This window comes from Myotis daubentonii, chromosome 1 (assembly GCF_963259705.1).
Source record: "Myotis daubentonii chromosome 1, mMyoDau2.1, whole genome shotgun sequence".
Taxonomy (NCBI): Eukaryota; Metazoa; Chordata; class Mammalia; order Chiroptera; family Vespertilionidae; genus Myotis; species Myotis daubentonii.
The window spans coordinates 8,607,142-8,736,455 of NC_081840.1; the positions used below are offsets into that span (position 1 = coordinate 8,607,142).

The 129,314-nt window shown below is 41.9% G+C and overlaps 1 protein-coding gene, 1 non-coding gene and 2 pseudogenes across 2 annotated transcripts; 2 read left to right on the top strand and 2 right to left on the bottom strand.

Annotated features, from left to right (window-relative positions):
- The first annotated feature begins 13,833 nt into the window (after window positions 1–13,833).
- On the top strand, window positions 13,834–13,963 carry LOC132224971 (small nucleolar RNA SNORA51). Its single transcript, XR_009450775.1, has one exon. It is a non-coding gene; the product is annotated as a small nucleolar RNA SNORA51 (small nucleolar RNA).
- A 508-nt stretch (window positions 13,964–14,471) lies between these two features.
- On the bottom strand, window positions 14,472–102,798 carry CATSPERB (cation channel sperm associated auxiliary subunit beta). The gene is made up of 26 exons (XM_059663011.1): window positions 102,717–102,798; window positions 97,082–97,170; window positions 92,903–93,043; window positions 90,509–90,569; window positions 84,182–84,277; window positions 78,118–78,267; window positions 71,295–71,390; window positions 71,065–71,183; window positions 69,076–69,108; window positions 66,440–66,506; window positions 66,117–66,163; window positions 65,578–65,742; window positions 63,140–63,286; window positions 57,441–57,585; window positions 49,653–49,789; window positions 46,866–47,020; window positions 40,744–40,931; window positions 37,492–37,824; window positions 33,292–33,431; window positions 31,088–31,285; window positions 29,965–30,075; window positions 26,774–26,884; window positions 20,990–21,125; window positions 19,244–19,344; window positions 18,202–18,276; window positions 14,472–15,471 (listed from the first exon to the last, which is right to left on the bottom strand). The coding sequence occupies exons 1-26, from the start codon at window positions 102,796–102,798 to the stop codon at window positions 15,268–15,270; spliced, it is 3,327 nt and encodes a 1,108-aa protein (XP_059518994.1). The 3' UTR covers window positions 14,472–15,267.
- LOC132223094 (U2 spliceosomal RNA) lies at window positions 42,965–43,068 on the bottom strand (annotated as a pseudogene).
- LOC132227663 (pyruvate dehydrogenase (acetyl-transferring) kinase isozyme 3, mitochondrial-like) lies at window positions 86,459–89,556 on the top strand (annotated as a pseudogene).
- Window positions 102,799–129,314: the final 26,516 nt, after the last annotated feature.

The window sequence follows — 129,314 nt, forward strand, 5'->3', positions numbered from 1 at the left end:
AGGGGGCATGCAGGAGGCAGCCAATCAATGCTTCTCTCTCATCATTGATGTTTCTATCTCTATCTCTCTCTTCTTTCCTCTCTGAAATCAATAAAAATATATTAAAAATAAATAAATAAATAAATGAATAAATAAATAAATAAATAAAACTAGACATGTCTACATCAACTGTATATTTGTTGGAAATATATATTTACATGTGCATATATAGCATATTAATACATATTAACATATATAATATAACAATTATATATGGTTGATATCAACATATACTATAATTAATAATATACTTACAGTATATTATTAGTCTTTATGTAAATATATCAATGTATTATATAAAGTGTATGTGTTGGTTGTGCTATGAAATATATTGCCTATTGTCAATTATGGTCAAAACAATGAAAACCGCTCAGTACGTAAGGCGTTAAAGCAAATTACTGAGGAAAGAAATAATTTCATTCAAAAGAAAATTTGGCAGTAGACGATAAACAGAGGGAAGCCTGAATAGCTGACAAGTGTATGAAGAAGGCTCACTCTTATTAGTAATCAGGAGATATATTTTGAGACAATAGACACCATGTTGTATGCACCAGAAGACAAAAATATAAAAGAGGCATGTTACTAAATGTTGAATAAGATGGGGTACATGGGAACTCTTGCAGTTTTGATGAAAATAGAAACTGATAAGGACATTCTAGAAACAATAGTTTGAGATACTTAATGAAATTAAAACTGTGAATTCTCTTTGATCCAGCTTGTTTACCTCTAAGTATATATATCAGGAGAATTTCCACTCATGCCCTTCAGGTGACACGTACTGGGATGCTTGTTGTGATGGCAATGTTTATGGTCATGGAAATAGGAGGCAATCTAGGTTTTATCATTAAGGAAATGAGTAAAATGTGCTAAATGTATATTTATAATATGAATTACTATGCACTAGTTAGAAGCAATGGACTAGATGTACACAAAGAAACAATAAAATTTATAGCACAATACCATGTAAGTTAAATTAAATATATACAGTATATGCACATACTGCATATTTTAACAGTTAAAAGCAGTTGTCTTTAGGTAGTCGCAATATGGATTTTTTCTCTTCTTTATTCCTTCCTATATATTTTAAGTCATCGAAAAGTTTACATTTTTTATAATACAGACATATCTAATAAATTTTAGTATTAAAAATCAACTGTGAAAGAATAGTCTTTTCAACAAATAGACATCTTCCTAAAGGTTATATAAGCAGTTAAAAAGCACATGAAAAGACTCTCAACATCATAGTCATTAGGCAAATGCAAATGAAAATTACCACTGAGACACCACTTCACACCCATTAGGATGTCTACAATAAAAAGACAGACAATAGATAGTATTGGTAGGGATGTGGGGAGATCGAAACCCTTAGCACTGTTGGTGAGAATGTACAAACAGTGCAACCGCTTTGAAAAAACAATTTGGCAGGTCCTCAAATGTTAAATCTAAAGTTACTATATGACTCAGCAATTCCATGCAAGAGAAATGAAAGCATATAACCACACAAAGACTTGGATGTGAATGTTTATAGCCGCATTATTCATAATAGCATAAAGGTTGAAACAAACCAAATATCCATCAACTGACGAATGGATAAACTAAATGTGGTGTTATCCAAAATAATAGAATAGGATCATATATAATAAAAGCCTAATATGCAAATTGTCCCCTTGACCAGGAGTTCGACAGGGAGACCGGGAGTTTGACTGCTCGCTATGACCTGTGCTGACCACTAGGGGGTGGCGCTCAACATGGTGGGTGTTGGTGATGTGGTGCTGGCAGCAGGCGGCAGTGGAGTCACTGCCGTGCTTCAATCACAATCGCTGGCCAGGCCTAGGGACTGCACTTGTGCACAAATTTTGTGCACTGGGCCTCTAGTTGGACAATAAAAAGAAATGAAACTTTAAAACATTATGCTAAGTGAAAGAAGCAAGTCTCAAAATGTCACGTCCTGTGTGACTCAATGTATATGAAATGTCCAGAAAAAGCAACTCTGTAGAGACAGAAGATAGATTAGTGGTTGTATGGGGCTTGAAGTACAGAATGGGGATCGGCTGCTATTGCATATAAGGTTTCTTTTTGAGGTGATGATATATTCTAAACTTAGATCATGGTGATGGTTGCCCAACCCTCTAAATATGCTAAAAATAATTGAAGCATATGCTTTAAACGGATCAAAAAAATTTTTTGTATATAAATTCTATTTCAATAAAGCTGTTTTTTAAAAAGTCACCTATGTATGAAAATAATACTAGCACTTTTAGACGAGAGAGTTTTGAAAATTCAAGAGAATAAGAAAAATGTGCTCTCGGAAGGAATTACTAGTATAACTGCTAAAACGAACCTAAAATCAACCAGATGTCATTGTGCATCTAGTAAACATAGTAAACAGACTTTTTGAATGAAGTTGGGGTAGATGTGAAAGCCTGAGTCCACATATCAAGCTTACCTTTACCCGCTGGGACGGTTTTAAAGATAAAATCCTGAAATGACCACAGGCCAATATACTAAGACCACTTCATTCTGTAGAAGAGTCTTTTCAATCCAATGCTGGCATTTGCTGAAATGAACCAACCATTTAATGCCATTTTGACACCTAAAGTCGCATAAGGATCAAGTCTTTGCAACTGACACTCTCTTAGGCATGTGGCAAATACCACATGCCTATCCCTAATTCCAGTAATAAGGAAACTCTAACCAGGAATCACTGTACCCAGGAATCACAATAATGTTTTCATCATCAATGTCTCCAAATAAAGCCTAGTTCCCTAGAGAAAACACAAAATATGAAAAATATCTCTTCTCATAATATTGTTAAATACATTTGTCTTTTGTAAAATTAGTGCAAATTTATTGTAAACATTTACAAAACTTAAAAAAATTGGAAACAGCTGTTATTCTCTTACCCTGCATATAACCGCTGGTAATTTTGCAGTCTGTTTTCTCAATTTGTATGTTTTAAATAAAAGTTGGATTGTACTGTATATTTGGATCATAGCGTGCATAGTATTTTATAATTACTTTATTCTTTAACTCTGCATTAAGTGTATTATGTCATTCCCTTGAAAACCTGACTTTATTGTATTCTACCATATGGATGTATCAACACTAATTTAAGCAATTTCCTATTACTGTACATTTAAGTGGTTTCTAATTATTACTATTCTAAGCAATCCTGTAGGGGAACATCCTCATCTACAGGCTGACATTCGGCTCATATGTATGTGTTAGTATAAGAAAAGTGGTTGTTTATAAACAGTGACTCTTCTGATTAGGAAGGTGTTCATGCTCAGTGGTTGGTCCTATGCCACAGTGGTTGGTCCTATGCCACAGTGGTTGTTTAAATTTCTGGATATAGTCCTGCTTCCCCCTAATTCTTAGTGGTTAGTTAAGTTTGTTTCATTGGGATAAATTCATGGAAGCAGAACGATTGAGACAAATGGTACGAATATATCCAAAGCTTATAAGTTTATTGCCAAATTACTGTCTGCCGGAAGCCGGTCCATCCTTGCTGCTTGACACAGTCGCTGCAGGATAGAAACATCTGCACAGCATATGTTTCAAGGGACCTGGCGTATATAGCATACTGTTCTTAATATGTTTGCTCCCCTTAGCACTGTGTGTTTTAACCAAGGTCACCTCTCCGAGAAAGGTTGTTTCCCCAGGTAGGGATTTTTCCCTGAAGTTAGGGAGGGGATGAAACTCCTTAACTAAGTGCCAGGCGGGTAGTTAATCAATTTAACTACAAACAATCATGCTTAAGCTACATAATCTTTACTCCCTGGAATGGAGATAAGAAACGCCCTAACCTTTGTAATAGAAATTGACAGGATTAAAATCAACTGGTATAAATATGGATGTAACAAGACAATAAAAAGCAGAACCTCTCTGGAGATCCAGACCAGAACTTGGCTGGAGATCCTGGCTGGAGATCCTGGCTAGGCTGCTGATCAACTGAACACTGTCTCCGTGTCCTTCCTTCTTCGCCGACTCCGTCTACGCCTTTGGGAACCCCTGGACCTGCTGGGGTTGGACCCTGGCAACCGTCCTGTCAGATTCTACCAACCTACATTCAAACAGCTGTTCTCATTAACACTAGACATTCTTACGTTTTCAATCTTTGCCAAGTCTTGTTAGACTTTATTTTATAATCTTAACATCCTGTATGTCTCAGAACTTCAATAACTACAAATGATTATTTCCTCAAGCAACAGATTCCACATTACTCTTCTTCGCCACATTGCCTTTCATTCTGAAAAAAATTGACAAGTTAAATACTTTACATCCAAAGTTTTTTGTTCCCTGTTGTTCCTTTATAACTAAACTTCTAAAACTACCATCATGCCCGGCCGGCGTGGCTCAGTGGCATCATTGTCTTTATCATTTGAAAGATTATTTAATTTTACTTCTCTTAATAAAAATTTTTATCTGAAGTTAATTTCTCCATTGATCCATATGGAGATAGTGAATTAAACAACTTTTGAGAACAAATTGAAATATATTTTTTTAATTAAATCTTTATTGTTCAGATTATTACATTTGTTCCTTTTTTTTTCCCCCCATAACTCCCCTCCTCCCAGTTCCTGCCCCACCCTCCGCCCTCACTCCCCACCCACTGTCCTCATCCATAGATGCACGATTTTTGTCCAGTCTCTTCCCACATCTCCCACACCCCTTTCCTCCCCAAGAATAGTCAGTCCATTCCCTTTCTATGTCCCTGACCCTATTATAATCAACAGTTCATTCTGTTCATCGGATTATTCATTCACTTGATTCCTAGATTCACTTGTTGATAGATGCATATTTGTTGTTCATAATTTGTATCTTTACCTTTTTCTTCCTCTTCCTCTTCTTCTTCTTTTTTTTTTTTAAAATATATTTTATTGATTTTTTACAGAGAGGAAGGGAGAGAGATAGAGAGTTAGAAACATCGATGAGAGAGAAACATCGATCAGCTGCCTCCTGCACATCTCCTACTGGGGATGTGCCCACAACCCAGATACATGCCCTTGACCGGAATCGAACCTGGGACCTTTCAGTCCGCAGGCCGACGCTCTATCCACTGAGCCAAACCGGTTTCGGCTCCTCTTCCTCTTCTTAAAGGATACCTTTCAGCATTTCATATAATCCTGGTTTGGTGGTGATGAACTCCTTTAGCTTTTCCTTATCTGTGAAGCTCTTTATCTGACCTTCAATTCTGAATGATAGCTTTGCTGGATAAAGTAATCTTGGTTGTAGGTTCTTGCTATTCATCACTTTGAATATTTCTTGCCACTCCCTTCTGGCCTGCAAAGTTTCTGTTGAGAAATCAGCTGACAGTCGTATGGGTATTCCCTTGTAGGTAACTGAGTTTCTTTCTCTTGCTGTTTTTAAGATTCTCTCTTTATCTTTTGCTCTTGGCATTTTAATTATGATGTGTCTTGGTGTGGTCCTCTTTGGATTCCTTTTGTTTGGGGTTCTCCGCGCTTCTTGGACCTGTAAGTCCATTTCTTTCACCAGGTGGGGGAAGTTTTCTGTCATTATTTCTTCAAATAGGTTTTCAATATCTTGCTCTCTCTCATCTTCTGGCACCCCTATAATTCTGATGTTGGTACGCTTGAAGCTGTCCCAGAGGCTCCTTACACTATCCTCGCATTTTTGGATTCTTTTTTCATTTTGCTTTTCCAGTTGGATGTTTTTTGCTTCCTCGCATTTCAAATCATTGACTTGATTCTTGCGCTCCTCTGGTCTGCTGTTGGGCGTCTGTATAATATTCTTTATTTCAGTCTGTGTGTGCTTAATTTCTAGTTGGTTCCCCAATATAAGATCGAGGGTCTTATTAGTTTTCGTGTAGATCTCATTAAGTTTATCGGCAGCTTCTAAACAGTTCTTGAGAGACCTTAAAAGCATGGTTCTGAACTCTATTTCTTCCATTGACAATTTTGTCCTGTTTCTTTGTCTCCGCATTTTGTTATGCTTCCTTGGTGCACCCCCTAGTGGTCTTTGTTCGCAGTCTTATAGATAAATCTTGATTGTTGTAGCTAATTCCAGGGAGGGTTTGACCTCCAGGCCAAGTGGCTATGCGAATCAGCTGTGTCAGCAGTGAGAGAACTTCTGTCCTCTAGGGAGGTGCTAATCTAGCCTTTGCCTGAGGCTATCCGGCAAATGCCTCTGTGCAGGGCTTGGGCGGGGCGGGTCGCACAGGATCAACAGGGTGGGCCGGAGAGAGCAGTTATGGCGGCTCTCAGTCCTGTCCCAAGGGGCTCTGCCTCTCTGAGTCCCAGCACCCGCTGCAAAGCTCGGAGAGAAAGCTGCACTCGCTCTGACCGAAGCCAGACAGTCCCGCTTCTCCCGTTTGAGTCTGGGTCCCTAAAGGCTCGCCGGGATCTGGTGCTCAGAGTCTGCGACTCCCTCCCGATTGAAAACAACAACCGCGCCCTCCGCCGCCAGCCTGCTCCGCGCACTCCACACCTCAGAATTTGACTTCAGCACTGCGCCTCCTCTGAGTGTCCGTATGCGTTTCTCTTTCCTCCTAGTTGTAGGACTTCCACTCAGCCAGCGTTCCTGTGGTTCTGGGTGATGTCCCTTCCGTTTTTTGGTTTCACTTTTGAAGTAGTTGTTCAAAGCAGCAAACTCCGGCGTTAACCTATGCCGCCATCTTGGTTCTCCTCCTCTGTTCAGTCCAAATTGAAATATTTATAGTCTCAGGAACTTGGGTTACATGACACGTTTTTTAGAAGATATGAAAGTAGTCTGAAATAATTTAAAATATATTTTTTTTATTGATTTTAGAGAGGAAGGGAGAGGGAGAGAGAGAGAGATAGAAACATCAATGATGAGAGAGAATCATTCATTGGCTGCCTCCTGCACACCCCCTTATGGGGACTGAGCCCACAACCCCGGGCATGTGCCCTGACCAGGAATTGAACCGGGACCTGCTGGTTCATAGGTCGATGCTCAACCACTGAGCCATACCAACTGGGCTAGACTGAAATTTTTTAAGTTTAACATTGCAAAGTGATTAAAATCAATTATTAACTTCAAAGTTTGGTTCAAAATAGTTTAGTCAAAATAAATTTCAATACATATATAATTAACATTTAAACTATAACCTACTTATAAGAGAAGTAACACAAATTATTTTTACCTGTACTGTGATTGATTTTTTTCTCTCTCTCGGAATATCAATCAGGTAACACCATCAGTTTTCTTTAACAAAGAACACATCATGGGAAAAAAAAAAGGTTTCCAATCTTAATGGCATCTGTTTAAAGAAAATGTTAAAAAGTAAATACATCGGGTGTTAAGCACTACTCTTTTGGTCTGTATGAAGTGGTGGGGGAGGGACATATTTTGATAAAAATGAGCACGAGGGCCATGATGACGCTCAGCATTACCCTGAATGGGAGGGCTTATCAACCTATGAGACTCTTTATTCCTAGGAAAGTTAGCAAGGCCCAAACATTATTCAAAACGTAACCATAATCTGAAAAAATACCATAGGGAAAAGGGAAAAATGATGACAACAATAACTTATTCTTCCCATGTGTCAATACCCTTCCTTCTTCTTATTCAAGACCCACCTCACAGGCACACCATTCCCTGTAATTATAGATAGGTCAAGCCCTTTCCCCTACCCAAACTCTTTGCTAATTCTATTGAGTTTAAATCCTTCTTTCCTTTACATTTACTATTCATGTTGCTAAGAACTTCTTTGTCATGGCACTATACCTGAATATTTTTGGTTAAACTTACATTTTTTTTACCTGGTAGATCCCAGATTCTATAAAGGGAGAAGACACGCTCTCTGCATCTTTACAGCCCCAACACCTAGCATATGGCCTGGAACACACATGCTAAACAAATAAATAAATATTACGTATTTATTTATTATGAATGAACGAACGTCTGTGATGAATAGATATTCATGCTCTCAAATTAGGACAGAAAACAAAGAGAACATTCTCTCTACCAAATTAAAACAAATTATTAGAATCTGAAAGTTTTGTTGCTTCAAGATGTATATGCTATTTCTGAAGTCTAAAGTGAAAGATAAGAGGCACCTCAAAGCTGACATATATATTATTGTATTAGAAAAAAGGAGCCATCTTTAGTATAGAATAAAGTTAAAAACTGAAGTACCACTAATAAACATATCTGTTCTAATATTAAACAAGGGCTGCACTAAGAAACAAATGTCCCTTCCATCACCGAGGGGAAGACATCTATTGGAGGAGGGAAAAACAATCTGCTCATTGTCCCTTATACAGGTCTATACAGATTAGTGGGGGCCCAGAACAGCGCCTGGGGCTGAATGAATATCTGTCAAATAAGTGAATAATATCAAATCAAGAAACTCAGCGTACAGAATAAATAGATGGTCAAATTGATAATGGAAGAAGAAAGTACTAAGCTGGAAGACCAAGAGAAGAAATGCTTTTAGAAGGCACTGGGGTAGAAAACGAGAATGAAAAATAGAGTACGCAGCAAAATTAAACATCAGTAAACCCAGGAGGTTGGATCAAGCAGAAAGAAGAGTGAAGCCCAGGGAGGCCTGCTGTCAATCACTTTCCCAGTGAGTTATAGCATCCTTCTGGAAACAGACAATCCATGTCCTAAGCGAACACTTCCACGGAAGAGGAGAGGGACAGCGGCCAAACTCGTTTTATGATTGAACGACATTTATGCCAAAACCAGACACAGTTCCAGAAAGGAAAATTATAGGCTCATTTCAGTTACACTTCCAGTCGCCAGGTCCAGAATAAATTACTAGTTAGCCAGACTCAACAGTGTATGAGAAAAACAAAACCCAACGATCCAGTAGGGTTTATTCTAGGAATGCAAGAATGTCCGAGGAAGGTCAAATTACAAGTCTAGAGGCAGAGAGACTATGGTTATCACTTTTCTCTGCCAGAAAAGTTCTTTTCCATCAGAAAAAGACACCATTGCTCCAACATGTCCAGAAGCCCCCAGTCAGCACAACTACCACCAACCTCTCCGGGAGGCCCCCCTATTAGAGACACCTGCCGCCATGCACACAAGCAACCACCTGCGACCACTAGCTGCTACTCTGACCGCCCTGAACACATGAGTGTATTCCTATGTCTTGATTGGAGAGGGGACAACGTTTGCCATTCCAGAACGGAGAAACCAAGTTAGCCATCATCATCGTTGCCTTTATAGCAATACTGTTTTTACCCTAAAGTTCTACCGTTATGCTAAAAAAGTAAATGTCCCTAAACACCACATATTTGTCCATGTTTCTCATGGTTTTAAAGGTGTTCCAATGATGCTAATATATTTTAACTATAATGTGTGTAACAATGAAAAATTATGCATGAGAATAGCCCTGTTTTAAATATGGAACGAACCAAAATTTACTCGTAAAACGTAACTAAGCAACATTTCACAGGCAGTGACTGTTGTCTGAATTCTTTGGTTTTCCAAACAGATACCAAGAGAATGTGGAGGCACAGTGCCCGTAAGTCCTTGTTAAAGCTGGTGTGAGGTTGAGGGTAGAGTTGAATGTTTCAATGAGAGGGACAGCAGCCACTTTATTAGGAGGTTTAAATGTATAGGTCCTACTACAAGTGTTGAGGTCAAAGTCTTTCACCCTACGTGAACCTTTGAAGGTTTACGGTCAAACAGATGTTGTAGTATATTTTCATTCACATGGAAAAAGCACCAGATCACTGACAATAGAGCCTGTAATCATTCCTTTCCTTGCTTCCAGAATCAATCTTTCCATGGCCATTCAGTTAATTTGTAGTGGGTTGGCAGATAGGACTACATGTGAACTGAAAGAAAGGTAGAAGGATCTTCACAAAGTTGTTTACATTTATAATTGGGACAGGGGACAGAAAGTAAAAAAGGCTGGGAGGTGGAGCTGGCAGGGGAGGACAGGGGACGAGCAGGCAGGGGAGGGACTGGAGGAGGAGTTGGAGGACAGGGGACGAGCAGGCAGGGGAGGGACTGGAGGACAGGGGAGAAGCAGGCAGGGGAGGAGCAGGAAGGCAGGGGAGGAGCTGGAGGACAGGGGAGGAACATTCAGGGGAGGGACTGGAGGACAGGGGAGAAGCAGGAGGGCAGGGGAGGAGTTGGAGGACAGGGGAGGAGCTGGAGGGCAGGGGAGGAGCTGGAGGGCAGGGGAGGGACTGGAGGACAGGGGAGAAGCAGGCAGGGGAGGAGCAGGAAGGCAGGGGAGGAGCAGGAGGGCAGGGGAGGAACATTCAGGGGAGGAGCTGGAGGACAGGGGAGGAGCAGGCAGGGGAGGAGCAGGAAGGCAGGGGAGAAGCAGGAGGGCAGGGGAGGGACTGGAGGACAGGGGAGAAGCAGGAGGGCAGGGGAGGAGTTGGAGGACAGGGGAGGGACTGGAGGACAGGGGAGAAGCAGGCAGGGGAGGAGCAGGAAGGCAGGGGAGGAGCAGGAGGGCAGGGGAGGAACATTCAGGGGAGGAGCTGGAGGACAGGGGAGGAGCAGGCAGGGGAGGAGTTGGAGGACAGGGGAGGAGCTGGAGGACAGGGGAGGAGTTGGAGGACAGGGGAGGAGCTGGAGGACAGGGGAGGAGTTGGAGGACAGGGGAGGAGCTGGAGGGCAGGGGAGGGACTGGAGGACAGGGGAGAAGCAGGCAGGGGAGGAGCAGGAGGGCAGGGGAGGAGGGGGCAGACAGGGGAAGAGTGGGAGGAGGGGAGGAAGGGAGGAGGATGGCAGCTGTGAGCTGCGGGACTGGCTCCCAATTCGAAGACAGACTGAAGTTCTAAGGATGGTGGTTGGCATCTACCGCCAGCCCAGCTCAATGCTCAGGGCATACCTGTCCTTCAATATTTGCTCCTCACACCAGTGGCGTTGGGGGAGAGGTGGATAAACTAAGGTGCTGAGCTTAGGTGACTGGCAGCACCCCTGCCCTGCCCCGCCTGGGCCACGGCTGCACATTGGGAGCTACTGGTGAAAAGGCTGGTGCATTGATGGGGCCGATGGGGTGGGCACACTACCTTGTTTGGAGGTGGAAGGAGAAATGTTTGTCCCGCTATCAGCCTGGTCCACCAATCCCAGCTCTTCCCCGCCCACCCCACCTCCCCTTTCCATCGGTACAGCAGTTAGCCGTTGCTCCCATTTTCACAGTCCCTGATACTCACCTCTCAGGCATCCTCTCTGCTCTCCATGGGCTGCATGCAACGTTTCCTGTTCCTCACCAAGTGGAGGCATTGCCAAGCTGAAAAATGATTTTCTTCTTCTCTGGGAATGGTCCCAGTGAGCAGAAGGCTAGGTCCGCGTTGCGTGACCCTGTGCCCTGACCATAGCTGATCCATCTATGAATAACCAACCGCTTTAGGCTCCTTCAGCCAATTCTTGCTTAGGATTTTTCACTTGGGGCAGAGACCCAGAGATGGAAGTTGTGGTGGAGTGGAACTTAGTCACACAATGGCCGTGTGTGAAAATGACCAGGGATGCCTGCTTCTGCAGCCTGGGGCTGCCTGGGGTAGTGCAGGGTCCTGGGCCCACTGAGTGTGACATGACATGGGTTTGGATTGGGAGGAGGGAGGCGGATACTGAAAGAGAAATGTTGGTTCTTCAGGTTTGAATGGTGGCTTCTGATGGTGCTGACAAACTCAAATTTCAAAATCATCAGTCTATACAAAATAGTCTTGGTCAGAGCTATTTTGTGATCCTTTGGAATGAAGCTTTCATTGCCTGGTGGTCAAAAGCTGAGACGATGATGAGCTGGTGCAAAACTGATAGTGTGGATCTCCGAAGTAGATTGCTAGTTGAGTCCACAGCCCAAGTAGATTTCTTTGGTGAACATCAAAGTGGCAGGTTACATTTCCAAAGATGACTGCAACAATTCCTTCTGACCCATAGGATCTCTTTAAAAAATATATATATTTTTATTGATTTCAGAGAGGAAGGGGGAGGGAGAGAGAGATAGAAACATCAATGATGAGAGAGAATCATCGATTGGCTTCCTCCTGCATGCCCCACACTGGGGATCAAGCCTGCAACCCAGGTATGTGCCCTTGGCCGGAATCGAACCTGGGACCCTTCTGTCTGCAGGCTGATGCTCTATCCCAGTGATGGCGAACCTTTTGAGCTCGGCGTGTCAGCATTTTGAAAAACCCTAGCTTAACTCTGGTGCCGTGTCACATATAGAAATTTTTTGATATTTGCAACCATAGTAAAACAAAGGCATATTTTTGATATTTATTTTATATATTTAAATGCCATTTTACAAAGAAAAATCAACCAAAAAAATGAGTTCGCATGTCACCTCTGACATGTGTGTTATAGGTTCGCCATCACTGCTCTATCCACTGGAGCCAAACTGGCTAGGGCCCCATCGGCTCTTTTGCAGTGTCACCTTGCCACTCCAAAGAGACGGAGTGTATTTCTCCTCCCTTTGAATCTGGGCTGGCGTCGGGACACCTTGACCAATAGAATGAAGCAGAAGAGACATTCGGAGACTTCCTTGTCCAAATATATTTTTTTAAAATATATTTTATTGATTTTTTACAGAGAGGAAGGAAGAGAGATAGAGAGCCAGAAACATCGATGAGAGAGGAACATCGATCAGCTGCCTCCTGCACATCTCCTACTGGGGATGTGCCTGCAACCCAGGTACATGCCCTTGACCGGAATCGAACCTGGGACCTTTCAGTCCGCAGGCCGACGCTCTATCCACTGAGCCAAACTGGTTTCGGCACCTTGTCCAAATATTAAAGAAGATCAGGCAGCTCCCATGTTTGTGTTTTGGAAGCCAACTTCCACGTAGGAAGTCCACTTGCGATGACAGCACAAGTCTGTAAGTCAGCTTAAGCGACCTCCATGGAGAAGCCATGTGGGGAGACAGATGCCTGGCCAGCCCACAGCTACTCCAGTCAAACCAGCTGAGGAGCCAGATAGGGGAGTTAGGAAGCCCCAGCATACAAAGGAGCCTGGGCTTGAGGAGCAGGTGGTTTCTGACAGTCTGTTGCACTGGTGGCCTTCAATGAACCAACCTCGCCTGTCAATAGTCATGATCATGCATAGTCCTCTCCCCTTGACTCTGGGCTAGACGTCCTTTAGCCAGCAGGGTGTAGGTAACATTGTGCTGGCACTAGGCGGAAGTGTGGCAGCTCCCTCTTTTGCATTTTTAGGAGCCTTGATAAGGGCTCCAGCTGCCCTGATAAAGAAGCTACATAGGGAGGCCATGTGGGTTGGTCTTTTGAGAAGGGAGAGGCCCTGAGACCACATAGAGAAAGAAGCTCAGACACCAGGTGCTCAGTGGAGCCCAGCCCCTGCCTGCTGAAGGCCATGTGCAAGTGACTCTTGGCAAGACCAGAAGAACCAGGCTGCTAAGCTCAGCCCAGACTACAACATCTTGAGCCAATAAAATGGTTATTATGTCACTAAATTGTGGAGTTGGTCACGGGGCAATAGCTATGAAAGCATCCAGGTAAGAGTGGGATCCTAAAAACTTGATATTTGGAGTGAGAGTAGTACACATCCCTGTCCCACTGGCACAGGGCAAGGGGCAGCGTGATTTGATTTGGCTAATGGGACATGATGTGCATCCCTTGCTTCAGACTGGTCAGATGGTTTGGCTGGGTCTGGTGTCTGGTCCTGGTCCAGGAGAAGAGCTGCCAGGTGACTGCTGCCCTTCAGCCCGTGTTCCAGAGGGCGAACATGTGGGACAGACCTGCCTGGAACAGGCCTGCCAAGGCCAACCCACGGACCGGTGAGCAAGAAACACATTTATTGTCACCCCCACTGAGAACTGAGACTGGAAGGGCGCTGCCGCTGCAAAAGCTGACTATACACTCGGCCAGCCAAATAACATTCAAATGCTTCTTTCGGGGCCACAGGCTGTGTTCTTACACTGACTGTACAGAAATAGGAGGCAGAGTAAACTTATCCCATACACACCTCAGCTCAGGCTCTTTGCCTGGTCTGTATTGTGAATGGGGAGACATTGAGTAAAAAAAAAAAAAAAAAAATAATAATAATAATAATAAAAAAGTAAAAAAAAAAAATGCTTCTTTCGGGGAAACCTTTGCCACGTCCCCATGTGCCTCCCTTGCAGGCTAAATCTCAAAATCCCTCCTGGGCCCCATTCTTAGTCGAATGGTGGATTCCGACGCAAAATAAATGGGAGGGTGTTAAGCATAATCAGGACAGAAAAGAGTTACACCATGGACTTGCAAGTTACAGAAATGTGTTCATTTTCTGGTCAGCTCTCTGGGGAAATATTTTATGGGCTGGGAGCTCTGAGATGTTTGATCAAAGGCTGAAGAACGTAACATGATCTCAGTTCATTGGAATAGTGATGCTGTACTCAGTGTGCCAGCTGAGGCTGCAGCTGGGCTTCTCGGGGACCGGACCGACCGACCGGCACCGTGCTAGGTGGCAATGCAGGGCCACACCGCAGATGCCTGACTGCCGAGTCTCATTCTTGTGTCTGCCTCGCTCCCAGACTTCTCCAAAGAACTTTCATGACGTACAGCACAGCCATGATTTCCAGCTCTCAGAACTGGCTCTCCTGGGCTAGATCCCCGCCTCTCCTCCGGTGCTGCTGCTCCTGAGCTTCTCCAGGAGCGTGACTGCTCCCGGAAGGGACGGCCATCTTCTGACAGCTTGGGAACAGGCAGTCGGACAGCACACAGAGGTTCATCTTTGGAATTCTATACACGCTGCGTGGAGGTTTGTAAAGCAATACGCGCCCAGACGCCGTGTCCTTCCAACACCCCTGAGATGGAGGTCATGTTCCCCTCTCGCCAGTACTACAATCGGCTTGTGAAATTGCTTTGAGAAACCCAACTGGCTCCGACTTTAATTCTCACGATGCTCTGAAAGCTCACCTGCAGGTTAGACTCCTGCACCACCTGTCATACCCCGGCAGGCCCGCGGGCCGCTCCTACTCCCCGCGGAGAGAGCAAGGCTCGGGCGTTCAGATCCCACAGAATGGGTTCCAGTCAACAAAAGCCGGAAAATACAGAAAACCCAACTCACCCGGAGATGGTTATCATTTCATATTTTTCTAAGGCTCTCAAGGAAAAATCCTTGATAGAAGGGTTGACAGAACAATTTTCGATGGGTTTAAAATAAGAGAACAAAATGGCAAACACATTGACAGATGGCAATTTTGAGTTTGAACGCCAATTCTGTAGTCTTTTATCTAGTTTTTCTATTAACAGGTAAATACATTGTTCTAGGAATTGTCTAATAAAGCAAGAAAGTAAAGAGAAAATGAAGGTAATCTTAAATTCACTCTTCAGATTTTCATAATTTAGGCAACTGAGTGGTACTGATATTTGATAAGTTCTGTTTGTTTCTTATAATGAATTTCCGGTATCTTTCACTTGGGTTTACAGTACGTATTCGAAACATAAATGTTGCATAAATTAAGCACACCAGCACCACAGCGGTGGCGATGGCTATAAGTGTGTGTCCTGGAAATTGCAGCGGCACTTCATCGACGTAAATCTGCAACAGAAAAAAGCAAAGTCTTTAAGCTTTCTGAATCTAATAATTCAAAACACCGAACTTTATGGTTCCCACACGGTGGGGACACTAGTAGGCATTTAGCAAAATTCTGCCCAGACTTATTTCAGCAGCCACAGAGCTTGGAAACAGTCTCTTGATAATTTGGTTAAGTAGGAACTTGCACACAATAGACAGGAAAGAAGAATTCTCCTTATCGTCCGATGCCTTTATCCTGTGTCTTTAGGGGCAGAGGAGGCAGATAGCACCACAGGCGGCGGGACAACTTCCTGGAGGACCAAGGGTTCTGGAGGACCAAGCCCAGTGCCGTGGGAACAGGGCCAGGACACGTCAGGGAAGGCGCTTCCTGAGCAGGCTCTCAACCAATAAGTGAGCTCCTGGAAGAGAAGGAGCAGAAGGAACATTCCAGCTGTCTGTCCTCTCTTTAGAAAATCCTCTATCTGCGAGCTAAAATAGAGAAACGTTTCTCTGTATTCAAAATGGTTTCTCTGCCTGAACGGATAATTAGTAGGCAAGTTCCTGGAGGAGAGATGGGATGACTGACAGAGTGGCACAGAGGCGCCTTTTCCTCTGAGCTCTGGATAAGAATGGGTTCCATGCCTGCGAGATGCAGAAGCGGGCGCCTGTGGAGACGAAGGTGCTTCCAGCCCAGTGGCGTATGCTTTCTGGGTGAGGTCGGAAGCAAGATCATCTTTTGAGGCAGAAGGAAGTGGAGTTGAGTGGAACTAGAACAGTGGGGAATGTGGGGAAATGCTAATCGGGTTAGCACAGAAAAAGGATCGATAGGGGTGAAACGCAAGTGAAAGGTACCACCATCCTCCCAGGGACCCAAGGAGTAGCTGTTTCCTCAGAAACAGACCCTATCTGCCGTCAGTTCTCCCACAATGCCTTTCAGATTCACCATGTCCAGTCCACTTCCAATATTGCCACTGCGAGCTTCATTGCCTCACGTTGCATACATAAACCACTCTATCAGCCTCCTTTTCAAGCTGTCAGCCCATGTGGGCGCAATACACTGCCAGAGTAATCTTAACTACCAGCCTGTCTAAAAAAAAAAAAAAAAAAAAAGTGAGGTTGCTTTATGCAACTAAAAGAATCTTGAACACTGGTAGCAGAAGTAGGTGTCATAAGCAACACAATTTAAAAGGTAGATTTGGCCAAGTGGTGTGGAAAGCAGTGAGAAACCCCTTTCTAATCTGGAAAGATAATTATCGTCCTCATAATGGATTAACTGGCTTCACCATCTCCTGTGGTACTGTAGAGCTCCGATTATGTATCCAATGGTACTGGAATTGTTGGGGATTTGAGAGAAAAATGTTAGATTTTGAAGGTGGTCTTCATTACGGCACTCCAAGGTAAGAAAAATCTCTCCTGAGCTGGGCCATCAGAGGAGATTGGATATTTAGTTTTATTAAGAAAGACCTGGTCTGCAGCCAATGGGAAAGACAATCGTGTGCTACGTGTAATTGCAAAAGTGACCTTTCTTTTCTGTGCTAAGGCTAGGGGACATCAGAGGGAAGACTGTAATGAATCCGTCTTCCCCTCCATCCCTCTGTTCTGCTTCTTCGGTGTTGGCTAAGCTCCCTCGTGGTCCCCTGTACTATTGTGCTGTTCCCTGAACCTGGGGCTGCCTTTGGAACAAAGAGGTGAGAAGAGAAAGAGGAAAATCATGGGATTTCCTCCGACGTGCTTCATAGATCCTATTTCCTATTTCCTCTCTGGTGGGGTGGGTTTTCTCTCAGGATCTTGGGCGTCCGCACTGCTGCCATGGCCTCTCAGCACCGCAGGTCTGAGATTCGTCGCTGAGGCTGGGCTTGGGGCAGGGCCAGGACAGAGAAAGGAAAGGAGGTGGGGGTCGGCGGAAGGCTGATTTTGTTATTGATAATGTGGCATCAGTATTTGGCAATGAATGAGTAGTCAAGCGATGCAATCAAATCCTCATTCCTTCCCATTCCCCACAGGCGGCAGATGTCATTGTATGAGTGAGCAAAAACGAATCATTGCGCATCATAGGGCAGTGATGGCGAACCTGTGACACGTGTGTCAGAGGTGACACGCGAACTCATCTTTTTGGGTTGATTTTTCTTTGTTAAATGGCATTTAAATATATAAAACAAATATAAAAAATATACATCTTTGTTTTACTATGGTTGCAAATATCAAAAAAAATTTCTATATGTGACACGGCACCAGAGTGAAGTCAGGGTTTTTCAAAATGCTGACACGCCGAGCTCAAAAGGTTCGCCGTCACTGTCCTAGGGTGATTTGGGGAGGCTGACTTTGGTTCCACGCTCTTTAGACCTTGACAGCTTTGGGAAGATTCAACACTTTACTCTTACAATGCACCTACCCAGAGGCAGGGGAGCACTGGAAACTGTAATTGTTACAGACGCATGGGACTATGGGAGGGTGAGGGTGAGAGGAAGGACATTAAAAGTCAGAAAACCTAGATAAATATGGCAGGTGGAGAGGGAACAAAAATAAATACAGATGCTTATTACAATGACCCAGCATTGATGGGTCCTGCCACCTGTCGTGCGCCCTAGCTACACCATCTTTGACAACGTCAGCACCGTTCTTCAGGTCCCCTGTCTCCAGGCCCTGTCCGCACACAGATCCTGCCATTTTTACTCTCCAGTGTCTTTTGGACAGATGCCTGCCCTGTTATTTCCTCAGCCATCACTCCACTGGATGCCTGTGTATTCACCGTACCTGAAATTCTTCAACTAAGTTACAAAAAGTGACTCCTGGCACAACGGACACTCTGAAGTGGAAAAGCTCGGAGCCCTGTGGAATAAACATACCCGGTCATTAGCAGCATCGACATGTATGTCCCTTTAAGTAAAAGTATACGCCGGGGCCCCTTTCCCCACAGATGCTGCATTAAAAATTCCAGTCCCCTGAAGGCTCTGAGCATATACTGTATTTGCAAAATAAAAATGGAGGGAGAAGGACAAGAGTTTGAAACAGAGGGATCAAGTCACTGCTCCTGCACTTTTAGAATGAAGAAACAGAGATATGAAACCCAACATGGCCTCGACGCATACATTGAGCTAATCCTCATATTCATGGTTTTAATAGGTCCCCTAACTTTTATTGGCTGTCTCAACAGTTACTTAGATCATACCAACTTCATGTGTCTGAATAGGCAGCTGGAGCCAGAGCCCATTTCCCCCTAACTTTTGGAAACACCCTGCTGCTCCACCTTGATAGATAACGTATTGGTCTTGTCTATCAGCTCAAAAAATCATAAGTTAATGCTAAATTCAACTTTCAGATACCTTTAGAAATAATAACATCGAAGGGAATGGAGAAAAAATAAACATTCTCCATATACTTTAAGGATGCTGTTTCCACTCTCCATATACTTTAAGGATGCTGTTTATCCATATATGTTAAAACTAAGACCAATCTTAGTTTAGACCAGTGGTTCTCAACCTGTGGGTCGCGACGGCTTTGGCGGTCAAACGACCCTTTCACAGGGGTCGCCTAAGACCATCCTGCCTATCAGATATTTACATGACGATTCATAACAGTAGCAACATTACAGTTATGAAGTAGCAACGAAAATAATTTTATGGTTGGGTCACAACATGAGGAACTGTTTACTTTTGTATGTACACTAACCAGGGATTCAACCCATACCGTGGAGTATTGGGATGATGCTCTAACCAACTGAGCTACCTGGCCAGGGCTAGACATATACATTTTATTTAAACTCAAAACAAGAAAAACAAAAATGCTGCCAACTTACCTTTATGCTTAAGTTGAGGCCTACAGGATTATATACTGGAACATGAAGACTAGATTCTAAGTAATTTTTCAGTCTCATTACATTTCCTGGTACACTGTGTTCTAAAAGTACATGAATATATTTTAGGCCCACGTATGCTATTTTCCCACTTTGTATAAAACTTGTTACAGACATTGAGATACAATAAAAGATTTCACTCCATGACATGACCAAGCTATCCTGTGTTTTTAGTTCTATTTGACTTTGTGGAGTACACATTTACGGAGATTAGGCCTCATATCTTGCATTACATCTTTTCAGTGGCATTATTGAAACAGACAAGACCTCTGATCACCTAAATTTAGGCTGACCTTTCTTTCCAGCTCCATGCTCATGACCAGTCCTAACCTGCACATACTTTGTGTCTTTGGCAATGAGATAACTTCAGCATCACCTTAGTGCAGCGGTTCTCAACCTGTGGGTCGCGACCCCTCTGGGGGGTTGAACGACCCTTTCACAGGGTCGCCTAAGACCATCGGAAAACACATATATAATTACATCTTGTTTTTGTGATTAATCACTATGCTTTAATTATGTTCAACTTGTAACAGTGAAATTGGGGGTCACTACAACATGAGGAACTGTGTTAAAGGGTTGCGGCATGAGGAAGGTTGAGAACCACTGCCTTAGTGGTTGGTAAGTGATTTAAAATAAGGTGGCTGGAAAGTTTCACAATAGGATAATTGAAACCTTTTCCGTCTACGGCCATACCACCCTGAATGCGCCCGATCTCGTCTGAAACCTTTTCCCATAAAAGTTATCAGTTATTCCTGCCTTTCTTATAGTTCTTTCTAAACCCAGATGTGTAGTGTTGGAGTTAGAAATTGCAGGATCTAAAGAGAAAAAAAAGCTATGATTGTAGCATTTGCCAATTGCTGTGGTGTAAATACTCTCACCATAGCTAATTTCAAGCTACCAGTGGTTTAACAACCAGTATTCAAAATGCTTGAAGGCTTAAGAATCAGTGCTCAAAAGTTGGTAATAGCAGTTTCCAGCATACTATAGAGAATGGGATGTTAGTTAAAGCAAAATATTTAGTTTTCTTTATTAATTTTTCATTCCAAAAATGCATATGTTGGGTAGAGTAAGACTCACTGAATATCAAAAGTCTTGATATTTGGTAACATTAATGACTGATCAAAATTTCATTTAACTCTATTGATCTATCACTTGATCGCCTTAAAGTATTCATACATAAACAATCACAAAACATGCAACAAAAGCCTATATATTTGAGGTAAAATTGAACTGTGGAAAATTTCATTCTTATTTCAAAATTTTTCAGTATCTTTCCAATTATTTTACCATAAAATCTTTAAGAAATTTCCTTATATAATTAGAAGATACATCCAATAGATTATCTGGCAACACCTTTTGTAGTCTCCTGTGAACGGGGACACTTAGGCCAACATGTAGCAGAAGTCCAATCAATCATTTTTGCTACAAATCTACAAAAGAGATTTCAAATATTCCACATTTAAATTCTTCAAAAATGCTTTTATGCCATAGAGTCTAGGTCACTGGAAGTGATGATGAAATAAGTGGAAGATAATAGAAGTAGAATGAACAGCAATGTGTCAACTGATTCAAATTCTTTTCCAAAGATCTCCTGGCTGTCTTTTGTGCAGTTCTTGTAAACCACTTATCTAGGTAATAACAACACCACTTATAAGATAAAAATAATTATAGAAAAGAAGCAAACCCTACTGATTTCCCAGTGTTTCCTCCCATTCACTTCCATCACAGTAACCAGATATGGAGTTTCCATTGGGAAGTGTCCATCCTCACTGTAAACATTCAAAATAATTGGATATTGCAGAACTGGAAACTTAAAACGAGGAACCTAAAAGACAAATGTGCCAAGAATGAATGTAAATTTGGAACCTTCAATACTAATTTTATTTCCTGGTAAAGAACGCATAGCTACATTCCCAAGAGTTCGGCTACTCTAAATGAAGTGGGATTCTTATATACAGCAGAATCAATGTGAACTCCAAAAGTAATATGCAAACATGTGCTAACAAAATTCATAACTTTCTATGGGCCTTTTTCACAGGACTCGACTTTTTGACTAACCTATATCCCATAAGACGCTGCATTGCCTGGATACTGTCTGGCTCCCTCATACCTCTCTCCCTGTCAGTCAAATACCATGCACAAAGGGCAGAGATGGGGAAGGGTTCAGTAACTGTGCTCAACATTATTAGTTATTAGCGAACGACAAATCAAAACCACCAGGAGGCACCATTTCATACCCATTAGGGTAGCTATCACAATTTATTACTGGTAAGCAGCTTACAAAGCAAGGAGACAAAATTCAGAAAGACTTATTATTATTGGACTTTTCCCCCTTCTTGGGGATTTTATTTACTCAGGCTCTGGAGTCAGAGTTCAAATCTAACTTGATCACATATGAATGATGTGACCTTTGGCAAATTACCTGGCTTTGCTGTTCTTCAAATGAAATCATGGTGACAGCTCAGAGCAGTGTTTAGTAGACAGTAAATGCTTGAGAATTATTATTGTAATTCAGCAAGGGGGGAGTTGTAGAGGTATGTAACATCAGCACTCATAATTTATTGATTGTGACCCTATGCCCATTTTGAGATAATTCACTTAATATAATGCTATATATTTTATTACATGTAAAGATAAATCACTTAAAAAATATATATAGTCTTACAAGACATTTGAAGTAGATCTACTTGAAAGCACTACTAAGTACACACTGAACTTAGCTAATGCAAACACCAACATGAACTTGATACATCTTTGAATGCTTTGAGACTAACAGAAGGAAATATTTGAGACAACCCATCCTCTTCATCAACGTATTATACTGTCACTAGAGGCCTGGTGCACGAAATTCGTGAATGCAAGGGAGTCCCTCAGCCCGTCCTGCACCCTCTCCGCAGTCTGGGAGCCCTCGGGGGATGTCCAGCTGATGGCTTAGGCCCACTCGGCCTAAGCACTGGACATTTTTAAAGCTGGACATTCTTAGTGCTGCTGTGGAGGCCGGAGAGGCTCCCGCCACCGCTGCTGTGCTTGCCAGTTGTGAGCCAGGTTTCTGGCTGAATAGTGCTCTGGCTGTGGGAGTGCACCGACCACCAGGGGGCAGGTCCTGCATTGAGCATCTGCCTTCTGGTGGTCAGTGCATGTCATAGCGACCAATTATTCTGCCATTCAGTCGATTTGTATATTAACCTTTTATTATATAGGACTAGAGGCCAGGTGCACAAAAATTTGTGCACTTGGGGCGGAGGGGGGGTCCCTCAGCCCGGCCTGTGCCCTCTCCCAGTCTGGGACCCCTCGGGAGATAACAACCTGCTGGCTTAGGCCTGCTCCCGGGTGGCAGAGGGCAGGCCCAATCCCTAGATGCAGCCCCTGGTCGGGCTCAGAGCAGGGCCGATTGGGGAGTTAGGGCGCCGCCCCCTGTCATGCACAGAGCAGGGTGATCGGGAGGTTGTGATGCCACCCTCAGTCACGCTCAGGGTAGGGCCGATTGGGGGGTTGGGGCACCGTCCCCCGTCACACTCAAGGCAGGGTCGATGGGGAGGTTGAGGCGCCACCCCCTGTCACGCACAGAGCAGGGCCCATCAGGGGATTGGGGCGCTGCCCCCTGTCACGCACAGAGCAGGGCCCATCAGGGGGTTGGGGCGCTGCCCCCTGACACACACAGAGCAGGGCCCATCAGGGGGTTGGGGAGCCGCCCTCTATCACCCACAGAGCAGGGCCGATCAGGGGTTGGGGCGCCGCATCCTGTCACACACAGAGCCGCAGGGCGATCAGGGAGTTGGGGAGCTCCCCCCTATCAAGCACAGAGCAGGGCTGATCAGGGGATTGGGGCGCCTTCCCCTGTCACGAACAGAGCAGGGTGGATAGGGAGGTTGTGGCCCCGGCCCCTGTCACACACAGAGCTGCAGGGCGATCAGGGGGTTTGGGCGCTGCCCCCTGTCACGCTGATCCTGGTGCTGGGAGGCCTTGCGGCTCCGCTGATCCCGGAGCTGGGAGGCATATTACCCTTTTACTATATAGGGTAGAGGCCTGGTGCACGGGTGGGGCCGGCTGGTTTGCCCTGAAGGGTGTCCTGGATCAGGGTGGGGGTCCTCACTGGGGTGCCTGGCCAGCCTGGGTGAGGGGATGATGGCTGTTTGCAGCTGGTCACACACCCTTCAGGGTGGGGGTCCCCACTGGGGTGCCTGGCCATTGTGGGTGAGGGGCTGAGGGCTGTTTTCAGGCTAGGGGTGACTGAAGCTCCCAACCGCTCCTTTTTTTCTTTCTTTTTTTTTTTTATTCTTGGCCAGCTTTAGCTTTGAGGCTTGGCTCCAGCTCTTAGGCCTCCGCTGCTAAAAGTAGGTTTCTGGCCTTTGCTTACAATGTTGCAATCCTGCTGGCTGAAGCCCGGCGGACTAAAGCAGGTTTCTGGGGTTTTGTTTAGTTTCTATATTTGTTACATAGTTGCTTAGAGTTGCAGCTCAGAAGCCGGCAGTGGCAGGCGGGGAACGTTGGAGTCCTCCGTCACTGAAGCAAGCAAGCCTCATGTTAGTTTCAAGCTGCCTGGCTGCCGGCCGCCATCTTGGCTGGCAGTTAATTTGCATATCGCCCTGATTAGCCAATGGGAAGGGTAGCGGTCGTATGCCAATTACCATGTTTCTCTTTTATTAGATAGGATGTATTTTGTTACCACTACCAGACTGAATTTCTTGACAATAAGGGTTTCAACTTCTATTGTCCAAGACCTGATATACAAATATTTTTGAATGAATCAATGTTCGCTGTAATGTAGTGGATGGGGTGTTTGATAAGTTACAAATTGTTTTCATGTAGATATGAATGGGTATATTTATAAGAACCTGTGAAATGGACAGGGCAGAGCAAGTATTGTTCTATTTTACAGGTGATGTTAATTAACTTGTGTGAGGACAATTAAATCCAGATCTTTTTAGCTCTGTATCACATTTAGTTCTATATCATAAGAAGACATTATTTCTATGTCATAGTTTTCATATGTAACTAAAATGCACATTTCAAAAAATCTAAGCAAGGGGAGAAACCAAGATGGCGGCATAGGTAAACACCAAAATTGCTGCCTCCTACAACAACTTCAAAAATACAACAAAAAGACAAAACGGGCATCATCCAGAACTACAGGAAGGCTGGCTGAATGGAAATTCTACAACTAACAGGAAAGAGAAAAGCACTCTGAGACTCAGGAGCTGTGGAAGTAAAGTGCAAAGGTACGGAGGCTCGAGCGCGCGCAGAAAGGGGCTGGTACCTGAGGATGTGGCTGTCTTTTTGAATCAGGAGGGAGTCACAAGCTCCCGACTGCTCTGAACTCCAGTTCCAGGAAGTCTCTGGGGACCCAGGTCTCATACAGGGAGAAACTGAACTGTCTGGAAGCAGGCAGAACTCGGAACTTGAGGGCAGCTTTCCCTCAGAGGTGCTTGCAGCAATTAAATTACCGGGACACCCAGACGCGCGGCCCCTTAGGGCAGGGCCGAGGATCAGCCATAGCTGCTTGCTCTGCCCTGTTGATTCCCTGAGACCCCGCCCCACCCAGGCTGTGCAGAGGCTTTTGCATATGAATGCCCTGGCCCTTTGCAACCTGAAAATTACCTAACAAATTACAGCTGGGCCAGACAGACCCAGAACTTCCAAGAGAAGGCCCAAGGCCCCACAGCAGCTTGCATTGCTTCACAGCTGGGCTTCATTTGGGCACCTCCAAACCCCAAAAAAGGAAGGGGAATCTGCAGATCTTTTCGTAGCTCCTACTGGGTAGCCTCAGGCAGAGACTAAATTAGCACCTCCTTAGATCCAAGAGCCAGCGTACCCAGTGGTCACAGTGGGACTATCCAGATTACAACTCCTCAAATCCATAAGGGACACACTCAGGGGGCAGACTCAGTGAGCACCAAAGCCCCACTGAAGCAAGTCTTGCCCCAGAAGGGTGTCTTCAGCACAGAAGTTCTCCCACTGCAGACACAGCTGATTCTCACTGCCAATTGGCCTGGAGGTCAATTCCTACCAGTGATACCTACAACAATCAAGGCTTAACTACAAGACTGTGCACACAGCCCACAAGGGGGTGCACCAAGAGTGTCCACCTCAGGTAACTGGGGAGGCTGAGCCACTGGGCCCTATAGGACACCTAGCACACAAAACCACTCTACCGACACAGCAAAGCATAAAAAATGCGGAGACAAAGAAACAGGTCACCAATGACAGAAATGGAGGAAAGCAAACGACTGGATATAGAGTTCAAAACCACGTTTACAAGGTTTTTCAAGAATTTTATGGAAACCGCCAATAAATTTAGTGAGACCCTGGAGGATATGAAAAAAGACCAACTAGAAATTAAGCATACACTGACTGAGATAAAAAAATAATATACAGAGATCCAACAGCAGACAAGAGGATCCCAAGAATCAAGTCAAAGATTTGAAATACAAAGAAACAAAAAATACCCAACCAAAGAAGAAAAAAGAAAAAAGAATCCAAAAATATGAAGATAGTCTAAGGAGCCTCTGGGACAACTTCAAGCGTACCAACATCAGAATTATAGGGGTACCAGAAGAAGAGAGAGGGCAAGATATTGAAAACCTATTTGAAGAAATAATGACAGAAAACTTCCCCTACCTGGTGAAAGAAATAGACTTACAAGTTCAGGAAGCACAGAGAACCCCAAACAAAAGGAATCCAAAGAGGACCACACCAAGACACATCATAATTAAAATGCCAAGAGCAAAAGACAAAGAGAGAATCTTAAAAGCAGCAAGAGAAAAAAAGTCAGTTACCTACAAGGGAGTACCCATACGACTGTCAGCTGATTTCTCAACAGAAACTTTGCAGGCCAGAAGGGAGTGGCAAGAAATATCCAAAGTGATGAATGCCAAGAACCTACAACCAAGATTACTTTATCCAGCAAAGCTATCATTCAGAACTGAAGGTCAGATAAAGAGCTTCACAGATAAGAAAAAGCTAAAGGAGTTCATCACCACCAAACCAGCATTATATGAAATGCTGAAAGGTATCCTTTAAGAAGAGAAAGAAGAAAAAGGAACTCTTACCATTTGCCACAGCATGGATGGAACTGGAGAGCATTATGCTAAGTGAAATAAGCCACTCAGAGAAGGATAAATACCACATGATCTAACTCATTTGTGGAATATAATGAACAACATAAACTGATGAACAGGGACTGATCCAGAGACGGAGAGGCATTGATTGAACTGTCGGGCCTTGGAGGGAAGGTAGGGGAGGGTGGGGGTAGGGGGGGAAAGATCAACCAAAGGACTTATATGCAAGCATATAGGCCTAACCAATGGACACGGACAACGGGGGGGTGAGGGCATGAGCGGGGGGGTCGGGGGGGGTAGGGGGTAACGTGGGGATAAGGACACATATGTAATATCTTAATCAATAAAAATATATTTAAAAAAATCTAAGCAATATGAAAGCATTCTGTCTTCAGGTAATTAAAAATGACCTTACCTTTTCTCTGCAATCTGAGAAAGCAACAGCATATGAAAGCTTCTGATCCTTTGTGCAATTACACTGCTTCCGATTAGACTTATTGGCACACTGTTTGAATTTACCAGATTTCTGCAAATAGAATTAATACAGGTTGACTTTTTTTCCTGTGGCAGGATTTCTATAAACTGAGTAAAACTTCAATAAATATTTGTCCCTTGAGTAAAGAAAGTGCCCGAGAAAGGGGGAAAAGTCCAATAGTAATAAGTCTTTCTGAATTTTGTCTCCCCCCTCCCCTTTGTAATTTGATCCCAAGTATCACTAGTTGCTTGCCAGTAATAAATTGTGATCACTTTCCTAATGGGTGTGAGATGATGTCTCATGGTGGTTTTGATTTGCCTTTTAACTAATACTGTTGAGCAAAGTCACTGAGCCCTTCCCCAACTCTGTGTGGTATTGCCTCATCCTGGAATGCTCTTTGTCTTCCCTTTACCCTCTACACTCCTCCTCATCTCCCCTTGCTTGGTTAACCCTACTCATCTTTAGTCTGGTTCCCTCAGACTAGGTTAGGCATCCCTGGACCACAGTCGTCATGTGTGTTTTGTGTGTCTCCACTATATGTCTATCTTAAACTTTAGGGTAAGGATCAACTGGGAGATTTTTTTTTTAATTCAGATTTCAGGACTACACCCCATCGTTTCTGATTCAGTAGCTATGTGGTGAGAATGAGAAAGCTGTGTTTTTAGAAATATTCCCAGGTGATTCTGGTTCCGGGTATGCAGGGCCATGCTGCTCACAAACACTGCCCTGGATACGGAATGCTATTTAGTTTGTGTAACTTTTTCTTTAATGCCCGTTCTCCCCCCATTAGAGTGTAGATCCATAAAGGTATCATGCTTATCATGTTTATTGCTGTGTCCTCAGAGAATGTCTGCACAGCACCTCATAACACTGGAAATGCTGAAATGAACATTTGTTGAATTTCAAAAGATGTATAAAAACTCTCATCTACTTAGGTGTATATTAAATACATTTCTTATTCAACTCTCCTCCGCCCCAAACCTGATAAAACCCCTAAAGATTCCCATGTAAGCCCTATCCGGTTTGGCTCAGTGGATAGAGCATCGGCCTGCGGACTGAAGGGTCCCGGGTTCGATTCCGGTCAAGGGCATGTACCTTGGTTGCGGGCACTCCCTCAGCGGGAGGTGTGCAGGAGGCAACTGATCGATGTTTCTCTCTCATCGATGTTTCTAACTCTCTATCCTTCTCCCTTCCTCTCTGTAAAAAAAAAAAAATCAATAAAATATATATTTTTAAAAAAAGATTCCCATGTAAATACAGTAAGGTCATATTTCAATAGACGAGGCTTAACTCTAGTGATACAAGGTTTACTAGTATCTTTGAGAAACTGGAAGTGAAGAACTTAGTATTATAGTTGCTCATCGCCTGGAGTAGAGCTTATCTTGAAATCCAAGATTCAATAGGAAGTCAACCTCCTCATGTTGTATGTACGTGTAACAATATGTATGTGAATGTGTATTATTAGTTTGTTCAACAATTTGTAAGCGTTCCCCATGCCTGGCACTGCTCTTGGTACTAAGGATACAGAAGAGAGCAACATAGGAGTCTTCACACCTGACCTCTCCTTGGCTCCCATTAGAATTTCAAATGGGCTAAATGGGATGAGAGCATCTTTTCTCAAATGAGAAGAGCCCCCAGACCCATCGCACATCTCCAGCACAGGGACAAGCATGGTGTCCATAGCAAAGGAGAGTTCTTGTCCCAACATAGGCACATTTACACTCTTGGAGAGGTTCTGCCTGGAAAACAACCCAGCAGCACTCTCCCTCTCTGGAGTGTGGAGTGAACTGGGTAGAGACTAGAGGACACTTACTTTATAGGGTAGCTTCTTGAGGAAATTGTATAGATGCCGGTGGAATCTCTCTCTAGAAAAATGCACCTACCTGCCTATTTATTTGTACAAACAGATATTCATATCCATTCATGAACTCTCTCTCTCTCTCTCTCTCTCTCTCTCTCTCTCTCTCTCTCTCACACACACACACACACACACACACACATGACATAAAATGGCTTCTTTTGTTAAAAACTCTCCATTGTCTTCCCATCTCACAGAATATAAGCCAGATTCTTACAATGATTTATAAGGTCGTCTGTGACTTGGCCGTGGCATTACGTAGGACCTGATTTCCCCCAGGTCGATCTGCTCAAGCCGCACTGGCCTCCTCATCCTGGAATGCTCTTTGTTCCTCAAATATGTCAGGCATATTTCCAACTCTGGGCCTTTGCAGTTTCAAACAATTCGTCTGTCTAGAATGCTCTTCTGTCAGATACGACACGGCACACTCCATCACTGTTCTTAGGTTTTTGCTTAAATGTTACATTCATTGCAAAGCCCTCCTTAACCACTCTGTTTAGAGTTGTAATTCCCATCTCCACATTACTCATCCTCATCCCCCTGCCTTATCCCTTGGCTTATTTTTTTCTTTGTACTTATTACAATTTTACATATTTTATTCATTTATTTTATTTATTGTATTCCATAAAAAAAGTAAACTACATAAGGCAAGGTTGGTGTGTGTGTTGTTTTAAAAAAAAATCTATTTTGTTCTCTGACCTCTTTAGAGTCTTTGATTCTAAAACCATATACAGGAATAGCAGTAAAATGAAAGGAACTAAAGTAGTAGTAGGAGAAATGGGTAGCAGCAGTAGTAGTATTAATTATCATCATTATCACCACTATCATCACCACCACTAGCACCATTAATCACCACCACCATCATTATCACCATCATCACCACCATCATCACTACCACCATCATCATCACCATCATCACTACCACCACCATCACTATCACCATCATCACCACCACCATTATCATCATCACTATCACCACCATCATCACCATCATCTCTACCACCATCGTCATCATCACTATTACCACCATCATCACCATCATCTCTACCATCATCATCACCATCATCATCATCATCATCACTATCACCACCATCACCATCATCACCATCATTACCATCATCATCATCATCATCAACACCATCGAGAGCAGATGGAGCATTGTACTAAATGCACCTTTCCATTTAATCCCTGTAGCTATGTTCAACTGTAATTTTACTCAATGATTTCTTGAATTCAAATAAATACTAGTTTAGTTGTAAAAAAATTTACTTACCTTTGACTTGGGAAATAGATTTCTTGGTATGGGTTTGCTAGGATCTGCATGATAAAAATTATCTGTAAGTGGAATAGCAACTCCCATATTAGATGGAGGCCTGTAGTTTACCTGCAGGTGATTAAACAAAGAAAATGTATAACTCATTATTTACTATGTCTTCAATTTAAATATCTTAACTTTCCAGAAAAGCATTCAAAGCAAATTTGCTTTTGGTTCCAGGTATGAAAGTAAATTTCTATTCACCCTACACTCCCAATCAGTATTTTCTGGAATTTCAACAACCCTAGTCCATGGCAATATAATGTGAACCTTGTAAATAAGTTAAAAACTTTTTAGTACCTAAAACAGTGGCCATTAAGTCAATGCAAAATACAGTGGGGCCTTGACTTACGAGTGTCCCGACTAACGAGTTTTTTGAGATACCAGCTGTCTCTCCGCTGATTTTTTGCATTGAGTTGATAGAGTAATTTGAGTTAACGAGCTCCTTAACGAGCTCCGTCTCGGAACAAATTAAACTCGTAAGTCAAGGCCCCACTGTAGTTTAAACATCTTATAAAAAGTCTTAGTGACATATTTAGTAAATAATTCTTCAAGTTTGGTTATTTGCTTTTTTTGTCAAAAAAATTATAAGTAGTAAGCTAGATAGAAGAGTAATCATTTATATTTTAAAAAGATAAAAAAAATAAAGTCACAGATTCTGACAAGGCAAAAATTAAAATTGTTACTACATTGAAATGGAGCATATATATTACACACACACACACACACACACACATATATATATACACACACACACTCAGGATGGGTCAAAATAAGGGCAAATAACTTCATATTTTGCAAAATCCTAAGATTATGCCACTATTAATATACATAAATGATGTTCATAATGATGAAACTAAGTTACCAAGAAAAGTAATTATATCAGAAAGTTTTTACATTTCAGAAATAAATAATAATCACATCCTTCAAGTGACAGGAGGACTGAAAAATACCTGGAGAGTGAGCATCTTAAGAAAGAAACGCTAAGACTGGATGGCTAGCCAACCACACAGAAGTAACACATCACTGGTATTCTTAAAACCACCGGCTTAGGGTTTTCTAGTATTTTTTTGTTTTTTACCGGCAAAATTTTGATCATATTAAAATCCCGACTGCCTGTGTAAAATCCTTCGAGCCAGTCGTCCCTTGAGATAATGGTGCTAGGTTTGTGGCGCATAGACTTGAGATAACTGCAGCTGCTTTTCAATGTTGGTATAAACGTTGTAACAAAGCAGTCAGTCGAGGCTCCCCAGACAATAAGTGCCAACGACGTTGAACCCTGGAAATATCCAAAGAACGGAAGGTTATTTAAAGGAACTGTTATAGGCTGCACGAGGCCCACTCAAAGTTCACATGCTGATGTCTTAACCCCTCGCATCTCAGAATGTGACTGCATTTGGAGACAGGCCCTTGAAAGAGGTAACTGAGTTAGAATGAGGTCATTAGCATCGGTCCTACTTCCACAGGATGGGTGTCCTTACACCAAAAGGAAATTTGAACAGAGACACACACAGAGATGATGTGAAGACACAGGGAAAATGCGAGGCGGCCTTAGACGAAACCAGCCCTGCTGACACCTTGAACTTGGACTTCTAGCCTCCAGAACCCTGGGAAAATAAATTTGTGGTGTTTAAACCACTCAGTCTGTGGTATTTTGTTATGGTAGCTCTAGCAAAATAACACAGAAACCAACTAAAGAATATAGGAAAGTAATAGAAAAAGAAAAAAACACACAACAGAAATAGAGTGATAAGTTTGACAAAAAGATCTGTTTCAGAATAATTCATAACAGAAAACATAACGTTGTTTTCCTGGAAGAAAAACATTCCAATCTAATTGGAAATGGACAACTTTTGGAAATGAGCAAGACTCAGGAAGGCCTTACTAAAGAAACAGCACAGTCACATCCAACTCACATTGATGGGGCTTCCCCCAGTCACTGAGGGGCACCTGGATATTTGCTTTGATGATATGAATAAAATAACTCAGATTTGACATACATTTTGAAAAAAAAAGTTACCCACTTAGCAATCACTGTATTTCTCACAGATCTTGTTTTTAGTAGGAATTTATGCACAATAAGTATATTTGAACCTGGAACAATATTAAACATCCAATAAAATTTGATAAATTCTATTTGACATTTAAAATATTTTTGGAATTTTAAGAATGCAGACATACTAATAACTCCAGTGATGTAGTAAACTCTGGTAGTGGTAGTTTTGCTTCTATTCCCATATTCTGTAGCCATTAAAATTGATGTATTTTTAATGAATTTTTGCCCAAACACATTGAACCAGATGTAAGCAGAATTATACCATTAAAGGAAATTTGGGGGTGGCAGGGAAGCACAAGTTAAATAAGAGACAAGGAAGCAAACAGAAAAAGCCAGAATGTTGGACATTCTATAACACGTTTGACCCAGTTGCCACAAATTCAGTGGCAGGGGAAGAAAATGGAATAGTACTTTTCAACTAAAAAAAAAACTTAAGAGATAAAGTAATTATATACTATGTGGATCTCAATTCAAACAAACCAACTATAAAATTTTTTGAGAGAGTTGGGAAAATTTGATTATAGACCAAGTTTTATAGGACTTATAAGACAAAATTTCAGTTTTAAAAGTTTTAGGGATGATGATGGCATTGTGATTATGTGAGAGATAATACACAGATTTTTAGAGATGTATATTGAAGCATATAGGAGTGAAATGACATGTTTGCTATTTGTTTACAAATGTCAGAATCTAAACAAAAAATTAGACAGGGATGATAAAACTAGCAAAATCTTGACTAATTCGAGTGCAAAAGATAGATGGAAATTCTACTTTTGTCTACATGTTAATGTTTTCATGATAAAAAAAAACTTTAGAATATGTAGAAAAAAATTTATTGACTCAAGGATTAAAACATAGTTAAGTGATAGGAGCAAATTTTCGAAAGTGTATATATAACACTTTCCCAATTTTAGGGGGAAATACTGTAGGCTCAAAGTGATTGAACATTCTCTTCTTTAGATTCCCTACTCGAATCATCACATTTAATTCCCAAAACAACCTTACGAGGTAGGTATTATTATTATCTTCTCTATTTTATAAACAAGGAAACTTAACTACAGCAAAGTAACTTTCTCAAGTTCACATAGAAAGTACCGGAAATGAGATCGAATTCAGGTGGTATTTTCCGAGCTCCTTCTTTTAAACCCTAACCCTAACTCTTCTTTTCCTAGCTTACATGCTACATTCTCTCTAATTAATGATTTCTCTGTAATTAAAGGAAATCTTACTTGAAGGAAAGTTTTGCTAGCTGCAGAAATTTCCATTCCGTATCTATCAGTATTATCAAAAGAGCCTTTAACTTTAACATCCAACAAATTTGGGTTTCCAACAATTACTTTCAGTAGTGGTACTTCAAGTGTATGAGCACCTATAGAAACAAAGCTAATGGTTACCATCTACACCAATCAAAGGGTGATATGCTAATTAGACCGGGAGACCTTCTGGACGTCCTTCCAGACAAAGCCATGGTGGCGGGGCCGAGGCAGAGGCAGCTGGGGGCGAGCAGGCTGGTGGGGGGGGGGCAGTAGGGGTCAAGCAGGCTGGTGGGGGGCAGTTGGGGGCAAGCAGGCCAGCAGGCAGAGTGGTTAGGAGCAATCAGGCAGGCAGGCAGGTGAGCGGTCCCGGATTGCGAGAGAGATGTCTGACTGCCAGTTTAGGCCCAATCCCTAAACCAGCAGTTGGACATCCCCTGAGGGGTCCCAGATTGGAGAGGGTGCAGGCCGGGTGATCAGGCCGGCAAGGGGGACATTTGGGGGGGAGCTGACCGGCGGGGGGGGGGTGGGTGCAGTTAGGGATGATCAGGCCAGAAAGGGGGGCAGTTTGGGGCAATCAGGCCGGCAGGCAGAGTGGTTAGGAGTAATCAGCAGTCAGGCAAGTGAGCGGTTAGGAGCCACTAGTCCCAGATTGCGGGAGGGATGTCCGACTGCCGGTTTAGGCCTGATCCCTAAACCAGCAGTTGGACATCACCTAAGGGGTCCCAGATTGGAGAGGGTGCAGGCCAGGCTGATGTACGCCCCCACCCCCAAGTGCATGAATTTCATGTACTGGGCCACTAGTTAAATCATAAAAGTTTTAATCAATTTAATAATGATTGGCTAATACAGAATCTATTATCAAGACTGCATAATGGCTGTGAATACAGTTAATATAGAGTTAACTTTAATAGTTATTAGAAAACATTAACTTTGCAAATATTTTCTCCAAATTTCTCACAAAAGTATTGCTCCTCTCCACCCCTTATTCCTCAGCCAGGTTCTCCAATGCATGTAAAGTTCATTTGGTTAGTGCTGGTCACCCTGAGTTGGATAACTCAACAGAGAAACTGAAGGGTAGAGATTACTGGATCATATGGTAGTTCTATTTTTAATTTTTGAGGAACTTACATACTGCTTCCCATAGTGGCCCAACCAAGTTATATTCCTACTCCTCTCCCCATCCTCAGCAACTTTTGTTATCTTGTCTTTTAGATAATAGTCATTCCAACAGCTGTGAGGCAATATCTCACTGTGGTTTTGATTTGTACTTCTCTGATGGTTAGCAATGTTGAACACCTTTTCATGTTGGCCATTTGTGACTTCTTTGGGGAAATGTCTATATTCAGGTTCTTTGCCCATTTAATTGAATTATTTGTTGTTTTTTCGTCATTCGATAAGAGTTCAGTATATTTTTTAGATATTAACTCCTTATCAGGTACATGTTTGCAAATATTTTTTCCCATTCCATAGATTGCCTTTTCATCCTGTTTTTTTTTTTTTTTTTTGTGCAGAAGCTTTTTAGTTTGATGTAGTCCCACATATTTACTTTTTCTTTTATTGCCTGTGCATAAATGATACTTTGGGTGTCATTTTAAAACAAATCATTAACAAGACCAATGTCAAAGAGCTTCTCCTCTTAGTTTTCTTCTAGGAATGTTATGCTTTCAAGTCTCACATTTAGTCTTTAGTCCATTTTTGTGAGTGATGTACGTACGGGTCCAGTTTTATTCACATGCAACAGCATTTAATAAAGAGATTATTTCCCTATTGTACATTCCTGGCTCCCTTGTCAAAGATTAGCTGACTAGATATGCATGGGTTTAATTCTGGGCTCTCTATTCTATTCCACTGGTCTGTCTGTTTTTAAGTCAGTATGTTTTCATTAACATAGCTTTGTAATATAGTTTGAAATCAGAAAGTGTGATGCCTCCAGCTTTGTTCTTTCTCAATATTGCTTTGGCCACTCGGGGTCTTTAATGTGATTTACCATGTTAACAGAATGAAGAATAAAAATTGTTGATCACCTCAACAGACGCAGAAAAAGCATTCATCAAAATTCAACATTCATTCATGATAAAAAAAAATCTCAACAAATTAGGTATATAAGGAATATACATCAACACAATAAAGGTTTCACCCCCCCCCAAAAAAAAACATCTATAGCCTTCATTTACATAAATTGTATTTGGTTCTGTTTTTCATATAAGCCTCTATGAAAAGTGTTTTTTTCCTGTCATTATGGTTCATATATCTCCATTTACCTCTTTAAAAGTTTTGTGTATGCTGATTTTTTAATGTCTTTTGAATTTTTCTATTATGACAAGTTCTTGGAGATTAAAATTTTCTACTTCCTGTGCCTATCGGTCCTCTCTTCTGCTGGATCATTTTCTTGCATAGCTTTACCATTCTTTCCCTCCATTCATGTTCAGTGAAGATTAATTTTTTTCCATGGAAGTCCACATTACCTGGCTTACGCAAATATCCTAAGAAGGGTTTTATCCTAGCTCGTGCTGGTTCTCTGGGGTTACAATCATTTCTCAGCTTCAGGTTCCTGCACCTGGTGGGTACTCCCTGGTGTTGCTCAGCCTTGGGGTTTGGGTCTTTTACCGAAGATTCTTTTTCTCCACTCTGAGTCCCATGGAAACGATCAGCTCCCCAGCTCCTCTTTGGGTGGCGATACGTCCAGTTTTCCTAATCCCCTCTTTATGGCTTAACAGTCTCAGTTCCAATGTCCTAACACGAAGTAGGAGGCAGCCACATCTTCTGCCAAGGTTTGGGAATTAAAATCATCCCTCTGCCTAGATAGCCTATGCCCGAGCCTCAAATCCTGCGGGAAACCACACATTAGGTCCCTTTTTGGCTTTGAGTTCCCTCTTCATTTCTGGTGACACGCTTTTCTTCTCTTCCCTTCCCTTCCCTTCCCTTCCTTCCCCCTGTCCTGCCTCTCTTTCTGGCTCCGTTAATACTTAATTTTTTTGTTTTATTTTTTCCCCCAGTATGCCGTTTCGCCATCATCATTAACATTTTCTTATTTTTTAGAATTAATTTTTAGAGAGAGTGGAAGAGAGGGGGAGAGAAAGAGAAACATCGATGTGAGAAAGACACATCACTTGGTTGCCTCCTACACAAGGGATCGAGCCTGCAATCAAGGTCCATGCCCTTGGCTGGAATCACACCCAGAACCTCAGTCCAAGGGCCGATGCTCTATTCACTGAGCCAAACCCGTTAGGAATTGTTATTATTTTTTAAATAAATAAATGACTGAAAACAATAGGGAAAGGTTTAAAATTTTATTTAGAAACCATTATTTGGCTTTAAATAAATACTTGAAATAATTATAAAAATCCAAGGTAATGAAAAGGTTTAATTTTCAGAGGTAAGCAAAAAAATCTAAAGTCCCATGTAATCTTGGCCTGCTAACGGAACCTCATTTCCTCATTTGTAAAATGAGGATTAGAGTCTAGCCCAGCCGTGGGCAAACTACAGCCCGCGGGCTGGATCAGGCCCATTTGAAATGAATAAAACTAAAAAAAAAAAAAAAAAAAAAGACCGTACCCTTTTATGTAATGATGTTTACTTTGAATTTATATTAGATCACACAAACACTCCATCCATGCTTTTGTTCCGGCCCTCCGGTCCAGTTTAAGAACCCATTGTGGTCCTCGAGTCAAAAAGTTTGCCCACCCCCCTGGCTCTAGCCTTTTAGAGTTGTTATAAACATTAAATTAAAAAAAAATATAAAAATCATTTAATACAGAGCCTCACCCATAGTGAATGCTCAATAATTAGAAGCTAATACTGTTATAAGTAGAATGCCAGCCATTCTGGAAACCAAAGATAAAGAAAAATATCCTGGCCGCCTGGCATGGTGGGTGAGCATTGACCTATGAACTAGGAAATCATGGTTCAATTCCCCATCAGGGCACATGCCCAGGTTGCAGGCTGGGTCCCCAGTGAGGAGGCAGCTGATCAATGATTCTCTATCATCATTGATGTTTCTCTCTCTCTCTCTCTCTCTCTCTCTCTCTCTCTCTCTCTCTCCGCCCCCCTCTTCTTCATCTCTGAAATCAATAAAACATGTTTTAAAAAAGAAGAAAAATATTAGCGTATATTTCACATTCAGGGTAAACAAAAACATCTTCTTTTGATGTTTCCCAATAAAAATAAACTTACCTTTACCATGAGGTATGACCTTAATTTCTAAGGTCTGAGATTTCCCCAGATCAATGTATCTCAGGACACTGAGGGATAGTGTATTATCACCTTGCTGAAACAAATAATTACACGGTTTTGTGTATATTTTCCATTTCCGTCCATTCCTTTTTCCAAAGTCATATAAGAACCAGGAGTCTTTTACAAAAGTCATGTTGTTGGGAACTCTTTCAGGCATGGTGGCCATCGCTAACGCATTATTGTCATCTACAATGCTTGTGATCAGGAAGCTGCTGTAGCCAGGAATCACCACTGTCTTCTCTATATCCGAATCTTGAAATGAAGAAACAACACCTGGAGCTAGAACAGAAATTATTTGCTATGAAATAAAACAGCTACTGTTCTTCAAGCATTCTGGCAGATATAACTGATGAACACACTATTTGAGTTCTTAGTGTGTGTGTGTGTGTGTGTGTGTGTGTGTGTGTGTGTGTGTGTGTGTTTTGTTAATTCTCACCTGAGGATATTTTTTCCCCTTGGTTTTTAGAGAGTGGAAGGGAGGGGGAGAGACAGAGAGAGAAACATCGATGTGAGAGAGACACAGCAACTGGTTACCTCCTGCATGCACCTCTACTGTACAGGGATCAAGCCTGCAACCGAGGTACGTGCCCTTGGCTGGGATGGAAACTGCAACCCTTCAGGCCGAGGGCTGACGCTCTAATCACTGAGCAAAACTGGCCAGGGCAAGTTTTAAAACTACGGTCTTTTAAAAAATATATATATTTTTTATTGATTTTTTACAGAGAGGAAGGGAGAGAGATAGAGAGTCAGAAACATCGATGAGAGAGAAACATCAATCAGCTGCCTCCTGCACACCTCCTACTGGGGATGTGCCTGCAACCAAGGTACATGCCCTTGACCGGTATCAAACCTGGGACCTTTCAGTCCACAGGCCAAAGCTCTGAGCCAAACCAGTTAGGGCTAAACTATGGTCTTAACCATAAAACACATTGGCCAGATTTCAGGTTATAAATCAAAATATTTTATAGAAAGTGTGTCACGAATATGTCAAGCACAAACCTGTACTTTACACTTGACTATAATGGATTCTTTTTATTTTTTGTTTGTTTTTAGCTTCAAAAAGTGACGATATATTCTATCTCAAGCTGTATGTCCACAGCAGATTGGCTAGGGGTTTGATTTTGTTTCTTTTGTTCTCAGTGACACTCAGGCTGGTAAAGTCTCTACCTTCTGAAATGAGACAGTGTGAAGGGTGAAATGGATTCTCTAAAATTATCAGCAGGGGGTGGGGGGGGGAACATGTAGGGCTAAGTAATTATAAGAAAGCTGATTTCTTCACTGTAAAACTGCCAAGAGCTTTAACCTTGAATCTTGACCGTGATTCTATAAGAGAAGGATAATGTAATCAGTGTTCCCCCAGTACCTAAAGGCCTGCCTCCTACACAGAAGGTGCTCAATCAATATTTGTTGAACGGATGAATAATCGATTGTTTAAGGAGAGCATGAAGATTTAGAAGAAAAGAAGCTCTAGGGCGGGAACGTAAGCAACGCCATCATGTAGGGAATGGAAGGATTCCACAAAGCAGACAAAGAAGAAATGATCGGAGAAAAGCCAGCGGAGAGAACCTGAGAAAAGCCAAAAGAAGGCTCTTTCAAGGAGAGGGAGGGCATTGTTATCAAATGTTTCTCTTTTTTTCCTTTCATTATCAAGGGTTTTGAACAGGTCATGAATCATATCAACAAAACTTGCCTTATTCTGAAGTAATAACTAGAAGTAGTCAGAAAAGAATCTCGTAATTCCCTTGACTATGCACACATGCTCTAATTCAGTGATGGCGAAACTTTTGAGCTCGGCGTGCCAGCATTTTGAAAAACCCTAACTTAACTCTGGTGCCGTGTCACATATAGAAATTTTTTGACATTTGCAACCATAGTAAAACAAAGATTTATATTTTTGATATTTATTTTATATATTTAAATGCCATTTAACAAAGAAAAATCAACCCAAAAAATGAGTTCGCGTGTCACCTCTGACACGCGTGTCATAGGTTCGCCATCACTGCCTAATTTCTCCCATATCAGACACACCAACAAATCCTTTCCTCCAGCCCCCGTTCCCTCCCCCCGCCAGGCTGCCATGTTAAGGTCTCTCCTTCCCTTTATAGGGAAATTCCCCGAGTTGCCTTTATTCATGGGTTTTCAATTTCTCTCCTCTCATAGTTTTTAACTTTAATCCAATTAGATTTTGGTCTCTACTACTCCACCCAACCACAGCCATTGTCAAAGTTACCAATGACTTTCATATAAATCCACTGGCCAGATTTCTTTCATCATCTTACCTGACTTATTGGTAGCACCTAAACATCTTCACTCAGTTCTCCTCTGAGCATATCTTCCGATCTCCTTTCTAATTCTCCTCCATCTCCTGGACGACTAATTGTTGGAATTCCAGGGGTTGGACCTCAGACCTTTTCCTTTCTATACCTACAATCATGTTCTCATCTGGTCTCATAGCATTAACTATCATGCGTATGCTGACTGCTCAAATTTATCTCTCCAGTTCAGATGTTATAACTGAGTGCCAGACTTGTCTTTCTAAATAGCCACCTTATTTCTCCACTTGGATGAGCAACTGGCATGTTAAATTTAATATGATCCCTCACCTGATTATTGTAATTGCCTCCTGATTTCTCTGCTTTCCTTCTTGCCCTTTCTCCATCACCTGCCCAGTCTATTCTCAACACAAAAGGCAAAGTGGATTTTATTAAAACGTAAGTCCAGTCATGTCACTTTTTGTTCAAAGCTCCTCCAATGACTTCCTACTTACTCAGAGTAAAACCCAAATTCTTACAAAAATTATATTGTTTTGCTATGTATCTATCATATAATCCTTTGAAATAGAAATATCCTACATAATACTGGTTAAAAAATTTTTTATTATGGCAAGCAAAATCTGCATGGACTTCCTATTTTCTTTTGTTCCTCCTGAATATTATTTCATAAAAAAATAACATCAGGAATAAATGAAAAATTCCACTGTTGATGTAAATATCAATGAAGTTATAGCTAGGTTTTAGTTCATAGTAAATATAAAATTCCTCCAGAAACCTACATAGATGTATACTTCTGTAGATTGCCAATTGGACTAAATTTTGAAATCTATTCTTCCATAAATGAACATGAATGACCTTTTCAAAAGATAATTTTTCATTTTTATTAGCCATAAGAGCTATATTATATTATCACACTTACTTTGTAGATCAAGAGTAAGTTTGTAGAATTTTCCATCTTGATTAATGGAAAGAGAACTAGACAAACAAGAGCTCTCCTTCACATCTTCTAAGTCAAAAGGTTCGATTATTTCTACAATAACTGCAGACAAAAATCCTTCAGGAGTGTTGTGTTGCAATAGCTTTCTTATGTAAGCATTTCCAGTTTTCCTAAACAAACCAACATACATTAAGGAATGTGGATAAAACTGTGGCTTGAATGAGCAAGTTTATGAATACATAATTTACAAACAAAATGTACCACACGTATGGCTACCACATAAACATTTGATTAGTACTTCTTCAATCTCATTAGTTAATTAACAAAATGCCAATTACAGCAGTGGGACACAATTTTTCACCTATCAAACTAGCAAAGATCTTTTAAATGACAGGTTCAGGAGTGGTAAGAATTGAGTGGAGAAAGGCATGCATCCACTAGTGATGGTATTATAAATTGGTGCAAACTTCCCAGAAAGAAATTTGATAACTTGATATCACTTAAAGCTATTGCATTATTTGTTTCCCTCTGATGCCATAAATCTACTGGCGAGACTCCATCCTAAGGAAATAACACGGCAGGCGGGTAATGCGAGCGCGGAATCTGTCCACATGAAGACATCCATCATAGAATTATGATAACAGTTAGAAATAAGAATTACCAATAACAGGAAAATTAAGTAGATGTTACTACATGATCTACTTAGACAAAATGCTACTATTACAATGGTATGTACGGAGTTTTTAATTATACATGGGAGGTGATTACATTACAATGTCTAAAGGAAAGAAGCAGGGTGAAGGTTGTTAAAATGCATCTTGAAAGAACTAACCAGGAATTCAGCCAAGTGTTAACAGTTATTATTCCCATTTTCTTCTTTATGTTTATCCATGTTTAAGAAATTTCTACAATGGGCATGAACTTTTTAATCAAGAAAAACAATCTATCCTATCTAATAAAAGAGAAAAATGGTAATTGGCATACGACGATACCCTTTTCATTGGCTAATCAGGGCTATATGCAAATTAACTGCCAACTATGATTGGCAGTTAACTGCCAACTATGATTGGCAGTTAACTGCCAACTATGATTGGCAGTTAACTGCCAACTAAGATTGGCAGTTAACTGCCAACAAGATGGCGGTTAATTTGCATATGTAGGCACAACGCAGGGAGGTGAAAGGGAAAGCAGGAAGGAGCCCCCTGCCACTGACAGTGATCGGAAACCCAGGGGGGAGCTAAGAGCTGGGGGGCAGGGCAAAGGCGGCCCTGGGGCTGCCTTTGCCCTGCCCCCCAGCCATGATCGGAGAATCAGGCGCCTTTTCCACCCTGGCCAGTGATAGCAGGAAGTAGGGGTGGAGCCAGCGATGGGAGCTGGGCACGATCGAAGCTGGCAGTCCCTTGCCTGGGCCTAAAGCGGAGCCCACGATCGCGGGGTCGCTGCAGCTGTGGGTCCCCGCTTCCCCAGCCAGACGCCTCAGCCAGAGGCATTAGGCCTGGGCAGGGGCGGAGCCTGCAACCGCGGGGAGCTGGGGGTCCCCTGCCCAGGCCTGACACCTCTGCCGGAGGCCTCAGGCCTGGTCAAGGGGCTGATCCGGTGATTGGTGATCGGAGGGTGATGAGGGTCAACTCCTCTGGCCGAGGCATCAGGCCTGGGCGGGGGGCGGAGCCGGGGATTGGGGGGATATGATGGTCCCCTTGCCCAGGCCTGAAGCCTGGGTCAGAGGCGTCAGGCTTGGGCGGGGGGTGGAGCCAGCGATCAGAGGGAGATGGGGGTCCCCTGCCCAGGCATGATTCCTGGGCCAGAGGCCTCAGGCCTGGGCGGGGGCCAGAGCCAGTGATCGGGGGGAGATGGGGGTCCCCTGTCCAAGCCTGACACCTCTGGCGGAGGCGTCAGGCCTGGGCAAGGGGCCGATCCTGCGATTGGAGGGTGATGGGGGTCAACGCCTGAGGGCTCCCAGTATGTGAGAGGGGGTAGACTGGGCTGAGGGACACTCCCCTCCCCACACACACCCAGTGCACGAATTTCGTGCACTGGGCCCCTAGTTTTAAAATATTAACCTATGGACACATATGTAATACCCTTTGTAATACTTTAAGCAATAAAAAAAATAAAAATAAAAAAAAATATTAACCTAGGACATCCACATGCAAAAAAAAAAATCTAGATACAGACTTTACATCCTTTACAAAAATTAACTTAAAATGGGTCATATACTTAAATATAAAATTCAAACTTATTAAATCCTAGAAGATAACCTAGGGAGAACATCTACACTTGATCTTAGCCAAAAGGCCGAGAAGCGATTAGGGAGAACATCTAGATAATCTTGAGTATGGCAGTGACCTCTAATATACAATGCCAAAGGTACAATCCATGAAAGAAAATAATTGGTAAGCTGTACTTTATTAAAATTAAAAACTTCTCCTCTGTGAACCACACTGTCAAGAGAATTAGAAGACAAGCCACAGACGGCAAGAACATATTTGCAAGAGACCTAGCTGACAAAAAGGCTGTGAACCAAAATAAACTGTAGGAGAGGAAAAAAGAAGCCTTTTTCCCCTCTACCCTCCTAGGTTCTGTGGCTGGGGCCTTGTAAATCCAACTGACAAAAGGCACATGTGTGTCATGCTTAAACACAGGAGAAACTCCGTGATGACTAACTCAAAGGGGTGGTTAGAACTTGCAGCTTATCTAGCATCTTAATAAAGATGGTTGAAATCTAATGCCAAGGCGTTGGTGTTAGAAAGTGAGGCTTTTGGAATGTGATTTGGGTCATGAGGGTGGAGCTGAATGGACTAAGACACCCACTTGCTTCCTTTCTATTTAATACGGACCTAGACACTGCAATAGGACAAAGGGACAATATGCTAAGAAGTGTTAAGAAACAAAACATGCTCTTTGCAGGTGATATGATTATATACTTAGAAAAATTTCTACTCAGAAAACCCAAAGGAGTATATAGTAACAACAGTTCTGGAATTATTAAAAGAATTTAGCAAATTTGAAAAAAATTTTTAAAATATATTTTATTGATTTTTAACAGAGAGGAGGGGAGAGGGATAGAGAGTTAGAAACATCAATGAGAGAGAAACATCAATCAGCTGCCTCCTGCACACTCTCTACTTGGGGATGTGCCTGCAACCAAGGTACATGCCCCTGACCGGAATCGAACCTGGGACCCTTCAGTCCACAGGTCGACGCTCTATCCACTGAGCCATACTGGTTCGGGCTGAAAAATTTTAATATACAAAGTCAATTACAAGACTTGTACTTCTGTTTTAAATGCAGAAAGATGCACACCGGACAAGAAGAAAGAGAGAAAGCACAAAGTCAACACGTAAGCCCATCATTGAACTAAGGTCCCAAGATAACCAACTAGCTTGAAATCCAGGGGAATGAGCCACACCAAGGAAAGTCCGAACACTGGCACAGTCTTCCCTCTGTAAAAGCAGGGAGGCAGGAACACAGTGCTGGCCACGAGGCAAGAGGTAAGGATTAGCTAAAATCGTAGAAACTGCCAAAGGCTGGCACAGGAGTCCGGAAATGCTGAGGCACCTTCAAGTGACATAAGTCAGAGGAACACAAACACCACATGACTTGACTTACACGTGGAGTCTAAAGAGCAATATAAATGGACAAACAAAACAGAAACAGACTTGTAGGCACAGAGAACAGACGGATGGTGGCTGCAGGGAGAAGGCTGGGGGGCTGGGTGGAGAAGGCGAAGGGATTGAGAAGTACAAATTGGTAGTTCCAGGGATGCAAAGTACAGCATAGGGTAATAGAGCTAATAATATCATTAATGACGATGGATGGTGCCAGGTGGGTACTAGATGTATGGGGGGAATTACTTTGTAAATTATATAAATATCTAACCATGACTCTGTACACCTGAAACTAATATAAAATAACTAGAGGCCCAATGCACGAAATTCGTGCAAGGGGCTTGGCCCTCGCAGCCCCTTGCAGCCCCTGGCCGCCTGGGCCGGCCCTCACAGCACCGGCTTCATCTGGAAGGTCATCTGGAAGGTCATCTGGACGGTCGTTCTGCTGTTTGGTCTAATTAGCATATTAGCTCTTTATTAGATAGGATAGTGAATGCCAACTGCAGTGGGGGGGAGTGGCACTTTTATAAGGGGGGTCTGTACTCGCAAGCTCCTTCCCCTGGGCTTCCCTGAGGCTCATGGGAAGGATCAGTGCCAGCTGAGGACCAGAGTGACCGTTGCTGGTGGTGCAGGCAGCACCGGGAATCCGAGGATGAGGAGGAAGCAGGCAGCATCCCCCACTTCCCTGAACCTTCTTTCACAGAAAGCAAAAGCCTTAAGCCGCAGGGGGTTGGGCATTAGACACTCTTGCACCCAGGCCTCAAAAGAGGTGATCAGTGGTTGGGATAACGTGTCTGGAGGGTGCTGGTGCTGAAGCCCGGCCCTCCTCCTTCCCTCGCCTTCTCCAGGAGGCAAAAGCTACTGAGAGAGGAAGCAAAGCCACTCACCCACCCACAGGGCAGAGGCCAGGAAACACTGCAGAGGAGGGAAGGACCGACGAATAACTCTCTGACCCTGCAGGAGGGTGGGGACGCTGCCTCGGGCCTGCAATTCTAAGAGAACTAAATAGAGCGGTCTCACTGCTAGAAGAGCAAGAAATGTCCACCCAAGATCTAACTGCAGATGGAAGGCAGAATATGGCTGCAAGAGGTCATTTCTATTCACAGTTGAGGGTTGTTGTTTTTTCTTAACCCCTAGCGTGCCGGGCAGCGCGATCGCGCTCCTCCTGCAGTGTCACTATTAGATGCTAGTAGTTCACTCTTCATTGACAGATGGCACCGAAATGCAGATGGATACTTATGATGCCGAATGTCTGTAGTTCTAAAATTGACCACTGGCATTTATCTGCCTAATTTTTTACAGGTACTTGCGAGTCATAATTTTTTTTTTCCTAAACTGCTGTAAAATCAGCAAAAATGCCTTGGCAATTTTAGCATACTTCCTAGGATATTGGTTGGCACTCAAAGGGTTAATGAACCTGCCATGCTGAGTCTCACATGTAAATGCACGAAGAGAGGCCAAGAGAAACCAGGAGGGGGTGCTATTGAGGAGTTACATAGTTAAGAGAATAGAAGCGTGACATAGGGAAGATAAATCAGTAATGAAATAAAAGAGGGGCCAGAAATAGGCCAATGCATATATGAAACTATGATCTATCATGGGTGACATGGTGGTGATCCCTAGGACAATTGATTATCCATATAGAGAAAGAGAGAGGATTCAGATTCCCACTTCACACTACACACATCAATTCTAGGCAGATTAAAAACTTAAAAACAAATAGCAAAAGTTTACAACTACCACCAGACAATATAGGAGAATCGTTAAATAAATGGTGGTATGTTCATGAGAGTGAATTATATAGGGTGTCCCAAAATTCACGCAAGATTTGAATTTTGCCTGAGCATTAACAACAACAACAAAAAATAAAAGTCTAATTTTACTTCGTTTATTGAATCAGATTCTAATATCTGTTACCCTTTGATTTTAATCCCTTCAATTTGATAAGCATTACCAAGTACCAATTATGGCCCAGGAGCAGGGACAATGAAGACCAATGAAGACCACGGCTTTGCGTATGTGCCAGCAAAGCTGTGGAGGCCATTTACCCGATGTGCTATTCCATATATAACCCTATACTGTATACTTTATGAATAAATAAAAAATTTACAATTTTTAATTATAAACCTGTGTTTTCTATCAAAATTACTTCTTGCGTGAATTTTGGGACATGCTATAGATGCATATATCAATATTGAGTAATTTATGAAGCTTATGCAAATTTTAAAAAGCATAATGTGGTATGAAAAAGGCAAGTCACAGGAGGAGGTATAATAGCTAAATAATACATTTGGTAAAATTAAACAATACATTTTGATACATATACGTGTGTTAAAGCTGTAAAGTCTACAAATATATTTGGCCTTGTGAGGGTGTCCAAAAGAGACTCACTCTATTTGACCCAGAAATAAATCACTCAAAAAAGCAATCTCAAAACTGAGAATCTAGAAACCAGCGTGCAATCTAAGTAAAGGAGAAGCACAATCAATTAACTACTTGGAGTTGATCACTTTTCCCAAGTGAATGTTGCTGAACTTCTTGGTATGTATAGAGTCCTGAGGTTCATTCGCAGGCACATATGCATAGAAGATCATTTCATTTATGGTGATATACTCTGGGGCGAGCGCAGTCTCAAAGCCCATATCAACCGCCTGGAGTAGGAGAAAAAAATAATGCATTTAAACTATTTTATACTTCAATTATGACAAAAGGTGGGTAACGGATTTGTTTCCAGTCCACAGCCAAACAAGGCTGTTTTGCTTAATCCACGGGAGCAGTATGTTTGAATGGCCGCGTGTGCCCAAGAGAATGGGTTTTTCTGTTGAGGAGGAAAAGGAATCCTGAGGAGCCAAGTTTCCTTTCAGACCCCAGGGCTCTTTGCAGAAGGCTGGAGCCGAAGGGTGTGTGGACACGGGAGGAGGGACTGGAGGTGCAGATTTTAAACTCGGTTCTTACTCAGCGTTTCCTTTGGGGAAGGAGCTGGGAAGTGCCCCTCCTCACTGGGAAGCTGCTGTTCCCAGTCCCGGGCTAGTGACTCTGCACAGCTCTGTCCCCAGCTGAGTCCCCAGCTCTGGGGGCAAACGCCATTCTCACTTCCCCTGGTCCACCAGCCTTTTCCCTGGCCGTCAACACAGGCACCTTCAGCCCAGATTTCTGACCTTCAGGGTCTCCTTTTTAACACCCCCTCTCAGATCTTGATCCTGTCGCTTTGGGAACTCTTAGGAGGTGAGAAGGGAGGTGGAGACCAGCCCTCAAGGGGATGTTGGAACTGACCTTGTTGCCATGCGGTGAGGGGTGTGGGGTGCCCCCTGATTGGGGGTGCAGACTTGGTTGTCTGTTATGCCTTCCCTTAGTTTCGAAAATTGGGGAACATGCCGAGAAGGGGAGAGAATGGGAAACACATGCAAGGGGAGTCGATGTGGGCTGAACGGATGGCGTAAGGACTCTGAAAAAGCTGAACGGCTATAGAATTTTTCTGCATGACATTCTGGCCCCGGGGGATGCCAAGAATATGCCATGGAAAGTGTGTGCAATCCAGCGAAAGGCAACATCGTGAGGACTGAAAGGACAGGCCCTGGCACCAGGGGCCTGGACAGATGCCTGGCTCCCATCACTAACCAGGGGTAGATGTAGTTTGGGATGAATTGTTTAGTGTTGCTGTGCCTCACTTCCTCATCAGAAAATAAACAGTTGTTATTAACATTAAGAGCTCACAACAGTGCCTGGCACCCAACAGGGCCCAGTGAAGCCTGGTGCTTGTTTCTATCCAGACAGGATGCAGACGTAGTTTGTTTTGGGGGGGGCGGGGAGGTGATAATAGTGCAAGTTCCTTAAACTCATCCTGACAATAGCAACTTCTATTGGCATTTGATTTTTATTATTTAAACCTTTACCTAAGAGAACTAAGGCATTTTTGGTAAATTGTGAAGGCCGCAAAAAAAATGGAGGTAACTGCTTTTTTGGGGGAGTTAGTGCTACCTTCCTGTTCACATCATTTTGATTTGCATTTATGAAGAGCCCACACCACAGACTGGCAAACACACAGGAAGCCACGTGGCGGCATCTTATTGTCACAAGGAGGTTCCCACCTTACTCTCTACCAATATCTCAGACGGGAAGCTAAAACACTGTCTTTTCTTTTTTTTTTTTCCCCTACTTGAAATAACGTTTTTATTTTTCAGTCACAGCTGACATATAATGTTATGTTAGTCTCACGTGTATAGCATAGTGATTAGACAGACGTTTATATAATTTACCAAGTGCTCACCCTGATACAGCTAGTACCCGCCTGGCACTATGCATAGTCACTACAGTATCATTCCCTGTATTCCCTACGCTGTAACTTTATGTCCCGTGACTATTCTGCAACTACCGATTTGTACCTCTTAATCCCTTCACCTCTTTCACCCCGCTCCAGCCCCTCTCCCATGGGCAACTGCCGACATGTTCTCAGTATCTATGCGTCTATTTCTGTTCTGCTTGTGGGTTTATAGTGTTTTCTTGGATTCCACATATAAGTGGAATCGCATGGCCTTTGCTTTCCTCTGTCAGACTCATTTCACTTAGCACGGTCGCCTCCAGGGCCATCCATGTTGTTGTAGATTAAAACACCATCTTTCCCACTGCCTGCTTGGCCCGGTGATTTGGAATGCTCTCCATCCTTTATTTTCTTTCTTCGGGCAGGTTTCATTACACCCCAGGCAAAAAAAGAAAGAAAAGCTGTTTGTTTCTTTGCCTGTGTGTTGAGGAGAGCACCTTTTCATGCCTGTCTATGCGTTCTTAGGCATATGTACCTCCGCAAGGGGCACGTTATCCACTGAAATTATTAGAAAAGTCTGCCTGCAGTATCATCTGTGAAAAGGATGACAACTCCTTCCTGTGTTAGCATTAGAAAAAGAAGAGGTGAGGAGGGTGACGTTAATACCAAGAAGGGCAAACCAGTAGGAGAAACAGCACTTGTGTCTATTTAAAGGCCACTCTTAGGAGGAAGGGAGTCCACGGTGACCCTGGGTGGGCAGCAATGGGTCTGGCTTATACTCTCTGGTGGTGTTTTGCCGTGAGGAAATTGGTGTGTAGCTACCCAGGGTAGAGTTAAATCTATGTAACCCCGAATAGGACATGGGAGATCTGCTCTGGAATATGGAGGTGTTTCCCTTTAGTTACATAAAGCAAGGTGCACTGATAGGAGTTTGTCCCAAAGAATTTACTTTCCCATTCTGTACATAAAATATGGCGTTTATTCTTAAAACATGGCCAACTGCTTCAATGCAGTATATCACTGACCTGTCCAAAAATACTTTTAGAATTTCCATTAGCTTCAAAACGACCCGGAGTCAGTTTATGTATGAATCCCATGTGGTCATAGAATAATGTGAAAATGTTATCAGCAATAGATCCAATTTTACTATATCTGTGTAATCCTGTTAGAAAAAAAAACACACAAAAAACAGAAGTCTCTTGATATTGATCTAATACAACTAGAGAACTTTTAACAGTGTCCTTCGTAAGAACTCCTTCGTTTAAATTAAGGGTTGGGGTTAGGGCTCCGGGACTCGGGAATTAGTAAAATACATGTCGGTGTTTGTTAAGTCCCTCAGAAGTCTTCTCCAGGCTCCATTTCATTACAGAACCTGTTTGCTGAAGTAGGTGAAGGACAGACAGGTGAGCTGATGTTACAGGTGTCTAGAACAAAAGGGGCAACCGCCCCCTTAGCAGTGGTGCCTCCTAATACCAGGATGTCAGATTCCTGAATAGATAGAAAGTAACAAGAAAATAACCCTCAGGCAGGCAAGGGGAATTATAGCCAAGACCCCCTGCGTCATAAACTATATTAGATATTGTTTCAAATTTGGGATCCTGTGTTCCCCTCGTGCCTTAAGGCAGCGGTTCTCAACCTGTGGGTCGCGACCCCTTTGGGGGTCGAATGACCCTTTCACAGGGGTCGCCTAAGACCATCGGAAAACACATATATAATTACATACTGTTTTTGTGATTAATCACTATGCTTTCATTATGTTCAATTTGTAACAATGAAAATACATCCTGCATATCAGATATTTACATGACGATTCATAACAGTAGCAAAATTACAGTTATGAAGTAGCAACGAAAATAATTATATGGTTGGGGGTCACCACAACATGAGGAGCTGTATTAAAGGGCCGCGGCATTAGGGAGGTTGAGAACCACTGCCTTAAGGCAACACGTTGAGAGGTACTGGGAGTTCTCTGGTAGGAGAGCAGCACTCCCCTGGCCAGACAGACACAGGTCCAGGGAAGAAGAGGGCCCCCTGGATGGAGGATGGAGCCAGAGGGAAAGCTGAGGTCTCAGGATGAACAAGGCTGATTTACACGCACACACACACACACACACACACACACACACACACACACCTGACCGTCCCAAGCTGGGCCAGGCTCTCCTGAGAGGTCCGCCCTCCTGTCGCTGACCCCTAAACTCAGATCTTATATCTCATCTCTCACTGTCTCTGGAAGTCTCGTCCAGTGTTAGCATGTAAAACTCCATCTTTATGTGGACGACCCCCAAATTTAAAACTCGCACGTCGTTCGCTTCCCTGAACCCCCAGATGTATAGCGCACCGTCTACTGACAGCTCCGGATCCAGGTCAGTCAGGCACCTCAGACGGGACTCATTCCAAACGGAACTCCCGACCCTTGTGCAAACCCCCTTCATCCTTAGGCTTCCTCATCTCCAGTCACAGCAACTGCAGTATTCCCGCTGCTCAGTCCGAAAGCCTTGGTGTTGCTCTCAGTTCCTCTCACACCCTAGATCTAATCCATCAGCAACTTGCTATTGACTTTAGCCTCACAGTATATAGAGAGCCTAACCGCTTCTCACCACTTCCACCACCATCGCCCTGTACAAGCCAATACGATACAAGAAGGAGGAGATTGTGAGGAACTAGTTCGTGCAGTTATGGAGGCTGAGAAGTCCTGCGATCTGCCACCTGCAAGCTAGAGAGCCACAGGCCCGAGCACGAGGGGAGCCGAGGGCCAGAGAACAGGGGGCCACTGACGCAAGTCCCTGTCCAAGGGCAGCGTCCCAAGTCAAGCAGACAGGCAGGAAGCAAAAAGGTGACTTCCTCTTTCCTCCACCTTGTTCTACTCGGGCCCTCAAAGGACTGGATGATGCCTACCCACACTGGGGAGGGCAGTCTACGGTGCTGAGTCCACCGATCCAAACGCTCATCGCATCCAGAAACGCCCTCACAGACACGCCCAGAAATAGTGTTTCATCTGGGAACCTCTTGGCCATCGTCAATGGACACAGAAGATTAACCATTACAATTGCTAAGGCTCAATATGCCATAGTTCATCTATAGACATAAGCTATCTATTTGTTCACATTTTAACATCTGGTAAATTGATACCTGGATGTGTCTTACAATCATTGTCCAGCAGGTGGCACTCACGCCATAGTGGTCAATTGGCTATACATGCGTGTATGTACTTTGTCTGGGCTCTTCGTGTAGACTGTCATCACTTTGAATTTCCCCGAATCAATGGTGTAATGCATGCTGAATTGTATTGCTATTTAAAATGCTTTAAAATAGTACATTGTAATTTGACGTTGAAACAGTTATTGCGGGTGCATTACCAAGAGGAAAACAAAGCAGGGCATATATTTGTCAATGAAGCCAAATGTGACTGGAAGAATGACCACAATTCCACAGTTTCTTGTAGACCCACCACCAAGTATTTCACAGGACCTCAGACAGGTGGAAACTCATAAGTAGATGAAATTGCGTTATGTTTTACTACTGAGATGACAGGAAAATTTTGCCTTATTATACACCAAGCAATGCAACTATAGGCAGGGGAAATAATATCATAGTAATAATCGATGCATCACCTGACATCACTGTTAAAACTCCGTGTTAAGATTTAATTGAAAGAACTTTGCAGTTTTTGTTTTAAAGGTGCATCTTACAGTCAATGAACCTCAGATTTGATGAACTATAATGTATATAACGTTCTTCTATGGCTTTGCATATAAATAAACTAGTTGAGGTGGCTCTAAATGCTTAGGTAATATTATTTTTCTCTGAAAGTTCTTTAGATGAATATGTGACATTCATTGTTGCAGCAGAAAATACAAGGCTGGCTTGGTTTTTTGGTGGCTTTAAAATTGATTTACATTTTCTATTTCAAATAATTAAGAAGTGTTTTTGCTTTTATTATTGGTTTTGCTTTTAGTTTTTAAAAAGTAATGTTTCATGATCAATTTGGATTTTCTTTATTCTTATTTTCAGTATTTATTCATTTATCCATGTAGGAAGCAAAAGGGGTGAATTCCTCACTGAGCCACCACCTCTGTGCATCCCCGGAAATTTCTACAGCTTGCAGTTTTTCAGTTTCTAGCACCTATATTTGTCATTTCAGATTCTTTCCACTAACTGATTTTTCATTCTGCACATGGACATGTGTTATAGATTATATCTATAATTTATAAGAGTTTAGGATTCGTATTGCCAATTTAGTTTAGTTTTCTTAGCTGTTAATTATTTTTACTGTTCCCAAAGTCATCTTGTTTAGTCTATTTTGTTTTTTATTGCACAGCATGTGCTGCTTATTATCTATCTGCCCATTCCCCCAGACCCATTCTTGGGCTTTCTCTTTCTTGCCCAGTGCACTGGAAGGCTGGCCCCTATGAATCGCAATGCTTGTGCTCTGTTTCTAGCTGGCTTCTGGGTGGGTTTGACCAATGAAAGGCACTAGCAGGAGATGCGAACAAGGGAAGGAGAGAGATGTTTGTCTATCTATCTATCTATCTATCTATCTATCTATCTATCTATCTATCTATCTATCATCTATTTATCATCTATCTATTATCTATCATCTATCTATCTATCTATCTATCTATCTATCTATCTATCTATCTATCTATCTATCATCTATTTATCATCTATCTATTATCTATCATCTATCTATCATCTATCTATTATTACCCATCATCTATCTATCTATCTATCTATCTATCTATCTATCTCTATCTATCTACCTATCAATCATCTATTATCTACCTATCATCTATCTATCTATCTATCTATCTATCTATCTATCTATCTATCATCTATCCATCTATCTATCATCTATTATGTATTATTTGCATTACCCCTTTAATCAAAGGGACTGTGATGACTTCCTTCCATTGCTAGTTGGGATATTTTGCTATTATTGTTGGTTCCTTTAGCTCTGTCTACTGCTCTTCAGGTGAAACACTTGAGTGGCATTATGTTTCCAGCCAGGACTACAACTGACACAATGTGTTTTAAAATTAGAAATGTCCCTAGAAAATAGAATATCAAGGCGGGATCCTGGGACTGAGTAGCTCACACATTTAAGGAATGCAAAGGCATTGTGACACTTGCAATCCCTGGCAAGCAAGGGCATCACAGGTACTCAGATGATGACTGGTAGGAGATGGTTAGGGTGCTTGTGGAGGACAAGACTTTAGGGGGCACGGGGTGGTGTTCTTGATTACAGTGACAATCATGGTTTTTACAAAGATTGTGAGGGTGGTATAAATTTTATGGATATATTGGAGAGCCTCCAAAAAAAAAAGCTTATGACCTTGAATATCCAACTCAAGGCCAGAGTAGAGAACCTGAGAGTTTTATGGGAAAAATAAACCTACCTCATACCACACACACAAAGTTATTGACCTATATAAGAAATGGAAAACAATATTAACTTTGGTATAAGCAAAAATTTCTTAACAGGATACAAGAAGCAAGAAGCACTAATCATAAAATAAAATATTCATACATTTAACTTTTAAAAATTAATAATTTTGCTCATTAAAAGATAGAATGAGGAGAGTAAAAAAAAGACAAGCAAGTAGTTGGGAAAAGACGTTTACAAGATTTATTTCTAAAAAAAAGGACTCATATCCATAATATATTAAAAACTCATAGAAGTCAATAAGAAAAAGTCAATTCAATCAAAACTTGGTTTGAAAGGATATGAAGACATAATTTACCAAAAAATAAATAAGTAAACAAAATTGGCCAATGAACATATGAAAATGTGCTCAACATTATTACTCATGCAAACTAAATCTTCACCAAGATGATATTACATATTCACCACAATTCAGTATTGAAAAGACTAACAATACGAAGTGCTGGTGAGAAGGATGAGCAACTGGAATTCCTTCCCTTTGCTGGTAGGACAGTAAATTGATACACTCACTCTGGAAAAGTGTTGACAGCACTTCATTAAGCAAAATTCTACTGGATAATGCAGCAATTCTATACCAGGTATATACCAAACAAAGGAAAACTTTGTCCAGAAAAAGTCTCCTGCAAACATGTTCATAGTTACTTTTTTATAATAGGCCCAAATGGAAATGGTCCAAATACCCATCCACAGGCAGTGGAATGGCTAAACACATGATGGTATATTCAGACAATGGAAGACTACACAGCAGAGAAAAAGAACGAAGCACTAATCCGTGCAACAATATGAAGGAATCGCGGAGTCGTAATGTCAACTGAGGAAAGTCAGACACACAAGAATATATACTGCATAATTCTGTTTATATGGAGTTCAAAACCAGGCAAAACTATGGGATCAGAAGTCAGAATACTGGCTAGCCTTAGAGGGACACTGGCAGGAGAGTGGCTTGAGGGAGCTTTCTGGAGTACGGGAAGTGGCCCATGTCTCATTCTCTTCCCAGCCCCTCCGAATGACACTAAGAGTCATTTTTGCTGATCTCACAATCATATGATGGCCGATGGTCAGATTCAATATGCCACCACATGAATGCTGCCTCTCAGACAAATAAACCACAAAGGTAACCTTGACATAAATGAGCAAAAGTCTTATTGACATCGCCGAGAGTAAGAAACACCGTGGTGAAGATGTGGGGAAACGGAATCAGAATTTGTAGTCTCTCCTTATCCTTGGATTAGGAAGGGCCAACAGAGATTTTATGGTGATAACACCGATCCTGGCAGTGAACCCCAAGGACACAATACTGAGGTCCAAGAAACCAGGCCTTTGAAGTCAGATCAGAAACCGTTAGAAAGCTTGCTGTTTCAAATTGTGTCAGAGACTTACCAGACCAGAGAAAAATTGGTTGTAAGCTGGACAGTCAAGAATGCTGACAATGTCAAAACAACCATAAGGAACCGGTCTCATGCTTGTCTTGGAGACACACTGGTTAGACCTTATCAGATATCTCCGAGTTTGCCCTAATCTCCAAAACGTACTCAACCCTATGTAATAACGAGGGAATATGCAAATTGACCATCATGTCATCACAAAGATGGTGGTGCCCCACAGCCAATAAGGAAGGATATGCTAATTGACTGTCACGCCCTCAAAGATAGCGGTGCCTACAGCCACAAGATGGCGGAACCCAGTCCCCTCAGCCATGTGCCTGCCTCCGGAGTCCCCCAACCCCTTCAGCCCCCTCAACTGCCCATGGCTGGCCCGAGGCGCAGGCAAGCCTCGGGTGGCAGCTGCCCAGCCGCCCAGGGCCGCCTGAGGCTCAGGTAAACCAGGGCCGGCTGAGGCTTGTGCTGCCAGCAGTGGCAGCAGCAGAGGTGTGATGGGGGTGTCGCCTTCCCCTGATTGCCAGGTTGCCTCCCTCCAGGCTCCCGGACTGTGAGAGTGGGCAGGCCAGGCTGAGGGACTGCCCCTCTAGGGCATGAATTTTCATGCACCAGGCCTCTAGTATTCTATAAAAGTGCCCCTTGAGCATTGTTGGGGAGACTGTATTTCAGAAGGTAATATCCCTTGCCCATTACGTTACTGAATTTCAGCATTACTTTTATGTAATTGGTAGCTTCATCATCTTAGGAATCCTCTTTGAAGAAAACAAGACCTTGTATTAGGCAACGGTTTCTTAGATATGACACCAAAGCCATAAAAAAACAGAAGGAAAAACAGGTAAATTAAACCATCAAAATTAAACATGTTTGTACCTCAAAAAAACACCATCACAAAAGTGAAAAAAATTACCCATAGAATGAGAGAAAATACATGCAGATCATATATTTAATAAGAGATTTGTATCCAGAGTACATAAAGTCCTCTCACAACTCAACAATAAAGACAATTAACCCAATTTTTAAATGAGCAAAGAATTTGAAGACATTTCTCCAAGAAGATATACAAATGGCCAATAAACACATGGAAAAAATGCTTAACATCATTAGCCATTCAGGAAATAGAAGTCAAAGACACGAGATACAATTCCTCACCCACTAGAGTTACTACGCTAAAAAGGACAGACAATAACAACTGTTGGTGAGGATGTGGAGAAATGATCCTCACACATTGCATGTAGGATTGTAAAATGGGACAGCTTCAGTTTGGCAATTCCTCAGAACGTTAAACAAAGAGTTAACACAGGACTCCTGGGTATATACGTCTGAGTATATGAAAGCATATTGCTACACAAAAACTTGCACATAAATGTTCATAATGGCATTATTCATAAGAACAAAACATGGAAAAAACATCAAATGTCCATCAACTCAAATATCCTAATAAATGGATCAACAAATTGTGCTAGATCCATGCAATGAAACATTATTCAGCCATACAAAGGGATACAGTATTGAGGTATGCTACGACATGGATGAACCTCGAGGACATTATGCTGAATGAAATACCCCAGTCACAAAAGGACAGATACTACGATTCCACTTATATGAGAGACTAGAAAGTCAAAATCGTATAGACAGAAAGTAGAATGGTGGTTGCCAGGGACTGTGGGGATGGGGAATGGGGAATTAAGTGTTTAAAGGGCATAGTTTCAGTTTTACAAGATAGAAAGAATTCTGAATATGGATGGTAGTGATGGTTACTGAACATTTTTAGTGTATTTAACATGACTGAGCTGTACATCTAAAAATGGCCAAGATGGTAAAATTTATGTGTATTTTACCACAGTTTAAATTTTTTTTTAAAAAAAATATATCACTCTTAATAGGTTTTAGACTTTAAGATTCGTTGATTAATATAGCCAATTTTTTCACGTGTCTTCGAATCCCTGGCTCACATATAGTGCTTACACCAGTAAAAGTGAATTCCTCACCTGCTTTCGTCAAGTAAACCTGTCCACTTTGGGAAACAAAGATGATCTCGGAATTGTAGAAACTATGATAAGTATTCTTTATGATATCATCATGAAAGTCAGCTAACAATTCAAAAGTGTTGCCACCATCGATTGAAAACCATACCTAAGGGAATAAAAAGATAACACCTCATTAAAGAGCTGCCCTGTGACAGTAGGCAATTACCTATCAGCCTAGCTTCCTAAGTGGTCTTGTCCATATTCCCACATCCATCTATCCCCCCACGCCTCCCCCTGACACATACCGACTCTTACTTATTCGGTCTACTCTGTATTTCCTTCTCAGAGTTTGTATGACAGTGTATGTGTGGGCTCAGGTCTGCACAGTATGCATGGTGAATGCATAAAAGAATGAAGTTATTCCCATCATCTCCCAAGTGGGATCTATTTGTTCATAAAAGGATGGAGCGCTGGGTGTATTTGGATATGGGGGAAAGAGTTTACCCCATATCGACATGAGACTTCACGTTCCAGGCACCTGGCAAATATGTATGCAAACATGTTTTGTGTGGAAGAGCCATTGACATTTGCAAAAGTGTGTTGTGGGACCTTAGTAAATCCTCCAATATGCCCCACCACACATAGCATGTAAGTTTCTCTAGATCCTCATCATTTGTTAAGGGCTGTTTAAAGATATATCAGATCTTGTATTGGATGAATCCTGCTTGGTACTTCTTTTAATGGCCTATGTCTTATTCAATTGAATATTTCTGATTTTAATTTCTTCTTAAAATTAATTTTAGTGGTAAGTTATACCTTTTCTTAAATTTAAAACAGGCTTTTCTTAAATTTAAAACATTATCATGTGGCTGAAGTCTCTTTGACTACCATCTAAATAATTTTTTTATACATCATCTGATATAATCGTGGTCTCCTCTATCCCTTTCCAGAGGTAACTACTGTTATCAATTTGAAATTTCTACACCTTTACACACACACACAAATGAACACACGTGCATACACACACACACACACACACACACACACACTACAACAGTTCATTGTATGGTGAGGAGGAGAGGAAGCATGTATTTGGGTGCAGCACCACCTACACTTGGGCAAGAGGGACCCTTGTCCTGGACTGCACACTTAGTGTGTCTGCATCTTACAAACACACAGAGAAAGTTTATTAAATAGTGTAGGGCGCGGCTATAGGGTTAAGCCTCAGACTGACCTGTTGACAAAGCCACAAACAAGTCCCAGCTCAGAGGGCACAGCCCTCTTAGCATAATTAGGCTTGACCTTATGAGCTCCTTAGATATATTTTTTTAAAAATATATTTTATTGATTTTTTACAGAGAGGAAGGGACAGGGATAGAGAGTTAGAAACATCGATGAGAGAGAAACATCGATCAGCTGCCTCCTGCATGCCCCCCACTGGGGATATGCCCGCAACCAAGGCACATGCCCCCAACCGGAATCGAACCTGGGACCCCTCAGTCTGCAGGCCGACGCTCTATCCACTGAGCCAAACCGGTGCTGGCAAGCTCCTTAGATCTTATCTGGGAAGCTAATGGGCTGAGGGAGATGTAGCAAGTGCTGCCAAAACAAGTGAAACTCACAAGAACATTGTAACTATGGTGACCACTACCTTGTTTACCTCTGCTATAAAATAAAGGCTCAGCTTGCCTCTGGATCTCTCTCTGTGGCCTCAGCCAGGCACAGGAAGACCCACCTAGACCCAGATTATTCTCTTTGTCTGTCATTTCTTCATCCATCGCCACCCTCTCTCAGGCTTGCAGAACCCTTGGCTGAGCTGGCTCGGCACAAAAGAGCACGTAGGGGCTCCCATCACTCAGGGGTATAGCACTCGTTACTGGCATAGCACAATCCATGTCCTAAACATAGGATATCGGAGCCTACATTTTTACTCTTGCTTTGGGCCCTGCAAATGTTACCAGTGAGCATGGTGATGGGTGGGGAGGTACAGTGGGAAGGGGAGGGAGCTCTGAACAACATGTTCAAAATGGCATCCTCCTGTACTGGTTGGGCTGTAAGTTACACTTGCCACTCAGTATATCTCAGACCATTTTGTTAGCTCACGTGGATCTTCACATTCTTTTTTACTGATGCATAGTATCCAATAATTATGGATATATTATACTTGAGATACTCCATTTTCCTACTAATGAAAGTTTAAGGTTATATAAAAATGCTCACTGTCATAATACGACAATGACCATTCTGCCCGCTCATTTATACTGCTAGTGTACCTCTAGAGCAGTACTGAAAAACCAAGTTGCTGAGTCAGAGGCTATGCATCTCCATATATCTATATATATAAAAGCCTAAGGCACCGGCCGACTGGCCAGTAGCTATGATGCACACTGACCACCAGGGCAGACACTCAAGCAGAAGCTGCCAAGACGTGGTCACTTGGCAGTGGCAGTTCTTGGGTGACGCACCCGGAACCAGAGAGGAGGGAGCTCAGTTCTAGGGTGCGTCACCTGAGAACTGCCCCCTCACAATCTGGAACCCCACTGGGGATGTTGGAGAGCCAGTTTTGGCCCGATCCCCACAGGCCAGGCCAAGGGACACCACCAGTGCACGAATCCATGCACCGGGCCTCTAGTACTAGTATATCTATAATTTTAATAGATACTGCAGAGTGTTCTTAAATTTTACATTGCCAGTTTATAGTCTTACTAGAGGCAATTGGGGATGATCAGGGCCAGCCGGCCAGGCCAGGGAGAGGGACTGCGGGAGGTTGGCTGGCCAGGGGGAGGGACAGCGGGAGGTTGGCTGGCTGTGGGAGGTTGGCTGTGGGAGCGCACTGACCACCAGGGGGAAGCTCCTGCTTTGAGCGTTGACCCCTTGGTGGTCAGTGTGGATCATGGCAACCCGTTGACTGAATGACCAGTCGACCAGTCATAATGGTCACTTAGGCTTTTATATATATATATATATATATATATATATATATATATATATATATATATATATATATGTAATGTATGCAAGTATCCATTTCTCCAAACCTCACCAATACTTGATTTCATCCAAAGTTTATTTTTAATTGTTACTGATTACTTGAATGAAAGCAATGGTATCTCATTGCATTGTTCTAAATGTTTTAAATTATTAATCTATTTATGCTCACTTTTATTTTTCTTATGTTATTTATTATAATGAATATGTGTGAACTGACAACCTAACCCAAGAATTAGCATATTCCTAATTACCTTTTCCTATGTTTCTTACCAATTCCATTACCCTACCTCTTTCTGCAGAGATATTCAATGTCCTGAAATGTGTTTTTCATTCCCTTGCTATTTTTTCTAGTTTTAGCACATGTGTATGTTTAATGTATTGTTTGATTTTACTTTCACTCTTTATACTCTTTTTTTGATCCAAAGGTATTATACATATACTAGTGACCCGGTGCACAAAATTCATGCACATTAAAGGGGAATTAATTAGAGGAAATATTTTAATATTGCTATTTGCCCTTTCTCTATAATAGAAGTGTCAGAGATGAAAGAAAATTAGTAAAATGTATATGAAAATCTTCCTCCTGTTAGAGTCTGGGGCACGCCACAGGAACTAGAGTCAAGTCCCTGCCCACCCACGTGCGCCTCAAAATCGCGTGAGAGCCAGATTCGGCCAGCACCACCCCCATCAAGCCCCATCGGGTGGGGGGGGTGCAGCCTCAGGTCCTCCGGCCTGGCGCTGGGGTTGGGGGTGCAGCCTGAGGTCCCCCATCAAGCCCCACTGGGCGGGGGTTGTGCCCTGAGGTGCCCTGTCAAGCCCTGCTGGGCATGGCGCGCGGCCTCATGTCCCATGGCCTGGCACCAGGGTGTGGGGCACGGCCTCAGGTACCCTGCCCTGGTGCCGGGGTGGGGGATGCGGCCTGAGGTCCCCTGTCAAGTCCTGCCGGGCGGGGGGCGCAGCCTGAGGTCCCACAGCCTGGTGCTGGGGTGTGGGGTGCAGCCTCAGGTCCCCTGGCCTGGTGCCAGGGTGGGGGAGTGGCCTGAGGTCCCCTGTGAAGCCCCACCAGAAAGGGAGGTGCAGCCTCAGGTCCCCTGCCCTGACCCAGCACCATGCAGCCTCAGGTCCCTACTGATTGCTCATTAAAGCTCATTATGGGAACTCGGCCTCCGCTGTAGGCACAGCCATCTTGACCATTATGGCGTAACAGTCAATTTGCATATTCCCTCTTTATTAGAAAATATTATCTTCTAGAACATATTCTCCCCCCCCCCAATATAATTTAATATGGTTCAGTTAATTTGCTTTTCATGAATTATGTGAATAACATGTAATTTATCCATTGGCATCTGGATTATATTTAGTTATCCAATGCTATTATTAACAGTGCTGTGATGAAAAATTTTAAATGTTTCCCCATATATATATTTCCTTGCTCAAAAAAGTGACATTGGCAGGTCACAGAATAGGCAACATTGAAATTTACAGGATGATAATAATGCCAAATTGCTTTCCTAAAATGTTGTGGTAATTTACTCTTCCATCATATCTTTTTATCATATCTTTTAGAGTTTGTTTTCTACTTTTTAATCTTTAAGACTTATTTTCTTTCTTTGTCTTATTGCATTTCCCATCTGTACACTCTTACTTTTTTTGTTCTTGCTTTTTTGATTTTTATTTTCTTCACTCTTTCCTTATAAATAATTTTTTGTTAGAACTCCAACATTCGTTAAATACAACTCTCTGTCTTCTGTACTATGTGTATACCCCACAATTGAACATGGAGAAGAACATGCAATAATAATGCACTGGTCACACTTTAAATCATGGGCACAAACACTGTATTCCCTTAGTTCATCCTCCCCTCTTCCTAGGCAAACATTCTACTCTGTTCTCTCTTTCCTCAAACCCCCAACATTTTTCCTCCCTCCTCACTCTCAAATAATGACTTTGATTTTTTTTATTGATAAAATAATTTCCACATGCTTCCATTACTACATCGACCCACCTACCAGTTTTAAATCCATAAACTCTTCCTTCCCCCTGTTGCGGCAGAATAATTCTCCTCCAAAGGCCAACCTCTCCACTAGTGCATAGATGCCTCTTCTCTCACCCATTTAGAAATATCCATCACTCCAGAAATCTGTCCTCTCTCTCTCTTTCCTACATGATCAATTTCCCCTTCCTATTGAATAATTCCCATCAGCACACATCATAATTTCTCCAATCATTAAAAAAAACACCTTTTTATGTTAAACACCCTTCCTCCTTCAAACATTGCCTTATTTCACAGCTCCACTTTTCAGCAAAATGGTGCAAAGGCATGTGTATTCATTGTCTCAGATTCCTCTCCTCTCAGGCTCCCTTATTTATTTATTTTTTTTGTTAATCCTCACCCGAGGATATTTTTCCATTTATTTTTAGAGAGAGTGGAAGGGAGGCATAGTGACAGAGAGAAACATGAATGTGAGAGTCACATACGGATTGGTTGCCTCCGCAGGCTCCCCGTAGAACCTGCAAGTGAGGTACGTACCTCTGACTGGAACTGAACCCGCGACCCTTCAATCCGAGGGCCGACATTCTAACCACTGAGAAAAACTGGCCAGGGCTTCTCTCAGTCACTCTTCATTGGGCTTTCCACCTTCCTGATCACCAGTGACAATTTTTTACTTGATGTATAACCACTCAGCATGATTCATACCCACATCAAGTGAAATGTCACGTTTACGCACCTGATTGCCATAGACATACAGTAAGTGGCTTCGTGGATGGAATTTCATCCCAACAGGAGAAGAGAATGATGGAGGAAACGTGAAAAGTGGAAATTTTTCTTTTAATCTTGGTTTGTCATTTTCTAGGATGTGCACAGAGACAGAGGTCTCTTTCTAGAAACAAAGCATGAGCAATCATCAGAATTTTTCTGTTAGTAATACTAGTCTATGTTACAATTTTTAGAGTTTACTGTTACTCAGATGTTGACTAAGATAGGGACCCCTAACAAAGCCTAGAACTGGAAGGATTAGCAACCACTGACATCTCTCTACTCTGCCTTCCCCACTATACATCCATTTAATGGCTGTTGAACACAAAGTTTAGAAGATTAAATAATTTGTCCAAGGTTCTATATTAAATGGCAGAATGACTGAACTCAACAGAAAGACTCCAATGCCCAGGCTCATAACTATCACTTCAAACTATGTTTTAAAAGTGTGGACCCCTGGGCCACACTCCAATTCTATTGGATCATGATCCTGGAGAGGATCAGAATATGCACCCCAACATAGGCCACTTTGTTATCAAGATGAGTTTAAGTGGAAGACATCTGAGATTCAACAGATGCAGGAAAAAAGGCCTTCTCTTATCTGACTAAAAGCAGCAACTTTGAGAAATAAGATCACCACCAATTCCTCTTCAGGGCGGATATACTCCCAGAAGGGAGAATATGAATAAAACCTACCCTAATTCCTTGCTTCATGGAAGATTTATAAGCTGAAGAAGACAGAAAGACCACTCATCCTGATATATAAAAACCCTGGGTCCATCACATCCGCAACCAAGGGGGAGGCTCGACCAACTGGAAGTCAGTCCTGCAGTCAGCGGTGACTGCTATGGCTGCAGGCATGGTGACCCAGCACTGACTGCTGAGGGGCCTGCGAATCAGGCCCAGAGAGAGGCCTGAAGAGAGAAGCAGGGGCTGATCCATAGCTTCTATGGCAGCTGTTGATCAGCACTTGCCTCTCTCTTTAGCTCCGGGCCTGGCCAGCAGCAGGGCCTCCATTTCTCTCCAGGCCTCCACCGGGGCTGCTGATCAGCTCCGCCTTTCTGATCAGGCCCCATTGACAGGCCCAGAGACACTGACTGGCATAGAAACCGACCAATCAGAACCAAATTGGCCAGCAGATGAGGGCAGTTGGGGGGGACCGGGCCAGTAGGGGAGGGCAGTTGGGAGCCATCAGGCCAGCAGGGGAGGGCAGTTGGGGGCAAGATCAGGCTGGCAGGGGAGGGCAGTTGGGGGTGATCGGGCCGGCAGGGGAGCAGTTAGTTGTTAATCAGGCCGGCAGGGGAGTGGTTAGGGGGTGATCAGGCTGGCAGACAGAAGCGATTAGGGGCAATCAGGCAGGCAGGCAGGTGAGCGGTTAGGAGCCAGCAGTCCTGGATTGTGAGAGGGATGTCCGACTGCCAGTTTAGGTCCGATCCCTGTGGGGATATCCCCCGAGGGGTCCCAGATTCAAGAAGATGCAGGCTGTGCTGAGGGACACCTCCCCCCAGTGCATGAATTTTGTGCACTGGGCCTCTAGTATCTATATAAATACATTTTATTATCTCCTGCAAAACCATTATCTTTTCATTTGTTTTTCTTTAAGTGCCTTTATCACCCCCCTTAATTTATTAAGATGGTATATAACCTTACAATTTTAACCACCTTTTTGAGTTACTCATCACTGACTTATACCTCTCTTTTGTCAGTTTAATTTAAAGGACCCTGCTTAATGAACCTAAGAGGGTAGGCAAAATTATTTTTTTCTTCCTAAAATCAAAGGGTAGGGCTGAACTTATATATGTTTTTTAAAAATATACTTTTATTAACTTCAGAGAGGAAGGGAGAGGGAGAGAGATAGAAACACCAGTGATGAGAGAGAATCACTGATTGGTTGCCTCCTGCATGTCCTCCACTGGGGATCGAGCCTACAACTAGGGCATGTGCCCTGGACCAGAATCGAACCTGGGACCCTTCCATCAGCAGGCCGACGCTGAGCCAAACCAGCTAAGGCTTATGTATGTTTTTAATGGCTCTAATTCACAGTTGAGGTTAAGCCTTTTGGAATAGGAAATATAGATCTGTGGCAACTTAGTTCCATTATTTGTTAATCTAAACTAACCATTTTTATGAAACCTTACATTTCTATAGACCTAACTCAGTTTATATTCTTGGAGAATAAGCAAAGAAGAATCATTATGCAAATAGCATCATATTTTCCATTTTCATCAAACTGAATGCCAATCGGAGGCAAGAAACCTCTAAAGTGTCCTAATCTATATTATCAGCCATAAATCATTTTGCTGTAGCTAATTTTATCAATTTCTACTGCCAAAGATAACAAGACCTCGGAAATAGTTTTACTTAGTTAAATTTTCATGGTTGTAGCGTCAAGAGCAATCACTTTCGGGCCGTAAGGCCTACCTGGTTATGTAAGAGGTACACTCCAGAATTATGATCTTGGTCAACCAGAAATGTTATTACAGTTGAAGGGGCACTTTTCATTCCTTTTGCAAACTGAGGTAAGCAAGGTAACCATTCAAGAAATGGCTCTCTCCCATAAAAACAAGAGCTTGCCTGCAAAAAAGAGAAAGGACAAGTTAATGTTGTTTTTGACATTTAAGTTCTAATTAGTCCTCTTAAGCAAACAAACTAATGACTGGCTACAAATAAGAGTGTTAAATCTTTCACGTCTGTGCTTCTCTTCCGGGGGATGTGAGTTCAGAAAGCCCCCCTTTCTGGCACGGTTTGTTTTTCTGGAACCACTGTGCAGGTCTAGATTGAACATAACCAGGTAATCACCATTAGACCCACGGAGAGGTGCCGCTGGGAGCAAAGAGGAGTTGTTAAGCCTTTCATGCTGTAGAACTGCTATTGTTTTAGATGAATAACAACCCATAACAATCACGCACAATAGAACTTCTTACCTTTTAAATTATGCAATGCCATACCTCACTTAAAGTCCTGTTTCTCTCGAAGGTGACAGTAACATAGTCAACTATAAAATATAAAGGTATAGAAATTACAAGCAGTATCTATATTTCTAAATGTATCATTAAATATATGAGAATCAATTTTCTTGCACGTCTATCAGGACATGTCTGTTGTTTCAGATTTAAATGAATTGCTCTCCTTAGTTTTAAGCCACGAACTTACACAAAACAAACCTATCTTTACATTTTATTCTATTTTTTTTTGTCATTTCATTTCATCTATATGTGCTATTCATATTGGGGGGAAAAAGCCTGTTAATATTTCTTTACCTAAAATTTACCTTCAAAGTGTTCTCTGTTAGCAAAACATCTTTCATTATACCACAATTTTCCTTTGGCATAGTCACCCTACACAAATAAATAAAAATATCATTTAGGCATTATGTGGACTTAAGATATAAATTACAAACTCTTTAAAAAATTTAAAAGTTCAATATTTCAGGAATGTGAGGCAAATAAAGAGAGAAATATTATATGCAAAAAAAGGTTGTAGAATGAGGACACGAAACAAGAATAATGCTTTTGAACAACACTCACACACACACACATACACACACACAGGAATAAAAAGGAATTTCATCTGAATGAGCGTGTGTTGATGGTAGATGCCTCTGAACTAGTCTTTTGGAAGCTAGGGAAATTATTAGCCTTTCACCACAGTCACGATGGGTCACATGCTTATCTTCTACTCTTCATTAGCTGCAGCCAGGCTTAAGGACTCTCCACAGAAGCCTGACAGAGGCGAGAAGCAATAAGAAAACAGCCACAAAAATATAGGTTTTGAAAAATTGGTCATAAGAGAGAAGCTTTCCAGAAAGTGAGATTGTATAACGTTGGATGTGAATTATGTGCAAGACTTTGAGATGGTTTTTTGTTATAGGAAGATTCTGACTTACAAATTATTGTTGAAACAAATGAGAGACCTCCTTGGATTTTTAGAGGTCAGTAATAAAATCTGTATAATAATCTGTGCATTAAAATTCTTTTAAATTGGTCGTGATAATGGTTGCACAACTCTGTGATTATACTGACGCCCACTGGAATTTACACCTTAAACGGGTGAATTTTATGCGACGTGTATTATATCTCAATACAACTGCTAAACAAACAAAATAGGCTTCTAAAACAGAATAAACAATTTATTTGAATGGTGTGGTAAGGTGTTATCCTAAATGAAACTTTTGAGTTCTTATATAAATCTTCAGGTTAGCAGGACACTGTACTTATCATTATAATACCTGAGCAAATTATATAGAAACTTTATTGGGCCCTGACTTACTCCTTTTCTTCCTTTTTAGATTTCTTTTTATTTATCTCCTACCTGGAATCAAACAGGTAAGAGCCCAGTCAGTATCTATGAGATAATTTCATCAGATCATGTTGACTTCATTCCGGAGGATGAGCTCATGACCCAGGTCTGACTCCAAGTGTCACAAGGATTGGTCAGGAATGAACACATGATCCAAAGCAGGCTAATGAGTCTGTCCTGAGTCTTGAAGGAACTACAGGGAAAGAGATCCTGTATTCCTGTTGGGACTGGTAAACTGATGGCTTGTGAACCTGGGGGCTATTCTTACTCACATTTGGAGAAAACTTCCTGAGAATTAAGCTAATGGCTTGCAAGAATGGCTTGAGGTGAGGGGTAGGCATGACAGGAATGAAGAAGGTAGGGAAGGCCCTGGCCCTGAAGGATCTTGTATGTCTCACCCAAGTTAGAATTGTATCCTTGAAGAAGCGGCCCGAAGTCCCCGCTATTGCTACTAAACCAATTTCCCGACTTAGCATCTTTGTACTTACTATTACCTCTGTCTGAATGTGCTTCCTCAAGTCATGCAAGCGTCTGCTTACATTTCACCTCCTTGGAGAGGTCTGCTACAATCATCCTATTTAAAGTAGAATATTATCTTCTCTTCACTCTCGATTTACCTGCTGTAATGACCTGTTTTCATTTCAATAAGCCCTGATTACTATCTGCAATCATTTTATGCATTTGTGTGTGTGCTTGTTTATGATCTATCTCCCTTAGTAGAATGGTAAGCTCCTTGAGAGCAGGGACTGTGTCTTATTCATTATGGAATTCTTCTTGTCTAAAAAAGTATAGGCCATAGAAAGTACTCCACAAATATTTGCAGAATGAACGAATAAGTGAATGAGTAAGTCATCAAGTAGTAACCCCCTTCCAACCTGTCCAAACAGCCCTGGGCATCCCATTCTTACCACCTTTCCTTCGGTCATGATAAAAAAGGTCTTATCTGAAGGTAAATCCTTATCGTTTTTAAGAATAACGTCACGCTTGAGCATGCCTGCATGTCTGAGGAAGGATTGAGGAGGGGACATTGGCAAAAGGCTAGGAATACTTAAAATTTCTGTTGAGCTTTCCAAACGAAAGCATGCTTAGATGTTGATGGAAATGACCTATTGAATCATGAAACTTGACCTTGTAGCAGAGAGGGAAGATAACTGACGGAATAAGATCCCTACAAAAAGCCAGACACAGAGGTGTGGCTAGCTTCCTTGGCCTTTCGTGCAAATTAGAAAGTGACTTTCTCCAGGTGGGCACAGACCTGCATCGGGTAGATGGATGGGGCGTACAGTGTTAGCTGGATTTCAGCCCCACTCTCTTTTCAACTGGGCGCCCTGTGCAGAAAACACCTGACCACCCACCACCATCCTGGCCAGCAGGGGTGGGGGCGGCCTCTGAGACAAGGCGGGCACTTTTCCCTTGGAAACAGAAGAGGAATCATTGCTTGATAGTTGCTAGAAATACAATATATATCTATATTTTTAGCTCAAATGATAAATAATATGATAGTAACAGGGATAATCTATATTGGGAATTCTTGCCTTGCACCTCATCTCTTAGGGCACCGAGGAAACATATCTTTTAACCAACCCTTGGAAATGTAAAGCTTCTTACCCTTTCAAAACCACAGAAGTCTGCCCTTGAAAACTAGAAGGAAAAGAAAAGGAACTTTAATTTTTGCTTGATAGGAAAAGGCATGACAAACCGCAGCAATGTGAATGACACTCAATGCAATGTTTCATTAATATTTCAGCAGTTAGGAGAGTCTCACTGATTTCCTCTTCGGCCTTTGCCTTGTTTCACTATTTGATTAATTTATACCAGTGATGGCGAACCTATGACACGCGTGTCAGAAGTGACATGCGAACTCATTTTTTTGGTTGATTTTTCTTTGTTAAATGGCATTTAAATCTATAAAATAAACATCAAAAATATAATTCTTTGTTTTACTATGGTTTCAAATATCAAAAAATTTCTCTATGTGACACGGCACCAGAGTTAAGTTAGGGTTCTTCAAAATGCTGACACGCCGAGCTCAAAAGGTTCGGCATCACTGATTTATACCTTAACTTAATTCCAGAAAGGATTTGGGATCGAAACCCCATCTGCGGATGATTTAAATGGAGGAGTTAAGAAGTGTGTGGAAATACACGAAGTCTGTCACCCACGTGGGGTTAGGGAGACACACCCTAAATCTGTCATTTTCTCCATGGCCTCCTTCTGCCCAGCCCAGTGCAGCCCCTGGGTCAGGCCCTCTGTACTTTGAACTCGAGTCACTGTTCCTGCCCTTATACAACTCTCTGCTTCAGCAACCCCATGATAAGCACGTGGAAGGCCAGATTAATTGACTGAGCAACAAATGGTACTTTCTCAGAGAGAGTGAAGAAAGCGGGGAGGCTGTGAATATTTGTGTAGCTGAAGAAAGGTAATAATTACCACGCAGAAGAAATACCTACTTCTCAACCAATACAATTGCCCTTTCCATACTTACTCTTATCTTTTCTTCTACTGTTCCTAAATCTTTATTACTACTCTTATTTCTGTTGTGGTAATTTTTGAGAGGTACTCATTAACATGCTTAAGAATTTCATGCTATGTATATTGTATGTTTTCTTATTTTTTTATTGCTTAAAGTATTACAAAGAGTATTACATATGTCTCCTTTTTATTTTTCCCTGCCCTTGACAATCCCCTGGCCTCCCCTACCCCCCAGTGTCTTATGTCCATTGGTTATGCTTATATGCATGCATACAAGTCCTTCAGTTGATCTCTTACCCACCCCCCTCCTGCCCTCCCACCCTCCTCGGCCTTCCTGCTGTAGTTTGACAGTCTGTTCGAGGCAGCTCTGCCTCTGTATCTATTTTTGTTCATAAGTTTATAATGGTCTTTATTATCCAGAAATGAGTGAGATCATGTGATATTTTTCCTTCATTTACTGGCTTATTTCACTTAGCATAATGCTCTCCAGTTCCATCCATGCCGTTGCAAATGGTAAGAGTTCCTTCTTTTTTACAGCACCATAGTATTCCATCGTGTAGATGTACCACAGTTTTCTAATCCATTCATCTACTGATGGGCACTTAGGCTGTTTCCAGATCTTAGCTATGGTGAATTGTGCTGCTATGAACATAGGGGTGCATATATCCTTTCTGACTGGTATTTCTGGTTTCTTGGGATATATTTTCACCAAAGTATATATTCCCTTCTCTCAATCCCAAGAGTTACTTTAATTTATGTTACTTTTTAATATAATATTTAGCATTACAAATCACCCTAAAGCATTTTGGGAACATATGTAACTATAGATAGATAGATAGGTAGACAGATAGATAGATAGATAGATAGAGTGTTTTCTACTTATATGTATTTAAAACTTACTATAAATTGCTATAGTAACAACACTAGCATCATTTCAAAATATTCAACACAATATTAATAATAAGGCAAAGGAAGAAGTCACTGTATTATGCTTTTCCATTTTTCAAAAGGAAGCAGCATTTCAATTTTAAGATATACCACATATAATTCAAGAATTCAGTGTTTCTACTTTATGTCATGAAAGACATTTAAGGTTAACTCTTCATTACGAAGCTGTTCACATACCTTTAGATCAGAGTGTGGTGGGCGACGAAGATCTCCACTTACAAAAAGTCCCAAAGAGGTGAGGATAACTAGGAAATGATTTGCTAAAACCATATCCACCACTGAAAGCTCTGTATGTCCTAAAGGAAGAGATTATACCATGGATTTATAAAGTGAGGAAAAGGTGAAATATTGATCAAATGTTGATATAGAGGAAATGCTGAAGACGAGGGCACTGTTAGAGGATTTACCTTCTCCAACTTTGGAATAGATCATCTCCGTCAGGTTATACCACAGGGTCTCATCATAAAGCCAAAATCCGGAAATGCTGAGGCCTACGTACACACCTATCATGAGAGGGAAGGACAATTAAGGCAAAGCGAGCAACTCACTTCCATGGTGCTAGGTCTTCATGGGCCAGAGCCTGCTCCACCTTCCGACCCATTCTCTGCCCAGGCCTCCACTCCCCTCCCCTCAGATTGCCTCTCACTCCCCCAAGCACTGGAAAGATGAAGTCACTTCGGGCTATGCCATAGGATATTAGCCATCCATCTGGTTTAACTATTAAGTATTTTGTTTTATATGGAAGTGGGGTCAGAATATGCCCCCCCCCCCAAAAAAAAAAAACATGCCCCTTTGCCCTCAAGATTATTTTGAGTTGAAGGCAACTGAAATCAATAGATGCAAGAAGAGGTCTCTATCTTCCCCTTTTCTGCCTAAAAGCAGGGCATCCATTTTCCCGTGAGAAAGGCGCCCCATTGTCCCAGAACGAGGAGAACACTCTGATCACTGGAGAGATGCGTCGACGCTGGGACAGCTTTGTGTAAACAGACCTTACAAAATAACTCTTATTAGTCCTCCCGCTTACACTCTAGTCACTTCCCCCCATTTTATCATCCTTTCCTTGGTTCAAATGGTCTATAAACTTCGGAGTTTAACCACGACTTTGAGTTTCATTCACTTATTTTCTGTGAACTCCGTTGAATGTAAATATTAATAAAAACGACACTCTTTTTCTCCTGGTAATCTTTGAGAGTTGAATTCAGACCCCCTGGGAATGAACCTAAAAGAGTAGATGAAGAGTGTTTCCTTCCTAAAATCCTTCTGAGCATTAATATGTCCCTATATCATTAGTACAATTTCAGTAAACATTAAAAACAACTCTAAAGAAAAAAATTAAAATGTAAACTCCCCGAGAGGAGAAATTATGTTTGATTTACTTTAATATTTGTGGTTTTAGAAATAGAAAAATATTTGCTAATGCCTCTTGAGAACCTGTTTGTAAAAAGACCAAACATATTGCAAACACCGAGAGCACATTGTTCCCTGATCCCACCTTTCCTTGGCCGCCGCTAGGAATGTTGTGAGCCTTTTGTTTTTTAAACGTGGAATGTAGATTTGAAGTCTAGTCAAAAGTCATAATGATTGGGGGTTCAGGAGCGTGGAGTACAGAGGGTCTGAAGACAGTTGATAATCTAATATATATACTTTGTTTTCAAAAGACTAATGCAGGACCAGCCATATTGTAAAGAATGCATTTAACTCTTGGCTCTTTTCTGTATAGGGAAGATGGAGGCAGAAGTGTTAGTACCATCTACTTTTTTCAGGAAGAGAAAAGCTAAAGATAAGCTTTGCCTTTCTAAACACCAAACTTAATTCTACAGGTAACAGTACGTTATATTCTAAGTGGGGGTGATGATAGGTGTCTAGCATGATATTACATGACCAGACTCCAGTGAAGTTCAGAAATAGTTCGTGCTTCATTCTAGTTAAGATTTTAGACTAAAATTAAGTCACAGGCTACTCTCTATGGCAAACTGGCCACAACTGTATCCCAGGTTTAAAGAGGCCGAGTGGACCATTGTGAAGAGTTTGGATTTTATTCTAATGGGCAAAGGGAAGTTTGTAAGTGATGTGAGTTGACTGACACTTGAGAAGATCCCTCTGGTGGCTGTGTGGAGGGTGTGTATCCTGGGACAAGACTAGAAAAGGGGGAGACCACTGAAGAGGCTGTCAATTAGTCTCGTGGGAAAACAATGTTGACTTGACATAAGATTGTAGTGGAGGTGAAGAGCGGCCGCCTTGGGGATAGACGCTGGGTAGGGCACCATCCTGGAATGTCAGGAGAGTCCGAGCAGTCAAGAATGTGCCCTAGATTCTACTTTCGAGTAACTGGATATGAATTAGGAAGAGGAATATTGGAGAGGAACAGATTTTAGAGGGAGATGAATCAAGAGTTCTGGATGGGGATGCTCATTAGACATCCAGGGCAACTGTAAGCTTGACAACCTGGTATAGGAGTTTGGTCTCAAAGGTGTGGCCAGCACCAGAAATGCAGATGTGGGAACTGTCCGCCTGAAAATGGCATTACCAGCCCCGGCACTGGGTTAGGTTTCCCAGGGACAGAAAATGGTTCCCTCAGGAAGGAAGGCAAAGACCAAGCCCGGGGGTCATCGGCATTTTAGGGTCACACTGAAGGGAGCCAGCCAGGAAAACTAAGAAGCGACTAAGAGGCAAGATAAAAGCAATCGGAAGTGGTGGCAAGAAAGCCAAGACGAAGCCGGTTTGGCTCAGTGGATAGAGCGTCTGCCTGCGGACTGAAGGGTCCCAGGTTCAATTCCGGTCAAGGGCATGTACCTGGGTTGCGGGCACATCCCCAGTGGGGGGTGTGCAAGAGGCAGCTGATCGATGTTTCTCTCTCATCGATGTTTCTAACTCTCTATCTCTCTCCCTTCCTCTCTGTAAAAAATCAATAAAATATATTTTAAAAAAGCTGAGACCGGTTTGGCTCAGTGGATAGAGCGTCAGCCTGCGGACTGAAAGGTCCCGGCTTCGATTCCGGTCAAGGGCATGTACCTGGGTTGCGGGCACATCCCCGGTGGGAGATGTGCAGGAGGCAGCTGATCGATGTTTCTCTCTCATCGATGTTTCTAGCTCTCTATCTCTCTCCCTTCTTCTCTGTAAAAAATCAATAAAATATATTTAAAAAAAAAAAGAAAAGAAAGAAAGCCAAGAGAATAAAACGTTTTTGAGGAGCGAGTGGTCAGTGGGGTCCAATGTTGCTGAAAGAGAACCGGCAATGTGGAGACTGTGGGTGGTGTTGGGAAGAACTGGTCAGTAGAGTGGTGGGAACAGGTCTGATGTGTAGTGGAAGGAAGATGCATGGGTGGTGGACAGTGGAGCTGCCATCGGCAATAAATTCTTTCCAGAATTTTTGGCTTTGAGGGAGAACAGAAAAATGGGGGATGGGCGTAAAGTGAGATAAGTGAAGATTTTGCTGAAAGCTGTGGGACAGCGGAGTGTGCTTGTATGCTGATGACCTGATCCCGTACGGAAGGAGAACATGCATGAAAGGTGAGATTTGCAAGTGAGATGCAGGAGCAAGACTCTTCCGATGGCTGGGCAGGGATTGGGATCCAGAACACTAGGGGTGAGGGGTGACCTTTGATAGAAGCAGAGACACTTCCCACAATGCAACAGGCAAAGAGACAAAGCAGGGGAGTACAGATACAGGCAGGATGGCAGACATGCAGGCACACGGACGGAGTTCCTTGCGATCAGTCTTGATTTTCTACATGAAGTATTACAAGCGCAGCTGAGAGTGAATAGAAAAGGAAGGTGATGTTGACGGTTTGGAGTGTGGGAAGTGGTGTGAGAAGCTCATTTTGCCGAGTTGGAAAATAAACATACCAGGGAAGAGAGAGAGTTTCTGGGTAGTGCCGAGTACCCACTTGAGACTTGTGATCATGAATTTTACAGTCAGGCCAGTTGGTGGAATTAAAGTGGGATTAGTGTGCACATTTTTTTTCTAGCAATATTCTGCTATTCCAGGGCAGGGACAGAGGTGGTTTTAACCAGAGCCGGGTTTATGCAGGTAAGGGAGATAGAGAAGGGCGAGGAAGTCACAGAAGTATTTATAAGGATGGACTAAGCAAGTGATGGTGAAAAAAGAAGGAAAAATTCTGGGTAATGAAAAAAGTGGGAGTGACCCCATGGTGAAGTCTCAATAAAATCAAAGAAAAGTTGGAGTGTGAGTACCGGAGGAGACTGAGAGAAGAGGAGGCAGTATAGAGAGTGTGAGATGCTTGAAGTGGAGATTTGGGAGTAGTAACATTATCAGAGACAATGAGGTCAAGAAGTTGACCATGGAAGTAAGATGGGGGAAGATCAGTGAGGGAGAGGAGGCCTTGGAACTGAGTATTGCATATGTTTGGGACAATAGTGATAAAAGTAGGCAGAGAGGAAGTCAGGGGTCTAAGTGAGTGAGTGTGAGTGGTGGGAAGGTCACCACAGGCTGGCAATAAGAAGTGGGAGAGGGAGGCAAGTCTGAGTTCAAAGGAACTTGGTATTTCAGAGGGGAGGACAAGAGTGATTATTATTAAGAAGTAGCCCTAGGGAACAGGGATGACAACCCTGCCCTTGGGCTCTGAGATATGTGACCCCTGCGGGGGGGGGGGGCGGGGGAGAGGGGGACGTGGCAAGGGAGGCTACAGGAGAAAGAACTTACCTGGGAATGGCCAGGTTATTCTTCATGGCATGAAAGTTAGGGAGGCATTCAGAGTAAAGATGAGAAGTGTTGGGGAGTTTACAGATGACAGATCACGAATTCCACTGAATGGATTTGGCTGGATGGAAAGAGACAGATTTGGGGTGAAATGAAAGGAAGCCAGAACAGTTTGTGTGTGCGGGTGACCATCGGTGACCTAGGAGATGTGGGTTTCTGGGTGACTGATAAAGCTAGGATGAGAGGCATGGCGGGCGTGTGAGGAGTGTCACTGAGGAGGAGGCGGGTCACAAGTGCAAACTGGAGCACAGGGGGCCCCTGGATACTCGTTCCCACCATTAATTCCATGAGGTCTGACGGCTGGGGGGCTGGACAAGGGCCTCACCAACTGCTAGTTTGGGCAGTGGCAGCTCGATACTGTGGGAGCCTCTTTTGGCTTGAGTGCAGTGGTGGCCAGCGGAGGGAAAAGTGGTTTCATCTAAAGAACACGTTGCAGAAGCGATGTCTTTTCTCCAGACCTGGTGGTGATCTGCTGAGAGAGACCTTATCAAGCAGAGACTGTCCCTTCTCTCTGCGGCTCTCACTTGTGTGGCAAGATTGAGCTCAATGAATTAAGCACAGCGCCTCTCCTATGGCTGACAGAAGGAAGGCAGGACTAGGGGTTTAAGAGGAGGAGGAGGGGCCCTAGCCTGGCATCCATAGGACAAACCGGAAAAGGACTGAGCTTCCGTGAGTTGAGATAGAGGGGAAAGAGACACATTTCTAACTAGACAATTCGGCACAAGCAGGCACCGAGCTAGAGAACTCAAAGACTGGAAGCCACTCGAAATGCAAAAAAAGTTGGGGCAAGTCTAATCGCCTTTCCCTATACCAATGCATAGTTGGAATGTATCAACACTAATAAAAGAGAAAAATGGTAATTGGCGTACGAGCTACACTTTTCATTGGCTAATCAGGGCTATATGCAAATTAACTGCCAACTAAGATTGGCAGTTAACTGCCAACAAGATGGCGGTTAATTTGCATATGTAGGCACAATGCAGGGAGGCAAAAGGGAAAGCAGGAAGAAGCCCCCTGCCACTGACAGTGATCGGAAACCCCCAGCCATGATCGGAGAATCAGGTGCCTTTTCCGCCCTGGACATTGATAGCAAGAAGTAGGGGTGGAGCCAGCAATGGGAGCTGGGCACGGTCGAAGCTGGCAGTCCCAGGAGCTAGGGGTCCCTTGCCTGGGCCTAAAGCGAAGCCCACGGTTGCGGGGCCGCTGCAACTGCGGGTCCCCGCTGCCCGGGCCGGACGCCTCAGCCAGAGGCGTCAGGCCTGGGCAAGGGGCCGATCCTGCGATTGGAGGGTGATGGGGGTCAATGCCTGAGGGCTCCCAGTATGTGAGAGGGGGCAGGCTGGGCTGAGGGACACTCCCCCCCCACACACACCCAGTGCACGAATTTCGTGCACCGGGCCCCTAGTTACTTTATAATAAGTCATGGTAGGGCAAGTTTTTGTTCTTTTTATTCTTTTTAAAAATTGTGTTATTCATGTTGCTTCCCTCTCCCATATGATTTCAAGGATTGGCTTGTCAATTTTCACAGACACACACACACACACACACACACACACACACAAATACTGCTGCAATTTTTCTTGGAATTGTATTGAATTGATGGATAAATTTATAAACAATTAACATCTTTACAATACTAGAAGTTCCTGTTCATGAACATAAACATTTTACTTATTTAGTCATTTTTGTGGCCTCCGTTAAACTTTTACAATTTCTGCACAACAGGCCTTGAAACTCTTTAGGGTTTGTTTGTTTTGTTTCTTTCTAGGTACCTTTTGAGGTTTGTTACTTTCTGAATAAAATTTTTAAAAATTAGAGTCTTTTGTCTTTGGTGGAGTGGTTTTCATAAATTGTTACTATATCCTTCAATTCGGTGGCACTTCCATATTTGTCCTGATAGCTTTTCTGTTGAGTCCTTTGGGCTTGTATGTGGATACACATATTAACTATGAGTGATAAAATTTTGTTTCTTATTTTTAAAATTTATTTATTGACTTGTACCTTCATATTTATTGGTTTTGGGGGACCAGGAGGTCATCAATGGCCTGAGATAAACAACTAGAATAATACAATTAGTAGTTGAAATGTGTAAGGCTCCTAGTAAGTATTACAGTCATCATGGCAAAGCAGATACATAATAAATAAAACAATGCTGTGCTACCTTAGAATCGCAGGGCCTATTTATACATGGCAGGAATAGCCATGCACAAATAGATGGATGAGAATCACAGTGGACAATCTCTGGCAGGAAGTGATGCGTTCATGGAAGGCAGAGGATAAAGGAAATTAGGAAAGATGCTCAGGTCAAAATGGCAAAAAGCCACAGGGAGAAAGATAGTAAATCACACTTGCAAGGAGACAGGGTGCAGCGATGAGAGGTAACTCCTTAGGTATTTTTAGGAAATGTTTTCACTCCTGTGTCTATACGTTTAGCGTGTACCACCCGTTAAATACCGCTGTCATAAAATACAAAACCTCGCTTCTCACATCCAATAAAGCCACTCACTTACCATTCAATGCCGAGTTCAGAAGGAAGCCAAGCAGTGCCACGTCGTTGGCACAGGGGCATTTTGTTGCTTTGAGGCCGACCACGTGTGGAAATAACTTTCTGATGTTGACTTCTGTTATTACAGTCCCAAGAGTCCACTGAAGAATGGGTTCTATGAAAATCAAGTTTAGGTGTTTAAATTGTGGCAGCCGTCTTGAACACGGAGCATTGTTCCTTTCCTTGAAGGATTTTAGAGCCACTATGTAAATGAACTATCCCATTGTTCCAAAAATGGGGGCATTGCCTCACTCTCCGTCCATTAAAAACAGGTCAATTCTTATTTCTCAGAAGAGAAAGAAGGAAGCCTCGTTGCCCTTCATGGAGGCCTGGCAAGGTCACCCTGCAGAAGAGCATGTGAGGTGGGACACGCTGACCACCTTCACGATCTTTGGAAAATGTAATTGGCCACAGGATCTACCCCCAGAAACTAAGTCTTTGGGTCACAGGATATGCACATTTATAAACTAGAGCACAAATTCTGCTTCAAGAACCCACACATTTACTTTTATGTTTTATTATTTATTTTTTATTGATTTCAGAGAGGAAGGGAGAGAGAGAGAGAGAGAGAGAGAGAGAGAGAGAGAGAGAGAGAGAGAAACATCAACGATGAGAGAGAATCATTGATCGCCTGCCACACTGGGGATCGAGCCCCACAACCGGGAATTGAACCGTGACCTCCTGGTTCGTAGGTCGACGCTCAACCACTGAGCCATGCTGGCCTGGTTACATTTACGTTTTGTTCTCTTCCCCCAACACCATCTAAACAGCAGCAGATATATAAAAATGAGAATAAATCCAGAGTCACAGTGGAGAACAGGGAAGTTAATCTTTAGTGGCCAAGACACTCAGAGGGGCTTCTGGGAGATAGAAAGAAGTTAGGGTGGAACCAACAGGAGAAACCAATCTGAGGTGGGACAGCTTCAGCCCAGCAATCTGCTCTTGGATGTGCGAAGGGCTGGAGCCAGAGAAAGTAAAATTTTACTGCATAAGAAAATGGGAGGCTTTCTTTTCTTCTGAAAAAAAAAAAAAAAAAAAGAGAGAGAAAAGAGCATCCAAAAACGTAAGCCAGGGAAATTTGACAGAATACTGCTCTCTGAATTTCAAAATTATCATCAAAGGACTTTAAAGAACAGAGATATCTGATAATCAATTCTTGAACTGTTTACATTTCTTCAATGTAAACCTCCTCCACCTCCCCAACTTTTAATAAAATCTGCTACAAAACCAAGGACTGCACGGGATATATTTTTCACAGAGTGCAAAGCCAGGAAAGGAACTAGATTTCCATCTGGGTTGACATAGTTTAGGGACAGCCAAGAAGGGAAAGAGACACGATTTATAACCAAACAAATCCACTCCAAAAGTCAGAGAATTTGGGGCAAGGCAGCTGACTTTCCAGGGCGTTGCTCCAGTGAGAGATCTAGGATTCATCCTGCATGCCTGGTTTCCCTCACCCCCAGTCCACCAGGAAGTCATATCAGCTCTACTTTCAAAACATATTCTGAAGACTCCTACTTCTCACCACCTCCACTGCTAATCCACAGCCCGAGGACTTCCGGACCATTCTTTGAGTGGAATAGGGCGACAGCTGCCAACCAATTTCCTTTATTCTATTCTTGCCATCCTTCCCCCAATATTCAGTTCTCTACACAGCAGCCAAAGTGATCTTTTTATAAGGCATAAATCAGAATTTATCACTCTCCTGCTTAAAACACTCCAACAGCTTTTCACTATAACTAGAACAAAATCCAGACTTTTTACCATGATCCCTGCCAGGCTCTCCAAGTCCATTATACACGACTCTGCCTGTCACTTATTGTGCACCCACCACACTGGTCACCTCTCAGATCCTCTGACAGGTGGAGCCCAGTGCTGCACCTGGAACCTTTAAGAACTACTCATTTGGGATGAGGGACCTAAACATAAGAGGGGAAACCATAAAAATCTTAGAAGAAGCCACAGGCAGCAAAATAGCAGACATTTGTTGTAGCAATATATTTAATGATACAGCTCCTAAGGCAATGGAAACTAAAGAGAAAATAAACAAATGGGACTACATCAAAATAAAAAGCTTCTGCACAGCAAAAGAAACCATCAACAAAACAACAAGAAAGCCCACTGCATGGGAGAACATATTTGCCAATGTTATCACTGATAAGGGTTTAATCTCCAACATTTACATGGAACACATACAACTTAACAAAAGGGAGATAAACAACCCAGTCAAAAAAAGGGCAAATGACCTAAATAGACACTTTTCGAAAGAAGACAGAAGGAAGGCCAAGAGACATATGAAAACATGCTCAAAGTCATTAATCATCCGAGAGATGCAAATCAAAACAACAATGAGGTACTACCTCACACCTGTCTGAATGGCTATTATCAACAAATCAACAAATGACAAGTGCTGGAGAGGATGCGGAGAAAAAGGAACCCTCGTGCACTGCTGCTGGGAATGTAGACTGGTGCAGCCACTGTTGGAGAACAGTATGGCGTTTCCTCAAAAAATTAAAAATGGAACCGCCATTTAACCCAGTGATCCCACTTCTAGGAATATATCCCAAGAAACCAGAAACACCAATCAGAAAGGATATATGCACCCCTCTGTTCATAGCAGCACAATTCACCATAGCTAAGATTTGGGAACAGACTAAATGCCCATCAGTAGATGAGTGGATTAGAAAACTATGGTACATCTACACCATGGAATACTGCCGGGAGCCGGTCCATGCTTGCTGTTTCAAGGGACCTGGCATATATGGCATACTGTTCTTAATATGTTTGCTCACCTTCTTGGCGCTGTGTTTTAACCAAGGTCACCTCTCCGAGAAAGGTTGAATCCCCAGGTAGGGATTTTCCCCTGAAGTTAGGGAGGGAATAAAACCCCTCAACTAAGTGCCAGGCGGGTAATTAATCCCTTTAACTAGGAACAATCATGCTTAAACTACATAATCTTTTCTCCCTGGAATGGAGATAAGAAACGCCCTAACCTTTGTAATAGAGATTGATAGGATTGAATCAACTGGTATAAATACAGTTGTAACAAGACAGAAACACACAGAACTTCAGACACAGAACTGAGAACACAGAGCTTGGAAGACAGGACCAAGAGAGACAGAGCCTAGGCACAGAACCTACACAGAACGTTCTCTAGGGACAGAAGAACTTCGCTGGCGAGAGCATGCCGGAGGATCCTGGACAGGGACTGGCCTCGGAGCCTGGAGGCGGAGCCTGGCGAGAGAGCATGGCAGGGGATCCTGGACTGAACCTGACTGCGGAGATTGGCAGGAGAGCCTGACTAGAACCTGGTGACTGAACCTGACTGGTGAACCTGGACAGAACCTCTCTGGAGATCCTAAGCAGAACCTCTCTGGAGATCTCAGACAGAACCTGGCTGGAGAACCTAGCGAGGGAACATGGCTACAGAACCTGGCTGGAGATCCTAAGCAGAACCTCTCTGGAGATCCAGACCAGAACTTGGCTGGAGATTCTGGCTAGAGATCCTGGCTAGGCTGCTGATCAACTGAACACTGTCTCCGTGTCCTTCCTTCTTCGCCGACTCCGTCCACACCTTTGGGGATCCCTGGACCCGCTGGGGCTCGACCCCAACAGAATACTATGCTGCTGTAAAAAAGAAGGAATTCTTACCATTTGCAACAGCATGGCTGGAACTGGAGAGCATTATGCTAAGTGAAATAAGCCAGTCAATGAAAGAAAAATACCACATGATCTCACTCATTTATGGATAATAAAGACCATATAAACTGATGAACAAAAATAGATACAGAGGCAGAGCAGCATCGAACAGATGTCAAACTACAGCGGGAAGGCCGGGGAGGGTGAGGAATGGGTAAGAGATCAACCAAAGGACTTGTATGTATGCATATAAGCATAACCAATGGACGCAAGACACTGGGAGGGGGGAGGGGAGGCTGGTGGAAAGTCAATTGGGGAAAAGAAGGAGACATATGTACTACTATTTGTAATACTTTAAACAATAAAAAATAAAAATAAATAAAAAAAGAACTACTCATTTGTTAAGTTCTGTACACTCTAAGTGTATATTCGTTTTTAATGCAGCATGTAATACTCTGGGTACATGTCAATATGTAGATGATTCTGATTTCAGATTATTTTTTAAATGGAAAGAACTTTATGTTCTTATTTTAGTATTTAAAAGTAGCATATGAAAAAATATCACAGTCTCAAAGACTTGCAATGACTATTGAACAACTGACTCGCTATTTATAAAAATCTTGGACACTACGACAACAGGAAAGACAACATTTTGTCCTTTTTGTTTTAGAAATGTTTCTTTTGGTTAAAGAAATAAAATAACGCAGATATGGTTGAAGATAAGCCTACTCCCCTCCACAGCCCCATTCCCAAATTCTCCCCATTTGCCACCACTATCGTGAAATTGCTGTGTGCATTTCTAGTCCATGCTTTTATTTTTTCACTACAATATATATGTAACCATGAACAAGATGCAGCATTGCTTTATTTTCTGAATAAATTTCCTGGAAAAATATATATATAATTGATTTTAGAGAGGATGGGAGAGGGCAAGAGAGAGATAGAAACATCAATGATGAGAGAGAATCATTGATGGGCTGCTTCCTGCATGCCTCTTACTGGGGATCGAGCCCACAACCCAGGCATGTGCCCTGAGCGGGAATTGAACCCTATGTCCTGGTTCATAGGTTGATGCTCAACCACTGAGCAACAATGGCTGGGCATGGATTTCCTGAATTTTAGATAAATGCTTTCCTACTTTATTCTGAAACTTGATTTTTCACTCAATGTTTTTGAGTTAGTTCTGTTCTCGATGACATATATGGTCTATTTACTTCGTTTTAACAGAACATACATGTATTTGTCCTTTCCCTCTTGCTGTACATTTATGTTGTTTTCCATCTTTCTTATTATAAAAAATGTCGCATGAAATAGATTTGTACATGTCTCCTGGTACCTATGCAACCTCTTCTCTAGAGCAGCTCTGCACATCTGAACCAGCTGTGCAGAAAATGCTTATTCTTAACAACAGAGGCCTGGCCCCACTTACGGAGATGAGATTTTAGTTGGGGTATAAGCAGTGATGGCGAACCTATGACACGCGTGTCAGAGGTGACACGCGAACTCATTTTTTTGGGTTCATTTTTCTTTGTTAAATGGCATTTAAATATACAAAATAAATATCAAAAATATAAGTCTTTGTTTTACTATGGTTGCAAATATCAAAAAATTTCTATATGTGACACGGCACCAGAGTTAAGTTAGGGTTTTTCAAAATGCTGACATGCCGAGCTCAAAAGGTTCGCCATCACTGGTATAAGGGGTGGTAAGACATCATTACTTTTCTTAAAGCTACCCAGGTGATCTTGTTCATAAAATGTACTATTTATGTTTACTCCGCATAGCACCTTATTAAAGTGGGAGTGAATGAATAAAAGTAAAAAGGAAAGTGAGGATAAATACAAAATCTAGGACTGAGGATTTTTAAAAAATTTATACTATAGCGTTATAGGTGATTTAAAAATTGGGCTATGATTCAGACAACTGGGAAAAAGAAACCTAGTCAGTTATATCACTCAGTATTTATGTCCTTAAAATTAAACAACCGATTTTTCATGAAAAAAATAGAAATGTTCTTACTAAGACTGTACAAGAAATTTTGCTGATGGTCCTCCTAAAGAAGGCTGCTGCAATGAACAGTATCTTCTAAAACGTCTTTATAAAAGATCCAAGAACTAACTTTAGAAAGCCATTGTTTATTATGACCTGCGTTGTGGCTATCGAGAAAACCCATCTCCATATTTCTATAGCGCCCTTTATAGCACTCTCTTAACAATTACCCACATATTTTTAATTCTTTGCCTCATAAGGATGGGGAGCCCTTCAGAGTCATGATCATTTCTTAATTATTTATCTCTAGTACTTAGCACAGAGTTAGGCATTAAGTAGGTTACAAGATTTGTTGAGAGAACATTACAAATCCCATTTTACTTTTATCTGCTGGCATTTACCTCGGAGTTTATCCAATAGTGTTCCTTCAGTAGTGTAAGTATTTAATCCATGTTGTAAATAAATTCTTACTAACCATTCTTCTACAGCTGCAATATCTATTTGGAAATAAAAGGCAAATAATTAACTATTCTTTAGAATGTCATGTTGGTAAAATTTAAGACCATATGAACATTACCAACAATGATGACCCTTCATTTCTCAATCACTTTGATTGCATTTATATATATTTTTCTATAGTCTGCCTATAAATATTTTGATGATACAATAAGAAAAAAAGAATTGTGAAATGGAGACTCTCATAGCCAGTTAGCCTGGAGGTCAAATCACCCCCACTATTGCCGACAACAATCAAGGCTTAACTACAACAAGACTGCGCACAAAGACCACTAGGGGGTGTACCAAGAAAGCATAAAAAATGCGGAGACAAAGAAACAGGACAAAACTGTCAATGGAGGATATTGAGTTCAGAACCACACTTTTAAGGTCTCTTAAGAACTGTCTAGAAGCCGCCGATAAATGTAGTGAGATCCTCAAGAAAACTAATGAGACCCTCGATGTTATGATAAAGAACCAACTAGAAATTAAGCATACAGGGACTGAAATAACGAATACTATACAGACTCCCAACAGCAGACCAGAGGAGTGCAAGAATGAAGGCAAAGATTTGAAATGCGAAGAAGCAAAAAACACCCAACCAGAAAAGCAAAATGAAAAAAGAATCCGAAAATACGAAGATAGTGTAAGGAGCCTCTGGGACAGCTTCAAGCGTACCAACATCAGAATTATAGGGGTGCCAGAAGATGAGAGAGAGCAAGATACTGAAAACCTATTTGAAGAAATAATGACAGAAAACTTCCCCCACCTGGTGAAAGAAATAGACTTACAGGTCCAGGAAGCGCAGAGAACCCCAAACAAAAGGAATCCAAAGAGGACCACACCAAGACACATCATAATTAAAATGCCAAGAGCAAAAGACAAAGAGAGAATCTTAAAAGCAGCAAGAGAAAGAAACTCAGTTACCTACAAGGGAATACCCATACGACTGTCAGCTGATTTCTCAACAGAAACTTTGCAGGCCAGAAGGGAATGGCAAGAAATATTCAAAGTGATGAATACCAAGAACCTACAACCAAGATTACTTTATCCAGCAAAGCTATCATTCAGAATAGAAGGTCAGATAAAGAGCTTCACAGATAAGAAAAAGCTAAAGGAGTTCATCACCACCAAACCAGTGTTATATGAAATGCTGAAAGGTATCCTTTAAGAAGAGGAAGAAGAAGAAAAAGGTAAAGATACAAATTATGAACAACAAACATGCATCTATCAACAAGTGAATCTAAGAATCAAGTGAATAAATAATCTGGTGAACATAATAGAATCAGGGACATAGAAAGGGAATGGACTGACTATTCTTGGGGGGGAAAGGGGTGTGGGAGATGCGGGAAGAGACTGGACAAAAATCGTGCACCTATGGATGAGGACAGTGGGTGGGGAGTGAGGGTGGAGGGTGTGGCGGGAACTGGGAGGAGGGGAGTTATGGGGGGAAAAAAGAGGAACAAATGTAATAATCTGAACAATAAAAGATTTAATTAAAAAAAAAGAATTATGAAATGTTCTATCACCACAGCAATGAATCCAGATAATACTTTAGATCATAATTTTTCTCTAAGAGCAGTCATGGCTTTGTAAAAAGAAAATTATGCCCTTAGGTAAAGTGGTATAATATTATTTAAAAGTAGACTGTGATTAATTAAAATACATAGTATAAACTCTAGGGCTGACAATAAGAACACTTTAAAGCACAAATAATATGTCAATACTGGAGATAAAATGGAATCATAAAAAATAAGTAATATGAATAAAGACATAAAAGGAAAAGTAAAACAGAAGAGATGGAATGAATAGAAAACAACCTGATGGGAGGTTTAGTACAACCATACCCACAATTACATTAACTGTAAATGGTCTAAAAATACCAATTAAGAGTCAGATTTTCATATTAGAGGTAAAAATCCAGACTGCACTATATGCTAACTCTAAGAAATCCACTTTAAATATAAAAGTATAGATGAGTTAAAAGTATGAGTGGTATCTGGGGAAGCCATAGATGATGAACTCAGCCTGGGAGCCCCTGCAGTTGCACCCACAGGCCAAGACTGAGGCCAAGGCTGAAACCAGGGTGCACCAATGAACAACATGCCTGACCCAAACAGCTTAGCTGCACAAGCGCTCATATCCACCCAGGCCTTGAGGTGGATCTATATCACAGCAAGGATATGGCTCTTCCAGTGACTACTGAAGCACCTGGTACCCAAGGAGATCAATTGCTATTTGTGCTCTTGTTGTCACTACTCTTTATCAAGCAGTTTTTGGACTCTGGGCAATGGTATGAGAAACATCATATATGTTTCTACAAATGGAGCTTCTTGTGCAACTGGATAAAACAATGAGGGAAGTCAGTCTTCTGATGGAGAACTTAACTTGCCTTCAATAGGACTGGATTAAAGTTGGCATATGCATAACTTTCATGAAATATAAAAATTTTAAAACATAAAAGTATTAATTGAGCGTAGTGGTTTGGGTTGATTTCTGGGTTCTCTATTCTATTCCATTGGTCTACATGTATGTTCTTATGCCAGTACCAGGCAGTTTTGAGAACAGTGGCTTTGTAATACAGCTTGATATCTGGTATTGCGATCCCTCCTACTTTCTTCTTCTTTCTCAGGATTGCTGCAGCTATTCATTGTCTTTTTTTTTTTTATTCCAGATGAATTTTTGGAGAGTTTGTTCTAGGTCTGTGAAATATGCCATTGGTATTTTAATGAGGAGTGCACTGAATCTATAGATTGCTTTGGGTAGTATGGACATTCTAATGATGTTGATTCTATCAATCTATGAATACGGTATGTTCTTCCATCTGTTTATATCTTCCTCTATCTCTTTTTTCAATGTCCTGTAGTTTTCTGAGTACAGGTCTTTTACCTCCTTAGTTAAGCTTATTCCTAGGTATCTTAATTTTTTTGGTGCGATGGTAAATGGGATTTTTTTAAAGCTGTCTTTCAGAAAGTTCACTAATGGTATAAAAATGCCATAGACTTCTTGGAGCTAATTTTGTATCTTGCTACATTGCTGAATTCATTTATTAAGTCTAATAATTTTTTGATGGAGTCTTTAGGATTTTCTATGTACAGCATCATGTCATCTGCAAATAATGATAGTTTTACATCTTCTTTTCCAATTTGGATGCCTTTTATTTCTTCCTCTTATCTAATTGTTATAGCTAGCATTTTCAGTGCTATGTTGAACAGGAGTGGTGAAAGTGGGCATCCCTGTCTCATTCCTGTTTTTAGGTGAAATGGTTTTAGTTTTTGCCCATTGAATATGATGTTGGCTGTAGGTTTGTCATATAAAGTTTTTATTATGTTGAGGTATGATCCCTCTATTTCCATTTTGCTGAGGGTTTTTACCAAGAAAGGGTGTGATAAAGGAGGCATGAACATACAATGGAGTCAAGACAGTCTCTTCAATAAACGGTGTTGGGAAAGTTGAACAGATACATGCAAAAAAAAAAAAAATGAAACTAGATCACCAACTTACACCATACACAAAAATAAACTCAAAATGGATAAAGGACTTAAATGTAAGACAGAAAAACCATTAAAATATTAGAGAAATACACAGGCAGCAAAAACTCAGACATATGCCAAAGCATTATCTTCACTGATACAGCTCCTATGGCAAAGGAAACTAATGAGAAAATAAACAAATGGGACTACATCAAAATGAAAGCTTCTGTACAGCAAAAGAAACCATCAACAAAACAACAAGAAAGCCCACTGCATAGGAGAACATATTTGCCAATGTTATCACCAATAAGGGTTTAATATCCAACATTTACAGGAAACTCATACACCTTAACAAAAGGGAGATAAACAACCCAATCAAAAAAATGTGCAATGGACCTAAATAGACACTTTTCAAAAGAAGACAGAAGGAAGGCCAAGAGACATATGAAAACATACTCAAAGTCACTAATCATCCGAGAGATGCAAATCAAAACGACATTGTGGTTCCATCTTACACCTGTCTGAATGGCTATCATCAACAAATCAACACATGACAAGTGCTGGCGAGGATGCAGAGAAAAATGAACCCTCGTGCACTGCTAGTGGGAATGTAGACTGGTGCAGCCACTGTTGGAGAACAGTATGGAGTTTCCTCAAAAAACTAAAAATGGAACTCCCATTTGACCCAGTGATCCCACTTCTAGGAATATGTCCCAAGAAACTAGAAACACCAATCAGAAAGGATATATGCACCCCTATGTTCATAGCAGCACAATTTATAATAGCTAAGATTTGGAAACAGCCTAAGTGCCCACCAGCAGATGAGTGGATTAAAAAACAGTGGTACATCCTACACAATGAAATACTATGCTGTGGTAAAAAAGAAGAAATTCTTACCATTTGCAACAGGATGGCTGGAACTGGAGAGCATTATGCTAAGTGAAATAAGTCAGTCAGAGAAAGATAAATATCACATGATCTCACTCATTTGTGGAATATAATGAACAACAAAAACAGATCCAGAGACAGAGAAGCATTGATCAGACCATGAAACCTCAGAGGGAAGGTAGGGGAGGGTGGGGGAAGGGGGAGAGATCAACCAAAGGACTTGTATGCATGCATATAAGCCTAACCAATGGACAGAGACACCAGGGGGGTGAGGGCATGAGTGGGGGTGGGGTGGGGAGCCCATGGGGGGATGAGGACACATATGTAATACCTTAATCAATAAAGAGAAACAAACAAAACAAAACGTAAAAATAAGAGCCCTGAGGATCCACACGTCTTGGATCACTTTTTATGTCTCGATTACAGTCAGAAATAGAAATAATGATGTGGGTCCTATAAATGGTACATGGAATGATTGAAATACCAGGAAGAGTATTGGTTTGATACTTTCATAGGAAGTAATATCCGATATTTTCTGGATTGGTTTTACACCAACGGCATCTCTTTCCACCTGCTGGTTACCCAGCACACATTTCTGTTTGGTGGCAGTACCCATCCTGCTCACCCTGAACACATGGGAAGTATTGACCTCACGTGTGATGTTGGTAAGTTAGTGAAAGATGCATATAGAACAGCCAAGAGGCTGGGTACACTGTGTTATCTGGTAGATCCAGAACCGGAAGTTGAAGAGTTCAGTGCCAAAACTCCAGACCAATGTATTCAGGAAGTTTATGTGCTCTCACATGCTATTCCAGAACTCAGAACAGCAGTAGGATTCTCTGAAGAGTTACAGGAAAGAGGGCCATGTGGCTGTTAAAACCCATGTGACTTTGGGGAAAGAAGACATATCCATTAGATAAGTGACCAAGGTGATTGTGTCCCAACCTGAAAAAATAGCACCAGGTTATTCCAGTGCTTGAACGTTTATTCCAGTTTATTTCTCTATGCTAGTTGGACATTTTATGAAGCTAAAGTAATCAAGATAGTGTGGTATTGGTAAAAGAGAGTTCAGAAATAGCAAGTTAATGGAGACAAAGAACTTGAACAACAATGGTGTTGGAATAATTACATATCCATATTCTGCCCCCCTCCAAATGAACCTCAGTTTGTGTCAGGTACAAAAATTAACTCAAGTTGAGTCACCAACTTAAATACCAAACTCAGAACCATAAACTTGAGCTAGGCAAAGATTTATTAGCTATAATGCCAAAAAATGCAATCCATAAATTAAAATCTGATAAATTAGACTCAATCAAAATTAAAATCCCTGATATTCAAGAGACATTCTTAAGAGATGAAAAAAGACAAGTCATAGACTGGCAGAAAATATATGCAAATCATATATCTGACAAGGGACTTGTATATAGAATATATAACAAGAAAGATTTAAGTAGATAATTCACCAAATGGCAAATAAGCACAAAAGCTAGCACTTAATAGCAGATTCCATAGTAAAATAACATATTATATATTATAGCCTATAACATTTTAAGATTAATGATTCTGTTTCAGTAAAATTAATTGGTGCACAAATTCTTCAATACTTTAATTTTCAAGTTCTAGAAAGGAATAATATAAATGTTATACATGTCAGAACAATCTATAAAAAAAATAGTCAGAAAAAATACAGAAACCTCAATTAAAATTGAATTTCCGGTTAAACACAAATAATTTTTAGTATGACCTATATTTAGGTCATACATTTAGGTCATACATGGGATAGCAAACAATTTTGTAATATAATAAATACTTTTATTTGCTAAACTTGGCAATCCAGACACATGACTATAATAATTAATTCAGATCACTTACCTCTATTTTTTGTAATGTTTTTTCTGGGAATATCAATCAACCAGTAAATTTGATCACTGACCTGAATTAAAAAAGACATCAGAAAACAGTTTTTTACAATGTTAATAACAACACTTACTTTGGCATATTACACTCTATCTTTTTAAAAAAATATACTTTATTGATTTTTTACAGAGAGGAAGGGAGAGGGATAGAGAGTTAGAAACATCAATGAAAGAGAAACATCGATCAGCTGCTTCCTGCACACTCCCTACTGGGTATGTGCCCGCAATCAAGGTACATGCCCTTGACCGGAATCGATCCTGGGACCCTTGAGTCCACAGGCCTACGCTCTATCCACTGAGCCAAACCGGTTAGGGCTACACTCTATCTTTTAAAAACAAAAATAAAACAAAAACATCCAATGCATATACCCTTTAACCAGTAATTTTATTCTTAGAAATGTACACTACATTAAACTGACCACTAAAAAACTATTAGAATTCATAAATGAGTTCAGCGAGGTTGCAGTATACAAGATCAATATACAAGAATTAATTTTATTTCTATACATTTGCAAATAACAACCTGAAAATGAGATTAAGAAAGCTATTTCCTTTACAATAGTATAAAAAAAGAATAAAATATTAGGAATATATTTAACAAAAGAAGTACACCACTTAGATTCTGAAAAATACAAAACACTGTTGTAAGAAATGAAAAAAGAAACTAAATAAAAAGATATCCCATATTCATGGTTTAGAAGGCTTAATATTATTAAAATGGCAATACCCCCCAAATTGATCTACAGCTTGAACACACTCACTATCAGAATTTCCACTGACTTCCTTGCAAAAATTGACAAGCTCATATTAAAATTCAGATGAAAACTAGTGAAATTCTAGGGAAACTAGCAAAAACCATCTTGAAAAAGAAGAACAAAGTTGTAGGACTCATTCTTCTGATTTCGAAACTTACTACAAAGCAATAGTATCAAGGCATCATGGTATTGGCTTAGGAATAGATGTATAGGCCCTGGTTGGTGTGGCTCAGTTGGTTGAGTATCATCCCATGCACCAGAATGTCTCTGGTTCTATTCCCAGTCAGGGCACTTGCCAGGGTTGTGGGCTTGATCCTCAGTAGGGAACATGGGAGAGGCAGCCAATTGATGTTTTTTTCTCTCTCTTTTTTAGTTCAATAAAAACATTAAAAAAAAAAAAAGAATCAATATATCCCCAGTGGGGGTGGGGAGGGCATGCAAGAGGCAATCAATCAATGTTTCTGTCTCTCTCTCTAAAAAATTCATATATATATATATATATATATATATATATATATATATATATATATATATATATCTCAATGTATAGAGCAGCGATACAGTATAATTGAGAATCCAGAAATAAAACCTCATATTTACAGTCAAGTGATTTTCAACAAAGGTGCCAAAACAATTCAGTAGAAAAAGAACAATAATATTTTTTATAAAACGGTGCTAGGGCAGCTGGTTCTGCACATGTGAAAGGATGATGTGGGCCCTGACCTCACACCACACACAAAAATGAACTCAAAATGGATCCGTAATGTAAAAGGTAAAATCAGAAACTTTTTAGGAGAAAACACAGAGGTTGCACAATCAATGAATATACTCAAAACCATCTAATGGTACGTTTTAAGGAGGTGAATTTCTGTATGTAAATTATGTCTTAATGAAGCGTTCCTAAGAAGGTGAAATAAAAACATGCTCAATGGGAAAAAATCCCCGAGAATTGTTGCCAGCAGGCCTGTATTGTAAGAAATGCTAAAAGGAGTTCTTTTAAATCTTCTCCTGAGGATATTTCCCCCCATTGATTTTTAGAGAGAGTGAAAGGGAGGGGGGAGAAGGGGGGAGAGAGAGAGAGAGAGAGAGAGAGAGAGAGAGAGAGAGAGAGAGAGAGAGAGAGAGATGTGAGAGACACACATTGATTGGTTGCCTCCCACACGCACCCTGACCAGGCCAGGTAAGGAACCTGAAACCCTACTACATGCTTTTCAGTAGGAATCAAACCTGCGACCCTCCAGTGCACAGACTAATGCGTTAACCATTGAGCAATGCTGGCCAAGGCTAAAAGTTCTTCAGGATATGACACCAGAGGGCAACTTATATCTACAGAAAAGGATGAAGAGCAATGCAAATAGCAAATATGTAGGTAAATAGCAAACAACCATGTATAGTTTTTCTTTTCTTCTCTTAATTTCTTTTTAAAAATATGACTGTTTAAAGCAAAAAGTATAACATTATTTTTGAATTTTAAAATATATAGATGTAATATTACTGGACTAGCTATTTTTTTAAAAAAAACAACAACACATCCTATTAAGAAGAGTATGCTTCTTATTAATGCTATTAAACAGAACAAAGTAAAATGTAATTACCAGCTTTAAATTAAAGTGGAAGGTGCCAGCATATGTACTATTTATGATTTTCAAGCTGGGAACAACTCCTCCTGATGTGAACACACTTAGAAAGTCCTTTGAAGTAAAGTTATTGTCAGATTTGAAAATACACTGGATTCTCTTTAGGAAAGAGGAAAAACAAACAAGTAATGACAATTCAATGAAGAAAAGCATATTACATTAATTTAAAAGTGAGGAAAAAAATCTATGAAAAGTAGATGCTGCTAGACTGCTATCTCTAGTCATTCTAGTCTCTTGGAAGAGAGTCTATTTTGAAAAATTCACTTTCAGAACTCAGTAACCTATTATGCTAGCGTCACAATAAATGTTATTAATCCTTATAATAATCTCTGTCATAGAAATGGTCATAAAATTATTACACTTAATAAACATAGACTCAAAGCCATATGCTATCACATGTAGAAATCCCTATTTTAGTAAAATCATTATTTTGTGTTTAAATAAAAAAGAAACAAATGTATAAAGCAAAACTCATTTTACTGCATTTGATTGGGTATTTCCCAGTTTTAAGAAGGTATGTAAAAGTGTAGCAAGCACAAATGCTGATGGATACTAAGAGTTTTAATTCATTTATTTCTTCCCATAGTGTGGATACGTTACCTAGCTAAGTGGGGAGACATATGCATTCTAAAAAGATTTACTGAGCTCTTTCTACAAATTAGGCAGCGATACAGTGCCGGGAAAACAGAAGTGTACAAAAATCACAAATCCTTGCCCTCGTGGAACTTACAATGTAATGGGGATTGGTCGGAAGAAAAACCCACACTCCTTTTCCTTTGTCTTGTCACACTCCACCATTTACTGCCCTTTGTTAAGATGGTATATGCGTAAGCCCCAATTCTAACCACCCCTTTGAATTGCTTATCATTGGGTTTTCCCATGATTAAACACATTGCGTGTATAAAGGAAATATTTTTCTCTTTCCTGTTAATCTGTCTTTCGTCATTTTATTTTACAGGCTCCGGACAGTAAACCCAAGTAGCTTCCGTACTACTCTACAGTTCTTATCTTACAGAAGATTAAATGTCACCATGAACACAAAACACTTTGAAAAATGCCTGACACACATAAGTAGTTTATACATGTTAGTTATTATTTCTACTAACACCACTGCTAGATCTACTACATCATAACCACCTAAGCAGCAGGTTATAATTCCCCTTTAAAGAGGACAAAACCGAGGATCAGAGAATTTAAGTGACCTGCCCCATGGCATACAGACCATACATGGAAGGAACAAGATTTGACCCAGGGTTGCCCGTTCCCTCTTCCTCTAAAGCCCTTCTTTTCCCATCTATAATAATAAAAGTGTGATATGCTACACTTTTATGCTATACTAATTAGACTGGACAGCCGAACGACCTTCCAGATGACCTTCCGGACAAAGCCGGGGCTGTGAGGGCCAAGGCAAGCAGCTGCAGCTGCGAGAGCCGAGCCGCTTGCATGAATTTCGCGCATCGGGCCTCTAGTCCTATACAATAATAGCCTGAGCAACCATTACTATGGAACAACCAGAACGACCGGTCGCTTTGATGTGCACTGACCACCAGGGGGCAGATGCTCAACGCAGGAACTGCCCCCTGGTGGTCAGTGTGCTCCCACAGTGGGAGTGCTGCTCAGCTGACCCACCCATCCCTGCGGCCCACCAGCCCGGCAGGGAGCCACTCACTCCCTCAGTAGTCCTGCAGGTCCAATCTCTGGAGAACGAGCCAGGCACTGACAGACCAGCCTCCCCTCCCTAGATGCTCCACAAGAAAGAAACAATATAAAAGCAGCCTCCAGATGGCTCCTGACACCTGATGTGAACATCAGCAGGATGGATCTGGATCCTGGGCTGGCAAGGGTGTCCCACTGCTTGCCTGGAGGGCCAATTGCATCCTGGCTCCTCTCCCCCCCCACACTACCCCCCCCCCACCTTTAGGATGGGTGCCAGACGCAGGGTTCATGGCTGGTGAGTGCCGCTGCAGCGGTGCCAGCCTCTCCCATTTGGGATTGACTGGGTGTGAGCCCACGGCAGGCGCAATGGGGCTGGGATGAGCAGGAGCGGCAGCTAGGAGTGGCAGGCGGCATTAGACTGCCAGTTTCGGCTCAATCCCCGCAGAGACCCCACCTATGCACGAATTCGTGCACTGGGCGTCTAGTGTATAGACTAGTATATAAAAGGCTAATGTGCAAAGTGTCCCCTCGGGAGTTCAACCAGGAGACCAGGAGTTCGATCACTCGCTATGACATGCGCTGACCACCAGGGGGTGGCGCGGAATGAAGGAAGGCCCCACAGGCAGCCAGCAGCCAGGGAAGGAAGGCCCCGGCCAGCAGCCAGAAGGCCATGATCAGCCCTGATTGCCGGCCAAACCCAGGAACCCTACCTGTGCACAAATTTCATGCACTGGGCCTCTAGTAATATATAATCACAAATAGGAAAGGCATTTTTTGACTCAAAGGGCATGAGGTTCACAATAATTATCAATAAAAATTAAAAACCCTAATATATGTTTGGCATATGACGAAGAAACTAGGAACTGAGTCAAAGCAGACTTTGGGCTAAATATATTTGCCCTTGTGGGTGTTTTTCTTTGTTTTTATTATATTTATCATAGATTTTTAAGCAATCTGCGCATTATTTATTAACTTACGTTTTTGGTAGCATTTGCTACATGACTACCTTAATAGTATATTTTATTTTATTTTGATGTGTGTGTATGTGTTTTAAATCTGCCATTATTTAAATCAAAGGGATTAAATAATCTCTTATCCAAAACAACTGTAAGGTGGCACTTGTTATATAAAAAGGAAAGAGTCTTTCTCAAGGTCAGTGAGATACTTTTCTTTGTCTACCAGGCTACATCTATCAAACTTCAAAAGTATAAATCACATCCACAAAAAAATGAAGATCGTTATAGCTGATCTTTTAAAAAAGTGAAGAAGGAGGCATCTTTAAAGAAAAGAAAACCGCCCAGGGCACTCAGTGGCTAAATAAAATATTTTATCTAATCCAAGAGGAATGGAATAGAAAGTATTACTGAGAGGGTAAACTTGAAATGCAGGCAGACAGGGCAGGGGTCCAGTGGAAAACAAAGGCAGGCGGAGCATAGGCAGGGGCAGGCATGGCAGTTTGAGCCAGCCTGGCCACGGCACCAACCAAGCAGAAATAATAAAATTTTCTGGACTCAAAGCAGTGAAGCATAGCAACTCCTCCTTTGGAAACCTGCTGTTTGAACTACTTTGATATTCTTAGCCTCTTATTCTGTAGGTCAACTCTGTTATTTTCCGACAGTCCCTTATTCTGTAAAATAACTGTTTTAGTTTGAATAATAGAAAAAGATAAAAACTTAGCGGTCTGACCTAGCAAGCTAGCCATCTGACGTTACAGGCTAATACTGATACTGCTAGTAATTCCCATATCCTTATGCCAAGTATTGGTTCATTATGTATTCAAGGTTACAAACTGTCCGCAACAATAACCTACACAGAGCTCTTTGTAAAATCTGCCGACAAAGGGCTCGAAATGGTATAAATAGAGAGAACGTCCTCTATTTGCTTGCTCAGAGATTTGGGAAACTCCTCCCTCTGGGCCTGCGCGAATAAAGACGCCTAATTAATTGGCTCATTAAGGCGTCTCATATCTATCTGAGCTGATTTGCGGTACCACAGCAGGAGGCATGGGAAGAGAAGGGCGGGCCTGCAGCAACAAGGCGTAGGAACGCACAGGGACAGAGAAAGAACACAGAGAAACAGGGCAAGTTAGGTCCGCTGCTGGGCGAAACAACGGAGGCAGTCACCAGGTGATGACACAGATAGATACAGAGCGGCTTGGAGCAGGTGTCCACCCCGGGACTACGGGCTTTCACGGCCGCCCATTACCGAGTGGCCCTCCCCTTGCGGGGTGTCCGACTCTCACGTGCGAAACACATTTCCCACACTTCTGCTTACATCTTCTGGTCCGAGGAGCTCCTCCTTCCACGTCGTGAGACACGACCCCGGGGGACAGCACCCCGGCTCACCGTTCCGGTAATCATGATTGCTTATATAGAATATTACCTCCCTGAGTCCGAACCCAGTGGAAGGCGATTGGACTGGTTTTACACATGGAGCTAAAAGGAAGGTGAAAGGTTGCAGCGTGCTATCAGTGGACCTTACCAAGTCATCTGAAGTAAGATACAACCTGAGTATTTCATTCTTTGTGGATAATCCTTGGTTGACACAATAAAAGTGTTTCATGACATCACCTGAACAATACAAAAAAATATATATCTTGGGTTACTGGTAGAATAATGACCATTAAAATTCATACTTTTAAACTGACAAAATATTGTTAAAAGAATAACAGTTGTAATTGTATGCTTTGCATTCATATACCTCTGGATAAAATTCTAAATCTTCTACCACTTTTCCTTTTAGAGATAAAAAATCAGGATAGGAAGAAGGAAGGTTGGACTGAACACTAAAATAAACGATATCATATACGAGGACACAGCACAGATTTTTCAGACGTGGTCAAAAAACTGTGTTTGACTTTTAAACTTCTCAACTTTGTGAGCATATGAAAGGGAGAGGATTTGGAGATTGGGAAGAAAATTGTTTTAATAGAGAGCTATGAATGTGAAGGTGACTCCTCTCCCAAAAAGGGGGTGGGAGGGGGCGTGGAAGAGCCCTTTTCCTTATCTGGATGGAAAGGAAATTTCTTAGACACAACAAAGTTGGATCACGTGTGTTTTATTGTTTATTTGCTTTTGTTAACCCTCACCCGAGGTTATATTTTTCCCCCATTGACTTTTAGAGAGGGTGGAAGGAGGGAGAGGCGAGGGGAAGCAAGAAGGAGAGAGAAACATTAATGTTCTGGGAGCCAAACCTGTGACCCTAGGGTAGGCAGGCTGACGCTCTAACCACTGAACAAAACCAACAAGGACAGATCTTGTGTGTTTTTATCCGTCCTGCCTATCTATCTCTTTTGATTGAAGAGTTTAATCTACTTACATTTGAAGTAATTACTAATTAAGAGCGACTTCTGTCATTTTGCTGTTAATTTTCTATATGCCTTATAACATTTTACCCTTATTTCCTGTATTACTGTCTTTTTTTTAGAGAGAGTTGATTTTTTTATAGTTAAACATTTAAATTCCTTTCTAATTTCCTTTGTATATGCTCTTTATCTATTTTGTTTGTGGTTTCCATGGGATTACATTTAACATCCTAAAGGTAAACACTCTAATTTGAATACATAGCACCTTAACTTCAATGACATAAAAACTGCTCCTTTACAGTTCTATCGCCACCCCTTTCAGTTATTGATGCCACAAACTTACATCTTTGTACATTGTGTGCCCCAAAACATAAATTAACTTTCTTAAATACATTCATCTCTTAAATTATGTAGACTACAGGATCTTGAGTTACAAACCAAAGTTACAATAATACTAACTTTTATACTAATAAATTTTTAAAAGCGTATTAATTTATTAAATCATGTAAAAAAAAGTATGTTACAAAAATACTAGCTTTTATAATTTCCCATTTATTTACCTTTATTGAGATCTTTATTTCTCCACATGGGTTCAATTTACTGTCTAGTGTCCTTACATTTCGCCCTACAGGACACTCTTGAGAATTTCTTGCAGGGCAAATTTAGTGGTAACAAACTCCCTCAGTTTTTGTTTATCTGAGAATGTCTCATTTTTCTCTCTCATTCTTGAAGGGCAGTTTCCCCAGGTATAAAACTCTTCGTTGACGGGTTTTCTCTTTTAGCATCTTGAATATTTTGGTCCACTGACTTCTGGCCTCTAAAGTTTCTAATGAGCAATCTCCTATTATCTTATTGAGAATCCTGAGTATTTAATGATTTGCTCTCTCTTGCTGTTTTCAAGATTCTCTGTCTTTGGTAGGACTCTGGGAATTTATCTTACTTGGAGTCTTTTGAGTTTCCTGAATGTTTATGTTCATGCCTTTCATAAAATTTGGGACATTTTCAGCAGTTATTTCTTTAAATATTCTCTCTGCCTCTTTCTCTCTCCTCTCCTGTTATTCCCGTAATGTATATGCTGGTCCATTTGATGGTGTTCCACAAGTTCTTATTCTTTTGGGTTTTCTTCAGTCTTTTTTCTTAGCTTCTCAACCTCAATAACTTCCTTTGTCCTGTCTTCAAATTCACTGATTCCTTATTCTACATCCTCTAATCTGCCTTTGAATCTCTTTAGTGAATTTTTTATTTCAGTTACTGTTTTCAGCTCCTGCATTTCTTTTTTGGGTTCTGTTTTGGTTTTGTATCTCTTTATTAATATTTCTGTTTTGTTCATACACTGTTTTGTGAGCCTTCTCCACCTCTTTCGTTAGTTCTTTGAACATCTTTAAGGTGGTCGTTTTAAAGCCATTGCATAGTAGGTCTGCTTTTCAGAAAAAGTTTCAGTTGATTTATTTTTTTCCCTTTGAATGGGCCATGCTTTCTTGTGTGTGTGTGTTTTGTTGTTGTTGTTGTTCTTTTTATGTGTGTATACCTTATGGTTTGTTGTTGCTGATGTTGAAAACTAAACAATTGAATCTAATTATGGGTTAACTCTATAAATCAGATTCTTCCCATTCCCCAGTGTTTGCTTTTTTTTTCTTTTGTTTATTATTCGCTTTTATGTTGTCGGAAGCTGTCTCTGTGTATAGGATCAGCCTGAAGTGTACACATAAGGTCCTCTCAGGTCTTTTCTGAGCCAGCATGTTTGCCTGGGTGTGTGCAGCAACTTTCTAATTTTCCCATATAAGTTTTTTTTTTAATTTTTTATTTCCTAGTCCTTAATGTCTGACTCCCAGAAGGGAAAAAAAAGTAAAAAATAAAAGAGGCTGGGAAAAGGACACTGGCCCTTTAAGTCCCCTGGAAATAATTTCAGCCAGAGGGAGAGGTTCTGGCTACAAAAGGGTGGGGGTGGGTGGCTAAGAACATGGCTGCCTGCTTCCACAGTCAGGGGCGGCAGTCAGCAATCAGGGCACACAGCCCCAATATCTGCAAGACAGGGTCCCTTTCGCCTCCCCTGGCTTCTGCACGCCGTGTGCAGCTGCCCCAGAAACACCGCACAGCTGCCTGCCATGGGGTGAGGGTGGTGGGTGAGTAGGGAGCTTCTACTGCGATGAGTGGGCAGTGACTAAAATTAACTACAATCTACTGTCCAAGCCTTCAGGAGATTTCAGGGTTCCAAATAGTTACATCAGACAGACTCTGCCAGCACAGTTGGAAGGGAGACAGATGGACTCCTGGTGCTTTCCACTCTGCTACCTTTCCAGAATCCTCTCTTCCTTCTCCTTACCTTTAACCTGAGAAAAGAGGCTTTGATGGGACCACTGAATAATGTAGCACGTATTCCTTTAATTCGGGGTATAAACTCGGACTCCTGCTTGGATAAAGACAAGAGATGGTTTGGTGGAGAGGACAGGAGGTGGTTTTATGGGAAGGAGGGGGCTATGTTGGAGTCCTGCACAAACCAAATTTTCTGGCGCAAAAAGTGCGTGAGTGCTTCCCATGGGCCACTAGCTTTGGGTCACCCAGGGTCCTGCCCTCAAAGGTCTGGGTGGCAAGTGGGTCCGAGCAGAAAGAATTTGAAGGCACAGCTGGATTTTTAGGAGCAGGCAAAGGAATCGATGACCAATCAAAATAGAGAAGCTTTAGCCCTTCTTAGAACTGTAGATAAGACATTCCCACCCTCTATAATAAAAGCCTAATATGCTAAGTGTCCAGTCGTCCAGTCATCCGTTCAACCAATCAAAGCATAATATGCCAATGATATGCTAAGGCCATTCAACTGCTCGCTATTATGTGCACTGACCACCAGGGGGCAGATGCTCCGACCGGTAGGTTAGCTTGCTGCGGGGGTCCAGCAGATCGGGACTGAGCGAGATGGGCTGGACACACCCTGGAGCCCTCCCATGGTCCCTCCCCGTCTGGCCAACCTCCTGTGTCCCTCCCCAGCCCTGATTGTGCACCAGTGGGGTCCCTCAGCCTGGCCTGCGCTCTCTCACAATCCGAGGCCCCTTGCGGGATGTCGGAGAGCTGGTTTCAGCCCGATCCTGCTCAAAGCAGGAGAAGCCAGGCTCACAGCTGACGAGCACAGTGGCAGTGGTGGGACCCTCTCCCACCTCCGTGGCAGCACTAAGGATGTCTGACTGCTGGCTTAAGCCATCAGTCAGACATCCCCTGAGGGCTCCTGGACTGCAGCAAGAGGGCGCAGGCTGGGCCGAGGGGACCCCCCCCCCCACCGAGTGCATGAATTTCGTGCACCGGGCTTCTAGTAGTTTAATGAAAGGTAGGGGACTCTGAAAAACCTAATACAAGTATCACAAATATGGCTCAAAGTACATTCTGAGGTTATACTGTTAAACAGTTTTCAAGGTCATCCCATACATTTATTTTGCCCACACCTGACAATGCTGCCAGATCTATTTTTTTTAAAGAATATATTTTATTGATTTTTTACAGAGAGGAAGGGAGAGGGATAGAGAGTTAGAAACATTGATGAGAGAGAAACATCGATCAGCTGCCTCCTGCACGCCCCCCACTAGGGATGTGCCCGCAACCAAGGTACATGCCCTTGACCAGAATCGAACCCGGGACCCTTTAGTCCGCAGGCCGACGCTCTATCCACTGAGCCAAACTGGTTAGGGCCAGATCTATTTTTTAAAGCTATAATTTGATTCTAAAGTCCAAATCACTTATCTGCTTTTTAAAAAATCTTTACTGACACTCCACTGCCTAATGAATAAACTCCTTAAAGGAAGAGCAGCTAAACAGAAGGAAATTAACTCCTTTTCATAACATACTTCCAGCCAGACTCTGGGTTTACATGCTATCTTGTGCCATATGACTTATTGTCTCCTCTTTAAAAAAGATTGAACCAAGACTCAGGAAGATTAAGGCATTGCTCAAAGGTCACCCAACTCACAACAGTAGTCAGAGCAGAACCAAGATGTTTCTGTGTCTAAGGGCCATCCTCTCTTTATCCTGCTAGAGCCAGTGGCTCTCAACCTTCTGGCCCTTTAAATACAGTTCCTCATGTTGCGACCCAACCATAAAATTATTTTCGTTGCTACTTCATAACTGTAATGTTGCTACTGTTATGAATCGTAATGTAAATATCTGATATGCAGGATGGTCTTAGGCGACCGCTAAAGGGGTCGCGACCCACAGGTTGAGAACTGCTGTTCTACAAGCTATACCATTTCATAGAAGGAACTTGAGTACCTGTGAATTTTGGTGTCCATGGGGGTTCTAGAACCAATCCCCTGCAGATACCGAGGGGCCACTGGAGTTAAATTTGGGGGGAGTCAAAAGTTATTCTCAGATTTTTGGATTGCAGGTGGTCTGCTCCCCTAACCTCCACGTTGTTAAAGGTCACTGTATATCAGGAAAATTTCTCCATCTTAATCTACTAGCCTTATAATTCAGTTTGTAATTCATACTACCAGCAACTATTCATGGATGGAAAATAAAAAAGATCTATTCAAAAGATCTATTCAAATAAAGTTCTGCAAATATAAAATACTCCTTAAATTTTAAAGTCTATGACTTCTAAGTAATGAAATACTATAACAAAAGAAAAGTCTCTACGTACACAACTTAACAACACATTCACAGTGGTATTATTAGACACCTCTGAACCAGAGTACAACAGGTAATACCTTGGAACAGTGGAAGATATGGCAATGAAGAAGTACTAAAAGACAAATATTGTAACTGTTAGCAAGGAAGGGATATAAAGAACTCCTGAGAAGAAAATAGAGAGTAAGAGAGTCTTAAACTTACCTTTACTATTATATATTATTCCTGATGAAAAATCAAACATGTTCAAAAGCAAAATTATAACATATGAAAGTAGCAGTTCCATCTGTTGGAAGAAATAAGAATTATTTCCATTTGATAACTCTGAACATATTTTTGAGTTCCTTTGCTCTAAACAGCTACCCAGTGTAGAAACATCTCTTTCTTTAAGTTAACAATATTTATGTGACAAAAGCAGGTAACATAGTTGACTAAGCTCTACATTGACTCCCTACTTGGTATCAACACTAATAAAAGAGAAAAATGGTAATTGGCGTACGACGATACCCTTTTCATTGGCTAATCAGGGCTATATGCAAATTAACTGCCAACAAGATGGCGGTTAATTTGCATATGTAGGCACAATGCAGGGAGGCGAAAGGGAAAGCAGGAAGAAGCCCCCTGCCATTGACAGTGATCGGAAACCCAGGGGGGAGCTAAGAGCTGGGGGGCAGGGCAAAGGTGGCCCTGGGGCCGCCTTTGCCCTGCCCCCCAGCCATGATCGGAGAATCAGGTGCCTTTTCCGCCCTGGCCAGTGATAGCAGGAAGTAGGGTTGGAGCCAGCGATGGGAGCTGGTCACGGTCGAAGCTGGCAGTCCCAGGTGCTAGGGGCCCCTTGCCTGGGCCTAACGCGGAGCCCACGATCGCGGGGCCGCTGCAGCTGTGGGTCCCCGCTGCCCGGGCTGGACACCTCAGCCAGAGGCATCCTGCAGGGGCAGGGGTGGAGCCCGTGCGATCGCGGCGCCCCCCGCTGCCACTGCAGGTCCCCGCTGCCCGGGCCGGACGCCTAGGCCAGAGGCGTCAGGCCTGGGCAAGGGGCCGATCCTTCGATTGGAGGGTGATGGGGGTCAACGCCTGAGGGCTCCCAGTATGTGAGAGGGGGCAGGCTGGGCTGAGGGACACTCCCCCCCCACACACACACACCCAGTGCACGAATTTCGTGCACCGGGCCCCTAGTTAAAGATATTTACAAGTATAATTATTGCAAACTAAAGAGGTATGGCTCAGGTTTTTCTTCAATGCAGATAGCTTCTGGAGAGGCGTGGTCAATTCTATAACTGCGTACACACAGAACCTGGCTTAAAGACGCCCTGGGCAGTATGGCTGTACCTCAATCTGAGATTCTGACTGGAGTGTTTTTTGGAGAGACAATCCACATGCGCCCAAAATGCAAGGCCCTGGCCACTCTTCGCTCACGCCTTTTCTGAGTTGTGTTTGTCGTGAGAAACCCTGAGGGACGAGGCTCTCTTCCCTGGACAAGAGCAGGCTTGTTTCCATGGTGAACCTCCCAAGGTCAGTGTTCCTCCCCTGTAATGCGCCCACTATGGGTGTAAGCGAACCTCTGTTATGGGCGGAATTGCGCCCCTTCAAAAATTCATATTGAAGTCCTAAACCCCAGTACCTGACAATGTGGTTGTGTTTGGAGAAAAAGGTCATGATAGAGGTGATTACGTTAAAAGGAGGACATTGGGGTGGGCTCTACTCCAATATGACTGGCGTCCTTATAAGAAAGGGAAATTTGGACGCTGGGAAGGTGATGTGAAGACACAGGGAGAAGGTAGCCATCTACAAGCCAAAGAAAGGCCTGGACAGATCCTTCCCTCGTGTCCCTCAGAAGGAATCCACGTCCCAACACCTTGATCTCAAATTCGGAGCCTCCAGAATGGGGAGATGATAGATTTCTTTTGTTGAAGCCTGCCTACTCTGTGGTATTTTGCTTAGTGGCCCTGGTAAATTAATGCACCACCCGTAATAGATAGCCACTCCATGGGCCTCAGGGGCGGGGGGACCTGGAGTGAGCATCATGCTGATACCTGGCTGTTGCTTTGCTGTGAATGATAAAGACCTTGCCTGTGATGAAGGGGGTCTTCTGTCTTTTGCCAGCATCCAAGAAATGGGAACACACTGACTTTTCGGTTGTGGGGAGAGTAAAATCCAGGTCTTGTGCGGCATCTGACAACTGCTGAGCAAATTAAATTTAACTGATGTTTTCTCCTCCCTCAAAACTGATGTGCTTGATTCAGTGCATTTAATTGACAATGAAAGCTCAAACAGTGTTGGATTTTGAAATTCATGGTCCTTATCACATAGTTAGGGAAGAATTTTTTATTGAATTTATTGGGGTGACATCTATAATAATAAAAGCATAATATGCTAATTAGACTGGACGTCCTTCCAGATGAAGCCAGGGCTGCAAGGGAGGCCCGTGTCCCAGGTGCCAGAGGGAAGCCAGTGCAGGCAGCCGGGGGAAGGAAAGCCTACTCTTGCACGAATTTTGTGCACCAGGCCTCTAGTTGCTTAATAAAATTATATAGGTTTCAGGTGTAAACTTCTATCATACATTATCTGTACATTGTATTGTGTGTTCACCACCCCAAGTCAAATCTCCTTCCATCACATTTATCCTCAAAGGGGAGAATTTTTTTTTTGAAGTGCATTTTTTATACCTAAAAGAAAACAACTTTTTTCACAAGGGAAGAGGAAATAAATGGTTCATCAAAATTATATCAGCATGGTGCTATACTTAATTATATTTTGGGTGTAGGAATAAATTTAAAATTAAATGGAGAGGTTATCACAGTCAAACTTTGAAATAGTGCCCTTACCAGGACAATCTTGTATTATTTTACTAAACATTCAAGTTCAGTGATGAAACACCATTAGAACCCCTCAGTATTCCTTACCCCTGGAAAACTGACTAAAATGTATTATGCTCCAACACCCCAGTGTGAATAACCTATTATTTTATTTTAATTTTTAAAAAATCTTTTTTAAAAACATGGTTTTATTTATTTATTTATTTATTTATTTATTTATTTATTTATTTATTTTGAGAGAGGGTTAGAAAGATAGAAACATCGATGTGAGAGAAACATCAATTGGCTGCCTCATTCATGACTGCCCACTGGGGACCCAGCCCACAACCAGGACATGTGCCCTGACAGGGAATCAAACCAGTGACTTGGTTAATGGGTTGATGCTCAACCACTGAGACTCACCAACTGGGCTGGATGATCTGTTATTAAGTTATCCTCAAAGTTGTTCCATGTCAATTCTCTCAAATAAATATTTTTTAAAATCTCCAATTTTATTTGCATGGATTTGGTTGTCTCTATCTTTGACCAAAGAACTAAAAACTTACTTTGAAAAGTTTTTTTAATGCTTTCATTAAGAAAAAGGAAACATGAGAAAACGTAATTCAAGAGAGAGACTATTAAGGTGCAATCTTTGGGTTCTTTATGCCACCAGCTTCATGTTTCCTTATTTTAGCTATTCAGCCCAATATATATATTCGAAATTCGTGCAAGAGTAGGCCTTCCTTCCCCCGGCTGCCAGTACCGGCTTCCCTCTGGCACCCAGGACCTGGGCTTCCCTCGCAGCCACAGCTTCAGCTGGAAGGCTGTCCTGGAAGGACGTCCAGTCTAATTAGCAAATACACGTTTATTATTATAGATATGTACACACACACACACACACACACAGATATACATTTAGAGATGGAAAGTACTTTAGAGTTGATACATGAGGCATGAAGTAAAATGTTCAAAGTTTGTTACTAGCTAGTGGCAAAGGTGGTTTAGAACCGATTTCTCCAGATTCAATAGATCTAGTCAGCATACAAAGATGTCAAAAAGTGAAAATTTTAAAAAGTGAAGATATAAAATACATGATTAGATTTGAACTCTCACCAAAACAGCTAAATCCATCCACCATAATTATGCTCCAATCATGCATCAGTCTCATTCTTTAACATTATAACTTTTCTCAGTGTGGTACTATCTTCCTTCAATAATCATCGCATGGTAGGGAAAAGGCACAGCCTTTGGCTTATGATCAGCCCTGCCCACTGACAGGTTGAATCTTTGGAAAGTTACTTAACTTCTACAAGCTCATTTCCTATTCAGTAAAATAGGGATAACACTTCACAGGGTCATTGTGAGAATTAGGATAGTGAAGACCTGGGTGAGGTGGGTAGAGGCTGGGAGGAAGGGGGAAATGGGAAATATCTGTAATGCTATCAACAATAAAAACATATAAAAATATGAATATATTAAAAACATCTAATAGCTACTTTACAATGAATAAGCATGTAATAAATACTAGCTCAGAATCCATATCTTTATACACCGAAGCAACTTCTTTATCCTCATCACACTCCCCTCCTGGCCTCTTAGTAGTTAAATTACCTCCGGTTATCATTCCCATATGATTATTATGAGTTTTACATAATTGTCAGATATAAGTCACATATCTGGGCATTTTTTCTTCTCTGGCACCAGGTAAATATTGGGAATTGTTCCCAAAGAAAGAACCTACCTCCTCCACCATTTGCAGTTACTCCACTATCATAGAACAGTTATATATTGTAAACTCATACTATGGGGGTCCTTATTTCTTACTGTAATTCCCTCCTAATGGGATGCCCGACTGGTTGCACTTTTATATTTTGTGTTTTCCCAAGCTTTCTCCCACAAAAGTTGAGAAAGAAGTCCTGAAAAGCTGAATTTTCAGTTTACTGGTCTAGGAGTCCACTTAACTTTGGTAACAGCCAATCAGCTGCTGCCCCGATCAGAAGCCTGCTCAGAAAATCTGAAGGGCAGGCAGTTGGAATTTCCAACTAACTGCCTCTTTCTGAGGCCAAGGTCATTTTCTTTAAAAATGTACAAGAGGTGACGTTTCTCCAAACCTACCATCTTTAGTACAACATCCATCTAGGAAGGTTCAGAAACCTACCCGAGACTACCCATAAGGTAATTCAATCGTCACAGGATTATTGAGTGCCTGAAGAAAACAGAGACGTTGAAAGATCATGTTAACTGCATACAGTGACGTTTAAGAGAAGAAAATCAGAGAGAGCTTCATAGCTGTGTCTTGTAGGAAGAGTGGGCCCCTAAGAACTAGAGAAGATCCTATTGGTAGAGGAAATGAGATTAGTAAATACATGAAGCACCGAGATAGGAAAGAGCTGTGTACACCTGGGGAGCAGGAAGATCGACGAAATGCCCATCTGTTGTCCAGATTCACCGTGTGGCTGCCTGTGGGGCTGATGACCCCTTCAGGCTGTCTTTGACTAGTGAGCCCAGACGAAACCTTTCTAACTCAGCACCTTGACTAGTCGTGAAAGGTCACAGAGGCTAACAGATGAATATCTTCAATGTTGGTAATCAAACCTGTTTCACCCTCATGTTCTCCTTCAGAAGTCCCTTCATGCGGCCATGGAGAACCTGCTTTACACTCAGGTCATGAAAGATAGCTGGTACCAGGGTTTACTCTATTCCTGGAAGAGCCTGTGTAAGAAATACCTTTCTCTCACTTGTTCTGCTGACCTTGACCCAAGAAGAAAGTGACTCCTCAATCTGAAATAAGGTGCCAAACTCAACAAAATCTCTCTCCTAATAAAGGCTCATTCCCCAGAAACCTGGGACTCTCCCTCTTTTGTTGCTAATTTTCCACTAAGAAGGTGACCAAGCTTATTGATGGAAGCAAGTTGTAGTTTTCGGTCTCTGTAGCAACGCTGTGATAAGTTGTTTCCCTAAAAGGCATCAACACTGAAATGCCTGCACAATATTGAGGGTACACACTGATGGCCTACACAGTATCTGACCGATACACCTAGGAATAAAAAATGTATGTCCCATGCATCATTCTTAGGGAGTTTCTTGAGAATGTACTCAAGCAAAGCAAAAGACATGGGATGCAGAAGGAATTGGAGCCAACCTGGGAGAAGGTGAGTCCGGGGATGACACGTGGACAGCGAGCCTGGAGAGTAAGTTGTCCAGATTGGAACAGAGTGACAGAGGGCTCCTGCTGGGGGAGGAGGAGGGAATAAGAAAGAAAGAAACCTCACCGTGTGAAGTATGATTGAGACAGACAGACAAACTTGAAGAGGCACATTATTCTCCTATCAACAAGAAAAAAACAAAAGGCGATAAGAAACTCTAAGAAAAACAAAATACTCTATCATGAAGTAATGTTCCATCTTTTAATTTACTTTTCTGGTTTGCTTTTTAAAAAATAAGACTATCTTTTTAAAAAATGTTTTTATTGCCTGGCCAGGGTAGCTCAGTGGTTGAGCGTTGACCTATGAATCAGGAGGTCACAGTTTGAGTCCTGGTCAGGACACATGCCCGGGTTGTGGGCTTGATCCCAGTACAGGGCGTGCAAGAGGCAGCCGATCAGTGATTCTCTCTCATCCTTGATGTCTCTATCTCTCCCTCCCTCTCCCTTCCTCTCTGAAATCAATAAAAATATATTTAAAAATAAAGTAGCTTACTAGACATCCTGTTATCTCTATATTTTTGAACCTAACAATACATCTTGAAGCTTTTTCCTTCGAGCTGCCCCATTCTTTGTTAGTGGCTGCCTCTTATTCCACTGTATGGATGTACCATAATTTATATAACCAGCCACCTATATTGATAGACATATCAGCCATTCCCAATCTTTGTCTATCACAAAGGATATTCTAGTTTTATTTGCTGATTGATTTTTAGAGAAAGAAACATCGATTTGTTGTTCCACTTATTTATGCATTTGTTGGTTGATTCTTGTATGTGCCCGGACTGGGGATTGAACTTGCAACATCGGCGTATCCGTAGGACACTCTAACCAACTGAGCTACCCAGCCAGGACCCCAAAGAATATTCTCATCCATATGTCATTTCACACATGAGTAAATATAACTATAATATAAATTTCTGGGAATAAAATTGCTAGGTTAAAGGAAAAGTGCTTTTAAAATGTCGCTTTTCTCAATTTGCTCACCGCTGCTGTTGTAGAAACGTCCACTCCCACCACTGGCATGTGAGTGCCATTTTCTCCACACCCTCACCAACCACAATATTATCAGCGCCTCTGCATTTCCCCTACTATATGCCTTCTTTTCCCTGCTACTTCATAGGTTGCCCATTCTTTTCTGGATTGTTGAACTTTTCTTATTGACTTGTAAGCATTTTTTTTCCATAATCCTCATCTGAGGATATTTTTTTCCATTGCTTTTCAGAGAGAGCGGAAGGGAGGGAGGAAGGAGAGAGAGAGAGAGAGAGAACGCTAGAGAAACATTGATGTGAGAGAGAGACACACATAGACCCCTAAAAGCGGCCCAACTTGGGGTGGGCATTGAACCTGCAACCCTGGTACATGCCCTTGATGGGGAATCCAACCTGCAACCCTTTGGTGTGCAGGCCGATGCTCTAACCACTAAGCAACACCAGCCAGGGCTAAGTATTTTTATATGTTAAGGAATGTAGCCCTTTGTCTGTGAGGTGAATTATAAAAAGTTTACTCCATCTGTCCTTTGTCATTTGACGTTTTTATGGTGATGTGATTTTTTTTATAGTTAAATAGATTTTCTCTTTTATCTTTGGTAATTTATGGTTTCACTTTTAATGCGACTTCTTTGATTCATCTGGAAATCATTTTGGTATAATCTGTGCAGTAGAGATCCAATTTTTTTTTTTTAAGGTGGCTACTCAGTTGTCCCAACACCCTTTACTAACTTCTTTCTCCACTGTTTTGAACGGAGACATTTAGCTAATGGCTGTGTATATTTGCGTCTGTTTCTGGGTTTTCAAGCCTGTTCTTTTGAATTCTTGATCCATTCACGAATTTCATTTTTTTTCAGTATTTCATTATTTTCATTAGTTTTTATATTTAGTAGTTAGCACCTTTTCATTAAATACATTCAATATAGTTAGTACCCTCTTTTCAGACTTTTCATGGTAATTATTTGTCCATATATTTAGAAGCAGCTTGTCCAAGTCCAAACAAAACCAAAAAAGCCCTGTTGGGGTCCCTTAGATTAACTTAAGGAGAATCGGTATTATGATGTTGAGTTTTCCTATCCCTACGCGGCAAGGCCTTTACATTTCTTTTAAGTCTTTCTTTTTCGTTCTCTCCACGGTGTTTTACAAATCTCTCCGTATAGATTCTGCATGGTTTATGAGGCCAATTCCTTTCTTTTCATCTTTTCAAACCTATGCAGTGGGATTTCTTCTATCTCCACTTCTAACTGGTTGTTTGACTACACGAAGCTCTCGTTTTGTGCCTTTTGTCTCACTGATCCCACTGAATCATCCCACCACTTAGCCTTTCTGTTGATTCCAGGGTCTGCAAATAGTGGTTTAACCTCTTTCGTTTGACAATTTCATTTACTGTTTATTTTTACTTCAGTCTAACGGACAATACCTCCAGAACAAAGATAATTATGATGAATTCAATTCATCTTTATTCCTGACTTTAATGGGAGTGCTTCTAGTGCTTGCTGTTAAACATGACGCATCGCGAGTCTTCTGCAGCTTACAGTTTGATTCTGCAGTTGCTGATCTGTTAATACCATTCCATTTGAATGGGCTCAATTCACCTCAGTTCAGTCCACCCCAGCCTACTGAAGTTGAACCTACTCTCAGGGGTGGGGGTGGGGGGAAGGCTTGATGGAGAGTCAGCAGCTCTGTGGAATCGTGGTGGCTGAGGGCAGACACAAACGCAGAAGACTGTCAACTTCGAAAAATGGAATACAAAAATGGTATCAGGGCCAAGTTTTCTCCTCTAAACATTTTCCTGAAGCAAAAAGGTAAAAGTTTCCCCAAATCCTATGGAGGTAGGAGTGAGAGAAAACTATTTGTAGCTGGCTTATCTGAATTGATACAGATAATGTACAACCTATTTGCTTAGGAATCCGGTTTATCCATGTGACAGGTGGTAAGATGACGCCATACTTAACTTTGTCTTTACGTTCCTGTTTGGCCCCAACCTCTCCCACCCTTATTAAACAAAGAGCTGGCAGTAAAATCCAACATGTTACATAACTAGCCAATGTTACATATTGCTCAGAAAACCCTACACTCCCAACAGGAAACTCCAGGAATGAAAGGATTCTCAGTTTCGATATCAGAAAAGGTGCCCTGTTCCAGTAACCATAACAGGTAGGCCAAAATGAAAACATAGGTTCCTGGATTGCTGATTTCTTTCAAAGTGATTAAGAACAAACTTACAATTTTTAAGAAATATATATTTTTATTGATTTCAAAGAGGAAGGGAGAGGGAGAGAGAGGTAGAAACATTAATGATGAGAGAGAACCATTGATTGGCTGCCTCCTGCGTGCCCCCAATTGGGGATCAAGCCCGCAACCCGGGCATGCGCCCTGGATGGGAATCGAATCTGGGACCCTTCAGTCTGCAGGTCAACGCTCTATCCACTGAGCCAAACCAGCTAGGGCCAAACTTACAATTTTTGAAAAAGGTCTGACATAATGAATTCTCTCTCTCGTGTATGATGATGATATATTGAAATGTGAGTCAGAAAATCTTCCAAGGGACTTAAAATTTTGAAAGACTAGCTGCTCTCAGTAAAGGCAGGGTGACAGCTGAGATGGAGCCAAAAGTTTTCATTTGGTTCCTGAGATGAGTGACTTGCACCCTGCACCTCCCCAAGTCTGCTCACCAGGAATCAGGCAGGCAGAGGCCTGTGCTCCTCTCTCTGGTGTCTCTGGCAGACCTCTCATTAAGAGAAGGGCCCAGACGCCCCCTTCCACGATGAACACCACCAGGCACTTTGGCTACCTGTTATCAATTGACAAATCAATACATGTTTAACAGAAGCATGGAGATTTGATTTTTCAGATCCCAGGTGTCAAAATTGAGTATTTGCTCTCAACAATACAACTGCCCATATTTTAGTCAGCAGCAAACATTTTAAGCCGTGATTCACACTGCTTATGGTCCTGAATGATAAACTTTAAAACTAAATAGCAATGATTTTTTTAACCTATGTCATCATGCCTTTTGTGTCCTGGAAACACTATGCCATCCAAGAGAATGGAACTGACATTTACTGAGATTCAACTCCAATTTTCCAACATGTTTAAGTGACATGTACTTATTCTTGAAGGGGCGAGGCAACTGAGCGTACTGCTTCAAATAAAGGCTATTTTATGCCACTCATGGCATTTAAGAATAATATATATATATAAACAAGATTTCCTTTACTTCTTCACAGTTTGCCCTGTCAATCTCTACTTTGATTTAGAAAAACAAAAGTCAAGGCAAGGCACACCCTCATAGCAAGATGTTTCCTTTCCAGTTTATCAAAATAGCCTCATTTCGTTACTCAAAAAGAAGAGATAGGGAAGGGATAAATATAATTTAACTAGGTATCTCTCTAGTTGGTTAAATAATGGTTAAATAAATGATCTAAAACATACTTATTAGAGGAACAAGTTCTAGTCACAGACAGTAGAGCAACATCTCTACCTTCGCTGCTTTAAGAGTTTTATCAATAACTTAGGCAAAGATATAACAAAATGGCTATTAAATTTTGAATTCTAGAAAGATATAGCTTATTACCTGATATCTCAATATTTCCTCTTTTACAACTGAAATGGGCAGTGACTTATGTTATAAAGCTTTTATACAGTCTAAAATTATTTTAACAAAAATATAGCATTTAACACATTACCTAGAAATGTAACAGGTGCTTGATGTCTGTCAAGTCAAAGATCACCAAACACCAGGAAGCATGAATCCTTGATTAAACTGTTACTAATTAGCTGGTAAATCTATACAACATTTACGTTGGACCCCAGTTTTTGTTATAAAATGCTCCTTTTACTCTAAGGTGCTATGATTCTAAGATCAGTCAGATAGGTTAAATCACTATGAATATTTTAAAATAAGAACTATAATGTGAAAATATACACCTATGTTATATGTTATCAATTGCTGAAAAACAGGATTGGAAGAAGACAAAAAAAAACAAAACTGGCCTAACAATAGTTCATGTAGAGTTAAAGACTTAGCGATCTAATTGCAAGTTCAAAGAGTAATGAAAAGGGTTAAAATGAATGAAACCCTGGATCACATTAGTATAAGAATAACAGACAATGGAATACTTTGTGGCTGCAAAAAACAAGGAGCTCTTACCCTTTGAGACACCATGGATGGAACTGGAGACTATTATGCTAAGCAAAATAAGCCAGTCAGAGATAGACAAATATCACAGGATCACATTTATATGTGGAATCTAATGAACAAAATAAACTGATGAACAAAATAAGTCCAGAGGTATGGATGCATGGAACAAAAAAATAGCTCTCAATGTGGGGGGTTGGGGGGTGGGATGAGGTAGGGGACAGGAAGAGATTAACCAAAGAACGTATATGCATCTATGCATAATCCATGGACACAGACAATAGCATGGGGATGGCCTGAGGTGGGGCGGGGGTTGGCTTGAGCAGGGCAAAATGGAGAAAATGGGAGACATCTGTAATACTCTCAACAATAAATATTTTTACAAAATAGAAGTATAGCAGCTAGACCACAGAAAAGAATAATCTTGTTGCTGGTCAAATCACACCCAAAACATTCAGTATAATTGCGAACCAGAAATGTCTTAATTTTATTTTAAAAAGTTATTTCTAAATAGAGGCCCAGCATGCAAAATCACGCAAGACCAGAGTCCTGCCCACCACTGCTGCTGTTGCGGGACCCATCAGTGCACCTCCTGGTGACTGGTTGTTTGGTCGTTCTGGCATTACAGCCACTGCTTTTTATAATATAGAGCAGCGGTTCTCAACCTGTGGGTTGCAACCCCTTTGGGGGTTGAACAACCCTTTCACAGGGGTCGCCTAAGACCATCGGAAAACACATATATAATCACATATTGTTTTTGTGATTAATCACTATGCTTTAATTATGTTCCATTTGTAACAATGAAAATACATCCTGCATATCAGATATTTACATGACGATTCGTAACAGTAGCAAAATTACAGTCATGAAGTAGCAACGAAATAATTTTTTGGTTGGGGGTCACCACAACATGAGGAACTGTATGAAAGGGTCGCGGCATTAGGAAGGTTGAGAACCATTGATATAGATGCTTCTTCAAAAGCAAAAGTGACATCGCACTGACAAGATCAATGGAGGCATCCAGGATCCTAAACCCAAAATGGGGTTAGGGCGAGAGGAGGGATGGTGCGATGGTGAATTTACATGTCGCCTTGGAAGGTGTTTTCGGATGAGAGTAACCTTTAAACGGGTGGACTTTGGGTCAAGTAGATTGCCCTTCGTAATGTAGGTGAACTTCACCCAATCCGTTAAAGGCCTGAGTAGAGAAAAACAAAGACCAGCCTCCCTGAGCAAGAGGGAATTCTCCAGCAGGCTGAATTCAGCCTTCACCTGTCGCACTGACTCTCCTGGGCCTTCGCCTGCCGGCCTCTGGTCTAGACCTGCACCACCTGCTCTCATGGGTCTAGAGCAGTGATTCTCAACCTTCTGGTCCTTTAAATACAGTTCCTCATGTTGTGACCCAACCATAAAATTATTTTCATTGCTCCTTCATAACTGTAATGTTGCTACTGTTATGAATCATAATGTAAATATCTGATAGGCGACCCCTGTGAAAGGGTCATTCGACCGCCAAAGGGGTCGCGACCCACAGGTTGAGAACCGCTGGTCTAGAGACAGCCAGCCACACTGCAGATGCTGGGATTCCAGGCTCCATAATGGGGTGAGCCAATTCCTTATCAGTTATACATTTACAATAGACCTTTTAATTATAAATTAATGTATTAATTAGTAAATAGTAATAAAACATATTACTATTTATATTAAACACATAATTAAATATTATATATCCTGTTGGTTCTGTTCTCTAGAGAACTCTAATGCAGAAGTGCCTCCTGGAGAAATTGATTCTGAGACTCTCACATAGAAATCAGGTCAGTAGAATGGAGGAGAGAAAGGAAGGCACTGACTAAAGGGTTTTAGGCCAAGGAAAACAACATAAGCACAGCCCCAAAGGGCAAGAATGTGTATGAGACTCTCACAGATAAAGCCCAAGGCCTAAGCTAATGATACCAGGTACTGAGATTTTAGCACAGTCTGTGTCTCATTCTGGGTCCCGAGAAAAGGAGAAATGAGCATTCCCAAGGATTGTGGATTTACATATCATCAAATTACTTCTCTCTTTCTCTTTTTTCTTTTTTAGGACAGGCTATTTCAAGAGACTTCTGGCATGTAATTAATCTCTCTTAGTTAATATTAACTATTGCTATTTAACTTGAGTCAGATCAAACTGGAAGACATCCAGCCATTTATGGTCATTCTGTTACACAAAAATCAGCTGAGCACTTTTTCCCACCACTTTCTCATAGACATGCATGTGAGGCAGGATATAAATAGTGACCAAATACATGAAAAATTAAAAATTTAAATGATTGGTACATAGACTTAATTATAAAACAGAAGAATCATACAGAAATACAGGCTTCTCTGGATCCCACATATAAGAGATACCCGGGATCCATCAGTTGATTTGAAAGCTGCATTTACCTAGAGTAATGTGAAGTCATGTACACCAATAAAAGAGAAACATGCAAATTTGTGTCATTCTGCTATGCTCACCAGCCAATCAGAGCGACTATGCAAATTAACCCAACAAAGATGGCGGTTAATTTGCATATGCAGGCAGGGAGTGAAGACTGAAGGCTCCAGCCAGACTGAAGACTGAAGACTGAAGACTGAAGAGGCTTGGCTTCTCCGCTGTGGCCAGACCAAAGGCCTGGGTCCCAGGTGCCGGAGGAAAACCGGAGCCATCAGCCTGGGGAAGGAAGGCCTATTGCACGAAACTTTGTGCAACGGGCTTCTAGTTTACCTGTATAAGACACTAAGCCACTTCTCATGTGCTTATAATCTTCTTTGAGTATGGACATTAATTAGCCTCTTCAAATGAGCATGATCAGACTTATGACCAAATTGGCTTGGTGGTGGTAAGTGATGTTTTACTCCTATTTTATCTCCATGCCTAGATTTTGTATATATTTGTTTCCTCATTATTATTACTCCATCGCCATGATGAAATAATTTGAAATCTTAACAGACATAGCCTTTTCCATAAATGCAAGTAAGTTTCTTGCTGTTTTTTTAATAGGTATACTATAGTAACCATTCCCCCCCCACCAACAAAATAAATCATTGATAGTTTCTGTAATTATGATCATATCCTAAAGACACTAAGCAGAAAGGTTAACCTCAGGTTATGTAAATTCCTTGGTAGCTTTATCTCTAAAAGCTTATAACTTCACTAATAAACACAGCTATAATATGTTAAACCAACAGTGATCACCCTTGTCATGTTGGTTAATGATGCGGATGATAAATTGCTTGCAGGTAGCTTAGCACCCCCATCCCCACAAAAGGGGTAAAGACAGCACTGAGGGAAGGGTTATCTTTTCTTCATATTTAATAACAGTAGGAACTAATTAATGTTCTCATCATGAAGAAACTCTACTTCTGAAACGTGCAGAAAAGATTGTGGCAGTGCAGGGAATACCAGTAAATCTTTAACATAACACCAATATAAGACTGCATTTCTTTCAAAGCAGCTGTACACCATACTTGGAATGAAAAAGCTGTTTGTCATTATTTTCTTCCTAAGGCAGAAAAACAGAACATTGTCCCTTTCAGAGAAGCAAACTAAGATGCCAGTCAGTATCAACAGTATACTTCTGAGGCTTTCAAATGGCCCTGTGATAAAAATGGGGATCTTGCTAGAGAGTTTAGGAGCACACTAAGATAGGAGGGTGTTTTTAAAAATATACTTTTATTGATTTCAGAGAGGAAAGGAGAAAGAGAGAGATAGAAACATCAATGATAAGAGGCAATCATTGATCGGCTGCCTCCTGCACGCCCCCTACTGGGGATCAAGCCCACAACCCAAGCATGTGCCCTGACTGGGAATCGAACTGTGACCTCCTGGTTCATAGGTCGACGCTCAACCACTGAGCCATGCAGGCTGGTCGATAGGTGGGTGTTTTACAACAACAATCCCCCGGTATCTTTGGAAAACAGATCACTTTTTGGAAACTCTGAGCTCCAGTCATCCAGACCGACATATTCTCAGATTACAGATTCCTGTGAGGATGACGATGGCCTGAGGCGTTCCTTGACAAGCCAGCCAGGAATTCTGCGCTGATAAATTTCTCTTACTCTCCTGTGCTATGCAGCCTCCCGACCAAGCACATTATATACCCTGTCTGGTTTCCTCACCCTTCGAACGACAGCCACCCAGTATTTTTCCTTCCCGTTGCTGACAGTGCTTACAGCTATCCCTGCCAATGCAGTCATAAATGAATCAAAAAGGGTGTCAAAAATGAAGAAAAGTGTTTTTTAAAAGGAGGGAGTAATCAACTGTGTCAAACACTTCGAATGCTGTTGGCAGAACAAAAGCTACAAACCTAGAGACTTTATTTATATGTTCAGAGGCATACGTCTACATATTACCAAAGAGTGGAGAGGCTCCTAAAACTGCACTTCAGTGACCTGGGGATGTCTGGGAGGCATCATAAGATGTGGTCATAACTTAGCAAGCTGAGACTTCACTGACCGAGTGATAATGCCTGGACAAGGAGTCTGCAAATAGGTGGAGATGATTAGAATGAAACATAGCAAAAGCGAAAATCCAAGAGTCAGATACACTGTGCGAGTCCTGTCCTCTCCGGGAGAAAGACACTAAATATGGGCGCCGGACCGTAAGGATCTTCAGCCATGTCCTGCTTGGGGCAGGTTGCTAAACCGTCTGGACCAAAGCCTGGCTAACTCTGCCTACCATCCACTTCCCTTTGCTTTGATTTAATGCTCCGCACAATTATCTGGCTTCTAAAATTCAATTTCGCAGGTGCTTTGACACAAAACAGAGATGAACTGTGAAGGCAGACATAACTATTTGTGCCTGGGAAGCGACTCTCCTCCCTTTATAAATTAGGAAACTAGCATTGTGGTTTGGACACCAGACTTTGGAAAGTGTTGTTAGCTGAGCCAATTCCCCTAATTTATAAGTGTCCAGACAGAAGGAAAATTCAGGCCTTGCAAAGCCGGGGGCCCAGACGTTGCCCTCGCAGACTTCATTCAGGCGCAGCTGTCCCGAGCAATCTTGGTTTCCCCACCTTTCTTCTCAAGCAACAACCACGTTTATATCCTGTCTAACGGCAAGCAGCAGCAACCACACAAGGTCCCGAAAAGAGTTATTTCTGCTTCCCAAAGGAATGATTTGAATCCATATTTTGCCAACGTGGCCCAAAGACCAAAAGGTTTAACCCCTTCCAACATCCTATTTTAAAAACGAAGTGTGTGGGGCACGATGAAGAGTCCTCATGACCTTCGCTAGTGACCATGGTGTCCGCTGGCAGAGCCGGCTCCAGGGGGCAGAGATGCTGGCATCTATAGGACGTGCTTGGAGGTTTCCCGGAAGACACCTTCCAGTCCTGAGCGGACATTCATCCTAAAGACATCCATCAGGAGCGCCAGGTTTTAAATAGACCGACAGATTTTGAGAACTTCCGGAGGGAGGACACACTAAGAAGGCCTGGTTTTAACACTTAGGCTCTTACTATGGCTTATCGTACAACTAAGAGTAGAGTTCCGAGGGAAAGACACCCACATGGGGTCTTGGAGAAATTTCCCGCATTGATCGCTTCCATAACTAAGTCCGCTTCATTACTGTGTGCACTAACTTCTTAGGAACAATAACAGGAGATGGGATGTGTCAAGGTGAAGTTTGGGCCCTGGAGTTAGACTTCACGGGTTTCATTTTTTGGACCTGCCATTTCCCCAGAGCTGTGTGACCAGCGAAGTTTATTCAAGGTCACGGCATGTCAGCACCTCGTGGGTAAGGTGGGACTCATAACAGAGCCGGCTTCGTAGGGTGAAGTGTTGGTTGCTGTTAACGATACTTACAGTGGAGCTCTAAGGGAGCATATTTGTACCACATATCTCCCCCCAACTAGATGGTGAGCTCATTTCCGACAGGCACAGAATCTTGGACACTGTCACTCCACCGCCTGGCATGGTGGTAGGCACTTGCTAGGAATGCCCGACCTTCCAATAGTCCTTGACTACTTCCTTTATGACACATTATGATATGTGCAGTTTTAAAAATTGTTCATTCCCCTCCCCCCCCAACAGATTTGAGGTAGACAAGGAGGTATTTTCATCTCTAATTGACTATGGAGCACACAGAGACTCAGAATTAAATGACTTGTCTAAGCTCATCCAGCTAAAAACACCCAGAGCCAACCTTTGTAGTCTGGTGCTGGTTATTTCAAACTTAGTGGCTGCCCTGTACCACTTGGATATTTTTTAGAAACCTCCCCTCCCCCTTGATATTGGTGGCCTATTTTGGCTGATGGATGGGAATACAAGGCACGGTGAGTGCTGGGTGCCTGGGGAGGTTCCCCTAGGACAGCGGTTCTCAACCTTCCTAATGCCGTGACCCTTTAATACAGTTCCTCATGTTGTGGTGACCCCCAACCAAAAAATTATTTTCGTTGCTACTTCATAACTGTAATTTTTCTACTGTTATGAATCGTCATGTAAATATCTGATATGCAGAATGTATTTTCATTGTTACAAATGGAACATAATTAAAGCATAGTGATTAATCACAAAAACAATATGTAATTAATATATGTGTTTTCCGATGGTCTTAGGCGACCCCTGTGAAAGGGTCATTCAACCCCCAAAGGGGTCGCGACCCACAGGTTGAGAACCGCTGCCCTAGGAGGACTTGGGAAGCACTGAGGGTATTTTCCTCACGGTGCTTCCTGCTGTTCCAGACTCAGCCCATCCACTTGACACTCAGCGTCAGGCGCCCTGTCTCTGGCCTCCTGATGCAGCTGAGGACCGACCACAGAGAGAGACTGACAGCAACGCCGAGGCAGGGCCAAACTGGTCTCTGCTTATCCCTGCACACATGTGTGGCTGAGGTCAGTGAACAGGGACAAGCAGGGGAACAATGGTTGGGGGGAAATTGTACCTAGTTTACTTTTCTCACTCCTAGGACATGAAAAATACCTATGCAATAATATTTATAAGGAACACACACTCCAGAAACCCAAAGGACAAATGACATTTTTAATGTGAGAACTGCCTGAAGATAAAACTACATGGCCAAGGGTTGACAATGCTTCTCGGATAGAAGAACAAAGGCACAGGCAACAAAAGTGAAAATAGTCAAATTGGACTTCATAAAACTTTAAAAATTTTGTGCATCAAACGACAGTATCAACAGAGTAAAAAGGCAGCCACAGAATGAGAATATATTTGCAAATCATACATATAATACTAGTAGATGATTATCCTGAACGTATTGAGAATTCCCAAAACTCAGGAACAACAATAAAACCAAATTCAAAAAAGAACACAAAGAACTTAAGTAGACATTCCTCCAAAGAAGATATACCGATGGCCAATAAGCACATGAAAAGACATTCACCATCACTATTCATTAGGGAAATGCAAGTCAGAACTACAAGGAGATACCACCTGACAATCAGGATAGCAATTATTAAATAAAATGAAATAAAATAAAATAACGAGTGTTGGTGAGGATAGAGAGAAACTGGAACCCTCGTTGTCCCCATCCTGTTGGTGGGAATGTAAGATGGAATGGCAATAGTATGGTGCTTCCTCAAAACATTAAAAAATGGAATTACTGTAGCATCCAGAAATTCCACTTCTGCATATATACACAAAAGAATGGAAAGCAGAGTCTCGTTGGATGAATGGATAAGCAAAATGTGGTATATACATCTGATAGATCACTCAGCCTTAAAAAGAAAGAAAATTCTGACATATGCTATAACATGGGTGACCCTTGACATTGTGCTACGTGAAGCAAACCAGTCACAGAAAGACAAACACTGTAGGATTCTACTTAGACCTGAGACCTAGAGTAGTCCAAGCCATAGACGCAGCAAGTAGAATGGTGGTCGCCAGGGGCTGGGGAGAGGGAGCACTGGGGGTTATTTTTAATGGGTGTAAGAGTTTGGGTTTTACAAGATGGAAAGGTTATGGAGATGGAAGGTGGTGCCTGCAGGACTTTATTAATATACTTAATACCACTGAACTATACACTTAAAAATGGTTAAGATAGGAAATTTTATGTTATGTGTATTTTACCATAAAAAGTTGACCCCTCTCCCCCACAATACTACATAGCCTAGGCATGTACATGAATTCCACTTCATGAATTCTATAAGGAGCATAACAAAGTCACCTAGCGTTGTTGTTTTTCAAAGATTCACAACCTGGGCACAAATTATTACCACTGTGACTCACTGTTAGTGAGGAAAGGGTGTCATAACCTTCAGGCATATTGGGGAAGAAAAAAGTCAAAAACTATTACCTTGGTAATATCCTAGGTAATATCATTAGGGGAAGAGGTTTTTGTTTTTTAAACTCAGCTTTCAAAAACCAGGAAGAGGAACCCCCAGAGCACTTTCATCTACACAGCAGAGAGGAGTGAAAGCTAGACACATTGAGCAACGCCTGCCCATTAGAGGGCCGCGGGCTCGAGGCCCAGAGAGCAAAGCCATCTTCCAAACATCTCCCTGTTGTTTTTGTTATTTTTTCGGCAACTCACTTTCTTTTTTGGACTCGAAAAGGGAAAACGTTTCCCCTTTGTTATTTCTCAAGGTTAGTTTTTTCTAGATTGGGAAAAGAAACAAACTTGACTGTGATCGGATCTGTCATAATATTTCCATCACTCTCCCAACCCTGTTGGAACCATTTGTTCCCCTCACTTTCAAGAAAACAGATGTTGTTTTTCTAACTCTACAAGATAAAGGACATGTGTGTTGCGTGCATGGATGGGCACAGTGCATGCGTGCACAGGCACACACACGCACGCACACAGACGCACCACAAACCAAATTCTACTGCCGAATGTGACTTTCTTGACCCCTGATGGCATTTTCCTGAAAAAGCCCACTATCTTTAGCCCACCCTTCTTTTTACCTTGCTCATATGCTTCAAAAAAAAAAATTAAAAAAAAAACATCTGTAAGGAAACATAAATGAAATGTTTTTAGAAAGACTCAAGTACTTTTTCAGGATCCCAGAGAAGAAACACTACTTAGTTAATAAAGAATCTAGTTTTGACATTTTAAGACAATGTCTCTGGTGCTTTTTGTCTTTTGTGTTTCTTCCAGCCTTAAAGGATAGAAAAGGTTTAACATATGTGACTACACAAAGGAGCATAAATATGAACACACACATGAAGAAAGCAAATTGGACATATTTTCTCTTTGGCTTTCCCAAGTACTCTAAAAATAATTCACTACGTACAAGGATGCCCATTGTCTTTTTTTTGTGTAAAGTCAATAAAAATAAATCACATTTAGAAAATCAATCTTATCTCTACTATTTTTTAAAGCCAGCTGAAAATGGACTTACAAGTGGGTTGTTCTTAAAATTGTTTTAACTCAGAGTAACTCGAGAAAATAATATCTTTAAATGTATTTTTTGGAAGAAAAAACACACTGAGATAACTCATCAAGATATTCTGAATATGAATTTTTGAAGTAAATTATGAGAGAAGGAAATTAAACGATGATTAGTATACAGAACAGTCACACAGAAGACCAGGAACACATTTTCTGATCTATTTGCTCATCCATTGCATGAAATCCATCAAATTGTATTCAACAATGTTTTCTGTGTTCTGTGATATTCACTATTACATAAGCTCTATGAGGGCCAGAGTTTCTGCTTATTAGGTGTTTCCCCAGCAACTAAAATGAGTGGCACATAGCAGCTATTGAATAAATATTCCTATGGTGATGGGCATTTATACTAGAGGACTCTTCAGGTCTTTTCCAAACATAAGAGCAAAGATCTATATATATAAAACCCTAATATGTGGAAAAACCGAACAACTGGTTGCTATGATGTATGTTGACTACCAGGGGGTGAGCATGGGACATGGCGGGCATCGGCTGCAGCTGAATGCTGGAGCAGGTGAGCAGGGGCGTTAGACCAAGGCAGGGCACCGGTCGCTGTCATCAGGGCAAGCCTCTGGTGGTTACTGAAAATTATTTTCTCCCGTGTGCCGCAGTTCTGCCGGGCACTTGCACCTGCTGCCGGTGCTGGAGCTGCCTCTCACACCCGCTGCCAGCACCTGGCGCTGGCCCCGATTGCTCAGCGCCGTCAGTGGGTGCGAGTGGCGGCTGCCAGCCCCGATCGCGCCTCAGGGCTTTTCCACCTCCCCCTGCTCCTGAGGGGCGATTGGGGCCAAAAGCCCCTGCTTGCACCACTGCTGGCACCTGGCACTGGTCCCAATCGCTTGGCGCCATCAGCGGTGCAAGCAGTGGCTATTGGCTCTAATCATTCCTGAGGGCTTTTCCACCTCCCCCTGCTCCTGAGGGGCGATCGGGGCAGCAGCCACCAGCCCCAATCGCTCCATGCCATCAGCCAGTGCGAGTGGGGCTGGTGCTGTCAGCAAATGGGGGCGGCAGTGGCAGGAGCAGGGCTGCTGGCAGACAGGATGGGGGGGGGGGGGGAAGGCTGCGGCAGGAGGGGCAGGACAGGGGTGTGGAAGATGGGCCGAGATCTGCCCCTGTGCTCACCGCAGCCGTGTGGCCCACTGTTCCTTTCAAGATGCACGAGTTCGTACACTGGGCCCCTAGTCCTGTAGCCTAATATGCAAATTGACCAAATGGTGGAATGACCAGTTGTTATGATGTGCACTGACCTACAGGGGGCAGACACTCAATGCAAGAGCTGCCCCCAGCCTGCAGGCCAGAGGCCAGTCAAGTGGGTGCCAGTGGGGGCCCCCTGATCACCCCACCAGTTGCCCCACAGATTGGCCCTGATCGCCAGCCAGGACTAGGATCCTATCTGTGCACAAATTTCGTGCACTGGGCCTCTAGTTTTATTATAATTGACCACCCTAGTTTTCAGATTTTCTATGAAGAAAGCAAAAATTGAGCATGCGTTTTGATAAACAGCAGGGAGCAGGGAGAGAGAGGGGGAGAGGAGGAAGGATGGAGGAAAGGAGAGGGAATAATATAAGAATTTTGTATACATTCCTCTGAAGGGAAGCTCAATTATGACAAGGTGACTTATGTAAAAAAAAGAAAGTATACAGCTCATAGGCAACGCACTGAGAGTTCACTGTACAGCCACACCCTTACCTTGCTACCTTTCCATCCTTAGCTGTTCTCCATAAGCTTATCTTCCTCTCACAGGCCTCTCTTCTTTCTGGTTGCCAATCTGTTCTTCTTCCCAGGGTCCCTTTTCATTATGAGTAAGAAAGCATTACTCAGCAACCCTTCCCCCCTTCCTTATCTCCAGACTTGTCTAGGAGGACATGTCTTCAATGCTGAGGTGTGTGTGCATGGGGCTAGGCTTACCTCTTTCACAGCCTCTTCCCTGAAGCCCGTTCTTAACTTTTATCAGGAAAGGTCTCCAACATTCTCATTCTGTCCTTCCAGATAGCAATGTCACCTAAACAACCTTCTTTTCTACGGAAGTCTTATGAATCCTGTTTAAGCTGCTAAATAACTCAAATATAAGGTTATTTACATCTTACGGGAAATTTTCAAAGCTGGACACAATTTATCTTTCCAGTTTTATACAGGAATCAAAATTACCTGGCTCTCTGCAAAACACAAATATTTTAAATTAATACAATTTTTGTGCTTGGTTAAAATCCCTATTAAGCTGTTAACATACAACAATAAGGTAAAATCAGATGACTATCTCAGCAATCTACAACATGTAGCATTAGTTATGTTATAAACACTGCCCAGAATTTCGGGAAGAATTTTTTTCCTAGGTGTATTTTTCCTAGGCCATGTCTCATGGCGTGAGGCTATCATATCTCTCTTTTTTACAATTAAGAAATACGTCAATGAATTTTAAAAAGCAAATGTACTAATGATGTAAAACCCAACATTATCTCTCTCAATAAGACATGGCCTTTACCACTTTACTGAGCAATAAAACATGACTCAGCGTGTTCATTCCTTTCTTTGTTTATTCACTGCTATATCCCTAACACCCCAAACGCTGCCTATCAGTTAAATGAATGGATAAACTAATATTTGCTATGTGCCTCTTATGTGCCACAGACTGTGCTACCCTCAGGAATGCTGCAATAGGGCCTTGCTCCCATGAAAATTGCAGTAGAGGAGAGACATTAGACAAAAGTTATGTAATGATTTCATTGCTATTATGATAAAAGTTGTAAAGGAAAATAAACAATGAAAATGAAAATAGAACTTTCACTGCATAAGATGTAAAAAAAGACTTTCTGAGGAACAGACATTTAAGCTAGCATCTAAAAAAAAGGCCCGAATTAGGAAAGGGAAGAATAAAGAGGAAAACTATTTCACACAGACAAATATGTGTAAGATCCTGAGGAAGCAAGGTATGTATTATATTCCAGCAACTGAAGACACATCCTGGCTGATTTGCCTCAGTGTTGGAGCATCAGCCTGTGGACTGAAGGGTCGCGGGTTCAATTCTGGCCAACCAATGGATGTGTCTCTCTCACATTGATGTTTCTGTCTCTCGCCCTCACATCCAGTCTCTCTAAAGATCAATAGAAAAAATATCTTCAGATGAGGATTAACAATAACAACAACAAAGAACTGAAGACAGACCAGAGGGGACAGTTCAAGATGAGGCCAGACTGAAAAGCTGAGTTCAGGCCATGCCGGGGCCTTGTAGACTGCATTATGGATTTTGGATTTCACACCAGATTGCAGCCAGAACAAAGGAATGATCGTCATACTTACATTTTATATATATACTAGAGGCCTGGTGCACAGATTCGTGCACTGGTGGGGTCCTTCAGCCTGGCCTGCAGGGATAAGGCCAAAACCAGCTCCGGATTGGAGAGGGCACAGGCCAGGCCAAGGGACCCCACCGGTGCATGATCAGAGCCGGGGAGGGACCGTGGAAGGGCTCCAGGGAGTGTCCGGCCCTTCTCACCCAGTCCCAATTGGTCGGACCCCAGCAGCAAGCTAACCTACTGGTTGGAGCATCTGCCCCCTGGTGGTCAGTATGCATCATAGCTACTGGTTGAATGGTCGCTTAGGCATATGTGTGTGTGTGTGTGTGTGTGTGTGTGTATTTCTTTTTACCTCAGAAAGGAAGGGAGAGGGAGAGGTATAAACATCAATGATAGGAGAGAATCACTGATTGGCTGCCTCCTGCACACCCCCTACTGGGGATCAAGCCCGCAACCCAGACATGTGGCCTGACCAGGAGAGCTATGACCTCCTGGTTCCTAAGTCGATGCTCAAACAATAAGCCATGCCAGCTGGGCCATACTTGCATTTTAAAACCATCACTCTGGCTGCTGATGGAGATGGATTAGAAGGAAATTAGAGGGAAGCAGGAAGACCAGTGATGGGGAGAGCATAGCACTGTAGGTGGGAGATGATGTCTTTGACTAGGGAATTTACTGTGGCTTCTACTTCGGATGTACATTTCTGCATAGGGTAACTGAGTGAGTTATGGGAGAGGAGAGAAAGAAGAGTTCCAAAGTGACTCCGACCAACCAGGTGGGGACAGTTGCCTTTACCTAGATGGGGAACAGTGAGGCCAGGTTTGTGGGGGGAATGGGAAATCAAAAGTTTGGTGTGAGACATATGCAAGAAATGATGTCCACATTACCCGAATGGAGCTCATCAGCAGGATTTGGGAAAGATATACATTTACAGCCTTTAGCTGGTTAATGGCACTTGAAGCTATGGGGACAGATGAGATTGCCCAGAGATAACGAAGAGTGAGAAGAGAAGAAACATATGTCTTTGAAATATCCAGAACTGCCATAATATGAAAAGTTGAAATTGACCACAAATTTCTGAAATCCTTCTTAAGTAAACAATTATTTGATTAAGTCATGGAAATTTTTGCTGGGAAAGACACTATCAACACATTAGTATCAGAGAAATTCACATACCTGAATTCAAACAAAAGTTCAGTTTAGGTTATTTTCAGACCACAATTACATAACATATGTTTAAAATCCCACTGATCCCTTCTTAAGGGTCTGATAAGAGCTGGAATTAATACACTTCAGTGGTAATTTCTCCAGGCATTAGGCTAAAAACATCACACAAAAATAAATGAAAGCCAGAAGTGACGTGATGTTTTGACATGGGCTACGGGTATTTAGTTGTATTAATCTGCAAGCTTACACGTAAACACACTGTTAGGAAATAGCGCTGTGCAAACTGTCAGCTAGCAACGTGAACCTTCCCCATGGCTTCCTCTGGCCACATCATTTTGGTTCCCTTCTCCCGCTTAGAAGTGAGCAAAAGTCAAGAAATGCCTAAGTAAATACAAAGAGAAGGGATTTTTGCACAGTATCTCACTTTTTATTGCCAGCTTCTAATGTTTTTCTCATAACATGAATAGCTATTAACGGAACAATGTTTCTTTTTATAGTTCCACAGAAAGCTTCAAAGACACAACCAGAATGCCTCTATTCAGTACCTTTTCACCTGAAAAAGGCTTAAGTATACACTAATTAAAACATCTGGGAACTTAGTTATCTCAATATTTCTCTAACTGAAAGGATTCTTAAATGAAAAGGTTTTCTATTGTTTTATTTACCTCAGATTCTAAGACATACAAGAAATTATAGCTTTCCCTCAAATTATACAATATACATATATTGTAAAAATACTGAAAATTAAATAATTAAAACTTGAGTTAAATACATAACTACATGTGATAAACTTAGGAATTGAAAGCAATAACAGAATACAAAAAAACTGCTCAAATAAAATCCTAAATTTCTTAAAACAACAAAATCTGTTATTTATTAGCTAGAAAACAATAACTTCCTTCTTTGATGGCTATTAAAATAGTTGCATTTGCAGAGGACTTGTAGGGTAGTGAAGCTACTCTGTATGATACTACAGTGGTGTGTACATGTCATTATGCAAGTCAAAACTCACAGAATATACAAGAGTGAATGAACCCTAATGTAAACTACGGACATAGGGTGATAATGATGTGTCAATACAGGTTCATTGATTTTAACAAGCGTACCATCTGGTGCGAGATGCTGTGCATATGTGGGAGCAGGAGTCACAAGGGAAATCTCTGTACTTTCCTCTCAACTCTGGTGTGAACCTAAAACTGCTCTAAAAAATAAAGTCTATTAAAAAAATATTTTTTTAGCCCTGACCGGTGTGGCTCAGTTGTTTGGAGCATCATCCTGTGTATCAAAGGGTTGTGGGTTCTATTCCTGGTCAGGGCACATACCCGGGTTGCGGGTTCAATCCAGGTCAGGGCACGTACAGGAGGCAACCAATCAGTATTTTTTTCCTCTCTCTCCCTCTCCCTTCACCTCTCTGCAAAATCAGTTTTTTTTAAAAAATGTTCCTCAGGTAAGGATTTAAAAAAATTATTTAAAAAATTTTCAAATAGTTGCCATTTGTCTCAAAGATTCAAGACTACCACAGAAGGCGATTTATCTTAAAAGTCCATGTGAGTCCTAACCCGTTTGGCTCAGTGGATAGAGTGTCATCCTGTGGACTGAAGGGTCCCAGGTTCGATTCCGGTCAAGGGCATGTACCTTGGTTGCGGGCACATCCCCAGTAGGGAGTGTGAAGGAGGCAGTTGAATTTATGTTCCTCTCTCATTGATGTTCTTAACTCTCTATCTCTCTCCCTCTCCCTTCCTCTCTGTAAAAAAATCAATAAAATATATTTTTTTAAAAAGTCCATGTGAGTATTAATCAATAGTATGCCATTTTTCACAAATCTAAAACACAAATATTTCA

Coding starts and splice junctions, on each gene's coding strand:
- CATSPERB (XM_059663011.1), bottom strand. CDS start 102,798: ATGGAACTGCTACTTTCATATGTTATAATTTTGCTTTTGAACATGTTT. Junction 97,171..102,716: donor AATAATATATAATAGTAAAG/GTAAGTTTAAGA, acceptor TGTATTGTTCAG/GTGATGTCATGAAACACTTT. Junction 57,586..63,139: donor TGTATGTCTATGGCAATCAG/GTGCGTAAACGT, acceptor TTATTCCCTTAG/GTATGGTTTTCAATCGATGG.